Source organism: Diadema antillarum, unplaced genomic scaffold (assembly GCF_040938485.1).
Source record: "Diadema antillarum isolate AM-2024a unplaced genomic scaffold, OU_Dant_1.0 seq00000069_RagTag, whole genome shotgun sequence".
Taxonomy (NCBI): domain Eukaryota; kingdom Metazoa; phylum Echinodermata; class Echinoidea; order Diadematoida; family Diadematidae; genus Diadema; species Diadema antillarum.
In genome coordinates this window covers 1-142,500 of record NW_027271168.1, presented here as the reverse complement: position 1 = coordinate 142,500, position 142,500 = coordinate 1, and the positions used below count along the sequence as shown (strand labels likewise).

The following is a 142,500-nucleotide window of genomic DNA, read 5'->3' as shown; positions in this document are numbered from 1 at the left end:
ACATTTTTTTTTTTGTGAGATAATGAGAAACCTTTTATAAAATATAAAAGAGCATGTAATTCTATGAGGAATTCAACGTTCATTTGATGAAAATTGGTTTTGAAATGGCTGAAATATCCAAAACAGAGCGATTTTAATAAAGTGCGGGACCCCCCTTTATTACGATCGCTTGTTTTACTTTGTTTTTGGATGTTCCAGTCATTCCAAACCCGATTTTCATCAAATAAACTTTGAATTCCTCTTAACATAGTATGCTCTGTACTATTTAATAAGTGTTTTCTTGGTATCTCGCAAAAAGTAAAAGCCCAATTCTCATCTCCACCAATACTGTACCATCCCTTTAACATTGATTATAATGATTTACATTTTTACATTGGTTGTTTCTATCCTTAACCAAAACTTTAGAACTATTTTGAAGCACTAAAGCCGGGTTTTTTATTCATCTGCTAATGGTAGATAATGCCTTTAATGTCGCACACAGACACTTTATTTCAAACATCAATTATGCGAGAGCATGTTTGCGTGCGTGCCTCTGCGTGTGCTTCCGTCATGTTTCCGTGTGTCTCTGTATGTTTCCGCTCGAACATACTGTCACAAAACAAGGAAAAAATATTGGTGTCATGTCCTCTTATACTTTTCGCTTTCTTTCTAAACTGTGCTCATTTTGTACCTTTTCCTCAATGGACAGCTACAGCAAACATTCATGCTATACCGGAGACGCCAGCCCGCGGTTACCCCTAATCCAAAGTTTTCCCTATTTTTCTAAATCCCTTCCATGTTGAGGAGTAGCCCAGCTGGGAGAAAACAAACCAAACGCAAAAAAGAAACAACAGCACAGGTCGTTTATTACATTTGTCCCTTCCTTTTCAACAATCACGTACACTGCACTGCTCTGCCACAAAACAGAAAGAAAGAGAGAAAAAAAGAAGTATAAAAGCTTATGTATTTTGGCGGCAATAGATCAAAGACGAGTCCTTTCGTCCTTCACTATCATCAACATTAATTTGCCGAAGTAACATTTAAACCTATTTCCGGGATGTTATCTCTACAAAACTAAGCTCAAAAGAAATGCACGTTTAGATCTATCTTCCGTCTTGCGCGTGTACTGCGCGTGATTGATTGCGTTAGCTCGGGTCTCCCGAGCGTAAGAGGGCTTTTTTTCTTTCTTTCATCATTCCAAGTTATAGCAGGAGACGGGGTGCATAAGTGCGCCGATGGTATTGGGGCTTGTTTGCTCAAATGATGTGACGGCATTCCCGGAGATTCCTGCATGATGTTTCCAGCCGAGGAAGATCAATTTGTAAGGAGCCGGGGATTTATAGTTCGGGGAATGTGCTTTTGCAGAGTTCAGATGGAAGAGGAAGACGCTGGAGAAACAAAGACAATGTATTATATTCTTTCTTTCTTCTTTCTTTCTCCTTTTTCTTCTTCTTTTTCTCTTCCTTCTCCCGCTTTATGTTTTTCCCTCCTCTTCTAAATATGGCATCACTTTTGTTCTCCATGCTGTCAGACGATAGAGACACAAATCTCCATCTCTTCCTACACGATTTCGATAAGGAGGAGGCCGATGGTAACCTTCTTGGTATCGATAAAAGACTCGCGATACTTTTAAGCTCCGTCCCCTATCCCTCCCCTTGTTAAAGTTACTTACATTCGTCAAAGGAATCAAGGACTTTCTCACTTTCAATTTTATCCTCTTCTTCTCCTTTTCTTCTTCTTGTTCTCGTTTTTCTTTCCTTCTGTTTCCTTTAATGTTCTTTTTCTCTCCTCCTTCTTCTCCTCTATCTCACTCTTGTTTGTTTAGTCTTTATCTTTGTCAAACTTCTTCCTCCTCCTCTGCTTCTTCTTCTTCTTTTTCTTCTTCATCATCATCATCTTCTTCTTTGTCTTCTTCTTCTAAACACGTAAACACAATCGTCCATTACATCACGTTTCAATGCTATCGAGGAAGAGCATGAAAGACTCGGTTATTTGACTTCTTCAAGTGGTTCCCGGCATATCATTCTGTATGATACACTTTGATTGAGGTAAGAGCCAGTCAAACTTATCAATCTTCGTGAAAGTGAATTGGTCAGCCTGCAGTTGCTGCCGAACCTAACCGAACGAAGCAGTTTATTGGGACATGCGGTGTGACCTACTTCCTTTCATTAAGACAGCAAATTAATGGAACGCATCCAAATCGCAACGGTAACGAATCGACTACCATTCTAAGTTTTTCCTTTTTTTATCATAAAGATGAGATATCAGAGCTAGGTAATTTTTTATGAACCACTGTTACTATATTCAATTTGCTTGGCGCCAATTTGTTCCAAAACAAAACAACTACAAGGAAAAAAAGACGTAAGTTTTCCAACCCTCCGAATGGCCACCCAACCACATTATATCAGAGAAGTAGAAGATGCAATTTTGAAAAGAAATGATGAAGAAAAATATGAAAGAAAGGAACGATCTCACGTCTGTTCCACTGCAGCCACCAGAAGGTGATTATTCGACGCCAAGAACGAAAATCACATCGATCATTTTAATGACCGCTGAAAGGAAGATGAAGCTCATTACAAACACTGAAGTATCTTGACGTTGCCTTGGATTTGGGAGTGACAGAGATGTAATCGCTGCAAATAGCCGATCGAGCTTTCGCCTTGCTACAATAAAACTCGCCTGCAATGTGTGAATCGCTCGGCGAGCCCGTCCAAATGGCGGACGTTGTCCACGAAAGTCACGTGGTTTGAAAACAAGGAAGCTTGTAGAGGGAAAAAGCTGAGTGTCGTTCGAACGATGCGTACGCCGTGCGCTACGCAGCAGGCACGTATTTCTCATACGTTATATTCGACCATCTGTTTGCGGAGAATGTGTGGCGACGCAGTCCGTTCCAAGTGTCCAATAAGAGGAGCATAGCCCTCTTGTGCTGTGCAGTATAGTGTTTGAACATCTGTGACAAGAAAAAAGCAAGCAAAAGAGATAGAGAGCGGGGGGGATGGAGAGGACAAGGGAGAGGGAGAGGGCAAACGAAAAAGGGAAAAATGGTCTGTCGTCGGTAATTTGTGACCCGGGGCAAACATGTCGTGTCTAGATCGTGATTTATGACGCAAATTCTTCAGAGTTGTCTGTCTTTGGTACCTGCAACATATCTTGATAAAGATTTTCGTGCTCTAGCATTTTTCATATTATTCCGTGCTTCGGTTTATCCTCTTTGTTTACTTTTTTGTCGGAGTGTGGCTGTGTGGTCGTTGTACCGGAGACTTTGGGGTGTCGATAATTGGTTACCATAGTTACGTGTCTCTCTTCTAAAACGCTTTCAAATTATTTTATAAACAACGTGATGAACTTCGGTTTATTGTCAGCGTATCATAGTAATGTCTATCGATTATTCAATCGAGTTTTCATGTGTATCGGTTAGATCATACAAAAAAAGTAAACAACAAAGTAGGAGGCCTACACAAAAGGATACGTCTTTATAGTAGGCAATTAATCGTTTTGCTACCACCGTCCATACTCAGTATGTTTCTCCTTGTCCATGGGCATTGAAAAGTAAAAACACAGATGGGAAAACTAGTTACAGGACGATACAAATAACACATTGTGTTCATACTAAGCGAACTTTCATAATTCATCCGCACTTTGTTTGGATGGTAGCCATGGTAACGACATACATTTAAGATTCAGCGTCGTGTCATTTCCAAATCCATTATTTGTACAAATGTTTTACAGTCTTTGAAATATACGAAAGATTGGTGGACTCGATTTGATTCAATGGTTTGGTTCATAGGTTTGTTTTTTTCTGTATCTTTGAAATACGCAGTCACCTGATAGTTGAGATTTCAGTCATGTGATCACAAGCAATCCAATTCTTTGTTTATGAGAATAATGTTTGACAAAATTAATTGTAAGCGTATGATTAAAGAGAAAGAAAGGCTGCAGCTGACTCTTTAACTGATTATCTTGAGCACGTCGATTCACGAGTCCAACCTTGTAAACTAGGAACAACAAAATGAAAGAGGATAAAGTTCGTGGCTTGGTGGAGATGAAGAGGAGGAAAAAAGAAAAAATGTGGCTTTTATGGATGACGAAAAAGATTAAGGTACTTGCCGTCGTTCTTCTCACTTTTTGTTGCGAGCGAAGTGTTGCTTATGAATATGTTGACTTGGATGTGCGTATCAATATTCAAATTTGGACAACGGGAGTTTGAGCAAAGAGAGCGGCACTTGTAGAGCCAGCAGCAACGATGCACCAAGCGTTCCAAAATCGTCAAGAGTAAAAAGGGGTAACAAACAAACAAAAAAATCAGGGACATTTCCGAATCTTCTTAAGGAGTCTGTCAGTGGAGATATTTGAGAGAGGGTAAAGCAAGAAACATACTCGAGGAGTACACGTGCCCTCTTTCTGAATATTCCTGAGGGGGTAACTAGAAGAAAAACCCAGAAATAAAAGTGACTCGAAATGACTTCAATTGGGCATCATACACGGAGATGTCCCGATACGGTGCTCATCAAATCTTGAGAGAGGGGATTGGATTATGGTGGAGCAGGTAGATGGCTATCAGGCAGACGAGTCAGCCACAGCGGGGGAGCTTGGGATATATGGGAATTTGCACAAGGTACTTAATAGCGGGAACCATTAACAGGAGAATTCTGGCGGGGAAAACGGAATGTGGCAATTTTCTTGCTGCCGAAACCGTCTGGATACTAGCAAAAAGAAGAAGAAAAAAATGAAGACTCGCTTTTCCATGTGATATTATGGCGATGCCTTGGAGTTCTTCTTTCCTGTATCTTTACCTCCTGTTTTGTTGAGAAGAGGAGAGATTGGAGGGGAGGGGGAGGGGGGACTGAAATGGAATGACGGATTATTGGAGGGTTTAAAAAGTGCAGTTCGTGTGGGGTCAGCTGAGGTAGGTGCCCACTGGGGCTACAAATTGACTGGGAAAGAAAGGATTAGGGAGTTGTGATTGGTCCCAGCATAGGTGCTTTCTTGCAATTGTTTGTTTATTTTTTGAAAGTAAAAAAGAAAGCATGTTTTTGCTCATCTTATTTAAGAGAGTTCATGTCTCCCTTCTCATTCTCCTTCTTGTTCTTCTCGTCTGCTTTGCTTTCGTCTCTTCTTTTTAATTTCTTTGTTCTCTCGCCTTGTTCACTTTCCAAACGGAAATCTGGATTAACTTATTTCGGAAGATCGTCCACGTTTTGAGAGAAAATATCAAACATCTTTAGTGGTTGAAAGCTACTTAGCAACGATGGAAACCAGATCGGTGTCGAAATTCCGACGATGAAGATGAGAGGGAAGGAAAAGGGAGCACTTTATTTGAATTAGTTTGGGTGAGGATTGTAGATTAATTCACCTGCACTTTGTTTGAAATGTATTGCCATCTTCAAAAGTGCCCTTTTTCACTTTACCTGGGATCCGCTCCTGAACAGGTCATTCACGGATGCAGAAATATTAAGACTTGAGTTTTCTAACCCTACATGATTTCCTTGAGGAGAAGTTTTTGGCAGTACTTTTTTTTGGGGGGGGGGCATGAAGCTGCACTTTCACAATCCATTAAGTTGTATTTTCTCCTGCTTGTGCATATGTAAAGGTATGGTGATTGCTTTCCTTTGTCTTCAGAGCGTGGCTTTCAGAGTCAACCACTTTCATGCACTTACTTTTCTTTTCTTTCAAATTGATGAAACAGATCAATAACGACTTTCTGAGGCGCTATGTGCTGAGAAGTCGGCTACTTGCATGTTTGTTTGTTTGTTTTTCCGTAGGACTTGCGGCATAAATGCACTTTATCTTGTCGGCTTTGTTGATGTTTGTTATTTTCAAGGAAAACCTGCAGTTTCAGGTAAGTGAAGCTGTTTTCGAATCTCTGACACAAAAAGCCTCTATCGAGGGATGATTTACATAAATATGTTAGTGTTAGAACTGCAGATTTTGAGATGATTTTTTTTTTCATGTTTACTATATCTTCCTGCGCGTGACGTTTGGGTGGTTCCTTATCTATCACACAGTCTATAGATCTTAAAGGTACAGTTTACCTTTGGGAGCAGCAATTCAAAAAATGTCCAAGATATCGCATTTCTTGAATATGTGTAGGTCAGTTGCATCACAAAAATCCTATCCCATATAACAATTTTGCAATAACCCCTAAAATATAAGAAGATATCACTATTTTTCTCATCAAACCATAACTGTAGACGGTTTAGTCTAGAAACATCTTTATTATACTTATTGTTCATATTTTGTACATTTAACGGTATTTCACACTGAATATATTGATTCAAATTGTTAAATTGGTAAAATTGGTGTTTCTGTTCCCGACTTACATTTTAGAAGTATTTTAAAGCAGTAAAGCTTTGTTTTTGTTTCATCTGCAACGGTAAATAATGCCTTTAACATAAAGGAAAAATCCTGTTCAAAATGGCTTATAAGTGCTGCTTTATTTTCACCGTTTACGAAAAAGAATGAGAAGAGAGAGAGAGAGAGTTTAACCTATAAACGCAAACATCAATAGAAATGGAATGGTGCTTCAATTTCGTATTTCATTTCAAGTTTGAAAATCCTCATACAAACACACACACAAGACACCACTATAACACAAATAATAGTTTATCTGCCAGAATAAAGAGAACAATAAGATACAATAAAAAAATTAGTCGAACATTGACTATCAATTTCATTTGAAAAGTTATCTCCTCAAAAGTGCATTTTCTTGGATTACACGACCCTCTGTAATCGCCACTCCTCTCAGAAAATATGCGTTAGACTCAGAGCACCAGTCGGCGTTATGATATCATTTCCAGAACATAATTCTATTTTGTCCTCGGATCGTATTAGATATATGGGATCAGATCTGCAGAAAATCAATCAAAAACTCCATGCAGCCAGGTAGATCGAAAGAAGCAATGAATTACCGAAAAAGGAAAATTGATGTATCGCGTAATATATCACTTAGCGACGAAGTACATAAGATATGCCTATATATCTCGCTATATATCTATTACTACTACGCCGAGATGAGATATACAAGCTATAAAACAATCACAAAACGTCGAGTGTCGGTTATTGCTTAGCATCTGTTATTTTCATTATGGATAGAGAGTTATGAGCACTATGTAATAGGTGATCTTATGTCTCGCTAGAAGTTGGATTCTTCTTCTCTTTTTCCCCTCAAAAATGAGTTGGCTTTTCCAGTAATCACAGCATTGTTCCAATAAACAAATTAGCAGTGCAGCAGCAGCAGCAACAGCATCAACAGCAATATTCAATTTGACGAATGAGAGGAAAGGGGAAAGTTACGTGAATCACCGTTTCGCGAAACGAATTATTCCCGTGGTCCCGCCATCGAAGACATTAGACTGTATGAACCGTGCATGAATCATAGAAGTGCTGCTATGATATCATACGAAATATCACCATTTCCTCCTGTCATACAATCATAAACGAAGTTGAGGAAAAACAAAGAGCCTATGCTGAACAATCGATGAGTAACACACTCTCCAAAACCGGCAAGACATTCTCATGGTGACGTCAGAGATAACGAGTTCTCGGGAGGCATGATTTGAAGAGTTTTACTGCAAAATGAGCTAAGCGCCTTCTTTTTTAACATTTCAAAGTAACTCCATCATCAGATAGAGCAAAACAAAACCTTTCCAGTAATACCTCACTTGTAACATAACAAGGAATATCTTTGAAGTTATGATTGAAAATATCCCGTATGTTCCTATTATTTTCTTTGTTTTTTAGCAGCTTTAATCACAAATATCTAAATGTAACAAGAATGGAGTTAGCTCGTTTTGCGATAAATCTCTTTATCTGTTTCTTAAGTTTTGACTTTTTTCGTAGCGAATACATTTTGTGTTGGCCAATGCTGGCAGACATGACAAAATTGTGGGTTGCGTTCAAAACTTGGAATCTAAGTGTTGCGCAAGACATTTGTTAACGTCCCGTAGCGGTACGTAAAGTCGCAAAGAACACCATAATTTCATTGTGCAAATCTGATATTTTGTAACATCAATTGAAAAAAAAAGCTTTTAATTCATTGAATGTAAAATAATGAAATCGAGACTTCCCAAGTGTTAATTCACTGACCATTCTGGTTAAATGGTGTACGCAAGTTCATTTTTTTAGTGAACGTGATTGATGAATTCCACAAATTGTTAAGTCGGGGAAAATTATGCAATATTTCGCTATGAAAACGAGTGAAGTGCCTAAATTTGACAAAGAAAAGTCATTTGTATGAATGTACACACGAGATAACCCCAAACTGGCTTACACCACAGACTCGTTTGTACATAATGCTCAAAAGATACCTCTTTTGAGCATTACGTACAAATGAGTCAGTACGAATCACTTTGAGGAAAATCGGACAATCTGTTCAGAAGTTATGAAATTTTAAAGTTTTTGTGCAGTCTCTGCTGGATGAGAAGATTACTACAGTGTGTGATGTCACATTCGTAAAACGATATAACGAAAATGTAAAAAGAATTACACAAAATTTCATGTTTTAAAGAAAGTGCACATTTCCTGGACTTGTTACTGACTTATGTTAAGGGTATAATATTATTCCCCTTGCTTTCTGAAAGAGACAAGTCAAGTGGTTTTTTTTTATTATGCAAGAAAAGTAACAGTATTTTAAATTTTTAAAGTAATTTGTTTATATTGTTCTACACATGTGACATCACAAACTGTAGTCTTCTAATCCAGCGATAAAACTTCACGAATGTATAACTTTTTAACGAATCATCCGATTTTCCTCAAACTTTCCCTGTTGTGTTCTACTATAGAAGTGTTGCATCCACTTCATCCAAATGTAAATTAAAGTGAATTTGTCCATTAAGACCCCGGGTCTCTAAACACTTCTGCAAAGTCAATGAACATTTGCTTTGATTTAGCATTCTTCTCATAAATCATGGAATCCGTCTGGTTTGTCAGTGTTATTTGAAAAATTGAAGTGGAATTTTCCAACTAGAAAAACAAAATATGTATTTGATATATACATTTTTTCTGCCTGAAGAATGATACAAATATTTTACATCGGTGCATGAAAGTTACGAGGCTACCCACTTACATTTCGCCAAGTTAATCGAGTAGTTGACAATATTCCCTGGTGGTGTATTTCGTTATCAATATAAGTCTTTCGCTAGCTATGATATACCGTAATGTATAAGTAATGTTACTGAAGGGAATAATTGAAAGATGAAATGCACGTCTGTATGATTTACTCGCAATCGCTGCTAGTCACATTGCATCATCGACAAATTTCCATCGAAATGAATACCAGAGCTTTTGATCTCTGCTTTAACGCATTCATCATAGTTTAACATCACGAAAACTTGATCGATATGTTCTGGATGGCATGCCATATCGAATCGCAAGCTAACCTCTTCTGATTGCAACCTCTCATCGACCCCCAGCCAAGAAAATGTGCATGAGCTAGTCACTCTTACAAGAAAAAAAAAGCCGGATACACTCTAGCTAGTGCAGAATTAAAAAACAAAGAACAAACTCCTTTGTTTCATATTACGATTGTTTGGTCTAATGACTACGGACACGCCAGTGCGAACACTGCGTGGCGCCCCACACGACCAAAGCTGCGGCGCCACCTTGAACCTTCAAACGCGCACGGAATGAATGACCTCAAAGGAACAATAAGGTGATCGCGTTTCATTAACTCGGCTAGAATGGCATTTTATATGAAAGGTTTTCTCTTCGTTTAATTTCTCATCATAATTGTCTCAGGAATACTGCGTTCTCGTTTGTACAATTGGGTCGCAGGTAAAGCACATTACCCAGGGACGTATATGCAAAGATCAAAATTCGAAGACACGATCTCAAGTTTAAGGCCCTGGCGCTCTACGCCGACTGTTGGTAAATTCATACTTTATTTTTTCTCCATCAGTTCGTGACCTTGATGCGTTTTTGGACAGTCACCTCAACATGAACAATCTCATAAATAACGTTTGCCGTGGAACAGCCTCGCATTACATCTTAGAACGTGTAATTCCTTACAATTCTTCTAGATGTCCCCAGTCCTCTGCTGAAAACTTAATCGTAATATCCCTCTCCGTGGAAAGTCTTACGGGGAAAAGAGTTTTTCTCATCTTGCACCAACACTTTGGAAGTCTATACACAGACCTTCTAAGACGACAGATACCTTACATCTCAGAAAAAAGGAAGAAGCATTAGTACAAAGCTGCATATGTTTACTGCATTTGAAATCATTTATGTTGGATATATTGAAAACTTGACCTGCCACGTTTACTTATAGAATAATTTTTGTGGGGTTATAATTATTGTAATTTGTACTGTAATTTTCACCGGTATTTATTTTGCATTGTGTTATAATTTGGTCTGCAAAGCGCATTTACATTCTTTACAAGCCTGAAATGCGCTATATAACATCTAGCTTTTATTATTGTGCGACAGTGTCTTAACATGGATCCTTCTGTCATGAAGTAAATAAGTGTGTTTTAAATCATAAATCATAACTTTTCTCTCTTTTTGTCATCCTAAAGAAATGTCAGTACTATTCTTCACCTGCGCGCTTCTGTAAAACTATAGCAAAAGTGTACGTCGCTTACTAGAAGCTAAACTATTGTACATGGCATTTCATCTATGTGACACACTTGCATTCAGTGCGCTTACGCATTTTGATATCCTAATTTTAGTTGATTGATGTTAGCGATCTAAGTTGAAATGTTGAGACGAGTAGGATGTATGTTTCAGACAGAAAAGGAAAATGTTACACGAAAGGTTGCTGGCTAAAATTTACCAAGTTAGCCAAGTAATTATTTGTATTTTCAGAAGACGTATTTTCCTACCGTACAAGTGTATTGCCTTATCATGTTTATGAATACCACACAATCTTACAGACAGGAATCGTTAAAATTTAAGTACATGTCTACATGATTAATCGACAATGCTGTCGGGGCACGTTTCTAATCACACGACAGCAGCAGCAATTTCCTGTAAAATAGCATCTAAGCTATTAAATGCATTCATAGAAGCTTGAATTTATCAATATTCATTGAACTACATGTCAAATCTGAAATGATTAGCAACCATTTCTGATTGTAACTTTCCATCGACCCAAGCCAAGAAAATGCGAGCTTTTTACTTTTACTGACGACCCGGATACACCCAAATAGTGCAGAATGAAACGAAAACTCCTTTGTTTCATATTAGGCTACTTTGTCCGTATAATTACTCCAGACGAACCAATCCGCGCACTGCGAGGCGTCCCAAACTCCGCCACGTTCGCGGCGTCAGGTTGATCATTAGATGCGCACGGAATGAATAAACTCAAAGGAACAATTTAAACAGGTGATTGCTTTTCGTTAACTCGCTTATAAGAGCGTTATTCATGCAATTGTTCTCCTTTTCTTCTTATCGCTCCTCACAAATTGTAATAGTTATCACGACGTAAAAGACTTTTACTCAGGTGGCAACTAAAAATTAATGCCTACACACTGTCAAATCAGCAGTGTGACGATTTTGGAAGTTGCCATGACATTCGCGGCATTTGTTGACATGACTAAAGAAATGTGTGAAAGAAAGGTGAAACGACCAACAAGCAAGTAATAAGAGACAGTTCGTCCATCCATTTGCTGAAGTCCAGATGAAAATCACACAAAACAGGTCATTACAAGTGTTGCATAGAATAGCAGTTTTCGTATTCTGATATCTTTACAAGTATTTATTTACGTGTGTCTAGCTGTTTATGTATCGCATCATTTAGTTTGCTAGAATTTACATAATAATGTATCTCTTAGTGTATCCACCTAGCTGTCTGTATGTCTATCACAATATATATAACTGCCCCCTGTCTTTCTGTTTTGTCGTCTACATAGGATTCTCGATATAACCTGCAGTGTTAGATTCAGTCATTCATGTGGTACTATTACTCTAAATAAAGCGTCATTTATAACAAAGTATCCGCCAAATGATGATGTTGAAGTCGAGTTCAATTTCAACCTCTCTTTCGAAAGGTGAAAACTTTCGTGACGAGAGGATTTCTCATGTAAGATAGACGTTTAAGAATATTAACAAAGTAAAGTTTTCATTTTATTCTTTTGTTACATTTCATGACTTTTTGAAATGTAAGCTCAGTTCTTCAACTCAACTACATTCTGTGCAAGTCTGAAATGAACTATATATAAAAAAGTACCTTTTATTATAGTATGACAGTCCTCTATCATGAAGCAAACAAACTTGTTTTAAATCACAAATCATATTTATTCTCTTTTGTCATCCTAAGAAAATGTCAGTTCCATACTTTACCTGGACACTTCTGTAAAACCAGCAAAGGTGTCCATCACTTATCTAAATCATTGTATACGATATTTTAATCTATATGATACAGTAGCATCAAGTGCGCTTTTAGTTCATTAACATCAACAATCTAATTTGAAACTTTGAGACAAGTCGGATGAGTTTCCTTTGACAGAAAAGGAAGATGTTACGCAAAAGGTTGCTGCCTTAAATTTACCTATATAGTTAACCAAGTAAATATCAACATTTTCATAAGATGTATTTGGCTACCATACAAGTGTATCGCTTTATGAATACCGGACAATTTATCTCACAGACAGGAATCATTAAAGCTGAAATACTCGTCTACATGATTAATCGACAATGCTGTCGGGGCACGTTTTTAATCACACGACAGCAGCAGCAATTTCCTGTAAAATAGCATCTAAGCTATTAAATGCATTCATAGAAGCTTGAATTTATCAATATTCATTGAACTACATGTCAAATCTGAAATCATTAGCAACCATTTCTGATTGTAACTTTCCATCGACCCAAGCCAAGAAAATGTGAGCTTGTCACTTTTACTGACGACCCGGATACACCCAAATTGTGCAGAATGAAACGAAAACTCCTTTGTTTCATATTAGGCTACTTTGTCCGTATAATTACTCCAGACGAACCAATCTGCGCACTGCGAGGCGTCCCAAACTCCGCCACGGTCGCGGCGTCAGTTTGATCATTAGATGCGCACGGAATGAATAAACTCAAAGGAACAATTTAAACAGGTGATTGCTTTTCGTTAACTTGCTTATAAGAGCGTTATTCATGCAATTGTTCTCCTTTTCTTCTTATCGCTCGTCACAAATTGTAATAGTTATCACGTCGTAAAAGACTTTTACTCAGGTAGTAACTGAAAGTTAATGCCTACACACTGTCAAATCAGCAGTGTGACGATTTTGGAAGTTGCAATGACATTCGCGGCATTTGTTGACATAAGTAAAGAAATGTGTGAAAGAAAGGTGAAACGACCAACAAGCAAGTAATAAGAGACAGTTCGTCCATCCATTTGCTGAAGTCCAGATGAAAAACACACAACACAGCTCATTACAAGTGTTGCATAGAATAGCAGTTTTCGTATTCTGATATCTTTACAAGTATTTATTTACGTGTGTCTAGCTCTTTATGTATCGAAATCATTTAGTTTGCTAGAATTTACATAATAATGTATCTCTTAGTGTATCTACCTAGCTGTCTGTATGTCTATCACAATATATATAACTGCCCCCTGTCTATCTGTTTTGTCGTCTACATAGGATTCTCGATATAACCTGTTGTGTTAGACTCAGTCATTCATGTGGTACTATTACTCTAAATAAAGCCTCATCTATAACAAAGTATCCGCCAAATGATGATGTTGAAGTCGAGTTTAATTTCAACCTCTCTTTCGAAAGGTGAAAACTTTCGTGACGAGAGGATTTCTCATGTAAGATAGACGTTTAAGAATATTAACAAAGTAAAGTTTTCATTTTATTCTTTTGTTACATTTCATGACTGTTTGAAATGTAAGCTCAGTTCTTCAACTCAACTACATTCTGTGCAAGTCTGAAATGAACTATATATAAAAAAGTACCTATTATTATTGTATGACAGTCCTCTATCATGAAGCAAACAAGCTTGTTTTAAATCACAAATCATATTTATTCTCTTTTGTCATCCTAAGAAAATGTCAGTTCCATACTTTACCTGGACACTTCTGTAAAACCAGCAAAGGTGTCCATCACTTATCTAAATCATTGTATACGATATTTTAATCTATATGATACAGTAGCATCAAGTGCGCTTTTAGTTCATTAACATCAACAATCTAATTTGAAACTTTGAGACAAGTCGGATGAGTTTCCTTTGACAGAAAAGGAAGATGTTACGCAAAAGGTTGCTGCCTTAAATTTACGTATATAGTTAACCAAGCAATTATCAACATTTTCATAAGATGTATTTTGCTACCATACAAGTGTATCGCCTTATGAATACCGGACAATTTATCTCACAGACAGGAATCATTAAAGCTGAAATACTCGTCTACATGATTAATCGACAATGCTGTCGGGGCACGTTTCTAATCACACGACAGCAGCAGGAATTTCCTGTAAAATAGCATCTAAGCTATTAAATGCATTCATAGAAGCTTGAATTTATCAATATTCATTGAACTACATGTCAAATCTGAAATCATAAGCAACCATTTCTGATTGTAACTTTCCATCAACCCAAGCCAAGAAAATGCGAGCTTGTCACTTTTACTGACGACCCGGATACACCCAAATTGTGCAGAATGAAACAAAAACTCCTTTGTTTCATATTAGGCTACTTTGTCCGTATAATTACTCCAGACGAACCAATCTGCGCACTGCGAGGCGTCCCAAACTCCGCCACGGTCGCGGCGTCAGTTTGATCATTAGATGCGCACGGAATGAATAAACTCAAAGGAACAATTTAAACAGGTGATTGCTTTTCGTTAACTCGCTTATAAGAGCGTTATTCATGCAATTGTTCTCCTTTTCTTCTTATCGCTCGTCACAAACTGTAATAGTTATCACGTCGTAAAAGACTTTTACTCAGGTAGTAACTGAAAGTTAATGCCTACACACTGTCAAATCAGCAGTGTGACGATTTTGGAAGTTGCCATGGCATTCGCGGCATTTGTTGACATAACTAAAGAAATGTGTGAAAGAAAGGTGAAACGACCAACAAGCAAGTAATAAGAGACAGTTCGTCCATCCATTTGCTGAAGTCCAGATGAAAAACACACAAAACAGCTCATTACAAATGTTGCATAGAATAGCAGTTTTCGTATTCTGATATCTTTACAAGTATTTATTTACGTGTGTCTAGCTGTTTATGTATCGCATCATTTAGTTTGCTAGAATTTACATTTTAATGCATCTCTTAGTGTATCTACATAGCTGTCTGTATGTTTATCACAATATTAACTACCCCCTGTCTTTCTGTTTTATCGTCTACACAGGATTCTCGATATAACCTGTTGTGTTAGATTCAGTCATTCATGTGGTACTATTACTCAATAAAGCCTCATCTATAACAAAGTATCCGTCAAATGATGATGTTGAAGTCGAGTTTAATTTCAACCTCTCTTTCGAAAGGTGAAAACTTTTGAGAGGATTCCTCATGTAAGATAGACGTTTAAGAATATTAACAAAGTAAAGTTTTCATTTTATTCTTTTGTTACATTTCATTACTTTTTGAAATGTAAGCTCAGTTCTTCAACTCAATGTTTATTCTGTTATACAGCAATTTCGAGAGAAACACACCAAATTGTAAGTCGAAACATTTGTTTTACTCAAAAGTGCTCGAATCAGACACACATGGCATTTGTGTTCACTGGCATTGTTTTCTCTCAATTTAACACAGGTGAAAAGTGGTTCAATTTTCTGTTTTAATGTACATAAATTTCCGCACACAACGACATTCGAACAAAAAATGACACTCTCGCACACCACACAAACAAAATGAAACACCAACTGCACATGGTACACTGTAAAAAGTCCGGTGTTCAATAGTGAACACCGAGCTGGTGTTAAATTTTCGGTGCTCATTTATGGTGTTAAATTAACACCTCCAGGTGTCATTTCCAAAGTTTAAACTGTTTTTTGAAGAGTTTCTTAGTAACTACACTTCTTGTTGATTTTTAATTTAAACAAGACGATCAAGAATTTTACATTAAAATACTAGATTTTTGAAAAAATGTGAAATGAATTTACACCAAAGTAACACCAGCTGGTGTGGTCTCTTATTGAAGCTGGACGGGTGTTAAACCATTGATATTAACACCAACAAATATCAAATCAACACCATGTGGTGTCATTTTTTAATTAACACCAGTACAGTGTCAAAATAACACCAGGTACAGTGTCAAATTAACACCACGAAGTATCAGGTGAACACTTTTCAACACCATCACAGTGCATTTTTAACACCTGTGGGTGTGGTCCTTTATTGAAGTGTGATCGGTGTTAGATTTAACACCCGTGGTGTTAAATCTAACACCCAAACACCGATGTGTTTAAAGTGTAGCCTAAAGAAATACATTCGGTTTTTATAAAAATGTATGACAAGAAACTATACTCATGGATGGGATTTAAAGTAAGGAACACTATTCAACTATTTGAAGTAAGTTATTTGTTATTGTAAATCTAAACATCCAATTTCTATTAAGTTTGCCTCTTTTGGGGGGGCGGCATGTTAATTTTACGTAACAGTAGATATGCATTTCGCTTGCAACTTTGCAAACGTTTCATCAGTAACTATATCCATGGTAACATATTTATCATCATTATAAGAGAGGGATTGTTAGTTTAACATTTAACATCTCTGTCTCTCTCTCTCTCTCTCTGTCTCTGTCTCTCTCTCTCTCTCTCCCTTTCCTTATCCCTCTCTTCCATAAGCATCATGTTTGACACCCTTTTGTTATTGTATCAATGCTGTGTATCATCGGTTTACCAAAGAGTCAAGCTTTTTGCTTATTGGTGTCAACCGTTCAGCATGAAAAATTGATACACAACCCATGTAATTAGATTACAGATGCGAATAGAAAAAGAACATTTTTAAAGTTGTACAAAGTAATCAAACCATACTACCACAGTACCATAATATGCACTATAATGTTTGATGATAATTGCTGAAAATTGATGGAATTGTAGAGCAATGCCATACAGAGAATAAATACATCAAATCAAATCAAATCAAATCAAAGGATGCGGTGACATGCTATAATGTGTATACTCGGAAAGTACGTACTAACGGACTAATCTCCTGCAAGCTGCAGCACACACAGGGAGTGAATAATAGTTCTGTCCTCGGGTTTGCTCAAGATAAGTTCTAGAGTTAGCCGCCAGAGCAGATGTTATCTCCTTTCGCCATACGAGAGCACCTTCTACATTCCACAGACAGCATTGCACAAAGCGAGTACGTGAAAGCTTGGAACAGAAGAGGTTGTATATGGAAAGCGGTTGAAGTAAAAGGGACATTTTCGGAATTACGGAGTGCAAGTTCTTAATTAAACAGTTAGAATCGTGGTAGAATTTAATTTGATAAGTGACCTGGGGAAAAGTAACATATGATGGAGAAAGAGTAACTTAAAGTTCCTGAAGACTCGTAACAAAACAGCATAAAGGCAGTTGTATCTTAGTACTTCGGCCAGCAGACGTTAGCATAAAGTACAAATGATAAAATATGAATCAAAGAGCTTAACAACAGCAACAACAACAACAAAATCATAATTTCATGTGGAGCATCCAACAAAAAATAGTTTATTACTGCTATCAAATTTCAAGCACACTTAAAATACCTGGTAGTTCATTTTGGGACTGACATCAATGCGTGTGTATCTGAAAAGAAAAAACTCCGTGATGACATAATGTATATGCAAGGATAGCGCGGCGGGGCGAGATAATTATATACGCAGTTTATTGTGCAATTTCAAACAGTTGACATTATGCTCACATAAAAAAGAATATGTGGATTCGATTGCACCGTGATGACTAATATCTAGACTTGTTTGCAATGCACCTAATTGTATGCATAGCACCCTCTCTGTCATGCGGTTAACACAAGACAATTCAAGCTCATCAGATATTTTGAATTTCTCATGCAATGTCATCTTCTGCCACATCGTAGCTGTGTCTGTAATTCAACCACTCGATACTTTGCAGAAAGTTCGTCTACTATTTTGCTATGTGTTGTTATCACAGTGTTTTATTTCATTTGGTTTTATTTGTTTTGTTTTGATAAAAGCATTTAATGAACCGAAATTGACTTGAATCACATATAACTTTACCAAATAGAGTTCCCCATCCGACACCTCCCCCCCCCCCAAAAAAAAAAGTCTCTACAACTCTGAATGGATGACATTTATTGTAGCATCTAATGCAACAATTCACGTGTCAGAGTTTTGATGGCTCACATTCTCAGTGCTAGTTCCAGCCCTTGGTAATGATAAACATTAAAAACAAAATGCTTTCAGAACAATGTCTATAAATTATTGTTACCAACTTGCATTTCTTTTACATTATTGTATCTATGAGGATGCTGTGAAATTCATGATATTCGTATCATTAACAACAACTGGGCGTTTACATAATCATTCCTTTGCGCTTTGCACATTTGATTCGTTTGCATGATTCATGACAGACATCCCTGCAGACGTAGTGATCAAGAAACTGTATATAATATCATACTATTCTTACGTTAGATTTTGGAATCGGTGTTTTCAGGTTGGCTACACGCAATACTACGATTATGAAAAAGTCCCCATGAGTTACAGCATCCTGAAAACAAAGTGTTTCCTGTCTTTAGAAACGCTTTAAACGGCTATAAAGCCACTCCATTTCAAGATCGCGGAAGCAGTGAATGGAATCAAACGCTTCATGCGCTTGATATTGTCGTCTAATTATAGCATGAATACCTATTCTTTTTCCCCTCATCTCATTCGCCATTCAGCGCCGCGGGTCCGAACGGTATTGAAATTGAAAGCTATCGTTTGCGGCGGTCGGTCGCTGAAAGGGTGAATGGAAGACGTATACACCAGGGTGTCTTGTCCCCCTTACACCGCCTCCAGCTCCCCCCGGAGATGGCCAGCGAAAGCAACGAGGAAAGAGAGTTGCAACATGCATACATGCCACTTATACTACTAATTCTCTAGTCTTTGCCAGTTGGGTTGCCTGCTTGTTGTTTCATCGCCTCCAGTTAATGTAGCGATAACCCCTGGTCCATTCGTGCTTATAGGCCCTACTCGTTTTTAGTCCAGAGCAAAAAGACGCGCATTCCAGCTCAGTATACTGTTAGGCACGGTTATGGTTGTGAGCTAACATAGATGTGAGCGTGAGGTACCTAGACAAAGGTGGTTATAATAAAGATACAAACTGTAGAAAATTCATTCCAAGAAAATGCTCAAAGAGACCGTGGTTTAATAGATAAACTCGACTCAACGCAAATAAACTGAAAACTCAGCTCATAATCGAATCGCGCAGTGGTCTTTCATGACAAATTCAATTTTCAGCAACATGTTAGTTTGAAAGTGGAGTTTTGACAAATGCTGTCTGTAGGATGCAATTTTACTTACTAAAATAACTGAAAAATAAAAAAGAAATCACGGTCAATGGTGTTTCATGAAATACTTAGCAACATGTTATTTTGAAAGTGGAGTGTTAACTAAAATGCTGTCTGTCAATTTACTTACCAAATAACCGAAAAAGTATCCTTTGAAACGCATCTATATCTCAAGATATCATGTCATTCAATGTTAATAGATCTTCTGAAAATGCGTTATCGTAATTCCCTCTGCAGCTTCCAAGTCAGTCTAATGCAGAATTTTATGATAATTTCCAATCAACATTGCATCCGACTATGTGGAAGAAATATTCGACAGTTTCTTGACGAAAACCTTTCTTGGACTCAATTGACTCCTCGATACTGAAATTAATGTCAGTAAGTCTTGTCTACTGTCTGTCACTAACTGAAAATGAAGGATCGATCTTGCATTTGGTGTATGTCATGATGATGTCAATTTCGATTAAGCTCAGTTTTCGACAAATGGAAAATGACAGGTTTCCCTAAAGACGGATAAACTGAGAACAAATCCATAAACGTGACATTGGTGGACTAGAAATCTTCGTTAAAAGGAACAAAGACCGATGACAATCTGACATTCAATTACTTATTTTTTAACATTTGTTCATATGTGATGTATGTAAAAATGAGATTATCTACATTTTAGTCATTATTATGTGGATAATTAGGTCAACATTATTTGTTTTGAGTTGGGTTTTTTCCTGAACAAGGCAAGGTCAGGAATTATGCTCTCTTACATTTCGCTCTACTCACTAAATTTGTGTCATCGGTGCATGGATTGGGTAAAATATGACATATTTTCTGTATAGAAATAATGTTATTTGCTTGAATTCAGTCGAATACTTGCTGGTTTAATTGCTGTGTTGTGCACAAACAAACATACTTATTCGCTTTCTTGTCTCACAACATGATAATATTATTATCATTCTCCCGTGGGCAACCGCTGTTGCTGCAGTGCTCCTGGGGATGATAAATTGCACTGCAGATTTGGAAGGATGACATTTAATCGAACTCTATTCTTCATAAACATCGAACTACGTGCTGGGCGAGCTTAACACTACAATTATGTGATAATAAATGAATGCGGCACATCTTTTTGATATCGCATAAATGGAATTCACTTTTGAAACAACACAGAAACTAATTGCAAGATAGTTTTGCACGCTCGTCACGTGCGGAGTAGTGTTGAACAAGTGCAGATGAAGGCAATGAACTCGGAATGTACTAGAAATGAATGTCATGTCATCGAGAAACCTAACCAGTGGAGGTCTCTAGAATAAATTTGGCTGATGATTTATGCATTCTAGAGATGCCTACACTGGCACAAATGTCAAAATAACAGCATATATGCAGAATTCCACCAACGCGCTCATCTCACGATTACAAAGCTGGGACATTGAAATAATTTTTAATTGCAACGGATTCGTCCTTCAGCTCGACAATTATCTACTTTTTTAATAAATGGTATGTATGATGTGGGCCATTCTCCGTTACCATGGTTACAATAGTTTGATTAGATGGGGAGCATCTCAATCGGTAACACAGCTTGTATGACATCTATTCATCAATTGCATATATTATGTCTTCATGGGAATGCTTTCGATGACGATGTACACAATGGGCTAACTGCTCTTAAACCCAGAATTGGCAGAGATAGATATCCGGTAAAGGTTTGACACTTGTATTCTATAATTCACCTGTTATTATGCATTGACTACAGAGCGCGGCTTAGCCAGAAAGCTGCGGGCGTGGAATAGCTGTGACCCTGTGGGAGCTGAGATTCTTTTCACCCAGTGGTATCGAATAATGCTCCTCGATCCCTCGGGAGCACGGCATTTGAAAGAAATTTGTGTTTATGCACAGCACACATATTTCCATATCCTGGCTTCATTTGCATGTCAATTACGTTTCCCTTGCTTTCTTCATCACCATTGTTGTAATACAAAAAAAAAACAACATTTTTTTTGTGTGTGTGATTCCGTCTTGTGATGCAAATAAAAACATTCACATACAAACATTTAGGAATAAACATGCGTTAAACGAGGCTGTAATGAATGCATCATATTTCGAGTATTTCTTTTTGTAACAATGTTCAATGTGAGTAATTTCGGTTATTGAATGCCGTAAGTGTTATTTTCCAACTCTTATACGAAGGAAAAGAAATGCATGATGGTTACTACGAGGGTGTAAGTGCAGACATAACTATTGGACGACTTCAAAGAAATTAATTGTGGTTACTATGAGGGTGTAGGTACAGATATAACTATTGGAAAATTGTCTACAGAAGTATTAACCACGTGAATCCATAAAAACCGCTACACATAGAGACATTGGGTAAGCTGAAAATGTGAGTGGAAAGGTCCATTCTAGCACCAGAACTGTACATGAGATTATAATCAATAGCTTAGAGACAGCTAAACGGGTGGGGACCTTCACTGATACTTATGTACATACACACATGCATACATACATACATACATACATACATACACACATACATACATACATACATACACACATACATACATACATACATACATAATACGCACACGCACACACATACTAGTATACCTATATGGGTATATCATAGAAAAGAAAATAGGCTGATATGAACAAGATGAGTTTAAGTATATGAAACTTTCTGGCTATTTGCACTCTTATCGTGAGAAGGCAATGTTTACAACTCTTACTCGACAGAAAGGCAGATAGCAAACCAGGAACATAGTTGTATAGATGGATAGATAGATCTTCAAAAGTGTGCAAGTTTTTATCAGGAAAATGGGCAGCTATCATGTACTTTGAAAAGATGGTTGTAAGTACATTATATATTTAGGTAGATACACTATGTATTGGTTGACAGCTAGACAGATAGACAGATAGATAGATAGATAGATAGATAGATACTATATATATATAAGATAGATAGATGAGTAGATTGATAGATAGAAAGAGAGAAAGATAGAAAGAAAGATAGACAGATAAGTAGATGAACAGGTCTAAATTAGCGGTAGTTGGATAAACTGATGTTATGATCGCTCATCTACAAGGAATCTATAGACTGAAGTATATCATTGCTGAGACAGAAAAAGAAAATACAAAACATAAAGTACTTGATGACGGTAACTATCACTTTATCACCGACACGGTGGTGATACATCACGTCGCATTTTACACAGCCATAAACTTGGGCAGGCCCTCCGATATTTCATGGCGCAGCTCGAACAATACCTTCCACAGTGCTTTCGTGCTTAAATCTGATCGTTCCTATTGTTGCGTTGGTGTGAACGTGCGATACTATATTGTCCGCCCTTTATGTCAGCAGCCGTGGGGACGAAGCGGGGAGCCTAAAAGGAGTTGGCCGGCCGCTCCCCTTTAGTGAGCAGCGCGCTATCACTTACCAATGACCCAGCTAATGAAAGGGGACAATGCATTGTTCGCTTTCCCGCCAGACGACTCCTTATTAAGCTTCAATTATCGAATCGGAACACCTCCTTCTATTCTAAGAGAATGTGGCTTTTTCTAAACTCAGATAAGTCACCGAGTTAGCATGCGAAGAGACGAGACCGTTCCCCACGAAAGCTGTACCAATGGGGTGGCGTTGGATGGCTGGCAAAAGCGTCCTCAACGCGACTTCGGACGGACTCAGCTTGCATGCTCACACTTTGATAACTTCATGAAGTAGAATTCAAAACCTTATTGGCAATACGTCATTTGTTTATGCGATGCTTTGTTTACGTATACATTCGCTATGGCATCTATATCACTTTATGTGGTAAATAACAACAGTAACGACAACAACAACAACAACAAAATCCACGTCTGATATTTTTTCGATAAAATACAATATACAATACAATATATCTTTCCTCGCTTATGCATGTAAACAAATTTTAACGAATTTATCTTCCACTAATAGTCTACGTGATTACAATTTTCATAATGATTTGATAGTGGCATCTTCTCTAATCCGATCCGTTTTATCCATCCCAATAACAAATCTACTTGATTTCATAAACTGTACACAATAACTTACTACACAGCAGTGTAAAATATGCATTCAAACTACAGATAATTCGCGCAGGAAAACTAAAATAATATTCAGATCAAATCATGATATCATCAAATCGTAGAATTACACGTCCATAGAAGAGAAGGCGTTTTATTGCCTCTCCGTAACGCCTACCATACAAAGTTATATATATATATATATATATATATATATATATATATATATATCACTTCATGCCGGCACCCCTGCAGAATGTTAAATTTTGTTAGTTATCATGTTCTTAATTATAACTATTATAGTTCATTTCATTTATTAAGTTTCCACACAATTTTATACAATGTTGTATGTGAAAACATATGTCAAGAGATCAATAAAAATAACATATATTTCATAAATTCAGTATAGAGACTTTGAATAATATTTCATGACACAAAATTAATTTAAATCAATCCAGAGTAGGTATGATCTAGAATGAATGTGATTATCTTATAGTTATAACATATATTTTTTGTAAATTTGCCAAAAATAAACAGAACCTGACACAGCACACCAAATAAAATAATATTCTATAATCATATCATACTAGTATCGTTCCGATTTAAAAGAATTATTTCAGTACATTATCAAAATGTGCTTCGGAAAGACTAGGGCTGAACGGGAAGACCGGTACGAACAAGTAAGAAATCACCTCGTTCAAAGAAAGCTAAATGTCAAAGTCTTTTTCGACATTTTTTTGTGATATAAGGCATTTTAACATGAAAGGCAGTGGGGACGATGGACACTATTAAAGTTGTCATTTTCGCGAGAAAAAAAAACCCCACCTGCATATGAAATTCTATTTACTTACGAAAGCCAATGTTCTCATTTCACTCTATAATTCTGAATCTTGTTCAGGCCACAAATTTCAGTGAATTGATGCTGTTATTATAATATTAATGATAATCACATGACACGTTTGAGCCATTTCATACTTGATTATGATATGATGAAAAAACACATTAATCAAGAGCATGTCAGTCAACGTCAGTGTGGATGAAGTTGTAGAACCATCATTATGTTTGTATAATGTCATATGTTACACCTAGGTATTATTCTCTTGGAACGATCATTTCTGCCAAAACACGTTCAAGTGATTATATGGATTATAAAAAATGCAAGGCAATCATGTATTCATTCGGACAAAATAATGTCGAACATGCTCTCGAGTAAACCTTGTGTGTGCAGTTTTTATTAAACAACACAGTATACAAAGGCTTCTTTCGATGGCGACTACGGAAAACGCACTATGTCAAAGACGTTTTAATTTTTGCCGTAGACAAGTCAACGGGAAATACATGCTACAGGCGGACACACAAACGGGAGACGAATTAACAAAATTGTAAGTACATCTACAGATGCATATATTTTGTAATGTGTGTAAACTTATTGGTGATTCTTGTGATTTTTTTTTCTTAATCAGCTATGTCTATTAGAAATAGACATGTTTGAATATTCAAACCATGGTCTCAAAGGAAGTCAGTTTCTACATGATATCGTTAATACCTCTTCTTCCGTTATTTGATTTTATTTAAGTTATCATTGTTCAATGCTTTCAGTTTTGTTTCATTTCTCATATCCCTTTGCTTCTAATAGCAGAAAAGTATTCAGTTAATTGTACGTGTGAGTTTGGCGAAGAAGAAAATATATCATGCAGTCCGCTTGTGGCACACTAAGCTGATCAATAATATTTATGTTCTCATCTAAAAATTGGAAACTCAACTTATTTTCCCCTCTTTAAGACATTGAAATGTTACACAGTTTAATGCAAAAATTACATACTGCATGTTTTGGGAATCAGCTCCCCCCCCCCCCCCCCCCCCCTTGAAGTTTTTTTTTTTTAATTAATTGTTACTTTGTTATTTGTTGCAGGGCCCCAGGAATGACAGTGTATAAACCATTGATGGGGCTACCCTGGGTAAATGATACTAAATAGATGAATGAATGAATGAATAAATAGATAAAGAAATAAACGAATACATACATACATGCATACATAAAACTCGTCCCTCTGTATTTGATGGTGAACAACATCTAAATCAATTAGTATTTTTGCAATCGTAATAACAGTGAACATAAAAACATTGGTCATATATATATATATATATATATATATATATATCGCCAACATTTCCCTGATTTTGAATGTTGACAATAGTTCTACTGCCAAAAAGGGTTCAATGAGATGCGTAGCAGGCATGAATAAATTTGAGTAAATCAACCAATAAAAGTTTATCATTACATGTGAAACAATATATCTTATTACCTACTGACACACCCTTAAGTGCATATCAATGTTTGTAAGAAGTAAGATATAAGAACAGGAAAGAAAAGAATTACGCCATTGTGGGTATTTAAAATAATGTGCATTGCTCATTTTGGACGCCGCGCTGCGGCGCCAATTTACGTAGACGTCGTGTTATGGCGCCTGCCGAAGAAAGCTGTAACATCGTGAGTGCACACACACACACACGTAAACAGCGTACAGTATCCAGCAGTTAGTGGCGCCTTGTACTCCGGCTTGCCACCCGAGGGACTTCGCTGCTCGTTCGCGGTGGAGCGACTGCTGGCGTGACTGCTTTTTATGTAGTCTGTTGAAGCACGAATTCTCTGATATGACGTTTGATGTTCATAAACACTTTTAACAGATATCATGTGTTGCTTTAAAGAAACTACTATAAAATGTTCATGGTTTGTGAATTACGGTCTGTTGTAAGCTCTTAGATTATCAGTAAAAACTTTATACAGCGACAAAAAAAAGAACATCTCAACCACAAGTCACTATTAAGGCAAATTATAGTTCTCATCTTCTGTACATAACAAATAAAAATGGGCCTCACTGTGATTGCATGAGATACCCAGCCTGTACTTAATTACAAAAACAAAACGCGCTCATTGACAAACTGATTTTTTCATATCGTTGTGACACGTAAACCTCAAGGGACATCGAGGGCATTGACCTTGAAATAGCATGTCCAGTGGGCTGATTCAACTAATTTATTCTCAATGGTTCGTCTAGAACGCCATCACGAAGTTATTACTGCACGCCAGAGGACATGCAGGGGCAGGCAGAAAAAGTCTACACGCCGCCGTGACTGGGGAGAAAGGCATGCAGAGGGTGGAAAGATCAATTTCACGAAGAAAGGCAGGTACACTGCTGATCAGCATTTATTTACTTTGAGTTTGAATCTCACATGCCGACAGCATTATGGAGGTGCCGAGATTTGGGGGAAAACTCATAGAAATTCTCTAATTGCATCCATCGATTGGGCTATCGGGTCGTCAGTGTTCCTATCATGGGGAGCTACCGAAGCTTGCCGTGATAGAAGTCAATGGGCAAGACATCTCTTCGGACTCATCAAAATTACTGTAGAGGGCGTTTCAATGGAGCAGTGTCTGCAAGAACTAAAAGGGGATGGTCAAAGGGATAAATGAGTTGCTAGCAAGCCAAGAAAAAGAAAGTATCGCATTAACGAGATCTTGTCGAGTGGTAACAAAAGCAAAGAATGGTTGGCTTGAGAGCCAATGACGATGGACTTTCTTACTAGCACCAAGCCTCCATTCTCCTGTCGGTCCTCAGAAAGGGAAAGGGAGAAGAAAAGGGGGGCTAAGACGACCCAATTTGTGTCATGAATAGATATCGATGTCTCATCTTCGCCGCCGGATTGAGCGATCCCCCTTTCACGGCCCGTGCAGGGTCCGCGGGCGGGGACTGCTACTGTGACGTGTAAATGAGCGAGCCTTTTCAACTTGACTGGTAGCTCAGTGCGAGGCTTTTGTTGTTTTTGTTACCGCGCCAGGTCCGCACGCTATTGTGCGCGCCTCCCATTCATGGCTGCGTGTAATGAGGCTTTGATTACGAGATCGTTTAGACTCGTCAAGCTCGGCCACTCGATTTGCATAACAAGAGGGGGTCAGTCTCCTCATTGGTGCGCCTAAGTTCAAAGGCGAAGTACCCCATTGGGTGTTACTTAATCAACAGCAGTCATTAGCTGGCCGCGGCTATCGTATTTAAAAATCGACAGAAGAAAACGTCAGCCATTCCACAAGAATTTCGCTGCAACTAATACATGCGCCTTATTTCGTCTTCTTTCCCTGCGGTTTGAGCGAGATACCAACCCCTCGAAAGAAAATCGACTCACCTCATACGTTAATGTTCTACTGATGCTGCTCACAACCTAGCGGCGGAGTAGTGTTGATTATTGCCACCTCAAATAGGATTGTCGAAGTAAATACGGAGTCAGTACCGTGTCGCTGTCGGCCGACATCATCCACCAACTCTACACTGGGAGCTGCTTTTCCTCCCGAAAACGATACCTCCGTTCGTTGACCACCCCTCATCCATTTCCAGCGATATCAAAGGAAGCCGACGACAAATTGACGTGTAGGTTTCAGCCAATCGAATGACAAACTCTAAGGACGGATGCTCTCCGTCTTGATTTGATTTGCTTTGATTTATAAAAGTCGTGGATTGATTGAATCCAAACAACATTTATTGCGCGGGGTTTTCTTGCCTAACATGGAAAAGGGCTTCACCATGCTCCCAACCTCGGACAATCTTCTCCATCACCAGGACTCGAACAACAACGTGACGACGCCAGGCGGATCTCCTAGCGTGACAGCCACGCAAGCCGAAACCCGGCAGCACACTCTCTTCATGCCTTACGCAGACGTGACGGGGAAGAGCAGCTGTAGCGCCAGCTCGAAATCGTCAGCGGCCGCCGTCGTTATGAGCCGAGCTCTCGCTGGGGAGATCGGCGCCAACTCCGCTCCCGTCTCCATCGGGCACACCATGCTGCCCTTCCCGCCAGCGCACCCCTTGCCCGTGTCGCAGCCGCTGGATTTTCGACACGCGGGCCAGCTCCCGATCTCTCGCTCACCGACTCCGCCGATGAAAAGCGAACACATGAGCAGCGACGAGCAGCAGGATGGTCTACGGAATGGTCACGGATTCTCTCGAGACACCAGCCCGCAGAGATGGGACGATCGCCTATCTCCAGACAGCTGTCCCGAGAACGACTTCTTAACTCACAAGACCGACCAGTCGTCCCCAACGAATTCATCACTACGAGGTAAATAGCCCTTATAGGTTATCGAATTATCTTTAATAAATGTATCAGATTCGTCTTAACCCAGCTATTGAAAACAGTACTCATTCTGAACTTGTGAAAGTTTTCAAGTAGTATTCAGTCTTCAACAAGACAGCATGCGGTTCTCGTTTCTCATTTCTGCCCTGATATGATGGCTGAGCCCCTCACGATCAATTAATTTGTAATTGTTCAATTGATTACACCCAGCCAGTGGTCCCGTATCATGCCCTGATGTTTCCGGGTGATTCGTCCCCTCGCACTCCCCCTCCTCGTTCGATGTAATTACATCAAAATCATTAGGAGACCACGGTTGGTTTACTGATAGGATATCCCATGGGTTCAAGGCGGGGGAGAGCCCGCCTCGTTTTACACTTTCATCACGCCATCGCTTGCGTGATTCCCTTTGATGTTGTAGTTGTTGTTGAGAGAAAAGTGTAAGTCAAAGAATGTATCTTAAATAATGAGAATGTCAAGACGGCTCTCTACATTTTGGGATGATAATCATATCAGCAAAGGTGGTAGTGACTTGTCGAGTGAACTTGATACAAACTTCTGGGTACCTAAATAATCAATCCACAATATCAAAGAAGAGTGCTCGTGGACGAGAAACACGAGTCATGAGATATTGACGCTAACTTCTCCATATCCTAATGCCAAATGTGCTTAAGAGAGAGTCTTTGATTGTGAACTTACAAGTGGTATACATCTAAACCACACAAGACACAATGGGTACCTCCTGATAGAACGCTAGCGAGATATCTGAGTTGGGGATAGCACAGAATAATTGCTAGTGAGCTAATTCATACCTCGTTAATTGCATTTGAAAGATATCAATTGAAATATTCCTTCTTGTTCTGTTGTTACTGCAATTTTAAGCGACAAAAAATACCGGGTTTTGTCTTTTAGTTTCAGCCCGTTTATTTAAATTTCTTGAGGGAAAAAAGAGAGAAGGTTTGAATATATCTCACATTCATACTATTAGATAGACTAAGTTTCTTTACATCCGCTTTTCTTTCCCTGCAGCCGACCCGCTCGACCCGTCACAGGTTCGCCGCTACCGCACGGCGTTCACCCGAGAGCAGATCGGTCGTCTGGAGAAAGAGTTTGCCCGCGAAAACTACGTCTCTCGCCCGAAGCGCTGTGAGCTTGCAACTGCACTCAATCTGCCAGAGACTACGATAAAGGTATGTTATTGACTTTGTAAAATAATAAATTGTGATGTTTAGTTAGCTGCAAAATAAATCAGTTATATGAGCACTAAATGAGCAGATTGTCTCATCAAAGGTTTACCCCCCCCCCCCACTACCAACACCACCTCTGCTTTAGCAGCGAATGCAGTTTGACAGTTGGACGAAAGTTCAGTATATATTGCCTACAATCACTTTTCTTGCATCTCGATCTTGTGTAGGAAAAACATTTATCAAAAGAAGAAGGCACAATCACAAAAAGCTGAGAACCAGGACATTAGGGCGATCTCTTTATAGCACTTATTCGACATGCTCTACAGCCAATCGCTTTGATAATAATCATCGGTTTTTAGTCAAATCCCTACTACGTCAAAAGAAGGAGCAAATGCGATTAGACGTGTTTGAAAGTATAACCGATGGGGCTTATCTTCGCTTTTGTTTTCTGATCCCGAATCAGTTGTTGTAAGTAAATACTGTAGTATACGGATGCAGCGGAGCGACACTTAAGATATGACTTAAAACTGGCGAAAAGTAACCTCGGTATTTTTGGACCCAAAATCCACTTACTGAATATTTCATCATGTTGTCAGTTGGAATAAACATTTTTCCGTCCTCCTAAGAGGTATGCGAGTGAATCTAATCCGTGTATGCTGCTTAAGCCTCAAGAGAGGCATTCTGAGACTTCGAAATTCGAAAGAAATTTTAAACAGAAGCCAGCATTAGAGGACATTGTTTGGTGGATAAGACAGCTTGTCCTATGTAACGACTCGGTGAAGATTGTGGGGCTTTGTGATAATATCATAGCGTGACGTACCCCAGTTCGAGCAAGCTCGTGTCACAAATCCCCCACGGAGACTTAAGTCATAATGATGACCCCCTGCCAGTGTTATTTGCCATGCATGATGGTTCAATTAGGCCACATATTTACACTTCCAATTTGCACACTTGCGGACACCATGAGCGCGAAGTGACAGCAAAACGCGCGTCCCATCTGATTGCAATACAAACGCCATTTCCGACTCGCTGCGTTTCTCCCCCTTATGCTGAGCCGTCTACTATCATTGAGCAATTACGCCTCCTGATTCCTCGCCATTCGAGCGCGGATCACTCGCGTTTGTTCCGCGGATGCGATCTAGCGTACCATCGCCTTCGTAGGCAGCCGAAACTCCCCGCACCGTGAGCTTCAATCATTCTCGCTAATTATCTACCAGGGCCCGAATCCCCCCTCGTGCCAGCATTATAGTTTTCTTCATCCCCCCGTCTCATTGCTAATGCCGGAAATGAACGCGTACTTATCATGGCGATAATGTTATTTAAAAAGCACATAGCATGATGCAGCGAAATAACGCAATTACCATGCATGACTGTTATTGACTTTGTTTAGGCCAGTTTGACGATATCTCATGGAAGGGAAAAAAATAGATACCTCGCAATGACAGAAAATAGCTTTCCTCCCTCTCAGTGTAGCGTGTCCGACAAAATAATGGCAATGCACGTGTCCTTTAGGAAGTAACTTTTGTTCTTTGGCTAGATAAATTTAGTTTTACTGTGATGATTAAAACGTTGGATATCATCTTTTGCTTTCTACGCAGGTTTGGTTCCAGAATCGCCGCATGAAAGACAAGCGGCAGCGGATGTCGATGTCGGCTTGCTCCTGGCCACACCACGCCCACTTCGACCACCACCTGTACTCCCTTATGCTGGCTGGGCGTCTGCCCCCCTACACCTGCCACACCCCCTCTCCGCTTAGCTACTACCACCCGCTGGCAGGAGCCGCGCCAGTGGCTGCAGACGCCTACTCGCTGCATCTACGATCACGGGCTGAGCTCCTTCATGGTCTTGCCCATCCCTACGCTAGGCCTTTCCCGAGTCCGGCTGCCGCTCACCAGTCCGAACTGCTGATGTCATCCGCAGCCGCAGCTCGAACCGGGGCCTCACTGATCTTGCCACCAACCAATCTACCTCCACACGCCGCTATCCCGCCCGCAGCCTCCTCATCGTCATCAAAGTCTCCTTGTTCTTGCCATCACGTCCCGGGCAGCTCTCCTCACGGGCATCCCTCGCCGACCGTGGCACCGATCACCACTTCGACCACGCCAGTCACCTCGACGTCGCCTCACGCTAGCCCCGTGACCGCAGTGTCGGATCACCCCGCTGTTGTGCACGTTCCAGCAGTCCTTTCTACGCCTCACAATCATCCATCGGGACACCACCCAGCTTTGCCCATCCAGATCCCCGGTGGCTTTTAACACCTTTTGCCTGATTTTCTGTGGGGCGGACATTTCACACATACGATACGCTTCAGCTTGCCGAACTTTGATTGTCATTTCCGCACAGTTCTAACCAGGAGAATTTCAAAAGACAATATGAACGAAGCAACCTTTACTTGACAAATGCATGACCATTTTTGTAATTTATACTATTACCAATCAATTCATTGACATTGTGAATTGTATTATCGCCTCGCATCTAATAACCTTTGAGATGTCATAGACCTAATATAACTCGGATATTATAATCTCCGTTTATGGGTGAATCAAACATTGTTGCCAGAACAACTTTGCTAAAGGTGTTAAGCGTTGTATTTTTGTTTGTCTTGCCGATTTTGTGGACCTGTGCTTGGGCAGTGATAGAGTTGGTTGTGGGTACTCTAAAAATTTCAATAACTTTCTGCTTTAGTCCTACATGAATTGACGATATCATTGTATCAATTACTATTAATTCCGATTATTTATTATACATGTAAATTGTATGCCGTCTCGACGGATATTTAGTTGAATGGACGAAAAATAAACTGAAATGTATTAAACATCAAAATAAGTGACAGAAGTCTCATTTAAAACTCATTTCTATTTTTATTGGTAAGTTAAATTTGGTCAAAGTTTCGGTACGAGTGAAATGGATGGTGAAAAATATTTATGTGTGCCTCAATGCTGTATGATGAGTGTATACATATATCAAAATCCCAAGAATAAGTCGTTGCTCATGTTAAAAAAAAAAACAACTTCAGCTTTTATGCGGCAAACGAAGTATGATATTCACACTAACACATTAACCCAAACACGCAATTTGCGTATGAATATATCACACACTAGCATGTTATATACACGTGAGAAGTAGGTTGAGTTGATGAAACTATTATGAAGTTGTACGCATTCATAAATCTTTTTTTTTCGGAATGAGCGTGACGAGAGTCTGGTAATTTATTTCATTTCAACTAGGAATAGTCAATTTCTTCATACCAAGCTATAGGCCTTTATCATTTTGATATGATTAATCGTATTCATAACCACTACCATTTCGACTGAAAATATACCTCGGAGATTAGACATATTTTGCCAAATTACTAAGAGGATTAAGATTTTCTCCTCTTCAGGAACCGGCCGACTGAAAATTCACATTATGCCCAATCAATGTAAATGTAATTACTACAGTGATATAACAACAATTCAGTGTCTGTTTTCTTTCATTGGCTTGTTTCAATTAATGAAGATATGAAGTGAGCATGCGCGCATCCTTTCCCCACGCGTAACACTTAGGTACTAATTGAAACAACAACAAAAAAATATCGAAAAGTCATGGGCATCGTGAGCACCCTGCAGCAGACAATATAATCTGTGACAATTCTGAACTCAGTATTTCTGCCTTTTTTTCGCTCTACGGCACTACAGTAATCAAAACGTTTGACTGATCGCGATATTGATACAGCCAAAAGAGCAGCTATTGGTTTAATCTATGAAGTGATGAACACAATTATCAAAGTATTACGCAATGGCTGGTTTAACCTAGCTTGAAACCACAAAAACGAAAATTAATAGATATGGGAAATGTAGTGTGTGCCAATTATGAAATGTCGTGTTCATGTGTGTGTGTGTGTGTGTGTGTATGTGTGTGTGTGTTTGTGTGTGTGTGTGTGTGTGTGTGTGTGTGTGTGTGTGTGTGTGTGTGTGTGTGCCTGTGTGCCTGTGTGCTTGTGTGCTTGTGTTTCTGTTGGGTAAAAATGTGCGGGATAGTCTAACTTAGGAGGTACCCTGCTTATATTCTTCTGTACTGCTATAAAATATAAAGAAGAGTATTCATACCCTTCTATCGTCATTTTCAAATGAATTGAACCTACTAATGATTGTTAAGGCTAATGAGAGAGAAGGAGAGAGAGGGAGAGAGGAAAGTATAAAGCCAATATTCATGATGTGCAATAGACGAAATGGGTTGGTGAATTCCAGTTCCAGTGTCGGAATGCCATGATAAAAACCCATACTAACAACAAATATGTGAATTAAAATAAAAGAAACCAGTGGTAAATAACATAACTAGATAAAAGTCACATATATTTTGTGGGTCAATAATATATACAACTTCATGTTATCGACTCTGTGTGGTGTGTATGATTGTATGTGCGATTGTGTGTGTGTGTGCGCGCGTGTGTGTGTGTGTAGGTGTGTGTGTAGGTGTGTGTGTGTGTGTGTGTGATGGTACGCCACATTCCATGTATATGTCAATCGAGCTGCAAGACGATATAATGCGAGGACGTGTGCTGTGAAGAGCAACGAAAGTGTATTCCTTACAAACCTTTGCAAAAAAAAAAATCTTATGAGCTTGACTTTGCACTCCCACTAACATACACAGACATACACAGACATACACACACACACAAACACACACACACACACACACACACACGCATATATCGTGTGGCTTTTCAAAAAAAAAGAGGAACAGTAAGAGGAACATTGATATCAAAGCTATGCACCGTTTTCTCTTTCCTCATATCTCAAATGTATTATCAAGCCCGAAAAGGGGACATGTATAATTAATCATATGAATATATCTTTTCGTGATGCAGCATACTATATCAAGTTCAATACGACAGCCACATGGATTTTTAATTGGATTTGAAAATCAACCGCAAAAACTAATCGAATTGATTGTATCATTTTGCTATACACCATTGATCCGTTCTTGTCTAAAGTTGTTAATATGGCTTTCATGAGCTCTAAATAATTATCCGGAGAGTAAAGTGGCGCAGCCTGATTAATGGGACGAATGTATTCATGATATTTTTTTTTCTATAGAGGCCTAAATATTCTAAATAATGTACATGTATATGTATATATATATATATATATATATATATAATAAACTCAACTAGGAATTTTGTTACTTTCATTCTAGTGTGAAATTTGCCAAATTTCACAATTGCATCTTCAAAGATATTTCGTTAGATTTTCTTTATCTTAAACTTTGCCACGTTGTTGTTGCTGTTGTTGCAGTTCTCCATGCATGACGTTTTACACGTTGCAAATTACGTCACTTTTATATCAAACATATCAACATTGACGCTGAAAAAAGAATATATGTATAAATGCCAATGGACAGAGAGGGGAGGAGAGAAATGACCAGGGTGATCCTACAGTTTTGTATATTCTTTTCTTTTGTGGTAAATTCCCATAGCAACTAAGCGAATCCAACTTTGAATATGCAATTTAACCAAAAGTTACCTTTTTGAGCTTATTGGTATAAAGTAATATTTCCTGTCATTTCATTGAAGTGTTTTCTTCATAACATTGTGAAAGATTTCCTATTTTGTAAAAGTACAACCAAATTAAAAAAAAAAAATGTGCACAAATTATTGAACAGACAGACAACCCACGCCAACACTTATTGAAGGAATTTTAACATAAAACTTTTCTTATTAGCCACGCCAAATCTACTAAGAAATTCTCAAAAACTCCTGCAAATCGTGATCAGATGAATTTGATAGCAATTTCTGAAATTAATGGATTGTAGCTAATGCAATTTATCATTGTCCGTGACCGCCTTTTTCCCCCTCCGCGGGAATTTGTAATATAATAGACGTAACAAGAATGTAAGTGGTCCTAAAATGGCGATGATCCAGTGTAACTTTAGAAGGATTAGAAATGCGAAAATAACGACCGAAATTAAGAGGCGTTTTTATGCAACAGACATATCTTCTGACGCCTGAATGGAGGTGGAAGGAAAAAAATATGACTTTCTGCCGACAACTGTTCGATTATTCGAAATGAGTTGATGGATGCATGAAGGTCGGCCGGCAAAGCGGATTAATTTTTGCTCGATGCGTTAATTGTACATTATTGCCACTCCGCGCTACTTGCATTCCTATTCACATCAGATAGAATGTACTTCGATTCCACAGGTAGAGTAAAATGGGAAAAATACTAAATAGCATTATAATGCTATCGCAAAATGTCAGCGATTTACATTTTGCACAACACTCGAAATCTTATGATGAGGAAATTGTGAGCATTTTTTGGCCAATACATCTCCACTATGAGGCAGGCGAACTGTAAGTGGGCATCAGGTTAAAATATGAATGTGAAAGGGGCCTCGCTCAATCACGTCAGATATGGCGTTGTTCGAGTGCGGGCGCGTGTTAATGGAATAATTTGGAAGCAACTCAAGGAGACGAAGTTCTTTAACAATCCGGTAATACAGATGGTCTTGTCTATACGTTTGTGACCGTGAAAATGGAGTGCGCAATGCGATGGGGGTCATTTCATATCATTCTTTCTATCTCTCCCCTCCTCCTCTCAATCTCACTCTTTCTCTCTTTCTTTCTCCCTTGGGGTTTTTGTTTTGTTCTGGCGCTCGTTTGTAGGGATGTGCGTCTTCAATTAATGACGTTCATCAATGACGGAAACACAGCCCATCTTAGCGTCTTTAGCCTATTTGACTAACCTAGTGAACGCGTCGGAGCGAGACTATCTTCTCCCTCTCACCACGTTAGCACGTTACTATCTTCTCCCTCTCACCAGCTTTGTATTGATAGCTTCCTTCAAAGATTTCTCTGAGGCTCCCATTCGAATCATTTATGAAATAGTCCTTTGAAGGGTTTCTTTTTTAGCACTGCTCTTCCGAAGTATTCTGCTAGGGGAAAAAAAGAAGAAGACTTGTCGGCACTTATCCTTTTACAAAAGCGGATGAGCTAAAAGCTCGTAACAAACACGGGTGTACCAAAACATGCGTTCCAGCCACAGAGAGAGAAATAGAGGATATCTTTGGTATTAATAATGATGTCTAAGTGAAGGTCGTAGTCATAAAACTTGAGGAAAGACCTATGAACCAATTCATCTATACAGCAGGGATAGTCGCTTTTTCTCTCTCCTTCTTATACCCATGTTTGCTGTAAAAAGAGAGGCAACGGCCAGACTTGTCGCGCTCACTTGAAGTCTATTTTACCTTATTACCTTATATATTTCTGTAAAGTGTTGTTGCTGATCCACACATTCTTATTATAAAGAAAAGGCAAGTTTTACATTATTTTTTTTTTCTGAATGCTAATTCTTTTCCCCTCCCCTCCTTGTTTTTAACATCTGCAAGCAGAAGTTGTTACATATTGCTTCTATAATATCACTAAAGTAATGGTAATGATAATGATTATGATAATGACAACAATGATAATGATAACAATGAAACAATAATGATAACAAAAACACCGATAATACGATCATAATCATAATAATAATAATGATGATCATGACAATAATGATAATAATGAGAAAGAATGACAAACAAGACTAGGACAAGTTTTAGTAAATTTATAACGATAACCTTGCCTTTTTACTAATGTGTTTCAATTTCAAAACCTTTGTGAAGGGGCTGGGACAGACATGCTCTCATATACAATTCATATACAGTGCGATGAAGGGAATGTATCTATCTATCTACGCTTAACGCTCCGTATACTTCTCATTACATAAACAGGGGCGGATCCAGGAATTCTGTAAAGGGGGGCGTAACTAATATTTCTGGTGCCACTTCCGAGGGTTTCATTTCATGTTTTTCTTTTTATTTCTTTTGTTTTCAATGATAAATAAAGAGGGGCGTGCGCCTCTTGCGCCCCCCCCCCCTCTGGATCCGCCACTGATAATGATTGATAATTTGTTCATTTCGACACCTTGCGATATTTCTTTGTTTAATTGTCGTCTCCGCTGTTAATTTCTTAACCATCAATCCGTGAGAGTTGTTGCTTTTCAGCAGCTGTTTCAGCAGCTGAATAAAAAAAAAAATGTTTGGTAGATTTCTCTTTAGATATTAGTCTTTATTCCTATGAATCCGTTGCAAGTAATCATCACTCGCTCTGTTCTATGCCACAATAGACTCCTTTACCCTTGGTGCGAGCATGAATGCGTCAAATTCATCATCGGTGTTTTTGTGAAATTTGCAGCTATCCAGCCGGAAGCATAAACAAATTCTGCAAAGTCCTGAAAACATATTCTTTCCAAAGTGCAAGTGCATACTTTTCCTTCAGCTACATTTCTTGCTCTCCCCACCCACCCCCCCCTCTCTCTCTCTCTCTCTCTCTCTCTCTCTCTCTCTCTCTCTCTTTTGTCCATGATTTCTCACAGTCTGTTTGCTGCTTGTCCATTCTCTCCGACAAGTTCACATCTTCAGCGCCCCTTAAAAGCAGGGGGATTTGGTCAACGACATCGGGAGCATCATGCCCGCCGCATCTGCCGCGGCGCTCTTTCCATCTTCGTTACGATAACGAGCAATGATTTCGACAAGAAAAAAAGGGCGCTGGAGCAGGAGGGGAAAGTGTTATCATGGCCGGAGATACAGCGTTGTTATAGGACACTCCACTTGGGTGAGGCGAAGAAACACCAATGCAGATGTTTTTGTACGTGCCTCGTCTACTACATTTCAGATGCATCTATTTAAACATGTCGGAGAATGAACTTTAATTAATATATAGCGTCATATTTTGGGGGGCTTCAGTTTTAAACGGAAGGCCACAACACAGTATATGAATATGATGTAAAGCATTGTAATGTATGATCATCTATACGAATGTATGTTATGGCCAATTATGATAGTAACAATGATAATGGTGTCTTCTAATGCACCTTGTCTGTCACACAGTGAAACTCCTGGGGCAGAAAGGTGAGACCTCTCTTTCACATTGCTTTGTAGGGAAAGAGACCAATTAATGTGGTATATGTGAGACATAATGTTGTGAGAATATGGAGATAATGGATATATGACTTCAATTCTAGTTAGACATTGTCATACATACCGTCTTCAATGAATTAGACATGTTAGAAGTGATTGCTGCATTGAATTCCACCAAACAATCAACATCATCGAATTTTCTCGCAGAGTGTGTGTCCAGGATGTTTGAAGAAAATTTGTGTTGCTAATCGCATTGATGACCCCGGAAATGCCGTCACTTACATGACTTTTCCTATTCCGTGTGGTGTGATATATATACACAGACATGCTATTAAGAACGTCATAGCAGCAACCAAAATAACATTTGGGTTAGTGTCATTATGGGTATGTCTATCTGTGATTGTGTGGGTCTCTCGCTCTATCGGCGTGAGTGTGTGTCTCTCGCTCTATTGGTGTGCGTGCGTGTGTGTGTGTGTGTGTGTGTGTGTGTGTGTGTGTGTGTGTGTGTGTGTGTGTGTGTGTTTGCACTGAAGTGGAATGGACCTGAAACACTCCTATGATGATATAGATGAAATAGCTGATAAAGAAAACACATACTCACCTCGTGCACACACACAAAAAACCACTTATTTGTAAAGAGAAAAATAAAATCCAAATGATGGAAAACCAATCAAAAGCGACAGCATCCAACTATGGGTGTACAAAAGATGATTTTTATACTTTCCATTCAGGGAGTAACAAGAAGAAAGCGATTTTCACAAGGCCTCGAACTTCCCCCAAATAATGAGGCACCCGCCATCTACATGGAGAGGGTGAACTTTGCTCCGAGGTAAAACGGCCGACGGTGCGGGGGCACGGAGATCCTTTAAAAGCAATTCATTTTGGGCGGATTTAGGGATGGTTCCAGCGATTTGTCACCATCTTTCCTTGTCATCATTACCGAACGAGGCTCGTGATTGGGAGCGGACGATGGGGAGCTGATGGGGGGAGGGGGAGGGGAGAGGAAGGAGGGAGGGGAGGGGAGAAATCGGGGCATAATGTGTGGAGAAGGGGTTCCTATATGCATAAGGGGTATTTTAGTTATATATGATTTAACAAGCCAACATTCAAGTGATTACAAGAACTGAAAAATATGAAACAATTAGTAGGATATTTCATTGATATGTCGTCGGCTCTTTGTTGTTAAGTACAAGGCTGACACTAACTATATATGACATAATTTCTGTATGCTACCGGTACATGATTTGTGGGTCTATTAGACATGAAGGTGCTACGGGATTAAACAATTGTAGATTTATCATATCAACTCTTGCAGTCTTAAAATTGTTACAAATTTTCAGAAAATATCTATTATTCACCGGGTTTACCAAACTCACGTACACACACAAACACACACACACCATCACCCTTAATGTATATCTATTCAAATTATTCCATTTGAAAATCGGGTTGTCTCATACATTGCTTACATTCCTGTGGATCTCTGTCATGCTGTCTCTGTCTTCCTTAAGTGAAACTATCAACTAAGACCCGTTCTTACACAAATTACATGATTGTTTACAACAAATAAGTATATAAACGTAGATAAGTAGAAAGAGGGGGGTGGGAGAGGGAGATTCTCTTTCGAGGTCGTCCTAAAATAAAACGATAATGATGTCACGACTTAAGAGCTTCTGGGTCAAGATAGAGTTTATTGCAAGAATGTAATCAAAAGCACTATACCGCTAGCAACTTTCTGTTGCCCACCTTTCTTCATAATTTGTTCTTGGTGGTGCTTTTGATGAAAAAGATTCTTATGTGGCATCTCCCCATACCCCATCATCTCGATGATGTCACCTCGGAGTGCAACGTTGAGGACGACGTACTCGTCGCCGAACTTCCTTTTTTTTTACTCTCTTTCCCTAGTTCTCCATAAAAGGAAGAAGTTCATTGGTAAGCGTCTGGTAATGGAACTCGGATTTGCGCAGACGACACCGTTTGGCGCAAGACAAACTATTCGGCCGACAACAGAAGAGCGCGCGGCGTTACTAATATGTTGACTGCTCCGCGAGTTTCTTTGCAGCAATTCTATATAAATATTCTTTTCCATTTTGTTCTTATCCTAGTACCGGCTATCGTCAGTCCAGACTCACGTGCCTTTGATTCATCAGAGCCCTTTATTACTTTCCTTTTAAATTGTCTCCGGGAATCCACCTCGATTTCTTGGCCGCCGATATCAAAATGGATGGAAGCGCTTAGGGCTCGCCCCGGCCTTATCTGAAGACAAACCACCGCCCCGCAAACACCATATCTTGGTCATAAATATCAGGGGAATCTTCTCTCATCCTCCGTCTTGGCCGTACCCGTCTTGGAGATCTCCCTTCCTGGTCATTTTCCTGATCTCATATCACCTGTGATTGCCCGAGTAGTATGTCCATGATAGGTGGCCATCATATAGCAATGATTCACGCAGAAAGGGTCGGACGGACATAATACTGCAGGCGGTAGAAATTTAATTTTGGCAGTCTCAACAAAGATTGGCCGGGTTCGAGACGTGGTGGCTTTTTTAAAAAGCATTACGGCGCTAAAAGGTGATCCAACCGTTTGGCGTCAAAACGATGTTGACGAATGGCAGAGGTTGTTAAACTTTTTGTCGCTGCGCTACTTACACAAAATTGTGGGCGACCGACTTAGCAGCCATTTTTCCTCAAGATGCTCTTACATTGGATGAGAGTAGGTGAGAGAACTTATTTAAGAAAGTTACGTTTAAGCTAACGCCGCTTCTGTTTCCACTTTTCAAATTTTCACAATTTCATAAGAAGTGACCCTGTAAAGAATTTCAAGTCACGCATTACCGACATAACTATTACCACCGACTGCGAGATGACTATTTCAAAAACCCACTAATATATTCACATCTAATTTTGATTTTCAAAACTTCACCAAAGTGAAGAGCCATCCAGTCAAACGTATTTCCACACTTTTATACAAACGTACATAACAAATGAGTAAGGGACTATATAGGTGGGGGCCAATGTGAACTGATTTTAATTGCACAAGGGAGTGTATATTAACAGTAATGTTGGGCCAATGTAAATTGATTTCAATTGCAGAGGGGAGTATATTCGCAGAATTGTGGGGCCAATGTAAACTGATTTCACTTGCAAAAGGTAGTGTATTGTGGGGTAAATGTTTACTGATTTTAATTGCGGAAGGAAGTATATCCCCAGAAATTATTTTTCCAGTGAACATAAAAGGAGAGCAGATGAAAAAAAAAATACACAAACTCTTGTATATGTATTTATCTATGTTTATGATAAGTGTACTTGCGTCACCAAAATTTTGCATAACATAAAAAACATGCATAACATTACAAAAACAATCAGTCTCCATATTCAGCTATTTAAGCTGAAAAGTCGTGAACTTATCATTTTCTTTATAATCAGTGTGTAAGGTAAATTGCTCTAGTAATGGGAATTAATTTAACTCTGCCTCTCTGTAGTTCATCCATTGATTGGCAAGTACACGGGTGGGCCTACACTTAGAGACGGTTTGAATAAAACGTAGGATTAAATGAACCGGAAAAGTCAGAATGGCCAAAATCTAACTCTTAGATTCGTTAATACCAAAGATGATACTTGTTTTTAGAGTTCGCACCAAACTATGATGAAAATAAAGAGGAATGTAGGGAGTTCTTTGATCACTTTAAGTTTTAAGTTTATTAAATTTTCATATTTTTCAAAGATTAGCAGTGCATTATAGTATATCATATATTCAAAAAATACCCAAAAGGACAAAATATAAAAAAAATATAATTTTCATTCCATTCGTACCGTCTTTTGTGGTAGTCATTTTGTTGCTATAAAATTCATAATCATCACCAAATCCCACTAAAAGATATTTAACATTTGAAATTGCTCTGAAACTCGGACAATATGTTTTAAACTTTCAAGACAAACTCAATCAATAGGGTAAACATATAGAATGGAAGACAGTTACATCCCAATCCCTTTTGCAGGTTGATACTATTGTTAGATAAAAACTGGCCTTGTATCAAAATCATATTTCATTCGTCGTGTTTTTAGAACAGTAGGTTTGATTTTAAATGCGCGTCATCAATGTGCCAATTTATGATAACCACCAACCTACTTATATCATATCTTTTTCATATCATGTATTCAAAAAAAAATCATGAACAACGTTGCTGTTTGTGTGTTTTGGGCGTATGAATCAATATCGCGGTATACAATGTCAGGAAACGCTTATCTTTAATGGCATATCTGCATGGCAACCCCCCTCCTCCGTTTCAAAGAATTTAGCTTTTCAGTGCGTTACGTTATAAAATGTCACGTTCCCTTGCATCGCCTCTTTTCAAGGCAGGCGATCGGCCAGAGTTTGGCGCCATTCAAACTCGTAATACATGCTTGAAAATGAGGACACAAAACAGGTCCCCTCTTGGGAGAAGCGCGGCCAATTGAAAATCATTGTTAGGATGTTGAATGAGAGGTTGTGCTCTCGGAATGACGCGGCGGCTGCTATCTTAATAGCCGCTATCTCGTTCAGCGTTCATGCAGCATCATCGTTTTTGAGTACGTATATCATGCGAGACATGATATGATAAGAAAGAGACGAGCGAAGATGAGCGAGGGAACGCGGACTCCGCCGCTGTATTTCATATCTTTTCTCTCTCCCTATCTTCCATCTCTCATGCACAGGCGTTCTCTCCCTTACCTTTCTCCCTCCATCTCCCCATCTCCCTCTCTCTTCTCTTTCTCTTACACAGCGTTTATCTTAAATAGCTCTTCAATAAAAAGAACTTGCTTTCAAGCGGTATCTTTTAGCTGGCGTATATAGGAAGTGATACGAGCGTTTATTGGCTCGATCGCGGATTCTCAAGAGCGTTAGGATTCTGTGTTGATCATGGTGCATGATGGATGAAGGGGGTAAGCACAATGGGTTGATATAATAAGCGCGCGAAATGGATCTTCACTCTCAAGCTCCCCCTTGAAGCGCTTCCTGCTAAAAGTTTTAAGTAGAACCGGCCTTTATTCCACGGCGTCGGTAAATGGATTGCGGTTACGTGGAAAAAAACAAGAATAAAAAGATAGAAATTGCTTTTTCTCTTACTGATATTAGCCCATATCTCGTAGTTGTCGTGGTCACCCCATGTTATTGTCACATTCGTTCTTATTCTTATCCTGGTAGCAATACCAAAAGTTCCTTTTATGAACATTTTTTCTTCTTCTTTTCATTTTTCTTCGTCTTCTTCTTCTTACGCTCAGACTTGTGAGTATACATTTTACATCAGAGTCGAACCTGTGTCTCTCTTTATCAAAATTAGCTGGTTACCCATCAATCAAAAATCTATATGACTTAATACAACTTGAGGGAAAGAAATGGCAATCATGGCCCCGTACATGAGTACACCGGATGTTAATTTACGGTGGCTTCAGGTCAAAATACTCAATAGAATTTTATATACAAATAAGATGTGAAATAGAATTGGGTTGATTGAAAGAAAAGAATGTTCGTTTTGTTTTGTGTACCATGAAACTTTAATACATCTTTTGAGTGACTGTCAACACGTTGATATGGGCTGAACTAAGAGAATGGATTAATAGTAATGCGGGTTCAGAAACAACATTTACGACGGAAAATGAATCATTTGGATTTATTGGTATCAGTAATTCGGCACTGAATGATATTACTATGCTTGTGAGAGAGGAGATTTATGATTGTAGAATAAGAATAATAATAACTCTTTTTTATGTATGTACAGATAGTATGAGGGAACATTATAACAGTGAAAAATTCATTGCAAGTAATAATCATACGCTGCAACTGTTTCAGAAAAAAAGAAATGATGTCTATTTAGACACCTATTTTCTTGGTATGTATGCTACTGTATGTTATGATGTTCTGAGTCACGACGGTTTATTGCTGTTTTTCAAAGTGCTTTGTTTGAAATATCATGATGTATTCTGTGTTTCGATGGATATAATACGTTTGATATAGAATAATAAATATCCAAGCGGGGGATGCAAAAGTATTTATAACTTGGAATAAAAATACGAATCTGTATTCCTACTTTGATACGCTTCGCGGTTATTAAGCAACACAGATTAGTTTGGTATATGCACAAACACACACACTCATACATACACATACACATACACATACACACGCTCACACACACGCATATGCACAATATATATATATATTATATAGCGAAAGAAATTAGACTTGAGGCGGACGTTGCTCTCGATCTTGTCCGCCTCAAGTCTAATTTCTTTCACTATATGCTTCCAACAATGAGGCACCGCGTACGTTTAGGAAGGGAACAATCTCTCGCACTGTACAATATATGTATATATATATATATATATATATATATATATATATATATATATATAGATAGATAGATATAATGCGTTTGTGTGTGATATTATTGATATATATGTGTTCATGTGTGTGTTAGTAAATCAACGCCCCCCCCCCCCTCATAATCCAGCTTTATCAACATACCTCTATTGTAATCTCTCCTACTATCCAGCAAGAAAGAAAGGAAGAATGTTTATATGTTTCAGTCTGTTAGATTCCGTCTCCTTGGTCATGTTGGTTTCATGTCTCCTGGAATACTTAAGATTACCCATTCAGCGAATGCTCTGCTTTCTTACGAAGACGGCTCTCTCGCTCTCCCTACATATAGGAATAAATAGGGGCGGACCTTTTTCGCACATCGTCTCATCTCACCCAAGGGAGTGTCAATGTCAAAGGTGCGGGGGAGCGCTGGGCCGGATCGACTCCTCACGCCTCATTTGAGACGCGCAGCCTTTACTCTATCTCCATAACGCGACAAGAGAATGGTTATGGGAAGTGGCATGTCTTCTTGCAGCTCCGTATTTGGCCAAATAAATTATTTACCCGAACAAGGGGGGAATAATTCTAGTCACCATTAATCTCTAGAGATATCGAGGAACAGATTAGAATGAGAGAGACACACCGTTTTAGCCTTCATTTGACATAATTCTCCTTTTGTTGAAGCTAATGCCCCATTTCTATAGTAAGATAGATAAATTGGTGGATGGATATAAACATGCTTGAAAATGTATTGTTTGTCATCTCTGATTGTCTCTTGACTACTAATCTTATTTTACTACTTGTATCATTTTCCAAGCCGTCGTACATTGGAAGTCTGTAGACATTTACATGAAAAACAACTACGATGTCTTTTGAAAACATATCTACATAGTCTCATTGTTTTGCTTTGCATCTTGATAGACATTGTCAGATTTAAAAGTTAGTCTAGATTTGAATTCAAAACTTTATCACCGTTATCAAAAGCAAGTGCACTCTAACGGAGTGTCACTGAAGTAGGTCTACCATCAAAGAAATATATCCGTAATAATATGTGTAGAAAGAATACCTAGATTTGCTGTATACGCGTTTCTTCGGTTCATTATTTTTTGCAACCTTGATACAAACTAAATGAAAATCCCTCTAACTCTAAGCATGAAATTTCCAGTATACATATATATATATATATATATATATATATATATATATATATATATATATATATATATATATATATATATAGAGAGAGAGAGAGAGAGAGAGAGAGAGAGAGAGAGATAGTGATATATGTAATAAAAACCTAAAATGGCAAACATGCGCTTCCCCGCCAGGTTGAAGCGTTTTAATGCCATTTTAGGTTTTTATCACACACATAATGTATCTACAATATATTCATATCTATATTTTATTTCATTTTATTTTATCTTATCTTATTGCTACCAAAAGCAGTCAGATGCAATTCTACGCCAAGAGAGAGAGAGAGTTGAGTTTGGTTGGCATCTACACATTTCTTTCCCGGCTTTGTATTATGTAATCTTACCTTTTTTCTGCTTAAATTATTGTTCTTGCTCTCCTCCCCGCGCCACCATTTTCGTCTCTATCTTTCTCTATCTCTCTCTCTTTCTCACTCTCCAGTTTGATTTCCTGTTCACCACAAATCATTGTGCTGATTTCGTAATGAAGACCTTGTCGCAATATCATTTTTTTCGAATGCTCCACACTATATTTGCCTGCCACCACAGCTTATCAAAAGTATTCTTTGATTAATCGTGCGATGTTGCAACCTCACGCTTCCAGCGGCTCCACCCACATAATACGCATGCGCAGTCTCGGTCTCGGTAGAGCTGTGAAGAGCGAAGACCTTGTATAGGGGAAGAGTTATATCATTTCCCGGCGGGCTCAAGTTTTCAGGCGGTCCTCCATCGACGGGGTTTTTACGGGATTAGCTTGATGGAGTTTTTAATTGCAAATATGAGATGTTCAGATGTCATTGGAAATCAGAGTTATCTGATGTAATAGGATAATCGTTTGGTATAACATCGATCAATTAACGTATCATTTCTTTATAATATTCCTGCCATAGCATAAAACAGCAGCACGAAACTCAATTTTTAATGCTTTCAAGTTCAAATCTAAAAGCCCTACTTCTTAAATCTCTATAAAGGAAGGTGGGAGGGCCACCTTTAATTGACCTTTGTCATTGACTTTTTTTTTAAAATGAAATCTTTACATGTATTTTGTTCTGTTCTCTAAATGTAGTATATTAATCATATTAGTGTTGCCTAGTTGAAAAATGAATAAAAAGAATAGTCGCGGTCTAAGAAAAGATTCAGGGAGATACTGCAATTAACTTTTTGAAAATGAATGAATGAATGAATAAATAAAATAAATAAATAAATAAATAAATAAATAGATTAATTGATTAATTTATGTATTCATTTAAACGATCCTGTATTTAAACGACTGAAAATATTAAAGTAAATGATTTTCATATTTATCAATCCGTTATTTCTATGTTCAAATACAACAACAATTTACACCGTTCTTCCATGATACTTTCATCTCAAATAGTAAAGTACACTCCTATCCCACTCGTCATTGCAATGACATTCATCTAAATAACCCGAAGCTACTTGTCGCTCATAGATCTATTCGACACCACGGACCGGATATATGGAATTCTCTGCCCGAACAAATTAAAGCATGCACATCACTTTTTTCTTTTAAAGCAAACATGAAAAAGCACATTATATCAAGTTATGAGAATTAGCTGATATCTGACCTTTGTAACCAAAAACTAAATAGATTAATTCTTAAAGTTTTTATACATCCCAACCCCCCCCCCCCCCAGTCTCCTTACATTTAACTATTCAATAAACATATTTCAGTTTTCTTATCTTAAAAGGCCCCTTGTACCGCGCACCTGCTGGGCTCTTTCACTTGCACGAGCACTCACCTCACTCACTTCATTCTCTGTACATATGTCTATACAATTTTTGTTGTCGCAATGTGATGCCAGAATGTCTCTGTTCTTTTTTTCTTTTCTTTTGTTTTCGATAAGTATACATGATGTATGTTTTGCCCATTTTCTTTTTATCTTCTCTTTCAAGGCTGTCGTATCTTCAAGCTATATGCTTATTTGACGACAGTCTTCTGCATTCGCACTTCCAATACATGTGCCATAATTCAGTCGGATCATAATTATTCACTTTATCCCGAGTGGTTCCCAATTGATGTGTTCTCTTATTCTTTTCTTTAATCTGTACACGTATATCTCAGTTATGTTCGGATGTACATACTGTATGTTCTACTGTCTTGAAAACAATAAGAAATGACTGTATTTCATTTGTAATATATATTCAATGCAGAAAATTCCCAATAAATTCATTTGAATTGAATTGAATTGAATTAAATTGAATTAATACATGAATGAATTAATGAATGAATGAATGAATGAATTATTGGATGAATAAGTAAATAAAAATGTTTTGCCCAAAATATCCTTCCTGACTGATTAATTGATTATTAACTAATGGATGAGACACCTCTGAAAGAGCAGCTTTAAAAGTGAGGAGGTTACGCTGAGAAAATAGGGCCATATTATCAGTATTGTTATCATTACTGTTACTATTATTATTCTCATCATCATCATTACTATTAATGAGAAATATTTATTTTTTGTTATTATTGTTATTATTACTATCATTATTATTATCATTATTATTATTATTATTATTATTATTATTATTATTATTATTATTATTATTATCATTATTATTAGTATTAGTATTGTTATTGTTATTATTATTAGTAGTAGTAGTAGTAGTAGTATAGGTTTTCCCGGCCAATTTCGCACTTTTGTAAGTCCATTTGATAAAAGGTTCATTCAATTTAGAAAAATCCTCGTCACTGCACCTTCTGTCATCCAAAATTGCAACTTGTTCATTCAATTTAGCATTTCGATCAATGAAATTCGCACATGTGCCTTTCGAATTCGTAAAACGGGCATTCAAATTGGCACGTGCTCTTCAGTCGTTCAAATTCGCCAGCACTGGCGGAAAATGGTATTTTAGTCATTCAATTTCGCGTATGGGCAGTCAAATTCCAAACATGTTCATTCAAATTGGCGTAATGTTATTTCTATTTTGAAAAGGTGAGAACCGTGATTTACACGTATTTAAATGTGAATTTTTGCTTCATCCACACACTGTTAAGTATATAGCAAAGGTATCTTTGACCCTAAATAATTCAAGATTGTTGTTCTGAAACGCCCCTCTTCTTTTATACATGTCATCAGAACTATACATGCACCAATACCATAGATTCACTTTACTTTCTTATGTCCAGTCATGGTAGTACGAGTTAGACACAGGCGTATCTCTCAAGAAGACATTGAAAGAATCATAGAAGCATTTGAGGGTAATAACCTTGACAAATTGATGGCCAGAGCTGATCCAAGAACTTTATTCTTAATGATGATTAAAGCAATATAGCACCCACCAAATGAAAATAATGAAACATGCAGATGAAAGAAATAATCACGATGTAATTTGAAACCTCCTTCTCCCAATTAATGTCAAACAAACTTAAGATTAATGTATCTGTTAATGAAATAATGCTATCGAACATTATAAACACATACACATATTTTGAAAGTACTGTTGCAAAGGTGATATCAGAATAAAGAATGAATACGAAATATGAAATGTTAAGATGCTTGCAAACAATACCTATGATGAATGAAAATGGGAAAAAAAGGAATAAAAGCATTAATATGTCTGCTAAATTGACTGCAGTAAATGCGAAATTGGATGCCCAAGAATGAATTCGAATGAACGAGCGCAGCGTATACGTAATCACGTGACTATATCACGCTAAATTGAATGAACGATTTGCGAAATTATGCTTGTCTTACGAATTTGAACTGAAAAAGTGCTGATTCGAATGATGTTAAAGGAAATTTGAATGCTCCAAAATGAATTTGAATGAAAAGATTATAAAATTGATATACCGAATATGCCATCTGGGCGAAATTGTGCTAAATTAAATGCACAAATTTGGAATTGGACTGAAAAAAGTGCGAAATTGGCCGGGAAAACCTATATTATTATCATCATTACCATTATCATTGTTATTATCATTATTATCATTGTTGTTGTTTTCATTACTGTTATTGTTATCATCATCATCATTATTGTTATGATCATTATTATTATCAATAACATCATCTTTACCATAAGCATTATTGTAATTATTGTCATGGTCATTTCAAAGGCGTAAGGGCGTTAGATGTTAGAGGATGTGTTATTCACAGAACAAGGTTTCAGGAGTAGTATTCCGGTAACAAATATATATATATATATATATATATATATATATATATATATATATATATATATAGAGAGAGAGAGAGAGAGAGAGAGAGAGAGAGAGAGAGAGAGAGAGAGTTACTGTATCTTTGGCATTTTGCACTATACCCTTTGATATTTCAATCTCTCAATTTATTAATGTGTTTTTCAATCAGCCAATAACCCTGAACATATACTGTGATCCCAGCATGTAATACTTGCTAAAAATAAACAGTTATTTGTCACATTTTTCATAATACTATATAACTATGATAAAATGTATATATGATTATATCGCTTCTCTTGACACCGTATGCATATGATTATATTGCTTTCCTTGCTTTTTATCTTTTTTTTTAATGTGTGTGTGTGTGTGTGTGTGTGTCTCTCTCTCTCTCTCTCTCTTTCATATCGGGGCTTACTTTGACAAGACAAAATTTTCTAAGCAAAACTGCAGCACTGAAAATGAAAAATATGTACCGATATATCATGATAAAATTAATAATATGGATGGTATCTGAAAATATTCCGCCATGATCCTAAAGGATATTAAGTAATTAAAAGGGAATTGGACACATTTGCGTGGAATATGAATTGTGGTTGTGTATAATATATATACAGAGCGCCTATCCGTATAGGCTGGTATATTCCGTTTGTTGGTGCAATTTATGAGCACACGACACTAATCCACGGGAACGGTAATTGAAATCTGAGGTTATTATAGGATCTATTAATCCGGCATCGGCGCTGAAATTATCATCACTGAGAGCTTCTGGGAGATTAGAAGCGTTGCTGTAATCGCATATCAAGGAGACAATCATTATAATGGCCGTTTGTCTGAAAGCCAGCTCCGGAAAAGATCCGACCAGCAAGTATGACTTAGGGGCTAAAACTAACATGATGTGAGGGGATACAGTTCTTACATCATTATGGACTGTAGCAGCATAATGATTTATGAGGTATTTTCTCTCTCTCTCTCTCTCTATTTGTATTTTTCTAAAGTTTTCATTCTTTGCATAATCATTTATCATATTCTTCATCTGTGCAGTTTTTGATCACTGGCTTGAAGGGCATTATTTGATTGCTCATTCATAACTTTGTCCTCTCTCGTGACAGTTATTACTGTCTGAGAACGAGTGGAGATTATAGATTCATATCCATGAGACACAAAGATGTAGATCTTTCTTGGAAGTTTTTAAGACAATGTACTGTCGTCTCACTCTTTCCAATCCTCCCGAGAATTCGCCACAATGTCAATTTCTGCCAGTCTATAAAGATTGACTGGATGAATTTCTATCCCGACGGAGCTGCTGTGGGATTCTAACACCTCTGCGTAGGACAAAGAATAACATACAGAATACGAAATGACATGAAATTGATATTGGTCAAGATGATCAGCAGTTTTTTGGTCACTGGAACAAGGAATGTCTGCAATGAAAACAAAAACGCTGCTATAATGTATTAGTATCTCACACCGACGGATTGATCAGTTTGAAATCGTCTTTCTCTTATTTGTATGGCCTTATCAAGAGACAATGATATTACAGAAACTACGTTGAATTCACACACAAACATACGCACACACACACACACACACACACACACACACACACACACCACAGCTGATAATTTTATTTCAGTGTTGTTGATATTATATATATATATATATATATATATATATATATATATATATATATATATATATATGTATATATATATATATATAAATATAGTGTAAATGGTGTGTTTTTAGTTGTTAAACTGAATATATATATATATATATATATATATATGTGTGTGTGTGTGTGTGTGTGTGTGTGTGTGTGTGTGGATGATTCATGTGTGTATCATATGCTAAAAATGTGATTCAGCTGCTCAAGTGAGAAGAATACAGTCTGCTTATTTTTGTTTGTACTAATATCATTGTGAAAATGAGCCTGATACTGAATGAAATTCAAATAAAGAATATCATAAAAAAGTGTGTGTGCGTAAGTCCTTGTGTATGTGTGTATGTATATCACATCAATTACCTCGAACATCAGTAATCGATTAAATATCTCTCTCATAATAAACCTATATCTGAAATTGGTCAGTGGGGTGACCGGCATGTAATTGAAAGATGCAATTTGAAATGCTCATTCGAGATGAAGGTATTCCAGGCTTGTGATAGCAAATAAAATAACGATTATTCGTTTTGCCGTCTTTGGCATTATACATCTTTACATTTTTCTTCAGCGAAAGAAATGACGTTATTGCTGAGTGTGTGGATGCTCTTTTATAGTTATTGGTGTTTAAATGTTGTGGTATGTTCGGCGTGAATACCTAGCGGAATGTTGAAGTCTTTACGCATATCATGCACCAGTTATCATTGGTGCTTGATGTGTGTGTGTGTGTGTGTGTGTGTGTGTGTGTTTGTATCAGTTTGTCTGTCCTTTCAATCTCTCTTTGCTTGTCACAGTGGTTCTTGATGTCCTAATCTGCTTTTATATTCTATTCTGGAGTAAAAGGGTTTAGACACGCTTCGCGTTCTCGAGGAGAGGGAAAAAAAAGAACAGATCAAAGGAGAGCGATCATACGGATTGGGTCATCAGAGGCCTGACGCTCAATTTGAATATCTTCTCTTCTAATTCTTCTTCTAATTCTCTTCTTTCATGTGCCTTGCATGAGTATGTGTGTATCTGTGTATGTATTTGTTGGTGTTTCTTATTTGATTTTTTGTTTTTGTTTTTGTTTTTGTTGTCGTTTTATTTATGTTCTTGTTTGTTTTGGAGCGTTTTAGCTGAGCATTTTCTCCTTTAAACATTGATTTCCGTGCGTGTTCCTCATGCCGTCTTTAGCAGGGTGCGTAATGTGTATACCATGATGTAGTTATTAAGCAAACGACGAATATGAAGTGTGCATATTATAAATATACATAATAAAGACAGATATATATGGATATAGATAGATGGAAAGATAGATAGACAGATAGATAGATAGATAGATAGATAGATAGATAGATAGATGGATGGATAGATAGAGACAGAGAGAGAGAAAGAGAGATAGATATAGATAGACACATAGATAGATACAGAGAGAGACACACAGATAGCTAAATAGACAAAGACAGAGAGATAGATAGATGGAGGAGTATATATTTATTCATCCATTGTAGTTTTCTTTTATCTCCCTGAGACTGTCGATTTTTCTCTTAGGTATAGTTTCGGATGGTAATAGTTTGTGTACCGCCACAAATCTTATATAGTACCGATTCGCCCCTTCTCCTGTTTTCGACAGAAATAACGCTTTTGGAGGAGCCTTTCGAGTTCAAAGGATTAGCAAGCAATTGAGGCACTTTGACTCGCTGTCATTTATACCCAAGACTCCTATTTTATCCCCAACAGACAAAGGGGGAGCGATGAAACACTTAAAGAGGAGCACGTTGCTCCAGCGACTCGACGTGGCTCGCCAACGGGTCGTCGGCCCGTCGCGCCGGAGCGCTTGTCCGGGGCTCCCGAGTCAAGTGGTAATCACCAGCTTTGGTGAGAAGTCAGATTATACTCAGTACGGGCATATTTCTAGTACAGTATTAGCACGTATAGGCCGGTTGTAAGGAGCGAAAGAACGCCAGTACAGTCAAGAACCGACGGGCAGACACTACTTATTTTTACGTTATTCCCAGCTCTCCGACGCAACTCTGTTCACCACAAACTGCACTTTACCAGGGACGTCAACTGATTATAGCTCTGTATGATATTAGTAGCAAATACATGCTTCCGACATTGATGACAAATCCATAATGTCCTGGTGATGCGCTGCCAAGTACAACAACTGAAAAAAAAAAATGCTATCAAAATAGCAAAAGAGACCAAAGCAAGAAAACGGTGAAGATTCTTAAAGCTTTTTTTTTTTAATTTGACAGAAGTATAATCCATTTTTTACATCATACAATTTTTTTCCTTTAAATGACTAACAGCCAGGAATCACACAAGCAAATTTTAACTGAATTTGTTTTGAGCATTTTGATGGTGAAATATTTTCGGTTGTTATCACATATCACAATATAAAAGCAATGAAATTATAACTAAAGTTAACAATAATGTTTAATAGTACTTATGCATTGTTTGTAAAATATTCTTGGTGGAGTTTATTTCATCGAACTATCCCTCCTCCCGCCTCAAGAGGGTCCAGCCAAAACCTGAATCAGGATTGTCTTTAGTTTGTTGTCAAAAAAAAAAAAATGGGACTAACGCTGTTAAACTTCGACGTGATATCATTTCTTTTACATTAAAATGAAATCACCGAACATAAGCTTTGTAATGAAAAAGGGTGCGAAAGTTCATTTGTAAGTGGCATGCTAAAACAACAACAACAACAACAACAACAAACAAATGTTTGATTGTGGCAGCGGACAGTAACAGTGTCCCAATAACAGTAACAGTAAGAACTTAACAACTTCAAAACATTTGACTGTATTCAGACATGTCAGATTTGCACAGCCTTTTCTTTGACATGTACAACACATTTTGACTGTACGTGCTACACTCGTATAAAATGATTATATACTTTGATTGACACGTTTCTTTCGTTGATCTTAATGGAGTATCTGTATCTGCATCTGTAACAAACCCAGATTCTGGAGGATCACTCCTCTTCTGAACGAGTTACACTGGCATCCAATTCGTCAACGAATATTTTTTTACAGATTTGCTGATTGTATACAAGGCACTCATTGGTCCATCCTCTAGTTACATTACTGAACTACTAGTGCTTAAATCTCATAAACACAAACATAATCTGCGCAGTTGTAAAGACACTTTTCTTTTACAAATCCAAACATGCAAAACAAAAATGACATTGGAAAACGGAATACTTGGCGGCGCAACTCCCCATATGTGGAATGACTTACCATGATAGAAGTCAGGAAATCCCAAATGTAGCAGTCTTTAAATCAAGACTCACGACATATTTTTTTTTCATTTAAATGTGCATTATTGTCAAGTATATCAAAAGCTTTTGCAGCGCAGAAGAATATTATACATAATTATGTACATAGGTTTTGTGCTTCATAAATTGATATTAGCAGATTAGTATTATCATTATCATAAGAGCTGATAAAAAGGAATTCAGCACTTTCAAGTTATATAGGAAAGGGCTGTGTGGCTACTTACACTATTTTACTCATATACACTGAAATCTGTGGTGAAATTGCAAACGGGTTGCCGCTTCAGGGGATGACAAAATTAACCTGTCGTTTCGGAGTCACCGGAGTCACAACCTTCGTAACCCTAATAAATGTAATTATGATTTATGAATGCATATACATATATATATATATATATATATATATATATATATATATATACATACATACATCTATGCACACAAGACTACAATTTCAAGTTTCAGCGGATTTAATAGCCGAAAACGTCACGACATAACATATAACTACCCACCATTTACTTGCTAATGACGCTGCATTGACCAACAATGACCACAAAATAAATACATATAACAGATGGAATACGTCAAATGTGCTTAGGAGCCATAAAGATAGACTCATTAAGCTATTACCATGGCATCTTGTATGTTGTGTATTCACTTATAATGCTATTAGATTCAAACTGTGATTGCAAGGGCATGGATGAAAAGTTTGACTCCCGCGCAATTGTTAAATCTTTTGCAAAATCCACACTCTTTGTCCAGACGACCTCGACACGAACTTAATATCAGTCCTAGTCGCCTACCATCAGTTTTGTTGAAGAAAAAAGGAAAATGACGAAATAAAAGGCTAGGAGGAAAAAGTCGGCAGAAGTGATTATGGGGAACATGTTACCCTCTAAGCTGGGTCATTAGAGCCTCAAGAATTGGACAAGGTGGCTCCTACCCGGGACCAATTCCCGCGAGTCCAACACCAAAGGGGTGCCGCCCACCCTAGATTGCACCCCAATGATTCGCCCCCTTACCAGAAAGAAAGGCGAGGAGTCGCCAAACTATAGGCGCGACCGGGACAGTGGTTAACTGCGATTCAGCGAGGAGAAAGGTGTTTGCTTTGAAGTCTTGCCGACCAGTTCTTTTGTCATCAACAAGTTGTCGAAGGAAAGAAAGAGGAAGGACAGATTCCCACTTCCGACTAAATGATATTTTTCTTTCTCTAACCCCTTTCTCTCGCCTACCATCGCCTTTTATATTTTCTTTTCAAATTCCGGCACGTCTAATCCAACGATAATCGTAGAAGCAGAAGATTGCAGTCGCCCTGCGCCCGAAGATACCGACACCAATAAAGGGTAAAATGGAGGCGCATCTTATTTTCTCATATGATGATAATAAAACAAATTTCATATGGGTTACCCTAATGAAGTCGTCTTCGAGTTAAACAGCCTATATAAAAGTCATCATCCTCCCTTAATGGAATTGGATCGCCTCCTTTTTTCAACTTTGCCGCCAGCAGGCAAACAAGCTCAACCATCGACTTGCAAGTTATTAGTGGGGTACGATTAGAGACATGTTGTGAAAGTATAGCTGGCAGGCTCTCTTAGATGGGTGCGGATTTTCGGGATTATTTGGCTCTTCTTGTGATTCGATAACAGTTACTTTTCTGCGAGATGTTTGTTTTGGACACCCTGGCAGCTTCGGATACAGCAAACCAAAGCAAATAGATGTACAGAACGAACTGATATTTGTCATTTTTATCGCTAATGTATTCCCTTCCGTGTTTGGAATGCATTAAATCAGGAGTGCAAGTATATGGTTTCTGTTTCCAAATGGTATTTTTGACATTGTTTTGTGGCTGTTGTGAGCAAAAGCTGTCCTAGATTGCGCCATTTGTTAGAACATAACACTTGTGTCTGGTCACTGCTGGTGTTCTGCTTTGTTTCAATCATTTCCACGTCCTTGTTTATTTCCACTATTTTGCAATTTCCTGTTGTATCTTGAAAATTATAATTGTGGGGCCGCTGTGGCATAGTGGATAAGACTCCCGACTCCCAATCGGAGGACCCGAGTTCGATTCCCGCCCAGTGCTTACGTCCTTGGACAAGATGTTTTTACCCTTAATGTCCCTCTCGACCCAGGTGTATAAATGGGTACCTGACAACGCTGGGGTAATAATAATGGCAGGGTCCTCTGGTAGAGCAGTGGCAACACTGAAGAGGCTACCCTGGATAAATAAGACCTTATTATTGTTATAGTGGAGATGTTTTATCGTATAATAATGCTGTTTCTGGTTTGATAACAAAGTCGTGGATCACTAGCTCTTGTGTTATATAAATTGCTGTATTTTAAACAAAATTAACTAATCACCTTGAATGACAGGTTGGATGGAAACCACTAAAATCCCCCATATCAAATTATATTCTTTAAGACCCATGAATAATCAAAACAGATACCGATATGATACGGGGTATATTGTGGCGTAGTAGATCAGTCTTCGAGATATCAATCAGTGGTCCCAAGTTCGAATCCCTTCAAGTGCTTGCATCCTTGGAGACTTGGGCAAGATGTTTTTTAGGTACTGTGACCTTCTCGACCCAGATGTATTAATTGGTGTACAGTAGTGAAGAAAGTAAAGATGTGAAAGGGAAATATAAGTAAGCATTTTGGGCAACTCATCATTCACACATTCGAATGAAATGAACACATTCTGGCTTCATAATGACACCCGTATAGAATAGATAAGCATATCATCAAATCAATTGCACTAGCATTAATCTCTACTGTAAGAAAGCAATGCACATTTCAGATAAATTCATGTATATAACAAGTAAGAGAAAAAAATCACTCCTAAGAAAAGGCAAGCGAAGTTTGATGCAAAATGCAGACATAATGCAAATAAACGGTGTGTATAAGAATGCTGAAGTGGTCGAATAAAGACATTCTGAATGAGATGCTGACATTGTTTGAAAATTACTACTACATCTACTAGGTATTCTTCATTAAGAAAGAACATCGCTACATCATCCATATGTATTTTTAAATTTCATACACACAAACAAAAATTATCAAAACAAAACAAATGATGTTCATTCTTCTAGAAAAATCATTTGAATCACTTGGAAAGCAGAATCATACTTAGTGTAGTGACATATCTTTAGTTAGATTTTTCACCTGGGTTTTCATGCTTATCTGCCACTGTCAGCCTTTATGTATTTTGCCATAGTGAAGTTAAATCAAAATTTCTGATAGACTGACGTTAAACATTTCTGAGATTTTATGGAAAGAAAACTTTTAGGATGAACATAATTATTTCATGATCAACAGCTCGTGTGGACGTTATCAGAGCAGATTATATTATTACACGTCCATTGCATTTTCATGTATATCTGATGAGGCGGAAACCATGACTGTCGTTGCGTTTTCGGCACATTCTTCAAGTTGGATGTAGACATACTCGGTAATAGCTTCTCATTTGACAAGTATTTGGTGATATATGAGTTGTAAGCATATTTATATAAGACTTTGTCTGTTGATTTCTCAGTTCAGTTACTGATCCATATGGAGCTGTAACGATTATTGTCTACATTTAACGAGATTGTCGAATAGTATCTTGACACTGAGGTGAATGAAATAAAGACACTAACGATGTACTAGTAGTTACACTCACCCATAAACAGAAAACAGTTTGTGCAAGTAATATCGAACAGTTCGTATTTGGAAAATATAAACAGTTTGATAGCCACTTACGGAGTACAGAAAGACTGTTTCTACTTCGTTTCTTTTTATGAGGGTACACCAGGCCTTTCTTACTAGAACTCGCTTCTACTAATCATTGTCATCTTTCGCAGAATGTAGAAGATTAGTCATTTTTAATGGCCATTTAGTGGGAAAACCGTATCGATTTACATTAATGATGGTGCGTACACAAGTCCTGCAGTCAGGGCAGATAAAAAAAGAGGGATGCGAGGTTGTATTTTATGTCCAGACATATTCGAGAAAACTGGCTTAAGCTCCGATTGCAGCTATAGGCCAAGAAACCTTTATCAGGTAGAAATGGACCAAAGATTGGTCTTTTTCCGCAGGATCATAAAACCTTGCGTTCCGTGACCGTGGCCTGATTACAGCCGTATAATCGTCCAGGAATGTCCATTCCTCTCCTTTCCTGAGATTAGAATAGCCGCAAGATTAGGTCAGAGGGGGTTCGAACCGACAGTGACCTCAACTCTCAAGTATGGCGTAGAGTTTTTTACAAGCCAGGGACTTCCAGAGTTGGAACGTCCAAAGATGGAGGGGTTGGCATCGGGATGGAACCAGTGTCCTATGTGTTTTCTTCTTCTTTTATTTTGGGCAGAGTCGAAGAGAGTCTCTCGGGCGGTATAGATCAAGGGGAATGGTTTAAATTGCGTTTAATAAGATATTTTGAAGAGGCTATCAACAAACAGGGTAACCTTATTTAGGGAACAATACCTCTGAGCAGGGAGTGAAATAACATCATTACAGTAAGCCAAGCCATCGTCAGTGAGGTACAAAAGGCCTGTAAGCGACACCATGTAATGCCTTTACAACCCTCTATGCGCGCCTTTGTCCTGAACTCTTGCGGCTAAGTGACGAGATCTCTTCCTCATTTTATCCCCCCCCCCCTTCCATCCCACTTCTTCTTCTTCTTCTTTGTAGAAAGTTACTAACCTGTCTTGTCTCTGCTATTAAGAACCCCCTGTCTCTCCTTTATTGTAGGTCGAAGCTGGCTTGAATGCTTCGCACTCGAACCTTTTCATTTCTCGCTTCCTTGGGCACGAAACCGTCATCCTGATTGGCCGAAGTTAATCGTCTGCGAAGCGCCACTGTGAGGGAATTAATTACGCGTTCTAAAGCATTCAGATATTTTTCTTCTTCTTTCGCATTGTTGCCCTCTTTTTTTTCGAGAGCGGACAAGGACCAGGTCCTTACTAACTGCGGTCTTCTGCTTTGATGTGGGACCATAAAAGCCAATGATGAGGCGATCGCAAAGCAGCATCTTTAACTACCCCCAAGTAATTGTTCTTGGTCCTGCCTAGCTGGCGTTGCAAACTGGGCAGCTTGCACAGCACTGGAGACACGGCAGTAAGGATTTCACACATGATGCGTGTTGGCTGCTGACAGCTCAGCGCTAAGTACTAAATTGAGACGTCAACGCTTACATTCCACTGCGCCACTAAAAGTTGTTTGACAACCCAGCAGACCGATTAGGACACATACTGATGAAATATGCAAGTCAATTTCCTGCAACCGCCACATAGTACATCATTAGTGAAGAGAAATGCGTTATCATCGATTGCGTATACTGTATGAATCCATACTTATCTCCACACTGGTAGCATGTTTAATATTGAATCACGTTAAATTGCTTCATATACATGTGCGTTGAGTGAATGCAACAATATTAGTAGAACACATCAGTGAAAGTTTGGGGAAAATTGGACAATCTGTTCAAAAGTTGAAAATTTAAAGCATCTGCCAAGTCACTGCTGGATGAGAAGACTACTATCAGTGTATGATGTCACATGCCTAGAACGATATAAGGAAAAAATAAAGAGAATTTCACAAAATTGTATTTTTAAAAAAAGTGCGCATTTCCTCGACATGTCACCGACGTATGATAAGGGTAATATTATTCCCACTGCCTTCTGAAAGAGGCAAGTCAAGCGTTCTTTTGTTATGCGAGAAAAGTAAAAATATGTTGAATTTTCCTGATTATTTTCTTTATATCGTTCCACGCAATCATGTGACATCACTAGCTTTAGTAGTCTTTTCATCCAGAAGTGACTGAGCAGAAACCTTAAAGTGGATATATTTTGAACAGATTGTCCGATATTCCTCAATCCCTTACTGATGTGTTCTACTAATATTGGTGCATTCACTCAGTCCACATGTCTTTGAAGGTGGACTTGTCCTTTATGATGTTACGTGCGAAAGTGATGTGTCTTTCGGTTGTCACTACAGTCTTGATTCTTTTATTCATTCATTCAGTTTTTATTTATTAATATATGTATATGTATGTATGTATGTATGTATGTATTTATCTATGTATCAAATGTTACTGATAGATTTATCTATTTATTTAAATAACATTATTCATTTATTCATGCATGCATTTTTTATCAATTTATCTATCCCTCCATTCATTTATTCATCTATCCATTCATTCATTCATTCATTCATTCATGTCTACACGTTCAAGAAACAATGCATGATTTGCGATATTAGCATCTCTTAAAGGGGAAGGCTAGTAACTGATCAGTGGGAATCAGTGGAAATGCTGGGAGATGATTGTTCCAATCCTTATGGGATTCATTCAAGAGTTCATTGTCTATCTATTGTTGTGTGAAAATGATTTGCTTCAGAATGGTCTCATTTTCAAGTAATGTGCAGTTTAATGCTTCCAGGTTAGCGTCCCTGGTCAGTGACGGAGCATTACATCTGCACATTACTTGAATATGAGACCGTTCTGAAGCAAATCATTTTCACACAACAACAGATATACAATGAACTCTTGAATGAATCCCATAAAGATTGGAACAATCATCTCCCAGCATTTCCACTGATTCCCACTGATCAGTTACTAGCCTTCACCTTTAAGTCGAAAAGGGACGTATTACCTGTATACTCCAGGGGCCCGTTGCATAAAACTTACCGTTGAATTTCAATGGTAACTACCGTCAAAATTAGGCGTCACAGCCAATCAGCATCAAGGATTATAAAATTTACCGCTAATTTGAAGACTTACCGCTAGAAAGGAGCGGTAAGTTCAGCGGTAAGGGTTTTATGCAACAGGGCCCAGACCTTGAACATTGTTGAAGGTAATGTGGAAAACGATGACACCAACATCTCACTGTCCAAACAGAGATGAAAATGAAGTAGCAGGCAACATACATTCTTACCGCCCATTAGTGAATCGCAGCAACATGCTCATGTTGTAAACAGTATTCTATGTATGATATTCCCCTCCCACTCAGTCAACATCAATCAATGTTGTGTCTGGTCTCTCACCTCTTCATACGATGAACTTTTCTGGTTCCTGTGGCCGAGCCATATACTATAGAGAAGTATGTAGTAAGTAAGTAAGTTATTAGTGGAAAAGTGAGCAAAGAAAATGGGATTCCATCGGGATTCGAACCCGAGACCTCAGGATTGCTAGACCGGTGCTCTACCGACTGAGCTGTAGAAAGCCCTAGTGCAGTGTTCGTCCCAGAAACCCTTAATTCTCAATGCTCGGGTGGTCAGAAGCTATAGCAGTGTGTTTGTGTGTGACACACACGCACAACACTTGAACCTGGCATAAACCCGAAGGATAATTCAACTTGGGGATAAATGCGAGGGATCACCGAAGTGATGCAGCTTTTTGAGTTTGTAACAAATAAAGACAGAATAAACTGACCAGAAAGAATATAAATTATTAGTGGAAAAGTGAGCAAAGAAAATGGGATTCCATCGGGATTCGAACCCGAGACCTCCGGATTGCTAGACCGGTGCTCTACCGACTGAGCTATAGAAAGCCCTAGTGCAGTGTTCGTCCCAGAAACCCTTAATTCTCAATGCTCGGGTGGTCAGAAGCTATAGCAGTGTGTTTGTGTGTGACACACACGCACAACACTTGAACCTGGCATAAACCCGAAGGATAATTCAACTTGGGGATAAATGCGAGGGATCACCGAAGTGATGCAGCTTTTTGAGTTTGTAACAAATAAAGACAGAATAAACTGACCAGAAAGAATATAAATTATTAGTGGAAAAGTGAGCAAAGAAAATGGGATTCCATCGGGATTCGAACCCGAGACCTCCGGATTGCTAGACCGGTGCTCTACCGACTGAGCTATAGAAAGCCCTAGTGCAGTGTTCGTCCCAGAAACCCTTAATTCTCAATGCTCGGGTGGTCAGAAGCTATAGCAGTGTGTTTGTGTGTGACACACACGCACAACACTTGAACCTGGCATAAACCCGAAGGATAATTCAACTTGGGGATAAATGCGAGGGATCACCGAAGTGATGCAGCTTTTTGAGTTTGTAACAAATAAAGACAGAATAAACTGACCAGAAAGAATATAAATTATTAGTGGAAAAGTGAGCAAAGAAAATGGGATTCCATCGGGATTCGAACCCGAGACCTCCGGATTGCTAGACCGGTGCTCTACCGACTGAGCTATAGAAAGCCCTAGTGCAGTGTTCGTCCCAGAAACCCTTAATTCTCAATGCTCGGGTGGTCAGAAGCTATAGCAGTGTGTTTGTGTGTGACACACACGCACAACACTTGAACCTGGCATAAACCCGAAGGATAATTCAACTTGGGGATAAATGCGAGGGATCACCGAAGTGATGCAGCTTTTTGAGTTTGTAACAAATAAAGACAGAATAAACTGACCAGAAAGAATATAAAGTAAGTAAGTTAGTTAGTAAGTAGGTAAGTAAGTAGTGTTTTAAAGGTAGGGAATCCCATTTGCATGCCTTAAATGAAGAGTTGTATAAATACAGTGGTATGTTGAAGAGAATATCATTTTAGAAACTCCCATAAAGTATTGAAAGTGGAAGGTAACATTTAGTACATTTTTTTGACGGTTAGATTTTGAATTGAATTGTTTTCGGGGCTCACCGTAAATTCCAGTACATTACTAGGCTACCTTTGCAGACCCATGTACTGCATGTGTGTCCATCATGTATATTTTGTGAAGAAAGTTCATCAACACTTACAAACATTTCTATATATACATTCTTACCACACACTCTATATGTTATTACATCAGCTCTTGTACTTTTAGATTTGTGTTTATAGATCACAAATACAGAAGAATGCAACAAAAAAGGCTTAAGTGTGGCTGACACACAGAACTACTGAGTAGTTGAGTTTTGTGCATTATTAAAATTTTAGATAACTGTTGACTTCCAAATTTCTAAGCAGTGGCCTAAGCAAGTCCCCTGAGGTTCATATTTAATGTTTTGCTGCATTTTGGGAGGTCTGTAAAAGGTATCCCCTACTTTTAAAGGACAAGTTCACCTTCATAGACATGTGGGTTGAGTGAATGCAGGAATATTAGTAGAACACATCTGTGAGAGTTTGAGGAAAATTGGACAATCCGTTCAAAAGTTACAAATTTTGGAAGTTTCTGCTCAGTCACGGTTGGATGAGAAGACTACTATAGCTTGTGATGTCACATGTGTACAACGATATAATGAAAGTATAAAGAAAATTCAACATATGTCCACTTTTCTCGCATAACAAAAGAACACTCGACTTCTCTCTTTCAGAAGGCAAGGTGAATAATATTACCCTTAACATAGGTTAGTAACAAGTCGAAGAAGTGTGCCCTTTATTCAGAAAGTAAAGTTTTGTGAAATTCTCTTTTTATATCCCTTATATAATCATTCTACGCATGTGACATCATACACTGGTATTAGTCTTCTCATCCAGTAGTGATTGCGCAGATACTTAAAAAATTCATAACTTTTGAACGGATTGTCGGATTTTCCTCAGCCTTTCACTGATGTGTACTACTAATAAGTGTTGCATTCACTCAATCCACATTTATATGAAGGTGGAGCTGTCCTTTAAGTTTATCCGGGACCATCTTCCTTGTAGAGCTTTGCTTTAGATGGTCCCCTGCATATCCAATTTCATATGATATCGTACGTATCAATTTTCTTTACCGTCCCAATTTGATCTATTCCTTACCGTACTGCAGAGACTCCAACTCTCCCGTTTTCGACGGGAGATCTCCCGCCGAAAACCTATTTTTGCCAAATCTCCCGTTCTCCCGCTAGAGATTTAATTCTCCCGCCCTGGCTCTGTGTCTCTCGCTGGAAAGGATTTCTGACTTATTACTATCGTATGTTGAAAAAATAAGCCTTAGATAGCACGAGAGAGCATCTAGAACTCTATATAGGAACTTCGCGCTTTCCACACATCAAGTTGGAGTCTCCCCTTTGCTACGGGTTTCAGGCGGGAGGATCTCCAGATCAGAAGGTGCTTTGGGTTGGAGTCTCTGGTACTGTACAATTTACATTCTTATTTGACATCGTTGTATATTATTCTCCCCATATAGGTTTTCTTTACGCAATCGTACCCCACAGTGTGTATGAATGCTTTGGAACAATTCATATGATTAATGACACATTGTCAAATGTTGTTATAGGCCTACATTGTATTGAAAACGGAATGCAGAAATAAACTGACCTGAACTGAAATGAAATGGAAAACATAAAGAGGGGAGAAATCGTAAAAACTGACGAATATCAGTTTCATGACAACTCATCGGTTGATGGTATATGGTTGGTAAGGAGGAGTGGCTTCCTATGCAAAATCTACCTAACCAGGATGTCGAGTATAAATGACGTCTTTCGAGATCGGAAATATATCTTGTTAAACGTATGCTATATACAAACGGACGGTAAACACGTTAAACTCACCTGTGAAAACCCCAACAAACAAGCCCTGATTGTCTAATAAGTGTTTGAGTACACACATGACAAGAAGAATGCATATCATAATAACTATAGTCCCTTCAATCCTTACTCTTAACCTTAACTACATTGGAAACTATTCACAGAAGTGAGACCATTACTAACGAATATTATCTGCTACACAGTAAAATGATCAGAGTTCGTCACTTCCATTGGGTACGCATTCATCAATTTTGCCTGTACAACTTTGAACGACTATGAGAAATAAATCTTTCTTAGCTCATGCAAGGAGTTCCTTGGTTCATGCTACAGGATCGTCACGGAAAATAAGTTTTTTAACCCTCACCACACCATTAAATTTCATTCCTCTTCAACATACTAGTTGTCTGGCCGTTGGTTGTAAAGGATTTGTACCGCTGGAGGCAGTATGATGTTATGCGATCGAATATTGCTAAATTGGGTATCTACTGGGCTGAAGACTAGTTGGCAACCTGGTGGGGACTCGAGTCTCCATGGTCGCGGAGTGGTGGCGGAGACGTCTCCGTGACGTCTCCTGGAATGTAGCCGAGTCCCCGTGGAGTCGCTGCCAAGTCGCGGAGACTAATCTCATTCGTGAGGTCTCCGAGACGTCTCCGCAACTTTGGGAGACCCACTGGTGACCTACCGGAGACTTCTCGGAGACGTCTCCGCGACTATACATTCTTCGACGTCTGTATTTCCCTATATACTTCATAACGTGTTAATCCTTTCAATTGTAAATTTCAAGTAAGAATTCATCTCATATCAGCATCTGGGAATCTACACCCTACAAGCACTGATGCTTCTACGTGGATTCCTCATATTTCATGATATGTTCAATTATCTTAATTGCTGTATTCGACAATTCACCCATTCAATTTTTTTTGTGGTTTGTTTGTTGAAACAATGGAATATGGAACAATAAAAACAAACAAGCAAACAAACTTCGGGACGAATAGATTATTACCTTATAAGGAAACGTCTCCGAAATCGCCTCGGAGTCGCCTTCTTGGTGAGAACGCAAGATATTTTTGTTTTTCGAGTGGAACGAGTGGCGGCGAAGTCTCCTTCAGTGAGATACACCCACTGCACAATGTCATATCGATATGCTATATTTATTATCAACACGCGTCATCAAATTCTGGTTAATATCTCAATTTGCCTAGAAATTCCCGATCATTTTGTCAACCGCATTATAATTGTTCTTCAATCCCATGCACTTTGATAAAGAAACGTTTGCAACTAATATTCCTCAAAGACGAGTCATAGAAACATTTTGTTTTCTTTGTCTTAGAAAGCCGTGAATCACGCAAGGTGTGATCTGCCCACAGTGTGAAAACTTGAGAGCTTTCATTTCATCAGCGGAAGTGCGAGAGCGAACTTTTCCGCTTTAATTACATCCATTAGAGCTAACATCGTCATATCACTTCTGGCTGATTAAAAACAATGAGAAAGCCAAACAGAAATTACACTGCACTTTTGCTGACTCCATGAAGAACCTGCAGAAATAGATTATTTACGCAATTTGCACGTCGGTGCAATTACCGATGTCAAAATAATCGCCGATGACAAAACACATCGATCTGCTTTAGAGAGCACATTAGGAGGTTGCCCCAACAGCGTACACAGCCGAACCCATCTATCACGCGTAATGGGGAGTGATGTGGGTTCACATAATACAAAGGGAAATAGAATGCCACATGTCTATTTCCATCTGGATGAACCTGAAAAAAAAAAGTTATGAAAACCCCGCTTTATTCGATTAAAGATAAGATAAAAACAAAAGACTCCGCCTCTTCCTCCCTGGCTCAATGCCTCACATTAACTCAATTATCATTTTAATAACTTCAAGAGTTTACAAATGGCAAAACTTTGATTCTCCGCTTATCTCCTGTAGAATTCCACATAGCGTGACAGTGTTCATTGCTAATCGCATCAGTGCGCTCTTCTTTCGCTCTCTCTCTCTCGCTCCCTCTCTCTGTGACTTTGTTAACTCCATTTATTTATTTTTTTTTTAGATTCATGCATTTCACAACAGACGAAAAATGCGTTAAATTTTCTATGAGCGGGCTATTAAACTGCCATCGGAATGACGTATGGGTCGTGCAAAGGCGCGCGGATCGGCGTTGGAGTGTGACAGAGAAATAACAACCGAATCCAAAATCTGAGTTGCGCCCCGCGCGCTGGCGGGGCTGATGGGCCGCACCATGCATTATGCAGCTCCTGAATGGTGTTTAAGTGAGAGGCTAATATGCCCGCGACGCGCCAAAATCGACTGGTGGCCACATACACAGAATTGATCAGCCAATTATAAGAGGCGTGCAATAATTTTTTCCCCTCTTTTCTCTATCTCACTCTCTCTTTCATGCGGCAACAGAGATTAGAGAGAGAGAAAAAAAGTGTGGCATAAAATAACAAAAAACAAAAACAAAAACCAAACAAAACTGAAATAAGAAAAATCATACGCATTTCGTTCCCTTCACTGGCGGAAATTTTTTTAATTCTCAGTTTGGGCATCTGGTGAATTTATTCCATCCCCTTCTTACATTATTTTTCCTGTTGTTATTTTTTCTTATTCTCACTCATGTTCTCGCATTTCGATTTTTTTTTTGTTAGTGTTGGTGCTTTACTAATACGGGTATGCCTATAACCTTAAAGCTCCTTGCTATAAGTAAATTGATATTCTATACCTGATGTAACTGAAACATAATCGCTATGTTAGAAATGTTTGTTCATCAGACCTTTGATTTCATGAGGATAAGAGAAGTACTCAGCTCAAAAGAAAAAAAAATCATGATCAAACCAATCAAATCGCTTTCTGGAGACATTCTTTGTAATTCTTCAAAACAATTTATATTAACAGGAAGAGAAAGGGGTTGAGGGAGCTCGGGGAGAGAAAAATGATTTTTTTATTTTATTTTATAATGCCTGTCAGAGTGAGATAAACGAAAGTATGCGTGGACTTAAATATTCGTTTTTAAGCAGGAGATAATGTCCGAAATAGAATATGGAATCATAATCGTTATATCCAAAATCTAAAAATCTTGTGCATAAAGAAACAAATAGTTGAAGGACGATCTTCAATTTAAGTGAACAGGTGAAGGTTAATACGAACTGTGTATTTGATCTATCGTGTATTTTTTTTTGTCTCTTTCTCTCTGTCTGTCTGTATACCAAACACAACTTAAACATATATCACAATTTACATACATACACATAATATACGCATGTACATAATACGCACACATAGAGAGGGGGAGGGAGAGGGGGAGGGTGAGGGAGAGAATAGATAGATAAAAGGAGAGAGGGAAAGAGAGGATGAAATTGAATATAGATTAAATAGATTTGAATATTTGAAACAAATCTATCATACTTCCGGTCATATTTCAAAGGTGTCCCCATCCTACAGACCACGATCAGCTACCAGGCCAGAGTTTACCGGTTTCTCTGCGTCGCGAAGCGACTGTCAGCACATGCCTCTATACCCTCCTGATCGGACGTCAGCTCGTGTCGGCTCTAGCCTGTACTCGAGCGAAGACCGCTACCAGGGGTTTATAAACTGAGCTATAGACAGATAGAGTATCAACGTGTGATGTCAAAGCCATGCTAACTCTAAATAGCCTCACCTGGTCTGCGAACATTAATTTTTCTAACCATGCTCGCACCAGGTTCCAAACCAAGCTATAACAAAAGACAGTGGTTATCATCACTTCGGTCGGTACTCCGTTAAAACCGCAGTACAACTGTAATATGTTTAGTAGGTGTTCATGCAGTAAGATGTACAAAATTTAGGATTCGTCATTACGTTTTAGGCATGTGAAATGAAGAGTACAAAAATTTTAGCACGACAGATTAATGGGTATTATTTTCCTTTATCGTCATTCATTACCTTTAACATCAGACCATTTTATGAAAACGTCAGTGCAATTACATACGAAAATAATTACAAACAAATAACATAAAACACACACACAGGGATCGAGTGCTCCATGTAATTTACCGGATAATTCTCATTTTTATTGGACCGTGTCTGTAAATTTTGTGCAGTTTCTCTTTCTTGTGTCATAATATCATACATTAGGCCTAGATAAAACAGACCATTTCCCTCGGCCGAAACGCACACACACACACACACACACACACACACACACACACATACAATTTTTCCCCCTTGGTCTCCACACGGGCTATGAATGAGTGACAATACACTCTACTTTCAGAGGGACCTCTGATTTTCTTATCGTTTGGGGCGCGCTGCAGCGACGATTCGCTTATAATTCCGATGGGCATTTGGTCCCGCGTCGACTGGAGCGCAGAAGGGGTTCGTGCACTTTCGGCGCCACGGAAAGGGACCACTTTGCGACGCACGCGCAGATGTGGAAGCGCGCATCGACGGTTAATTGCTTCCGACAACATCTCCGTGCTCTAGATAGCGAATGGTGAAAAGGTGGTCACGTAGTCTCATCCAGTTCGTCGCAATTTACATTACTGGTGGAATGCCGCTTTTTACAGCAGTAAACAACCGAAGCGGGAGAAATTTGGGAAAGATGAGGTATGTCAAAGCACTCCGAGTGATGTCCAAAAGGGCAGTAAGTATTCCACCCATCTCACTACTTTTGCTTTGACCTTTTATCTTTGACTTTACTTGACATTGTCAAAGGTATGCTTTTCTGCTGTTATCATTGTTGCTATTGTCATTTCTGTTGCAATCGTCGTGGTTCTTCCCTGGCTTCCTCCTTCTCCTCCTCGTCCCACACCATTTCATCCTTCACGTTCTTCATCTTCTTCCTCGTGTTCTTCCTCCATTTGCCAAATATCCTTCTTACCTTCTTTTTATCATCATCATCACCATCTCTTCTTCTTATTATAATTATTTTCTTATACCTGTACATCTTTATTTCTACAATCAATATGTCACTACTACATTATTTTCACGTCTCAATTCTAGTACTAACGTAAGAATGATCTAAAACTTTAAAGAAATGTGCATTAACAAAAGCACTACGAAACCATCTGCCCCCCCCAAAAAAAAAAAATGGGGGGAGGAGGAGGAGAAGAAGAAAAAGAAGAAAGAGGAAAAGAAGAAGAAGAAGAAGAAGAAGAAGAAGAAGAAGAAGAAACCACGCAATTTCTGTGAAGTCGCCTCACCTGAAACAAGACTATCATCATCCCATGGAGAGACTGCGACAAATCTATCTCGCGTTGTCAGGGGGTCATGACATGTAGAGCAATGTAGCTTGAATATAGAAACTGTGTCCGGCACCCACTCTCTCCCAAGGGTCAGTGACATCTCCACTCATACTCGCCTACCAGACTATCCATGAAACCATCGAACGTCTCAGCACGGATTAAGAATGAACCTTTTTCTCTCGCTCGTCGGCCATAATTGCTCAAAATTCCGGCGTTGAGTCCATAATCACTCAAAAATTTATATGACTCTGGAGAATTGTTTTCTGGTCATCGAGTTCATCAGCTCTGATTCGACATGATGCCTTATCCAGGTATTATCGCCTTTAGTGATCAAAATAGCACAATACTGAGGTTTAGAGAGAGAAATGGGTTACAAGAAAAGAGCCATGGGATAAAAGTATCCGACAGAGGGAAAGCGGCAAAAAAAACTGAGTCTTTAAGTTCGTTGCCCTCTTAGGCTGACATCGTAACATTGTATCTAAATGAAAACGATATGATCGAGCATGTGCCGAGTATTGCCGAATCTGTGCCGAGTCTGTGCCGAAAATGTGCCGAGCGTATGCTAAGCCTTACGTACAGCAGCATTTCATCCGTCTTTTCCACGTCTATGAATCTGTGGTTTCATGACATTCGTCACACAAACGCTTTATTTTGTTCTTTTGGTAGGGTTTTTTTTTCATGCTTCATAACCATCCTTGAATATGACCCGGTGGTTGCGTGCCTACAGCTTCCAATCCCGACATGCTTGCTGTTTGATGCAAATGTTGATATTGTCCAGCCGCAGGCATCCATAGGAGTACGCGTGACCTGGGCCCCGTTTCATAAAGGAAGAGCGACAAGCGTCAAGTCCCCTATTCAGCGTCAACTTCTATCCTGCAGCGTCAAATTGTAAACTTGACGCTGCAGTGCGTTTCATATAAAGTTAACGCTGCATGATCGACATAAAGATGTCGCTGGACTGCTGGAGCAATAGAAATTTTGGCGCTGGTCAGTATGAGCGCCAAAATTTGTCGCAGGACATCGTACTACAGCGACAACTTATCATCGCAATGCTATGACAACTCAACCATGTTTTCTGGGATCGAACAGTCGGGCTTCGTGAAGCGTCTCACATCGATCGACCATAGCACTTTAGCACTGCCTGAAAGTAACTCTACAGAATTTAATGACATAACTATTTTTTTTTTGCACTGTGTATCTTGTCTCTATATCGCTGAATGTCTCCCTATACCATAAAGGGAATGAAATCAATTCATATCTTAACCCTCACGGTGCCACATTAATTCCTGTCCATAGATTTGTGTGTGAAGTTTGTGCACATTTGACTCATTGGCACGTATCACTGGAGACAGGGTGAAAAGAGGTGCAGAGTGCGTACCAAATACCTGTAATCCTGCATGGTACTCAGATGCAACGAAACTGGTCCATTAAACCATGGAGGTAGAAAAGAGAACTGAATGTTACCAACATCGCACAATGGCAGTCTCTGTTGGGCGATTTGCAGAAGCAAGGTTCTGCTAATTAACCATCGCACGGGCCGGGCGTGTGGTGACATATTGTACCCTAGAGTCGGTTGTTGTCCAGACATCACAAAAAATCCCACATCGTCGTGAAAAAAAAAGGTGTCGCGAATTCGTCATCGTGGACGCATGCTCGTGAAGTGTTCACCCATGGTTGAACTCGACTACCAGTACGCCTGAGCGAACCCGTCACGTCGCCGCAAGACCAGCCCTCCTCATATTCCATGATGACGTAAACACATAAAAAAGTGGCTGCAGCCTACCTCTATTTCTTATTTGTATCTATTTATCTATTTAATTCATCACAGGGTATATCCATCTATCTACCCATCCATCAGACAGAACCTGTATTCATATCTTTGCGTATCAGGGCAATTACCCATAAGGACAATAATAACCCCTCGGCTAAATGCTGGTTAGTGATAAGGTAAGAGTAAAGATTAGGGTTAGGTTTATAAGGGTTAGAGTTTGGGTTAGGGTAGGGATAAGGTTCAGAATTAGGATTAGGATTAGGGTCAGGGGAAGGGTCCGGGGTTATTGTCCTGGGGGTAATTGCCCTAGAATCATATCTCTGTACATTAATTTTCTCATATCTCTGCATATCTCCCAACTGACAACCACGTCTTATCTTCCCATACCTATCGTATCTTCCTACCATCTATGTGCATCTGTTGGTCTCTGCATTTTCAATCTATCTGAATACAATTCACCAAGTAAATCTATGCTTCATGTATCAATCAATCAATTAATCAATATGTCTATCCACCACACGTATCTCTTCACACATGCATCGATGGACTTATTGTCTATCTCTGTGTATCTTCCATATTCTTGGGCTTTTACAGAAGATGTGGAGATTATACACATAGGTAGGTAGATAGATAGATAGATAGATAGATAGATAGATAGATAGATAGATAGATAGAAACCGTAGATGGATATTAGATAGGCAGATAGACAAAAAAATTCTTATTAAAGTAAACAGTAATAATTGGCAGTTAAATTCTATCCAATGTACATGTCTACTAGTATTCAATAAGACGTATTTCTTTTCTCGATTCTTTTATTCTCTCTCCTCCTCCCCCTTCTCCCACTTACTTTTTTTTCATTCTCTCTCTCCGCTCTCTCTTTCATAATTCATCTCTATCTATCTATCTATCTATCTATCAATCTATCTACTGTATCTACCTCTGACTGTGGTGCGAATCTCTCATCTGCTTCTAACTCTTTCCTCGTCCGACGCTGTAACACTGTCTGTTTCCCTAATACCATAAAGATAGTAATATAATTGTTTTCATATATCTTTTAGGTAATCATGACCACGTCGAGTACGTCGGTCATCACGTGTTAGTCATTGTATCTCCGGCTGTCGTAATATCGCCAAGCAGACATCATTTTTCTGACGCGTGCGGCGCGATTTCGTTAAGCCTCCTCTTAACAAGAACAAGGAAAACAATACCGCGACCATTGTACGAGTGAATGCAGGGCTATAATGTATGAAATGCCCGCGACGCGCGTACGTGACGTTTAGACAAAGCTGAAAAAAGAGGCTTTCCATATACGCTGGCGCTTTTACCGCGTAACCGAGTCGTTTGTTAGATGGGCCCTTGATTATCATTAAATGGAATAAACGCGTGTCATGGGCCACTCCATTCCTCCCCTATCCTCCCTATCTCCCCCTTTTCTCTCTCCCGTCCCCCTCCCCCTCCATCGTGCCCTCTCTATCTGCATATCTGCATGTCTGTCTGTCTGTCTCATTTCTATAAAGTGAGTACGCATGGTGAATGAGTATAGGATCATAGATTGTAACTGTTCTAGGAAGTCTTCTTCTTTTATGGGCATAAAAAAGGTCAGGTCCGCCCATCCACCGCCCCCCCCCCCCTTCTGCAAAGAAAACCCTTCTTATGTACGAAATGTATACTCCACCATTCACATTAGCGTACTCCATTCTACCAGGGAGGTGACATCTCCCTGATTCTACGCAGTCCCCCACAATGTGTTTATTCTTATCATTAAATGCTAGAAAAGAGTAATTCTCCGATGTACACGAAAATGACAGTCGCTATGCATTCGGCATAATTATACAGGTGCCGTGGATACCCAGTCAATTTGAAATGATCAAATATTCAAGTGGACGAAACCGCGCCACAGTACGCGCAGGGATACGAGCTGCATTCACACGTACAAAATAGCAGGATAACGATCGCGATCCATACCTCAAGAAATTTGTATCATGCTAATCCGCCCACGTGTGAATCCCACTTTCTCCAATCTGCGGAGTCCTTTGACATAACAGTATATGATGGAGAGCACAACAAACAATCCACGCATCTACAAATTGGTATTAGGGTGACTGCGTTTCTACCTTGTGAGCTGTGTGTGTTATTACAAAGTGCAGTCCAAACTTGGCACGATGAAAAGAAGAAATAAACAAATTATTTTGTGGTATAAATATAACTAATTCCTTCCTTTCTTTAACTTTGATGTTGTTTTAGATTTGTTGCTTTTCGTTGTTACTTTGTCGATGATGGCATTGTATTTGGCTATTCACATAACAAAATATTTTATACATAGGCCGAACTCTAAAATTCACGGTTCAAAATACCGCTCTCTACCGAGTTTCCTCGGCACACTGACATACACTGTACTGTGACTGCACACTTTCATGCCATGTCATTTCAGGCAGACATACGATATATACAGTGTATAGGCTACAGGGAATCTACTCTGGTCTACTCAAGACGAAGTAAACACTGTAAGAACACACACACACACACTCATCAACGACGCGTGCGTCCACAAACTCGGGTTTCTAGCGGGCAATGTACGTATTAAAGCCTGAAGCCATTTCGAAGTTACATCTACTAGTACTTCCTGCGCATGAGCAGATTAATTTCAAATGGAAAAACAGCGTAATGAGTCGTAGAGTTGTACCGAGCAATGTCACAGATAGCACCTGGACGGCTTCTTTGCATTGCAATGAAAAAGATATTTAACACATGCACGGGAGTTTGTTAACATAAACACAAGTTGATTTACGTAAGTGGGTGATACAGAGATGCCAAGTTCAAAAAACTTTTATGAGTGAGATTTTTATGACTCGGCATCTCGGCGCTCGCGCGCATGCGCACGCGAACGAGGAGGGTGTCCCCCTCCCATGGTAGGGAGCTTTTTTAAAATTATTGGCTCTTAATGATGCGATCTGGTGCATACTTAAGTGACTATTTTTTACTAATTTTGAAAGGCAAAAGGGAAATATATGTATACCTTCAATTGCAACTATCACTTTAATCTTTTGAGCTATGCTCCTTATTTTTGGCCCAAATTGCAGACTTCACCAGATGCGTGAGAAAAATGGGTCCATGCGAGAGATCGTGAGACAGACCCTAAATGCTGGAGTCTCACGCAGAATGCGTGAGACTTGGTAGCTCTGGTGATATCTAGCTTTCAACTGCTTTGTTCTGACGGTTTGAAATTTGGGGTGATTTGAACTATCGTTAACTGTGAACTGGTGATCAGATAGGTCGGAACTCGGAGCCATAACTGCTACACTAAAACTCCTTTGACACTTCTTCTCACTTTTCTTTGCCTCCTTAAATTTCTTGCATGCATTAGCAATCAACTCGCAATCAAATTTCGATATGTAACCCCAAGATCATGCTTCATCACAAAACACGCATAGAAATGCCACATCCAACAACCACCAGTTTGACTGCAGAAAATCAAGGAACAACAAGACACCCTATGCTTCGTTGTTAAAGTCGGTAGTTTATTGCCACCATGTAAAAGTTCCTCCTTTTCATCACATGTTTTCGATTCTTCTGTAAACTTTTGAAAGAACAAAGAGAGCATGAATTATTCTGACCATAATGGCCTGCTATTATTTTCTTTTCATTATTTTGTTTGAACAAGGCACATGGGTTCAATTCTAAAAAATGGAAGAGGTTGAAATGACATTTGAGAGAGAGAAAAAAAAAACGCTCTGGAACATACTGATACAACTGGTATTCTGGTAATCACCTTTACCATGATGATAATAATAATAACAAAATACTAATAAATGGACAGAAAAGAACGAGAAACTGTCATAGAATTTCTCTCAAAGTCTAAAATATTGACATGAAATATAAATGGCCAGAAAAGTGCATTTCACGAAATGTCAAAGATATTCAAAGCAGAAAAAAAAAGAAACAGTGAAAATAATGAAACAAGTCTCAAACAATGAAAACCATTACCATCACCATTTTTTTATGCAATGCCATCCTGCATCACTGATGACATGTCATGTTTACAGTTCATCATGAATCCTGTACGGCAGCTTTCAGCAACAAGGACTATCATCCACCCCGGTCTCTGTTTTACAGCTAGATATGGATAAACTCACTATACATAATATCTTAGCTTTGTAATTTTTCTTTGTGCTTTCACTTTGGAAATGTGATGATCTACACACACCCATTATCCACATATTAAATGGCACACAAAGAAGTTATCCATATTAACTATGGAGTTAATGAGAGTGAATATATTCAGCCTTACTTTGCAAAGAAAAAACCTTTTGTGTAAACCCAGGGAATATTTGCATTAGTTGATACCTAACAAAAGGGGGGAAAAAACACAAGTTGTCTTGAACACAAAAGATGTTTGCTTGCACAGTTCCGTCTGTCTGAACTGCTGGAAAGGATTTGGCAAATGTTGCATTCAATGGAGAGAAGAAACAGAAAATTATTCCACTGATCCTCTCCCACAATCTATCCCAATCATATCTTAGCCCATTCATGACCACAATCCCCACAGACTATTACTGTTGTATACGATCAGGTCGCTGAAGGTCATAAAAGGGTAAGAGATCTACAGTAATTAACACTTGCCTAGAGATGTCAGTGGAGAATAGACATAATTATTTTGAAACCTGCAATTTTCCTTGGAGGACGGACAACCACATGTCATCAACCAGTCCTCCTACAATAATCCAAAAATGAATTATCAAAATTCATATGAACATCCCTAAATGTGGAAGACTCGACAACGAATTATGCTGTTCTGACACAACTTTTCACACACAAGTCCCATGTACCCCTGAGCAAAAATTGCCCAAATCCAGCCCCATCTTACCGCAAAGGCTTGACAAATCACTCGGTTCACACACCAGACTTGTCCACACTTTGGTCAGTCCACTAAGATTCTGAAAGAACGATCGATTTGTTTTTGCTTTCGTTTTTTTGTGGACCTCCAGTTCACTGATCATCAATATTCCCTGCAGTCTGTCATTTTCTTGCGTTAATGTGTACAGTGGTCGGGACTGAATATCAATACTGGTACCCACATTCGAGGCATTATCATAATACAACAAATATGCAAACTCTTAACTCTACCAGTAAGAATAATGATATAACAAACTCTCACTACAACAAAGTAATTTTTCCCCGAAAAAGTTCAGTTTCTTTGTAGATATAGCAAATTGACGTCACTGGCCCTGATGAAATCCTAGTAATGACAGTCCACTGTATTCTTTATCAATAATTACTGATAACGTAGAATATTTAGCTTTGTATTTTCTGAAATACATGTATGACAGCATAGAAATGAAAGACTTATCAACTGTTGACAGAACAGCAACAGACAGAATGGCTCACAAGTACACGTTGTCAACTCTACCTCTAAGGCTTTGTAAAAGAAACAAGAAAATGTGACCCACTACAACAAAAGGATCCGAAAGTGGGGAGACGACAACTTTCTGAAAATGGCATGACATTATTCCCTTTCTCTTCCACTATAATTTCATGTATGACATGACTCATAAAAGTACCCGGTTGCAGAGACATTGATGATTTTATAATCGCATGCCAAGTGGTTTAGGAAATCAGCATTTCGAGAAAACCGCCTCCAAAGTTTTCCTTCCGATGCTATTATGATCAAGGGGTGGTAAGACAATTTTCACCACTTGACAACAGAAGGTATGCTCCTAGCAACCTCCGCGATGTTCATTCAAGCTTAGCGCCAGTGGTCTACGGACAACCAATCAGTAACCAAGAGGCCACGCACTGACTGAGAAGATCACTCCCTCGTTGCTAGGGGCGGAGTCTAGCTGCGGCGCTAAATCCAAATCTTAGCACACGATTCTGTTGCATTGAAAGTCGGAAAATCATGGCCCAGGAAAACGCTAATTTCTTGCCTTTCCATTGATCATTTAGCTTCGAAATTTCGGCAGATGATGGACAATAGATTATACGACAAGATTTTGCCAAAAACAGAAATCTGATCATTTTTGACCGATTTTGATGATCTGACTTCAAACTCAATTTTCTCGGCTCAGCCATCAGCGACTTTAGGATCCTTTTGTCGTGGCGGGTCACAAATACCCTCACAGAGCATAATTCAGAACCAGTACATGGAGAAAGAATATCAAACGTATGTGCAATGCCTTCAAGATTCGTTTTTCCCTTCATAAACCTTCTTCAAGAGCGGAATCTTCAAAATCGTACTTCAGGGTCTAATTAAATGTAACTAATTAAAAAAAAAAAAAATCATATCAAACAACATCACAAATCAAAACTGACTTCACTATAGTACAATCACATGAATGCACATGTGCCTATTGTTAACGTGCAAATAATCTACATCTAACTGGATTCAAGTGAATGTCATTTAACCTGTTGCTTCCGAGATCACTCGAATTCCCATTGCTTCGAAACAAGGGGCACCCGGTTCTCATAGACAACAGGTCAAAACAGCTGAAACTTGACAAGTTAAAGAGTGGCGAAAGAGGGATCTTGTGTTTGCATTCGTGTGTTAATGAAAGTGAAAGCAAAGAAACAGCACTACCGATTTACAGAAACACACACTGCTTGCCATCATATTACTGCTCGATTTTTGGGGTGCTGTTCGTTATTCCGAAGGTTCGCTATTCCGAAGATTCGTTATTCCGAAGGGTCGTTAATCCGAAGTACGCAAATTCCTTATACCTAGAGGTTTGTTAATCCGAAAATGAAAAAGGGTTCGTTAATCCGAAAATTTGTGGCTTTATTCCGAAGGTTCATTATTCCGAAGATTGGTTAATCCAAAAATGAAATTCGGAACAATGAACCTTCGGAATAACGAATCTCAGGAATAAAGAGCCTTCGGAATAACGAACCTTCGGAATAACGAGCTGTAACCGATTTTTGTGGTGTTGCTGGATTGTCCACATGACAAATTCATACGTAGATAATGACACTTTAATATTCAAATGCATAAAATTCTTCTGTCGAGATGTTTTTCATTGCAACTTGATTGACAAATTGCCCTACATCGATGTAAATAAGCACTGAATTGATCAGTGTTTTAGCAGTAGCCACGATAAAAAAATCATGGGCGTATATACTCAATTACGGGAAATTTGTCTATCAGTTGCAATGATACTGACACTGTCGATGGTTAGCATCTATGCACTTGCAGAGTCTTGCACCATGTTACATGACAATCTTCAAACGTCACGTCAACAGAACTTTGGTGCAGCTGACAGCTGCAGGGAAGACGATATTCGCGCAGGTCAAAGGTCAGGGGAGTAAATGCCACTGCACGACCCCTCCACAAAACCTTGAGTGGCATTTATGGGAATTTTGGGAATTGTTGAGGGGCAGTTATTATTTCCAGCAGTAACAGGGTTACTGGCTAGTGGCTCACACAACTTTACAACATGATCGAAACACAAAAGCCCTATGAGAGCATACAAGAACAAAACTCAACCTCACTCTGAAGTCCTTCCACATAAAGACTGCTTTCAGTTTTGAAGGACATACCTACTGTGTCTGTGCAATTAAAAATTTTTTTCCTATTTTTCCCCCTTTGCATGTCATCAAAGCTCTTCTCTCTGCTCCGTCGAGGCTAATTTTTCTGCGGCTAATTTTTCTGCCGCTTCGGAATCATAATCGGTTTCGGCGGCATCCTCCTGAACGATCAATTCATCCAGAAGGTTTATCATGTACAGCTCGAAGTCCTTGGCCATTCTCCCTCCGTTGTATCGCTCCACAAACCGACCGCTGCTGAAGAAGTTGAAGGTCGGGAAGCCCGTCACGTCATAGTCACTGCACAGCGCTGGTGAATAGAGACAGGGAAGAGGAGAGACAAAAGAACAAAATAACAACATTATACAGTCCACACTGCAGGTAGAAGCCTCTCAAGGTATATATTAAGAGGTGACCTTTGTAAACAGGTGGCCACTATACACAGATGGTTGGCCATTTTTTTTTTTCAATACATATCTGCCATACAGAGCCACAAGCATGTCTTCTCTACAAGGCATTACTAATTGTCAGAAATCTCAGAAATATATGAGAAAACAGAAGTGTATTGCTCTAAGCGCCTTTTTTACTATCAATTCATAATGGTGCTGTCCACAAAATCAATTATAGATGGAAGGAAAGACGGAAAGATGGACAGGCAGACGGACAGACAGACAGACAGACAGACGGACAACTCAAAAACATAACGACACAATGGCAATTTGATAAAGTTTCTTGTCATTAAGAAAGGCCATTGGCTCCAATTTGTGAAAGTTCCATGCCATGAATATTTCTGGTTTTACAGTAAACTCACCCTTTTCCACCGTGCAGTCGACAGCGGCAAGCGCCCTGTCTGGCATTTCTTTCAGTTTCTCTGCCGCCTCCATGTAGGCCGGCTTGGCGGCCTTGCAGTGACCACACCAGGGGGCGTAGAACATGACCAGCACGTGGGTGCGTTCCTGCAGGAAGCCCGCAAACGTCTGAGTGGTCAGGTGGTGGACGTCGCTGGGGACGTCGCTCCAGGCCGGCTCCGCCGAGGGCGGGGGAGGCATGTTGGAGGGACTGAAGGATGAGGGATAAGAATCATCGTCATGAGGATGACGTCGAGTTATTAGTCAATCATGCATATCTCTGAGGGTACCAACGAAACAAACTGAGTAAATGTTATCCGACATCCTTATTATGGTCTCTCTGGTATCATATTATCCTTTTAATTAACATGTGATACTCTTGGTATTATTAAATTATTTTTATCATCATCATCATCACCATTGCCATCAATATCAGCATTGTAACCATCATCATTATCATCATCACCATCATCATCACCATCATCATCTTCCTCATCATCATTAAGTTTGTATGATGAAACAAGTCCCAAGAAACCACAGCCTGTTAGAGGATAAGCAAAACTCCCTCCTCCAACATAGTGACAGTATCGTAATGACCACTAAGTCATCAATAGTGCATAAGAGACTCATGACCAATTAAGGAAAGATGTGATATAATTGATTTTGCCCTGGATACATGTATGCCAGGTCACATAAGGGAACTTGGGTACTATATGCCACAACTGTATGCCAGATCACATAAGGGACCTTGGGTACTATATGCCACAACTGCACACAACACCAGAGCCCACGCACTATATCCAATTTCTCATGGTTACCTTGGTGACCATAAAATATGACAGGCACCGAGGTTAGAAAGCTGGTAGATGTGAGATATTGCAACATATCAGTGTGGGAGGGAGGATCTCTCAGACAGGAAGGAGCTTTAGCATTTCTAAGCTGTAAATTGTGGGATCTGGTGCATACTATTTTTTTTTTCTGATTAAAAAAAAATGTCTCAAAATATGAATTTTTAGGTGGTTGGAAATCCACGGTCTTTTCTGTCCTTTTTGTTTTGTTATGTTTTTGTTGTTGTGAGGTGTGACAAAAAAAAAAGTTTGTCTGGCATGTCAGCATCAGATCGACTCCTTAGATGCACGTCTCATGCCTAATGCGTGACAGTTGGTAGGTGTAGTTACTGTTCCATGACATTTCATGCGGTGCGCCATAAGGTCCCAACTCACTCTCTCATGAACTCCAGAAGGGCATCTGTGGTTCTGCCTCCAGAATACTGGATATCCTCCACTCCATTTCTGTAAAGGGTAAAACAGAGATGGAAAAACCATACTTAAAATGAGCAGACTTAAAAATCACAATTCCACACAGAGAGAGCGGTGACATAATGCTTACAGATACCTGTGATTATTTTACATGCTATATGTTTTGCTTTTAATAGTGAGATGAGCCTAGGATGTTAGGTAAAAATTCTTTACAGAATGATCTGGGAAATTGTTGAAGATGTACAACCAAGCTTTTGGCTTTCTGCCAAAGGTACATGCTCGCATTTTACTAATTAAAATAAAGAGGAAACAAGCTTTAGTTTTAGCGTGAACCTTGCCCTATCCATTTTTTTCCCCTACCCACATATATGAACCACTTGTAGCAATGACAGAACTCTGATTAGAGTATGGAAAAGTGTTCTGTCCCTGTCTGGAATCACCTTCTCAATAGGAAATGTATGCATAATGAAAGACTGCTGAACAGACATGTTCAACAACAATTCTTTCAGAAAGGTGTAACTTGAGTTCATACAACAAATCAAATACATAATTTTCCAAATAAGTTGGCTCTCACATGGAAAGCCTCCAAGTTTAAAATGCACGTCATAAATTACAGCAAAGACAGAAGTATTATACCACCCTGCACGATCAGTAACTATCAGAGGGCATTATCGCACCATCAAAGTGTTCAAACTATGAAGTGTCACAACCAGAGCTAGGTAAAAGATCGGCATAGCCAACAAACATGAACATATCTATCTGCAACATCACAGCATGAATCCAAAAAGGGAGAAACGCTAATTTTTCTGGAATGATATATTCACAGATTTCAATGCAGCAGAAAGTCCCTCCCATTTAATCCATGGGCAGACTGCCACAAAATCCTGCTCGGCTTAGCTCTTACAGGCAGATTCTTTCAAAGTTCACATCAAAAGGATTTACTCGTGTGTATGGGGGCGGGAATGCATTAACTTGCCCAGCAGCTTATCATGGTCATTGCTCTCGTGAAAGTTATTAATGCTTTACTGAGGGAAAAAGAAAAAATATCAAAAGAGCATAGAACCCTGGCCCAAATTCCTGTGACCTCGAATGACGAAGAGTAAACACTGTGCAAAACCATAAACCAAGAGACTAAAAGGGAACAGCAATGCATATGAATCATATCAAACTTGTAATGTAACCTTAGCTACACAAAAGCTGACTGGGTATATTTTTAACATGATTTATCCCACATTTAGCCCATTCACATGTCAAATAGAATCCCACACCATGTGGATATGGTGTGGGATTACTGCCAGGAGGATTTGAAGACCAGTAATCACCAAGAATATATTGTACATGTATTTGTATTAAAAAAAGTTCAATGATACTAACACACCTTTTATTGTTGCTTTTTCCCTCCACCTACCATGTTTTACCTTTTGAGTTACTACAATGATAGCGTTAAAAAAGAAATTTCAAATCATTCTTTGTATTCTTCTGTTGCTTTTAATTTTGCTTTGCATTTTGTTTGAAGATACATCACATAGATTGGTGCATATCAAAAAAGCACCTGCCATGGAAACATGTCAGTTGTTGTAAATGACTTTTGGGATAATAAGGAATTCCCATATGCAGCAATATGTTTCAATCTTGATTGTGTCTATATCATAAATAATGAGAGAAATCAAATGAATGGATATACTTACTTAAAATATTTTACTGTTGTCAATACGGCAGGGTGCATAGATGATATCCAGGGAAGATGATTATAGGAGGGGAAAATGAAAGGAGGTATATAATCACAAAAAAAGAAGAGTTGATTGCATATATTATCACAGCTTCAGGAGCACGCCAACTCTTTTAAGTTACCAGAAATAATATTTGTTAATTGCATGAAACATGTTACTTATGAAAACTACTGTAAAAATTGAAGGGTGTGTTTGAACATCTGACACATGAGAAAACAACACCATGAAATGTGACACAAAAGTAAAGATTACCGTGAAGAATGAACAAATAAAGATAAACATCATCACCATTACTACCATGACTGTCATTATTACCACTATCACTACCACCACCATCATCATAATCATCACCACCATCATCCTCAGTAACCCTCACCACCATCATCATCACAATCATTATCACCACTGCCATAACTAGAAAAGCACTCTGAGAGCGCAGACCTCCGCCAAGCAGTTACTTTCCACCGATGATCTTGCTTTTCCAATAGAGATTTTTTTTTCTCCTCTCTACCACTGGGGAAAAGCTCTTTGGGCTCCTCCATAGTATTACTGATTTCCACCCATAGGTCTACATGCTGAAAAATTTCCCAATATAGAAGCCTTTGTTACGTCATAAACCCTCAGCTGCGGGGCGTGCCTCACCCTAGCAAAAAGTGGGGCACGCACTTTAGTGCGCACATGCAAACCTCAAATACGCGCAGCCTGAACTCCCAAGTTCATTGACCCTACCTGCCAAAATATCAAAAATCTTTCATAAATTCCCCCAAAATTCTCGGATCACTGCCAAAAGTTAATCGTTTGGTACTTGTGTCATTCTCAACCTTCCCTGCAAGTTTCATCCCAATCCGTTAACTATTTTTTGAGTTATTTTGCACACGGACAAACGAACTAACTAACGAACGAACGAACAAACCAACGGTAACGAAAACGTAACCTCCTCCCTTGGCGGAGGTAATTATCACATCATTTCCATCATCATCATCATCATCATCATCACTGTCAGTATGAAAGCAAAATGCACACACTCACTTGTTGGGAATCCCTTGATTTCAAATCTTGATGAGGTTAATACTGACGTGGTCGCATCAACTGCAGCAAATTTTCCTGGTAACTGAAATCAATCAGGGACATTTATGACATGAACACTTGAGACAAATCCAAAGGTATTCTCTTCTCTTCAATCAGAGACTGGCTTAAATCTCAATATCTCAATGAATACAGTAGCAGAGTAATAACATCAGCACGGTTGTTGATACATGTACAAACATATACTGATACATGGCAAACACAAAATGTGATGTGTCATCACAAAAAGCCATATACTGTTGGGAAGATAATTTGTTGGTTTTGGGCATATATGAATTTGCCAGATGCTCAGTTTTAACTGATATGTAATTTTCTCACTTCATTGCATGGAAAATATTTAAAAAAAATGAAATTAAGGTTGGAAAACTGGAAGTGAAATTGCCAAAGTCGGTTTTATGTGCATTTTTCTTCTATTCATGATCTCTGACTTTATACGGATAAAGTGATGACACACCACATACTCTAAAGAGGAAAATATCATATTTATTTGGGTTCAAAATGGGAAAGGGGCTCATACAGCGCATGCAATATTAAATCCTTGAAAAAAACAACAACATATTTTCCATTTCAACAATACAGATTCTTACTCCTGATGAAGAAAAAAAAATATCCTGAAAACACAAAAGCCGGCAGCTGTGCATCAGTTTCTGGACCCTGAACCTTACAGTGTAAATTAGTACATCGGCCAGCATAAAAACAGATCAATGCTTGGCTGAAAAAAATCATTTAGTATATCTGTCAGAAGAATATCAAAGCAGTCACACTATCAATTCAGAATTAAAAGGGTACCAAAAAAAGGTAAACATATCAGCATTGAGGACGAAAATTGGCATACACAAATACTTACATTTCTTTCCTTTGCTAATGTGGCTGCTTCCGCGTATGCAGGTTTCATTCGCTTACAGTGTCCACACCCTATGAAAAAAAAAAAAAAAAAATATGTGCAAAACATAAATTGAGAGAAGGGAGACAGCAAGGGAAAGATAAAGAGAGACAGAGATAGGAGGAGAGAGAAAGACTAGAAGACACACAGAGACAAAGACTGGGGAAGAGAGATAAAGTATTTAACCCATTGTATATGGAGCCTGATGGTTCCCATACACAGCCTAGGCAGGTTTCAGAATTCCATGGGATTTGGGTTAACCCTAAAAAGACTGGGCTATTTTGGTAGCTCGAAAGACTGGGGGGGGGGGGGGGGGGGGGGCCTAAATGGCCCCCCCTTAAGATCTCGGCCGTGGATCGCGCGATCGCCGCGAAAATTTGCACAGTGGTAGTGTGCGATGTAATCTACAAGATCGTATATTCAAATTTTCCAAAATAGTCTTCTTTTATTTTATTTTGATTAAATATGCTAATTTATGCGAGAAATCAGACTCTTTGATCTAAATCAGTAAATAAAGCTCCAAAAGTGCTCATTTTTGGTCTAATTATTCTTTGTGGCATTCTTAGCAAATGCACTTGAAAAAAAATTCGGTATCAAAATTAATTTCTTATCTATTTTATTGTTTCATGAATTTCTTATGTATTTCGTTGTTTTTTCGACCTTTTGTTTTTGTTGTTTTTTTAAACAAAATTTGTGGCGGACACTTTTTGAAGCATAATACTCCTAAAACAAATTAATTTTAGCCATTGAGAGTAAAAATAAGCATATTTATATGAACCATGTGAAAAAACTCAATTTGCATTGACTTTGTGCACAAAATCGCATTTTTGAGCCATTTTCGGCCTCACATGCATGTACAAAATGTTATGTAACTTCAGAACCGTACCCCCTGGCGTCACAAATTTGGTGTCAAAATGTGCGGGAAACTTGAAAGAAAAAAGTCATAAAGCATCGCGGCGAGAGCATTGCGTGTTGCAGAGTAATCGCGCGAAATGTCGAGGGGGGGCCTTTTAGGCCCCCCCCCCCCCCCAGTCTTTTTAGGGTTAAGTAGTAAGATTTTATGACCTGGGATGCCAACCTAGTAATCAGCATTGGAGTACTCTCAGCGCTGCAAAGGTGTATTTTTTTGTGGAAAAACAGTATAAAATACTGTGAGAACAAAGAAATAAGTTGGCATCTGGCATTTAGAAGCTGGCATTTCTCGATGACCTTTTTTGTATTTGCGTGTGTAAGAGACATGTGGCATCTCCTACACGTACATATGTCACCTGTCTGTAAAGAAAGTTTTTCTATTTTTCCCTTGAGTGGTCATTATGTGCAGGTTTAACAGTTCTACGGAAATTCCATGCTGTGTAGCTTCCAGTGCCAAGTTGTGCTATTTGCCATTTCTGGTTGTTGCTCTACTTAACACAGAGTTTATCAAATTAATGGGAGCAGTTGCTATCGGTAACACAAGACTTGTCTAAAGATGAGAGAATTAATCACAAAACTACCAAAGGCTGAGAGACGAGGAACTAGTGGCTCATTTCACAATCAACTTGGCCACAGCATATGTGCAAACTTGTGGATATTTTCTATATGAGTGAAAAACCTACATGACTCATCCTTTTCCACCCTTCAAGTTCTCTCCTGTAGTATCCTTATATCATTCCTATGTCAGGCAAGCCTTTGGTTGTCAGTTGTTTCAAGTTGTCAGAAGTGAACTTAAACACAAAGGTGATCATGCAATTCTCGCTTGTTAAAGCAGCTAAAAGCACTTATAGTACTAATGCATAAGTTAGGTACATTAACCCTGTCTGTACCAGTGACTTTGGACAGTGTGTACAACACTATGGGGTTTATCTATGTCAATTGGCACCTCAAAGCACACAAAGGTTTAATAAGGACAACGTGTCGTGCATGACTCACAGGGTGCGTAAAACATGACGAGTACTGATGGGTTAACGCCAATGAAGTGGCTGAACGACACGTCGTCCAGTTGATGGACGTTCTCGCCACCGTCCAGCTCCTCCCAGAAGTTCTCAGGGGGCGGAGGAGGGGGCTGGGCGGGGGCGGAGCCTGGATCCACCTGGTTCTGCATGAAGCGCACAAAGTCTTCCTCCTAGAGTTAATAGCAGAAAGATTGAAATCCAGGATCATATAAAACTCTACCATCAACTAAACTTGGACACATCTTTCATATCCTGGGTTTTAACTTTTTGCAAGATAAGTAGAACCAACTTATGAAATGTTGAAAAGCATACAATTCTAAGAGTAATTCAAAGCTTATTTGATAAAAATCATTTTTGAAATGGCCGAGATATCCAAAATCAAAGTAGAACAAAGTGGTCCTAATAAAATATGGGTCTCACCTTTTATTAGGACGACTTTGTTTTGGGATATCTCAGCCATTTCAAAACCAATTTTATCAAATGAATTTTGAATTCCTCTTAGAATTGTATCTCTTTCCTATTTCATAAGAGGGTTCTCATTATCTCTCTACAAAGTTGGAAACCTGAAGTCCATCACAACCAAAACTACAATGTATACCATCCCTTTAATTCTTTACTGACTACATCATTAATATTTATCAATTATGATACAATTTCCTGTTTTTCCTACTGATTAATTAACCACCTGCATAATATCTGAATGGTAACCAATGTCTTTCTTGCATATTGTCACAACAAATGACCACAGAAATAAATCGGTCTGCTCTTCAGCAATCTATGATAAGATAATGCATCACAACAAAGATGAAGGAGTCATGCCACATTGAAGTCCCGGCATGTCACAACACAAGATCTCACCTCCCTGCCACTGGCGTAATCCTGCGCAAATTTCCCGTAGTTGAAGTATTTTATCGTTGGATAGCCGCTCACTTCAAAGCTGTTACATGTCTCCTTGTCTATCGTGCAGTCAACTGCAGCAAAAGAAACCTGCAACACAGAGTTGTCATAATGTCATCATGTGCATAGTATTCATGGTATTTGACACATAATTACTACATAATTATGCAACACAAACAGATTACACAAAATGTTAAACAAGCAAGACATGACAGAAAACTTTCATCGGTTGGGGATGATCATACAACAAAAATTAGGCTCACACCAACCTTAAAGTGTTCCAATACCCTAGAAATCAAATTTGTGTACAGCTAGAATACACAAAAATCAGGCATAATTCACCTGTGACAGCCCCTGAAAATATACATATTTCAATAAAGCAGATCACATCTCTATAACAATTTATAAAGCACACACATGGGACTACATTGCATATTTATCACCGTGACAATAATATGCAATAAAAATTATTTTTTGATGCCTATGAAGTTCTTGAAAGGCAAACATATGATGCAGTTCAAGTAAATCTTTTCATTTGGGGTACTCTACACAATTTCACACTGGTCGCAGTGGAAGTAAAAGAAGAAAGAGAATGGAAGTGACCAGAAGCCCACGTTGCTCACTTTATTTTCGTCTCTAAATTTTTCAGCAGCTTCCATAAATTCTGGTTTTGCCTTCTTGCAGTGTCCACACCCTGCAGGGTTTGAAGAGAAAACACAAAGGAGAAATATAATATAAGAAAATATGTTACAATGATATTGATTTGATTTGATTTGATTTGATTTGATTTGATTGGTTCCTGCATTATATCATTGCTCATGCAGATACATACACATACATCATATACATTGATGGTACCATACATATAAATGGATATACATAAACATTAATTGCTAACAAGGTAAGTTTCTTAATTACCTTTAGAATGTACAGCAATACAGTTTCTTCATTGCCTTTACAATGTACAACAGAACATATCACTGATGCAATGAATAACGCAGAAGAGCTACAGCTTAAGCATTGCATGATATATTGAAGAGTAACACATGATGTTGAGAAAGTGTTATGTTTTGTTCTCAAAAAAAAAAAAAAAACACCTAATGTTACATAACTGCATTCAAAACATTAAAAAATAATGCCTCCGCCGACACTTCATGGCGGAGGCATAAAAACACCTATGAGCAACAAGTATGATTACTGCTTGCATCACAAAGTACCTCTCTTCTTCTACCACAAACAAGTTCTCTATTTCAAACACGCCTAGAATAATGCCAAAGAAAATAGATGCTCATGGATTGCAAAAACAACGAAGTCATCAGTACCACAGTTGGCTTGATGATATTATGTCATCAAAGAAATACACTCTGGAAACACTCAAAATTATGCTACCAGTATCGAGTAAAGAAAAAGGTGATGTATTCAGAGTCTGTAAGTAGGAGCTACAGGTGGGTACATGACCACCAGCCAAAAATTTGATGTTTAATCAAAGTGTTGTTTAAGCTTAGCTAGAGAAGATTATGAAAAGATTGGTACACTAACATGGGGCATAGAACATGACCAGCACATGCTTCTTCTTCTTGGTGAAAGTTTTAAAGGTGGCGTCCGTCAGGTGGTCTACCTCAGATTCCATCTCACTCCAGGCTGGCTCCGGAGGGGGAGGAGGAGGGGGCTCCTGGGGGCTGAAATGTCATACAGAGAATACAGTGATTACAAAACAAAATAGTAATAACAAGAGAAAAAATCATGATAATGATGATAATGACGATAACAACAATTATAGAATGGGTAGCAAAAATCCTGCAACCTAAGTGGTCGAAAGCTATGGGTTGATTTTTTACTGGCCGCACGCTGCCTCACAGAGGACAGCCACTGTAAACATGTTATCGCGCACTTGTAAAGGTTTCTGCACTAAGCAAGCGTTCGTGCACTCAATAATAGATGCCTATTGGCTAGAAAACCATGCATCCAGTACTTTTACCATGCATCCAATAATTACTGGATGCATGTTTTTCGAGATTTTTGTCAATGGCAAGCCAAAAGGATATGCATCCAGTAAATTTGCCATCACGAAACATAGGCCCCTAATCGAAAAATGGATTTCTGGCAAGAAAATTGTTCCCATTCTCTAACACAGATGATGCACATGTCTTTAGCCTAAGCCCACTTGGCTTCGCCTCCTGGATTAAGCATTCCATAGTTACCGTATGGAAACAATTCCTGCTGATGCACTAAGACCTGTGCATCATTGGTATACAGTATCACATGTTTCTCATCATGTGATACCAAAGAGACAAAACACAGAAATAAGACTAGAGAAGCACTCTGAGAGCGCAGACCTCCACTAAGCATGCAGCTCATTTCTACCACTGATCTTGTTCTTCCATAGAGATATCAGTGGTTTCCATCCGTACTTACAGCATTGTGTGCTGAAAGTTGCCCGATTCCCAATATAGAAGCCTTTGTTATGTCATAAACCCTCAGCTGCACGGCGCGCCTCGCCCTAGCAGAAACTACAGCACGCACTTAAGTGCGCGCAGGCAAACCTCAAATACGCACAGCCTGTACTCCCAAGTTCATTGACCCTACCTGCCAAAATATCAAAAATCCTTCATAAATTCCCCCAAAATTCTCGGTTCACTACCACAAGTTTAATCGTTTGTTACTTGCGTCATTCTCAACCTTTCCTGCAAGTTTCATCCCAATCTGTTTATTACTTTTTGAGTTATTTTGCACACGGACAACCTAACTAACTAACTAACTAACGAACAAACACACAAACCAACGGTAACAAAAACATAACCTCCTCCCTTGGCGGAGGTAATAACATTTATGTAGTTCACTTTGCTGGTGACCAGAGAGTTATATACGATTAACTTAGCATTCACTGGAGGGGGTGGAATCCGCCCCCCCCCCGACGTTTCGCGCTATAATTCTGTAACGCGCTATAATTCTGTAACGCGAGAAGGCCTCGTCGCGAGGCTTCTTGACTTTGTTTGTTCAAGTCTCGCACAACTTTTGACACCAAATTTGCGACGTCCGCGCATAGTTTTAGGAAGCCATGCCCATTTTTGTAACGGAATGTCGCCCCATAACGGGCACAATTTTGTGATTTTGTGTACATTTCCTATGGAAAACAGTGCTCTGTCATGAAAGTCATAAAAACCTGATTATTTTTACAATTAATCACTTTCATTGATTAGTTTAGAAAAAACAAAGGTTGAAAAACAAAGAAATACAAAAGAAATTCTGAAAACAATAAAATACGTAAGAATTGAAATGAATTTTGGAAGTTTTTGTGATGTACAATTGTTGAATATGCTAAAACAGATTTACAGATCCAAAATTAGACTCTCAATGCTTTTGATTAGGCTAAAATATGATCTTGAGCTTAATTTGCATAATTAATTAATTAGAATTAGAAATTAATTGTTTCAAAAAATATTATGACACAATCTTGTAGATTGCAAAAACGCATGCAAAATTTCATCGCGATCGCACCACCGATGGCCGAGATTTCGGGGGGGTGGGGCCCCCCCTTAAGATCTCGGCCGTGGATCGCGCGATCACTGCGGAAATTTGCACAATGGTAGTGTGCGATGTAATCTACAAGATCGTATATTTAAATTTGACAAAATAGTCTTCTTTTATTTTATTTTGATTAATTATGCTAATTTATGCAAGAAATCAGACTCTTTGATCTATATCAGTAAATAAAGCTCCAAAAGTGCTCATTTTTTGTCTAATTATTCTTTGTGGCATTCTTAGCAAATGCACTTGAAAAAAAATTTGGTATCAAAATTAATTTCTTATTTACTTTGTTGTTTTATGAATTTCTTATGTATTTATTTGTTTTTTCGACCTTTTGTTTTTGTTGTTTTTTAAGCAAAATTTGTGGCAGACACTTTTTGAAGCATAATACTCCTAAAACAAATTAATTTTAGCCATTGAGAGTAAAAATAAGCATATTTATATGAACCATGCGAAAAAACTCAATTTGCATTGACTTTGTACACAAAATCACATTTTTGAGCTATTTTCGGCCTCACGTGCATGTACAAAAAGTTATGTAACTTCAGAACTGTACCCCAGGGCGTCACAAATTTGGTGTCAAAATGTGCGGGAAACTCGAAAGAAAAAAGTCATAGAGCATCGCGGCGAGAGCATTGCGTGTTGCAGAGTAATCGCGGGAAATGTCGAGGGGGGGGGGCCTTTTAGGCCCCCCCCCCCAGTCTTTTTAGGGTTAAGACAATTACAATGACTACAACAACAACAATAAAAACAACACACCAAAATAATAATGATAATATTAATAATGCTATTACTATCACTTCAATTATGATTCGAGTTACACTAATACATTAGGAAGGCAAAAATCTACAAAAGAAATTCATAATCGAAATAAAAACGTGATGTTAACTCTGTGAGAACTAATTTCTGTGCACTGGTATTGAATTTTACTCATATATGTATAAACATATAATTACTAACAATATCTACCCAGAGATATTAATCGTCTAAACTTGACACATATACAAATACGGGCATATTAAATTACAGGCAAAAAGGAAAACAGAATTTGTTCCCTGTCTCTCTGCAGCCAGTAGCAGTCATAAATTTCCCTGCCACCTTGTCGGACAGTTTTATTGTATTTAATTAGGGTCAATTCTCTTTCGATTGAGGTTCCTGCCTTGCTGATCAAATTTACAGTTTCAGATGATGATAAATAAGAACCTTTTGCATGCATTTGTCATAATAGTATTACAACTACATGGCATCATCTGTGAAAGAAGTGATTTATGACATGAGAAAGGCCAAGTACATCGTGTCTCTTACTCTTTTAAGTGCTCCACTATCTTATCCGCTGTTCTTTCTGAGAAATCCCACGCAAACTCTCCGTCTCTGTGGATAGGAAGAAGCAAACACTAATAATATTGAGTGGTTATCAAACAGACATCGGAAGACACAGTGCTATTTAAATGCTATTCAAATGAATTCTTACGTTGTGTGTTTCTTACTGCAATCAATTAACAAATTGTCCGACATCAACTTAAATATGCACCAATTATTCACTGTTTTAGTAGTAGCTAAGATAGAAAAACAAATACATGTTCATTCATATACATACATATTCCAGTTGGACTCAACCACCAATCTCCTGATTACAATTTGTCAATCATTGCAATCTGTCTATCAGTTGCAATAAGAAACACTTGACACAAGAATTCATTAATGTGATGAAATATGCTGCTCCCGTTGCTGCAAGGGATGAAGACCAGCATTGGCTGTTGGGCAGAAGCTTGGTAATCTGGTGGATATGACACCTGTCTAGTAATCAGGAGATCATTGGTCGAGTCCAACCCGAGTATGTATGCCCATGATTTTTTTTTATCAGGGCTACGTCTTGAACACTGCATAATCAGTGCTTATTTATGTTGATGAAGGGCAATTTGTCAAATCAGTTGAAATAAGATCCAATTTTGTTTGATCCATGCATGCCAATCAGTGTTGTGCATTTCAGCAGTAAGAAAATAAAAGACAACAAACAAGTTAATATCATGCCATTTGAACACGGCTTCCACTGTCATACTTAAAAATTTCACAAACTAAAGAATGGTTGTCATGGATTGCATCCAACAGAATCTAATTTTGGCGGAAAACAATGCAGGAATTCAAAACACTTGATCATGAATATGTTTGTGTGAATTTTATCCACATGGTGGTATTGTGTATTTATAGGCACTGGCTTTCAAGCTACCACATTTTATTGGTACTGCAGAAGAAGAAAAAAATATATATATATTTTGTGAAAATATATATATATATATATATTTTGTGAACCTTCTTCCATATTCTTTGAACAATTACAGCATCTATGTCTCACCAAAGGATTGTTTCAACATTTCATGCTAATCAATGTTCACAATGTGACCTGGGGCCCGTTTCATGAAGGTCTTATGAGAGACTTTCCACTCAAAAACACACTTATGAATGACTTCATGAAAGGGATTTTACTTCTCTTTAAAAGTCTCTCATAGCTTCATACGAGCAACTTTGGCCATTCTGAGATTTATGTGAGGTCTTTTGTGTGATGACTTTATGAAACAACCCCAGGTAATACATATAGTTTGTGCTTTTCACACAGAAACCCCTGCCACAGAAAACCTATTCTATGTAACAAGAACAGCGAGTTATGATGAAAATTCACAGCAAGCTGGAGTCATACTTACTGGAAATATTTTACAGTGGGAAATCCTTTTACTTCAAATCTCTCGGCTAGAGCTCTCTCCTTTGTAGCATCAACAGCAGCCAAGACTCCTTCCAACTACTCAGCCATGAAGATAAGGACACAGAGAAACATACAGGCAGAGGTGATTAAATTGAAATAATGAATGAATGAATGAATGAATGCTCACTGTATGCTGTGTATTTGCATTTTTTGATGCGCAATCAAACTTCCTGTGAAATTCAAGGAGAACCCTTGTTTTGTTTTTGTTTTGTTTTGTTTTTGTTTTTCCTGTGTGGAGCATGCATGTAAGGAAGCAAAACTATGGGTAGTTTCACATGGCTGAAACTATGCATTGTATGTCTAAAGTGTGATTGCGTGCTCAAAATTATGGGAAGTTATCGGAAAGTAAACTTTGCAAAGTTTCTCATAGCCTGACAGGGATTTTAGTCACAAGATGAAAACCGAAGTACAGTTGGGCCTTGGAACATGGAAATGGGGCACATACATTTCTCACTTTGATAGAAACTTAGAAGTGAATATCCGGACTGCAAACTTATGAAATGTGTAAAATTCAATTCTTCCATGCTTCATTAAAGCATTCTGCTGAAACTCACTTGTACAGTAAAGTGATTACTATGATGAAGACAAGCCCCTATACCGTATGTCCCCCCCCCCCCAAAAAAAAAACAAGGAAAAGTAGAAATTACGCGGTGCGTAATATATGTCCCCGCCGGAAGTAGCATTTAGAAGCAAAATGTACAATATAGGTCAAAAATCAAGGTCAAAGGTCAAAATTCTGCGTAGAAGTTTTGAAGCCCTCACCTAGTGCCATCACATAAAGCAAACGGAATCGAAATCGGGTTAGAAATGGCGAAGGAGTAGCATTTTGTAGCCAATGTACAATATAGGTCAAAAATAAAGGTGAAAGGTCAAAGAAGTCAAAGGTCAAAATTCTGTGTACAAGTTTTGAAGCCCTCACCTAGTGCCATCACATAAAGAAAACGGAATCGAAATCGGGTTAGAAATGGCGAAGGAGTAGCATTTTGTAGCCAATGTACAATATAGGTCAAAAATCAAGGTCAAAGGTCAAAGAAGTCAAAGGTCAAAATTCTGTGTACAAGTTTTGAAGCCCTCACTTAGTGCCATCATATAAAGCAAACAGAATCGAAATCGGGTTAGAAATGGCGAAGGAGTAGCATTTTGTAGCCAATGTACAATATAGGTCAAAAATCAAAGTCAAAGGTCAAAGAAGTCAAAGGTCAAAATTCTGTGTAGAAGTTTTGAAGCCCTCACCTAGTGCCATCACATAAAGCAAACGGAATCGAAATCGGGTTAGAAATGGCGAAGGAGTAGCATTTTGAAGCAAAATGTACAATATAGGTCAAAGGTCAAGGTCAAAGGTCAAAGAAGTCAAAGGTCAAAATTCTGTGTACAAGTTTTGAAGCCCTCACTTAGTGCCATCATATAAAGCAAACGGAATCGAAATCGGGTTAGAAATGGCGAAGGAGTAGCATTTTGTAGCCAATGTACAATATAGGTCAAAAATCAAAGTCAAAGGTCAAAGAAGTCGAAGGTCAAAATTCTGTGTAGAAGTTTTGAAGCCCTCACCTAGTGCCATCACATAAAGCAAACGGAATCGAAATCGGGTTAGAAATGGCGAAGGAGTAGCATTTTGAAGCAAAATGTACAATATAGGTCAAAGGTCAAGGTCAAAGGTCACAACTGAAATTCTGTGTAGAAGTTTCAAAGCTCCCATGTAGTGCTATCATATAAAGCAAACAGATTCAAAATTGGCTTATAAATGACAGAGAAGTAGCAAATTGAACATTTTGATCACACACGGACGCACAGACAGACAGACGGATGGACGGATGGACGGACGGACGGACAGACGGACGGACGGACACACGGACACACACACGTACGGAGCCCATTTCATAGTCCCCTGCTCAAACTCGTTCGGCGGGGACAAAAAATTAAAACAATGGGGCCCTATGCAACGATGACTTTAAAAATAATGAAGCAATCCAAATACAATTTCGGGGCATGAAATTATAACTTATTACCCACATCTTACAGAAATTCCCATCCAATTTCTTCGGTGGTCAAAGAGAAATGAGGATCTTTGTGGAGCATGTCAGGAATCCCTTCCCTCCAAGTTCTGTCCATTGTGTTCAAACATTAATATGCATTTCCAAGAGCATCCAAGTGCTAAACTTGGAAGAAACAGACCCATGACATGCTTTACAACGATCCACATTTCTCTGTGACCACTTAACCAAATTGAACGGGGTTTTCTTCAAAATATAGGGAAGATGTTCTATCTTTACACCCTGAAATCGCATTCAAACAGTTTAATCATAAAAAGTTATCATTTTATCACTATCATTAAAAGTTATCAATGCAGAAATCTGATTGTATTTCTTTTTTTCTTTTTTTTTTCCTTTTTTTTTGGGGGGGGGTCATAATGTACAGTATCAAACAATCTTGAAAACAGTAAACTAAACTCTCAAACCAGCATATCTCAACTTTTTTCCCCTTTCTTGATTAAATGAATGACAAGACACAGGCACCCACACAAACATACACAATTCTTTTAAGACTTGGGAACCACTGAATCTATTTTTTTTTTTTTTTAACCATAATATCTCAAACGATTCACTCACCCCTTCTTCTTTCAGGGTTGCTGCAGCGTCAACGTATTCTGGTTTCATTTTCTTACAGTGTCCACACCCTTGAATGCAGAATCAAGACAGAGATACGAAATAACATGTAGAAACAGGCTAGGTAAAACCAAACAACAACTAAAACATCAAGGCAAAAGCTGATGTTCTCATCAGAAAGATAGAAAGCTTGTATAAAGCCTACATGTACATGTACTTCTCTACCGTTATGGCTGTGATACCATTTTCCAAAACTCAGGAAAATCGTCCCACACTCATACAATGTAGAGACTAGAAATGTCGCTCTGGCGACTGGTATGCCTCCGCCATAATGCATGATTTTCCCAATAGGTCTAGATAGTACATGTGGACAATGTGTGATTACATTTTCACAAAATTGGCAAAATATTGAAATGACAAGTTTGTCACAAATGTGTTGAATGTTCACCTTCCTTGACCTAGGTTTAATTGGATGAATAGGAGAGCATGTATCTAGGGATTTAAGGACTTTAACTTGACTTTGCCCCATTCATACATTTAGGCATTGAGTAATTTTCAAGGTACAGGTGTGGAGAAAACGTGCAATTTCTGAATTGAATAGTAAATTGTTACCATTTTCATCTGGCCCTTGACCCTAAAATTCAAAAGATAATCACTTTCAGGTAGAACATGAATAATATGTACTAAGTTTCAAGATAACTTTAGCCACTTCCGAGATATGGAGGAAAAAGTTAATTCAGCACTTTCACTTGATCTTTGACCTTTTGACCTTTGAGGCAAAAAAAGAAGAAAAAAAAAATTTTCCAGAGAATGTCTATTAGGTTACACATGCATACACCAAGTGTAAAAAAAAAAAAAACCCAGCTGGCATTGCATAAATATGAGGGAAATAGTAAAATTTTGAAGTGTTGCACTTGACCTTTGACCCCTGACCTTTGACCCCATGAACTCTTCATTCTTTAGATAATCACTTCCAGTCAGTACATGTATATACTATGTTCCATGAAGATACCTTGAACAATTTTCCAAGGTACGGAGAAAAAAAAGAAGTTTTAATATTTTTACTTGACCTTTTGACCTTTGACCTTTGACATCATGACCCAAACTTTCACCAGAGAATCTTAATTGGGTAATACATGTATACACTAAGTTTCAAGAAAATATCTTCAGACGTTCAATAGATATGGTGGAAATAGTGAAATTTTATGTATTTGACCCTTACCTTTTGACCTTTGACCTTTGACCTCATGACCCAAACTTTCACCAGAGAATATCAATTGGGTAATACATGTATACACTAAGTTTCAAGAAAATATCTTTAGGCATTCAATAGATATGGTGGAAATAGTGAAATTTGATGTATTTGACCCTTACCTTTTGACCTTTGACCTTTGACCTCATGACCCAAACTTTCACCAGAGAATCTTAATTGGGTAATACATGTATACATTAAGTTTCAAGAAAATATCTTCAGGCATTCAGTAGATATGAAGGAAATAGTGAAATTTTATGTATTTGACCTTGACCTTTTGACCTTTGACCTTGAGTATGTGCACCCAAAAGTTGATAGGCACAACTTCACCCCCTAATACACATACATGCCAAGTTTCATTAGGATACCTCAACAGGTTTTGATAGTTACCTTGTCCACAAGATTCATTACGGACGGACGGAAGGACGGACGGACGGACGGACGGACGGAAGGACGGACGGACGGAAGGACGGACGGACGGACAACCCGAAAACATAATGCCTCCGGCACCACTTCGTGGCGGAGGCATAAAAATCTTTGATTGGTCCACCTGAACACAAACTTTGTCCAGATTTTATGAGCCATCTAAAACAATAAAAATACTGCAAATTTTTAACAATGAAAAAAAAAAGAAGCCCTAATGATGTTATTGCAAGGTGGTCTAACATCAGTCTCACTTCACTACGTAGACAGAGAAGTAAGCAAGAGGCTCCCCACTCCATGACAGTGACTCAGTAACTAGTACGTATTGCGCAAAGAGCTCCATAGTATGGAGTAACATATCTTCATTGAAGGTGCAGTAGAGTCAACGTTCCCATGTAGATTGTTCTCCAAATTTGCATTAGTATCAATGGTGGGTGGGGATGGGCAATTGTTTACCATTATAATAACTCATTGTACCTGATGCTATACAAATCCCACAAGTACTAGTTTCCACAAATCTTCCATTTCTCAACACCTTCAACAAGGAGGAAATTTTGTCCCGGATTTAGGAGTACTCTAATGAGAACCAGTATCAGCACAGCTAACTTTTTGGAAAACTGAAACGGATTTACCCCAAGAGGGGTACTTTCTGGGAGCAGAAGCTGAGAGCTTGACTCCACCAAACTACAGTGAAACTGTAAGGCTTACATGGCGCATAGAACATGACGAGCACAGAATTGTGGCCGGTGAGGTAACTGTCAAAGGTGGAGTCCTTGAGGTGGACGACGTCCGTTTCCTCGTCGCTCCATTCAGGCTCCTTCTCCGGCTCCTTGGGTGGCTGGGGACTTTTGCGGAGAAAGATGACATATTCACGTTTTGACTGGGAAAGTTACAAACGGGCTGACTTTGTTACGACACGCATTTCCCATAGACACCTGCCCGAGTATACTCCGGACTATCTTCAGTGGGTTAATAAACATCTTTTATCAATATAAACCACAACAAAATGGCAAAAAGCTGACTCATAAACTTGATAGGATACATTCCATTGTCACCTCGGGAACTAGAATTAGAATGATCAGAAAAAGAGAAAGATAAGAATTGTTGTCTAAAGCAGAGCATTCCCAGCGTGAGAAGTTAAAGCAGAAGAGACGGATCTAAAGCATCTAAAGCAGCAGACTTTTAAGGGAAAAAAATATAAACAATAAAACACCATGGCCCGAATTCACGAAGGTGGTACAAATGAAAGCATGGTTTAAACCATGGACAAAAACCATGGAGCGCCAAGTGTCGCACGGAATATTTTGTTACGAAATCAGTCATTTCGTCGACGAAATGACCGTTTAAATTCATGAAATTCCTCCGTCGAGATGTTTTCATTGCAACTGATTGACAAATTGCCCTACATCGACATAAAACACTGATCAATTCAGTGCTTATTTACGTCGATGTAGGGCAATTTGTCAATCAGTTGCAATGAAATGACCGTTTCATTAAGGAAATTATCATTTCGTGGACAAAATGTTCATTTAGTTACAAAATGTTGTCATTTCGTTACAAAATAATCATTTCATCGACGAAATTAGTGATTTTGTAACGAAATATTCCATACGACACTTGGCGCTCCATGGTTTTTGTCCATGGTTTAAACCATGGTTTCATTTGTACCATCTTCGTGAATTCGGGCCTATATGTACACTGAGAGAACTAAACTGTCATGATAACATAGTGTGTATTCCTGCAACAGTTGGTAATCAGCAAAGAACAAACATTTTTAAGTGCAGAAAAGCAAAAGTGAAGTAATTATCATTATCACTCTTCCCTACTAGACATATTTCAAACACTTACTCATTCATCCATTCCACAATGCCGTCTTTCGTTCTTTCTCCTCCATAATCATATTTCCGTTTTCCTTTTCTGCAAAAACAAGAAAGAGAGCCAAAAAAAAAAGACAAGAGTTTGACATGAATTGGATTTTAAACATAAATGAATAGAAATGATAAGAAGCAAAATTCACTATTAAACATGACTTACATTGTAACTGGGTGTGAGTGATAATAAGCTTTGCACACAGACTCTAACTTCCAAAAAAATGAATTTCACCTGCCAAATACATTTTGTTCAGCATTACCTGGGAAAGGTTAGTGCAAATCATCTTCCACTATAGATCATAAAGTCCTTACATTTTTTAGGTCCTTTGACCCTAACTAGGCCAGGGGGCCTCCGAGGCCCCCCCTTCGACGTTCCGCGCGATGTATCGCTATCACAAAAAGCTATCGCCGCAACGTTTCATGACTTTCTTCTTTCGAATCTCCCGCATCTTTTGACACCAAATTTTTGATGCCCAGGTGCACAGTTCCGAAGTTGCGCATAAATATGTATGTGCATGTCAGACCAAAAATTGCTCAAAAACGTGAATTCATGTACAATTTCAATGCACACTGTGCTTACAGGCAAATTTCTTAAAAGCATGTTTATTTTGGGGTTTTATCAATTAAAATCAATCAATAACATATTTTCTTGTTCGGAACATTGTCGCGGACAAATTTCATCAAAAATACAATGGAAAACATGAAGTTGAAAAACAAAGAAATACGTAAGAAATTCAAAAAACAATAAAATACTTAAGAAATTTTTTCTGATAGCAAAATTTTTTTCTCTCACATTTGCTAAGGACACTACAAAGAATATTTACACAAAAAATGTGCCTGTTTTGAGCTTTATTTAGTGATTTATACCAAATTGTCTGATTTCATGCATCATTATGCATAAATTAGTATAATTTAGCATAAATGATACTTTAAAAAAAATAATAATTTCATGGTACTTTAGATTACTTCATAGGCAACATGTGTGCTAATTTTCGTCGCGATCGCGTGGTCGACGGCCGAGATCTGGAGGGGGGCCTGGGAGGCCCCCCGGCTCTATCATCTACCTAAATAGCCCGGCCTAGTTAGGGTTAATCCAGAATATTTCTTTCTGAAAAATTTGCAAGAATATGCTCTTTTATGCATCATGTGGTTTTGTTCAAGTTAGGTTCAGACAAGCAACTAATAATTGTGACCACATTTCAACACAAAAATATGTGCCTCAAATGAAAAACAAATACAAAATAAAAAAACATACAAACAAATAGAAGTTGTGGTTACCATTTTTAAATTTCCGTATTTGTGTAGTTACTTTTGAATTAAATTCATTTGGGGATTCTGTTTTCATACTGTTTTCACAATTAGGAAGGTGCAAACACGTTGATCGTACAATTCCAAAAACATGGATAACTTACTCAAAATATAAAATAGTTGGAAAGCCAGTGATATTGAAAGCTTGCCGTGTGGCCATGTTTTCTGGCCTGTCCACATCCATGCCGGCCAGAACCTGGAAATGGCAGAAACATTATATGACATCAAATAATCTTAAGGAGAATGGATGGTTCTTGGTGTACACTAAACACCCCTCCATCCACGTCTCTCTTTCCATCACCAGGGTTACCCTGTAAACCAGTTTCACTTCTCGTCATTTCTTTATGAACTTCAAGAGTTTAAAATTTGCAGAATGGCAGCAAGTGAATCATACATAATTAGGAACCTGTCTTTTGTTGTCAATTCATTTCAAGCAACATTTACAGTTTCTTGAAAAAAGAATATAGACAAGACATGGGACAATAACCAAATGATTTGAGAGTTGTAGCTTCATTCTCATGAGAATAGTCATTTGAAGATGTAAAGCAAGATTACAATATCTGCACTTTTTTCTTTCTTTGGCTGCTAGGTCACCTGTGCAAGTATCATACAATCTTAATTTCCTGCTGAACAGGTAGAATCCCTTTCTACAGTAGGCACAGGGTTAGTAATAGTAGAGCAGATAAGCCGAAGAATTGTGCAAAATTTGACTAAAGCATGAAACTTTCACCATTGTTAGTACATGCTATAAGATTAATTTTAAGATCGGGAGGTAAGTCTGAATTGACCTCTGATGACCTCTAGAGGTCAATGACCTCAAAATCTAAGAAAATTGATATTTTGCGTCATTGGTTAATGATAAACACAGTAATGATGTACTAAAACTTAATTTTTGTCACAGTGAAATTGTCTTTATGTTCCACAGAGCCCTGACAGGTTTCTACCTTTGACCTCTGATGACCTCCAGAGGTCAATGACCTCAAAATGTCAGAAAATTGATATTTTAATGCGTCACTCATAACTGAAACACGATAATTATGTACTAAAAACTAATTTTTGTAAGAGGAATTGCCTCAATGTTCCACTGAGCCTTTCGAGTCAGATTTCTACCTTTGACCTCAGATGACCTATGGTGAGGCCAATGACCTCAAAATGTTAGAACATTGATATTTGGTGCAATTGGTTGATGACAAACATGATTTAGATGTTATATTCATTTGTATTACAATTGAATTGTTTTCCTATTCCACAGAGCAAGAGAAATTACTCACGTGTCTCTACCTTTGACCTCTGAGGAAGGTGACAGGTCAATGACCTCAAAATATCAGAATATTGATATTCTATGTATAGTCAATGGTCAACTTTGTAATACCCGATGTACAATCATTTATGCTATAATAGAAGAATCTTGTTATTCCATGGAACATTGGTCATTAGCCTGTGCATTATATCCAACTTTGACCTCTCAGGACAATGAGAGGTCACTGAGGTCACATGTGTAGGCTCACCTGTATTGATGTTTGGCTTCACTGGTATAATCGTAAATGCTTAATCATGTACAAATCACGCATTGACGTTTTGATCAAAGTATGTATGCATATTCCACAAAGCATTGGTTTATAGTAACAGGTCTCTGAAATGTGAGAGGTCAATTACTTCAGAAATAAAGCTTTAGTTTCTTGAGTGATGGCAGTGACCTCAAATATAACTGTTATGTTTGGGTTAGTTATGTAGACTAGCAAATATAGGCAAATATGGCCATTATCTCGACACTCAAGGAAAACAAGGCCCACGAGACTGATATACAGAGTGTTTAATCTATTCAGTGTAAGTCTCATAGATCTTTTCCCCCATTTGTCGGACTCATTATGGGACTGGTTTGCCTAAGTGTCAAGCTCATGGGCAATATTTGCATAGTTTCCAGCTGGTGGGCTTGTATTGGCCAGTGTAAAGCTGGTGGGTTGTTACAGTATGACTGCGATGAATGACTCATGGTCCTGGAGTATACAGTCCACAGCTGCGACATCATGAACCATCTTGAAAACTTCGACATACTGTGAGGCCCAACATGCATTCCACATGAAGCAATCCTGTGTATTGCAACTAGCTATTGCCATCCGAGACCTACCCAGGGAATAGATAAGCATTCATGGCAAACCATGGAGAAAGCGGATTGTGCAAAATATTTTGGAGTTCCAATAGGAGGCTCAGCTGGAATCAAATCGCCACAGCAGCTTAAAAAGGTTATACTTCAACCAAAGACTCTCTCCAGACGAAGATACGAGTATCATAAAGTTCAGTTGTTTTGCTACTCCATGCCGCTCAGGACTGTCCTGGAATATGCATGCATCATCTGGGATCCATTCACCCAGGTGAAACAACATGAAGTTTGGAATGATCCAGAGAAGATATGCACTCTTTAGCTGCAATGACCATCATATGCAAAACAAGCAGTGTTACAGCCACACTTGAAAAACAAAACAAAGCAAAACAAAACAAAACTACAATGGCAATCCCTGTAAGAAAGTACAGCAGAGGCAAATTCAGCGATGATGTTCTGCATCAAGAACCCCACAATATCCACTCCTCAGGAAGTTGTGGCTCTATTGCTGCATTCTTCAAAAAGGGCCAATGACCAAAAATGTCAGGCATCACTTGCAAGAACACAAAGTAGGCCTACTCCCAAAAAAGGTGGCCGCTACTCTAGGCCACTGTCTCTTGTATCTCTTTGAAACACTTCAGGAGAGAGATACTCAATATTCAGCTCTGTTATTAAAGATACACATGTCTCTCTTTTTGTTTTTGCATTTGTTTGTTGTTTTTTGCTTCATATAGCTCTTTGGATACCTTCTTTAACCAATTAAGAAAAGGCTCCATGGCAGATTACAAGATTACACAGTATAATGAAGAAGAAGAAGAAGAAGAAGAAGAAGAAGGAGAATAAGAAACGAGATCTGCTGTCAATGATGCAGAGCCAATACCAGTCAGTTCCATGGCAGATCTTAGTCGGCACTGCAAAGGTTTGGATGTCTCTCTCTGTTGACAGAGGATATTCTAAGGCTCCAAGTAAGTCCATTGGGTGGTTTACATTGTCTGGGCATAGAGGGTTGGGTTGGGTATATGAGGATATGATGCTTTGTTATAACAATTAGGTCTGAGATATCTGTTTTTTATGTTTGTTTTGACCATCCCGCATGGATCTCCAACGAAATGGAATGATAATGTGTTAGACCCAGCCGCCACCGTGTTTTTTCAATAGATTTTGATATTACAGTGTAGTTGAGAAAAAAGTAACCGCTCATTGTCCTAGATGGAAGTCAAAACTGAATACTCTGCATACAATTTTGGACACACACACACACACAATGCATTTTTTTAATATAATTATTATTTCATAAGCAGCTGGCCTTACAAACAAATGAGACCAGACATCAATATTCTTACATTTTGATGCATATCTTTCAATATCTTCCAGAGGTCAGAGGATCATCGCTAATGTTCATGTGATATGAGTACACGCCTTTTGAATTGCTCACTTTTATTGCTATAGAAATACACAATATGTGCACCATGTCAATCATTAAATATTGTATCAGTTTCATTTGCAGTCTTGGATTATTTTTTCTATGTACAAATAAAATCGTGGCAAAGTAAACAACTTTCACATCAAAATATAAACGAGAATACTAAAAAAGAAATAGATGTAATAACGTGCAAGGCAAATACTAGGCCTACATCATCTTAAGGTATACAGGTGAAGGAAATCACCTTATTGATAAACAATTTACCTGACTGGGATAGCGACCACTGAACAATATTGTTTCTTAAAACTCTCTCTTCTTTTCAACAAATGGAATAAAACACATGCACATACCGGGGCATCGGTTTGGAGGAGGGGTGGGGTGGTGGCAGGGATAGTTGACCCCCACCCCATTAAATTCTGAGATGTGGACTATGTTTTGTTGTTGTTAGTTTTTGTTGTTGTTTTTTGCTTTTTGTTTTTTAGACAGAAAACTGCCCAAGTTTTTCACTTTAAGTGTGCATTGGATTGTTAAAATTTAATTCTGAAATGCAAAATCTCCCTTCTGTGAGAGGGGATATCTCCTTTCAATAGACTCCTTCCCCCTGCTTGGTTCCTTCCACAGATATAACATACTTTGGGGAATGATAATTTCCCTTATTCTATGAAAAATGTTTTTAAGAGTTATCTTTATTTGAATTCCAAAGATGAAAAGGCTTTCCTATATATGCACGATTGTTCATTTTGGAGGGCAAGAGGCATTTGCCCCGCCTCCCGAGAAAATATGGAAGGGGGGAATGGTGGGGACATAGAACTTTGCCTCCAAGTATTTCCTGAGATGGAGATTTTTTTTTCTTCACTTTTTTGACAGAAAATGAATTGTCACTGAACATTTCAGCTATAGTATGCACCAGATTAAAAGGCAGAATCTCCTTTGCATACCCACTCCCCCACACTATCTTTCGTTATGTCCCCTTCCATATACGCTCAGTGCTTTTGTCCCATTTTTGTTCTATATCATCACAAAGTATGTACTAGATCTTTAATTTCAGTTCCGACATATTAAAGAAAATCCCTCTTGTTGGAGGGGGTAGTGTGTCTTTCAATTAACAATCCCTCCTCGGTTTCTACCCTTAGATTTGGAACACTCCTTTTACTGATAATTTCCCAAATATTCCATCATGAATGTGTATACTAGATTTTTTTTTTTACATTTTTATTCTTACTGCAAAGGCTCCCTCGCATGGGAAGGATTGGGGGACAGCCCCTTTTTAATACCCTCCTCTCGCTGTATCAACCTCTCCTCCATGCATTGATTATGGCTACACATTTGGGTATGGACTTTTTTTTTTCAAAATGGTAGTTCAACCAAGAGTGGCACGAGATCATTGAATTGCAAACAAAAGAATGCAAAAGCTCCATAATGTGGGAGGGGGATACCTCCACCCACATCCTTCTGTCGATTGGTCTCCCTCCATAGATGGCTGACTTACTACACCTTTTTGATACAAATTTCGAGGTATTCCTTCAAAAGTGCCTGTGTGCCAGGTCGTTGAATCTCATTTCTCAAAATACAAGAGCTGTCTCGAATGGGAGTGGAATACCCTACCCTCGCCAACGCTGCGCTTGCTGGGTTCCCATCCATATAGACTTGGTACACCTTGGTGATCCATAATTTTCCAAATATTCCCCAAAACGTATGCATCAGATTCTTAAAACAAAAAAAAAACAAAAAAAAAAACTTCGTCTTTGGGAGGAGGGTAGGTGAGATGCGCCCACACCCCATCAACTTCCGTATAAGTGATGACGCACACATTAAACAAGAGCTACACTGAATCACTGATTTCAGGTCTAAACCTGCAAAAATCCAATCCCCCACCCACATCCTCCCCTCCCCCTCCGCTTCATTCCTTTGCACCATGAACTTATGCTTTTACATATTTTCCAAGTTCCCCCCCCCCCCACGTGAAAACAGATCGACACCCCTTGCTCTGTGCACATACCCGACTTAGATAATTACCTGAAAAGTTCTGCGGAATGAGTAGCCACTTTTTTGGTAACAGAAATGCATGGTTTGTAAGCCCTACATTATAAACAATTATTAACTATTAACTATCGCAATATCAATATTATATATATATATATATATATATCCTCACATTTCATTCGAGGTATTTGACCTTGTGTGATTTTCATAGGTGAACGGTAATGGCTCGTTAATAAGCAGGGCCTACGAGTGCTCTCTAGAACATCATCATGTTTACCATTGATGATGCCAAACTATTCTGATATTTTGAGGTCATTGACCTCTCGAGATCATCAGAGGTCAAAGGCAGAAACTCGTCTGTGTGCCTTGGAATATGAAGACGATGTCATTGTACACAGATATGCTTGTTTTGTACATCTTTAGTATGTTTGACCTTACATCAATGATGTCATACTTCAATATTCTGATATTCTGAGGTCATTGACCTCTCAAGGTAGAAACCTGTCTGCTCTTTAGAATATGAAGACAATTTCATTGTAAGACAGATATGCTTGTTTTGTACATCTTAACAATGGTTACCATTAACCAATGACATCACAGATCAATATATTTTGAGGTCATTGACCCCCAAAGGTCATCAGAGGTCAAAGGTTAGAATCTGTCAATGCTCTGTGAAATTAGAAAATGGTTTCCCTGAAGTATAGATGCATGTTTAGTGAATCATAACCACATATATCATTCACAAATGTCTAAAAACATCGATATTTTGATATGAATGACCTCTGGAGGTCATCAGAGGTCAAAGGTAAAAACCTGTCAGTGCTCTGTTGAATCTGGAAATGATTTCTCTGTGGTATAAATGCATGTTTAGTGCAACATAACCACATATATCATAATTATTCGCAAATGTCTAAAAACATCGATTTTCTGATATCTAAAGTACATTGACCTCTGGAGGTCATCAGAGGTCAAATCAGACTTACCTCCCGATCTTAAAATAAATCTTATGGTATGTACTAACACTGGTGAAAGTTTCATGCTTTAGTCAAATTTTGCACAATTCACGTGATTTTGAGGGCTTATCTGCTCTACTATAAGTGATGGTGAATTTACAGAAATCTGAAATTATGCATGATCAATATAGTGACTATACGTACAATGTACCTGGTATCTCATTTCTCATCCAAAGGACTTTGTTCAGTGAACAAACAATTACATTCTACTTCATGATACCTTTACATGAGGAAATTGTTCAATGTGACAGGCCATTAAAGACAATGCCTGAAGAACCCCAGCAGAACCGAAACAGATCAAAACAAAACACTGTCTTTATTGTCCAAATCTTAAGTACTGTTTGACCCTTTATGTGCTCATGCATGTAGCTCGAACCTGCCAAGTTCAATACCATTACACTTCTTTTATCTCCCAACCCTTTCTCCCCCCCCCCCCCCTCCCCCCAGGTTTGAGCTGTGTGTGAGTTGAGCAACCTTTTACAGCTGAAATACTGAGGAAATAAATGGGACTGACGAGAAGATAGGACCAACCTTTACACCGGGAGTGACTTACCGCTGATCCCTTGAGCTCTGTGGCAGCTCCAGCAAACTCGGGCTTCATCCGTTTGCAGTGGCCGCACCCTGTATTTGGGAGACCACCAATGTGTGAGTGTGTGTGAGTGGGGGGGGGGGGGGGGGGGGGAGGAGAGTAGGAAAGAGAGGGGGCAGGGGAGATGAATAGGGGCAGTAAAAATTCATGAAATATGCACATCAGGATGACTGTATGTTAAATGCTCCACCTTCAACACATCTCATCCCAATGTTTAGCACAGAGGTTGAGAATCGCCCAGTGTATCAGGTACATATTCTGGATCTGCATCAGAAAAGAGAATGAGATACCCCCCTCGTCATCTAACTTCACCCAAATTGCATCCCCTGCATTTGATTGGCCGACATCCAATATTCCTTTTTCTGTAGGAGTAGTCTTTGGCATTTATTTGCCTTCCTGCTTCCTCTCGTCCTTTCTTCATTATCGGCCAACAGAATACACGTCTAAACTTTCTGGCGATTACATAATAAAACTTGGAATCCACTTCTCATCATTGTCTTAATTGATAATTAATTCTGGTATTTAATGTGGGAAAAAATTTTTTTTCCTTCCTTTATGAATAAACACACAAATCCTAGGACATCTTCTGGGCAGAGACATAAAACCCATGCACTTGTATATATGTTCCATCTTTTACAGCAGAATACTTACATGGTGCATAAAACATCGTCAGAATTGGCTTCTTTTCCTTCAAAAGTAACTTCTGAAAATCCTGCAAAAGAGATGCGGTATTAAAGCCGATTTGAGTTGTTTACACTTAGCTGAGCTTTCATAAGTCAAAGCAAATTAGAACAGAGAATCCTTCTCCACATAATCTTTTTGCTTTTAATAGAACAATTCAGGGTGAGTAACATACAGACTTGGCCTTGTAGTTGAATGGGAAGCAATATGACTACTAGTATATTGACACATCACACTGCTTTGATGGAATTGCAATTGAGAAGTGTCATTTACAAACAACTGGCAGGGGTTTGTGTTACAAGAATGACTTGCAATTGGATCCTGAGGAGACACACTGATATAACATTTCAAATTGATAAAATACCTTGGACATCATGTCAGCCTTGTGCTTATCTGAAATTTGTGTGCCATACTAGAACTACATGTATGTACAGAGCCTGATCATGTTCTCAACTCAAATAAGTCACTCTGCTCTTATGTTTCAGGACTTATGGAAAAGAAAGGCCAATTTTCCCTCCACATGTACACAAATTGGTAATAATCAACCCTTCTTGTATGTAACCAATCCCTGAATTTTCCAAAATCATTCCTTTTTACATTTTAACACTGTACACAGTATACCACACAGTAATCATTATCATTTCCAGCTGATCACTTTATAAGCAGGAGTATGTATCCTACCACTACCACTCTTACCTTGGTACTTCCAAGATGGACCACATCACCAGCGTTCATTTCTTCCTCCCATGGGAGGTCGCCCTCGGGGTCCCGCATGAAATTGATCAGAGACTGCAGACAGAAAAATCAGAGCAAGAATCCATGATGGAACGGGTGAGGTATACAACAGTTCCAGTGAGACAACTCAAAAATTCTCCCCACCAGATAATGCAGTGGGCAGTTCCCTGTTACAATGACAATAACCTCCATAATAGTGACCCTCCATGGCTCAGCATTCATGGAGTTAATTTTCTCAAAGTTGTTGCTCATTTGGAAAACGTCCGAGTTTGATATACACAATTATTACCTATACGATGGAGTTTGGGGAGGCAATTCCGGTTGTTATTTTGCAGGGTTAAAGGTCAGGAGTTGTTATTTTGCAGGGTTAAAGGTCAGCAGTCAATATGCTTTTCGCCACGTCGCTGCGTAACAGTAACAGTATGAGCAAGCAGTGCAATCTTCCGGTTTGGGGAGGTGGGAAGAGAAAAAGTGGAATCTCTCTCCCCACCTCCGATCGACCACGAAAAGAAAACATTCCAGGACGTCCAGGGTGTCAGTTACACGCACCGCAGAAGAACGCTGATAAATCAACTCATACAAGGTCGACCACTAACAGCAGCACTAGGCAATGACTAGTCCATTTGTGATCAGTAATAGCACAGTGACCATCAGATTTACAACTCTCAAACTTTAAGCAGAGAAGTAAAAATAAAGTGTAAAACGTTCAGAAGTTTGAAGTTTGCCTGTTACAACTACATGTATCTTTGAAGTTGGAGTTGAATGATATACATTGATGAACAATTTTGCAATTATTCAACATGTTGATGGTCTACAGGTAGTCAAATGTGGCTTGATCTGTATCATATATAGTGTATAGCCGTATTTACATATTTCCTTAATTTACCTAGGGGATAGGTAATAATTATGATATTGACTGGCCTTTCTTTCGGGAGGTACCAGATAAATATTGCCCGCACTGAAAACATATTGCCCTCGTCTTCGACTCGGGCAATATGCTTTCAGTTTGGGCAATATTTTCTGGTACCTCCCTCAGGGCCAGTCAATATTATATAATTGTTAACAAAACTGCACGGCTGCTGAATTCTGGACATTTAAAAAACATACCGGTAACTATTTCACAGGGAAAAAATATATATACTGTGAAGGAAGACATAATATTTAGGTAAGAATATAAGAACAGCACAAATGATAATACTAACAACATCAACAGTAACGATAATAATAATAATAATCATCATCATCATCATCATCATCATAATCATAATAATAAGCATAGTACATGAAATCTATGAAAACTGCTGTTGTTCAGATACAAATTTTCCTATTTTTGGTGAAACAGAAACCTACTGTTGGTAGTCCTGGAAATGGTTTCCAAGTCAGCCACACAATGCTTGCCACGGACATTGAATGTTTCAGAAAAAGGGATGTTTTGATATTCACTTAAAATCTTGTACATCAACATGATTTCCTGCAAAGTGACATTTTGATGGGAATTACAGCTGTGCTATTCACACCCATCAGTCTAAATATTCTCTGGCCAAGCCTCGCTGATCAGATCAATTGTCCAGTCTGATATGCTTCATTGGTAACAGGACACACCACTGATTCACACCTTACCAAAAATACATCAGAGTTTATTCCATCCCAGGACAGAAACAAAAAGAGACAAGCATGTGTGATTTCCATCTGTTTCATCTTCCAAGGTCACAACACGCAGATGGGCCTATTGAAAATCTCAGGAATTACCCACTTTAACCAGACTACTTCTTGAATCAATCTCTGCAATGCACCATCAAAGTACTGTTTCACCATGCATTGAGAACATTTAATGACAATGAACACCGGCACTGCCACTGCAGTTTTTGTGTCCTTACTCTAAATAATTTAGACACTTACTTGCTGGTAGCAGGATATGGTTGTGAGGTAAAATTTTACTTGTGAAATGTTTTTATTTGATATCTACCATGATAACATAAAGGTACGGAGTAACATGAACACCAAGAGTGACTTGAAACAGGAATTACACAGAAAAAGAAACAAATAAATTTCTTATTTACATGTAATATCTCTTGTTGTTGATAAACTAAGATGACCTTAGAAATGTATCAACACTAGTGCACAAACTACAAATAAACCTTCATTGCCAATTTCTCCTGTAATCAGATATACTGAATCCTCATGCCATACACAGAGCTCAACATTAATGGTGGCCCTATGGCTGGGGCCACTAAAAATTGGTGCCCCACTAAAAAATTGGTGGCCTGATGGGGCAACTAGGATTCAAAATGGATTGCTACTTTCACTTTTATTTCAGGCCAGGTGCTATATATTTTTTTCAGGCCACTAAAATTTCAGATTTAAAGATTCTAGTGGCCCAAATAGGCCACCAGGCAGAAGAGTTAGTGTTGAGCCCTGCTTATATACAGGTATGCAAGCCATGTACTTGCAATGCTATTCGTTTTGAGGAAATCTTCCATCAAGTCTATTGACGTACAAATGAATAAGACAGGCTCACCAAAAAAAGAAAAAAAAGAAAAAAGATCGGTCAGCTCTAAAATGGTGACCTGCATATTGCAGTGCACAGAGTCCATTAGATCTCACTGTATGCATCATAACTTATTGATATCAAGCGGTGAGGTCAATGGCAACCAGCCTACATTTGTAGAAGTAGCAATAGTCAGACAGGTGCAAGCTTTAATATGCAGCTGGCTTTGGCGAAGGTACTTTAGTGAGACTGCTGTGCATACACCAAATGGCACCCCCATATGACACACAGCCTAGAAAGTGTAGCTTCCCAAAAGAGCTGCAACAAGGTAATACTGCATCAAGGACGAAGGATCAAGGAACTCTTTCGGTGCCAGGGACATAGGACAGTGTGTGGTAGCACTATGGGGTTTCCTGTGCTTATTGTCACTTGCAGCATGCAAAGGGTTAAAGGTGCATGGTCCTGGTGTTTTAGTCGAATGCGTATGTGGGCGCGCGGCGCAAGTTTCCTATAGAGACCTACGCTATCGACTCCTCTTTAGCGCTTACGCTTTGGCCCACCTCCCCGAGTCTGAAGAAGTCCGATCCACTGTAGTCAGTGGTCCGATCACAGTTCGGCTCATGATTCGGCTGAGGGGGATGACAGCTTTAGCAAACTTCTTTTGTGATGTCATAATGACAAGCACATATGCACGCACCCTGGCATTATTACAGACTGCGCGATGCGCAGAGAAGACAATGAAGGCAACGTTACCTAGCAACACCTATGCACTTTACTCTTGATGACAGCTAAACTTTGGTAATCTTTGTATCAATGCTAAAGGTGATCGGCAGTATCATCAACAGCGCCCTCTACACTACCGGGACTATGCCCCTTTAAGACAGCTGTGTAAATTGTAACATACTGCGATCAAGTATTGCAGTAAAATGCATCATGTTTCAAGCCTGCTGATGACTACAGTACACCACAAGTTTGTTGCATGACAGCTACACAACTGCATGCTGCCAAAAAAAAAAAAAAAGTATTGATGCACAGTCATGTGATCTTGATACGCATTGCCATTGGCTACATTCTAGAACTGCATCTCCTAATTCGAGTTAATGCGGATAATCCTCGACCATCGCTACAATCAAATTAATTAGCAATCGTACGAATCAGGAAAGGATGACCGCAGTATTTCAGTAATGGAATCACGACCAGGTGGCGCCACCGAAAAAAGCTAGCTCCGTCATAAATCAAGACTGACAGGACAGAGCAAACAGGCCTATGAAATGAAAGTGATGTTGTACGCTGCGGTGCATTGCAATGGGAAGAAATGGATTTTGTAAATTGGTTGATGGACGCCGCTCTCTCTGGTTGAGTGGTTCATTGAACTGGCTTCATCTTCCCCGAGGTATACACGCCATATGAGGTCATCTGTAGAAATTTCTATGGCAATGCGAGATGTTTCCCCCATACACTGACTCTACAATCTAATGGACTTCCACAAATACCCAGGCACTGTGACACACAGTGTAACTCATTATTTTGTATCATTCTTTTTTTAAGAGCAAATTGATCATAATCTTACTTCCAAGATACAGTGTTAACAGTATACACAATTTTTCAGCAGGGATTCAGAAATGCAGCATATGAGCCAGCCAATTTGCAGATGTGCTCTGTATTTTTGTTTTTGTAGATTCCTTTAGTGCTAATGTTTATTCAACATAGCACACTGATCTATATCTATCAATATGTGCATACATATGCTACAATTTTCTTGCTATTTAATTCATAACTCAATATCTGTACATGATAAATCTTGGGTTTATTCAAAACAGAATGATTCATCATACAATACAGGAAGTGATATTAAAATATGCTTGACAGGATGAAATTAATGCATAAATAGAGGATTACCTGGATTAAAAGATGACGGATAAAAGAGTAGACCGAAGAAATTTGTCAAACCAGTGCCCAGGAATTACCAAATAATATTGAGTAAATTAATAGTCATACCACAGTCTCAGGGAAGTCTAACTACACTGTTAAGTCTTATCTGCTCTGTATGTACTGTAAACAGAGCCCTATACCTCAGCCATTGTAGTAACAATACACTTTATTCAATAACCCTGGACCACTATGAAGCTGGGTTTGTGAGCATGCCAAGTTATACGGCGCTGGATCACACATATGGTTTGGTTCACACCCATATTTACACATCACTGAAAGAACTGAATCAACCGGGGAGCACATCAATATGATATCAATTTTGATGCCCATTTTCAAATATCAACTCGTGCAGCTGACACATCAGGTATATTTCCACTGCACAGAGAGATAATAAAAATGTACAATGACCAAATGAAGAATAGTTGAGTACTCGGCAGCTAGCGAGATAGGGAAAAAATAAATAAAATCAGTCAATATTGACATAATTGATGTGATGATTCATGCACTCCATACAATAAATCTTCCTTGGGTAGACAGCACTGCAAGACACTGGGGGGATGTTCAAGCATCATTTCCACCAACTACCCTCACGAGGGTGCCATTCAAACTGATTTAAAAAAAAAAATCAAGGACATTATAGCTTTTGTGGAAAAAATATGGCTGAAATTTTCAAAGCCATAGTTAGCATGAACCTACGCCAAATGGTTGGATACGAACCTCATGATTGTTACCACAGTGTATCAGCAAAAGAATGGACAAGGACAGATAAAAAACTGCAGGCATCACATCACAACACTAAACAGCACAGCTTTTAATTTCCCCAAGTTCTGAAATCCACTTCCTAATGAAGTTCTGAAATCCACTTCCTAATGAATTTCTGACATTATCATAATTTTTTCATTGCATTTATCATCACATTCGTAATAAAGAACAAATAAGAAGTAGACTTGAATAGGAGAGACCACATATGTAATGTACCCAACCTTGTCCGAAAATCAAAGATGAAACTTATTACAAACAAACACAGACAAGTACAAACGTGATATATGTATTTTCAACATGACAGGTTGAACTGAGAACAGTCGAGTCTAAACACCCACCCCCCCCCCAAAAAAAAAAATTTAAAAAAAATAAAAAAAAATATAAAAAAAATATTTAAAAAAATAAAGAAATATATGATAATACATAAAATATATGAATATCTTTATACCAGCTTTAAAAATCAAGCTTAACTAATCTATTGGGTACAATTTTCAATATCAACCTGCAATTTTTTCCCCCTCATGTAGGCTTTTAGATACACACATGCATACATACATACATACATACATACATTCATATTGATTTATTTCATCAAAACAAGAATGTAGCAGCCCTGAGGCTGAATTTCTTACCTTTTGTCTTTTCTGCCTGTCATAGTCTTTATGGTATTCTCCATCTCTGAAAGAATAGAGGCATTGTTCTCATTATCGTTACCACCAGTATCACTGTCACCATTTTCATTCTAATTATTAATAAGCAGAAGCTATGGAAGTAAATTCACAAACATACAAATCATCATTAGTACACTTAATACGATATCATATCAAAACTGATAACACGTTTCATTCGGAAAAGACTCACATTTAAACTTTTACAGAGAATGCAAGAATACAAAATACTGAACTCATTACCATCACCACATATTTCTACTACTGTAAAAGTGGAAATTTTCGCGGTGTTCAAATTTTCGCGCATTTCGCGCAACCAGAAACTAGCGCGAAAATAAAAGCACGCGAATATTTTTGCTTGCCACACTCGCGATGTCTTGATTCTGCAGAATCACGCGAAACTCTTCCGACCTGGCCAAGCGCGAAAAATTAGTCACGCGAAAATATCCACTTTTACTTGTATTATAATCATTACTATCATTACTAACTACAACTACTGATATTACTTCATCAATGTCTACTACTACTGCTATTTTCATCATCATCACTATCTGGCATTATCATTGGGCACAGCTAAATCAATTCACCATGGCTGAGGAGGACTCACTTGTAATGTTTGAGAGCAAACGGTGATGGGGAAACCTTCATCTTCTTGCACAGCTTCTTGGCATCGCTGCAGATGAAGAATGAGAAAAATGGTTATAATAATAATGATATCATACCAAAGTGATCAGTAATACCGCGCTAAATGGGCGGCTGTGAGTCATGCACAGAAATCCCTCTTCAGAGGTAAACATTACAGTGAAACCTCGGTTCCATTTTCCTCTTATGATAGTACGACTTCAGAACAGAATATAACTGAATGATGTCATCAGCATCAAATTATTCTGGAGTTTTAGCAATGGCGGCTTGTGAAAGTAGACAAAGAGATAAGGTTGCATATTCACTGACAAGACGGTGATTAAATGGTACCTTTATCACACTTCAACTGACGAGAGAATTGTGAGATAGCATATATATCACCAACTTTAATTTTGTGCAAGATTCTGATTGATATAAGTGTATCATTTAAACAACATGAGGAGCAGTTAACAGTTACACTTTGATCTTTTGCTCACTCTCCTACAATGTATCTGATATGCAAAATTCTACTTTCACTGTTCTGCTTGGTTGGCTTAACTTTATTCATTCTTGATGATGATGATAATAATAACAACAAATAACATTTATATAACACCTAATGAGGTCATTTCAATGCACATCGATGCAGAACAGTAATTAATGGTGAATTAAAATATGGAATGTCATAACCAATATTGTGATGTATACTGCCGGAAAGAGAAAACTGCTTGAATAAGTGAGTTTTGAGCACTGATTTCAACATGACAACACTTTGAGCATTTTGAGTGTGGGAGGGAAGTTTGTTCCGAAAAACTGGAGCAATGACAGAAAATGCCCTGTATCACCAGTAATAGGTACAAATGCGAGACCCATTTTGCAGAGTAGAGGAAAAACAGAGAGATCAGGTTGAAGTAGAGGAGCGGCATTTTCTTTTAAATCATTACTGGTCCCACTCAAGGGAAACCAATGGGACATATTATCACTTTGATTCATTGACCATGCATGTCCTGACGCCCCCCTAGGGCATAATTTCTTTTTGTCTGCATTTAGATCAATGAGATACACATGTGTGGCATTTCAATTTTGGCACTTCAATTTTGGCATTTCAATCTTGCCATTTTTATTTGACAGAGCTGGGGCCGCCACTCCAGCTCTGACGTAGTGTCAGTGACTATTGTAACAACATGATATACCAATAATGAGCATACTTCATCATAGAGACAGACAGCACAATTATACATGCATTATGTCCTGAATTAATGATAACATTAATAATCATCATTATCATCATCACCATTATAATGACATAAAATATTATAAAATTCATGAATAAAAAAATCAACTGCTGTCTTCGTCTGTTTTTACCCCCACATATGCTGTCACAGTGAAAGAACACAGGAGAGTTAATGTCAAATGGATGGTATAATTAGTTGATGTGAGGATCCAGTTTTTAACTTTTTTGCAAGATACTTAGAAACCACTTTATAAAATGTTACACGGCATACAATAATTACAGGAATTCAAAGTTTATTTGCTAAAAATCGGTTTTGAAATGGCAGAGATATCCAAAAAACAACATAAAACAAAGCAATCCTAATAAAATGTGGGTTACACTTTTTATTAGGATTGCTTTGCTTTGGAACTCTCGGCCCTTTCAGCAACAATTTTCGTCAGATAAACTTTGAATTCCTCTTAGTATTACAATGCTCTTTTGTATTTCATAAGATGTTCCTCATTTATCATCAAAAGAGGTTAAGAGTTTCTCATTATTTGAATATAATATAGTATATCATCAAAAAAGTTGGAAACCTGAAGCCCTATCTCAACCAAAATCATACCATCCCTTTAAGGATAAATGATGATGCATTGGCACCATCTTGATGAAGAGCTCCAGTATAGGGCCAATGATGCATGTATAAAATTAGAAAAACCCCAAATTTGTCCTGCAGTGGGATCACATTGATCACATGATTAAGAACTGACTTATGGGACATCAGGGCCCCATTTCATAAAAAGATATACAGCCTGTATATTAGGATGGCAACTCTTGCTGAAATGACAACTCTTGCTGGAATGGCAGCTTCCAATAGCAACAACCTATGAATCGGGAAGCTAGATTCTTGTCATTACCATGACAATTGCCATTCAAGCAAGAGTTGCTACATGTATCATATCATCTTTTTATTAATGGGTTCCAGATCTCATACTTGCAATAGTCATTACACAATTGACAAAGACAGATTGATCACTTCACATACAAAGTTACACCAGAGCTAATCACTACTAAAAAGAAAAACTTCTGACATAAGAAAGAGCATGGCATTTTGGTGAAAGTTGCTACAGTTTGTAGGTAACTGTACACACTCCACCAGAAATATCATCAGAATATTACAGACTTATTAAAGTGAAATTTTTCCAATTTCACATGAAGATTGTGGCATCAACATGCAATAAGAATACCCACTGCAGAATTGGATTCTTTGTTTGTTTTTGTTTGTTGTTTTGTCATTTGGCTTCTACTAACTGTTTGGGTTCTTCCCCATAGCCAAAACACAAAAAAGGGAGCAACTCACTGGCTAGGCTCTTGTTAATATCATGCTTGCAGCAGACTTCTAACCAACAGCGCATGCATATCAGGGCAACAAAATTTGTGCCTTTTTTTTAATGTGCTCTCAACTCATACTTATTCATTGCAGTGTGAAAAACAAGGTCACACATTTACACTGTTCATGTAGCAACTTTGAACCTTGTAAGTGTACATGGTAATCATTCCCAGTGAGAATGATCCTAAAATTAAGATCTAAAACAGCAGGAATTGCAGGTAATGCTCCACGAACAATGTCACAAGAGATGATATTGTGAGAGACAGAGATTAGCAAAGAAACCAGATATGTACTGCGTGTATTTTAGTGTCAACATTTCTGTGCTGAAGGTCTGTTTTGCCATTGTATCACATTAAAGGAATGGTACAGTATTGGTGGAGATGAGAAATGGGCTTTTAACTTTTTGCGAGAAACCAAGAAAACACTTATGATATAGTACAGGACAGAACATACCATTTTAAGAGGAATTAAGAGGAAAAAGTTTATTTGATGAAAATCGGGTTTGGAATTTTTTAAACTGAAACATCCAAAAACAAAGTAAAACAAAGCGATTGTAATAAAGTGTGGGTCCCACACTTTATTAGAATCGCTCTTTTTTTATATCTCAGCCATTTCAAAACCACTTTTCATCAAATAAACGTTGAATTCCTCATAGAATTACATGCTCTTTCATATTTCATAAGAGGTTTCTCATTATCTCACCAAAAAATGTTAGAAACCTGAAATTAGTTCTCAACCAAAACTATACCATCCCGTAGAACATGAGAAGCCCAGTGCTCTCTAGAGAGAAACAATATATCTCTGCAATCTGCCTACATCAAAGTAAACATATTTCACCTTGCATTGGATACATACAATGTAGGTGTCAGCTAAATGCTGCTAGTACAGTCTTAATTTCAGACTGTACATTGCATCTACTCAAGTACCAGTACTGCATTTTACATGCCTAAAGTTCAGAAGCAGATATGAAAAATGATGAATTTGTAGAGTAAATAATCACCAAAAGGTCTCACAAAAAGGGACAATTTCTTGTAACATCTGTGATGAGATACAGAGTCTAGAAGACATGGCTGTTATCAGGAGAGTCTAACAAAATAAAATGAAAAAAAAAATCAAGCAAGCAATTGAGCAGCATGCACAAAGACCAATAGTGTCGATAAACACGTAGATATCTGGCCGAGTGTCAACAAATTCTGCACAAACAGCAGCAGGTGACAATACGCATATGATGCGGCAAATGTGTCGCTTTTAATGGCAAGGCTTGACATAACAGTCCATGTCCCTGCCCTTTAGGGGGGAAATTTCCAAGAAAAATTTGGCTTAAAAGGCTCGAGGAAAATATGCCAAGTCATCAATAATATCATCTCAAACAGACAAAATGAGAATACAGAATTCCTTCAAAATACATTGTTAAAATAAAATCAACATTATCAGGCCTGTGTGAAGTCATTCAGAGTTCAATTAAAGGACAAGTCCACCTTCATACACATACATAAGGATTGAGAGAATGCAGCAATATTAGCAGAACACATCAGTGAAAGTTTGAGGAAAATTGGACAATCCATTCAAAAGTTACGAATATTTTAAGTATCTGCACAGTCACTGCTGGAAGAGAAGACTACTACAGTGTATGATGTCACATGCGTACAACTATATAAGGAAAATAAAAAGAGAATTTCACAAAATTTTACTTTTTGAATAAAGTGCACATTTCTTCGACTTGCTACTGGCGTATGTTAAGGGTAACATTATTCCCCCTGCCTTCTGAAAGAGAGAAGTCAAGTGTTCTTTTGTTATGCGAGAAAAATGGAAATATGTTGGATTTTCTTTATTCTTTCTTTATATCGTTGTACTCATGTGACATCACAAGTTATAGTAGTCTTTTCATCCAGCCGTGACTGAGTAGAAACTTTAAAAATTCATAACTTTTGAACTGATTGTCCGATTTCCCCCAAACTTTTACTGATGTGTTCTACAAATATTGCTGCATTCACTCAACCCACATGTCTATGAAGGTGAACTTGTCCTTTAACAACATTTTTCCAATATAACTCAGTCCATGTACACAAGTAAACATTAATTAGAATTTATACAAGTGAAAACACAGTGAATGTATCATCAAATTCAGACAGAAAATAAAAAAGTTGTGAAATATGTAAACGTCTCCCTGGCAAGTTACGGAATTAGATGTACAATGTACATCAACTTTTCTATGTTTTCCCACGCAAGTGATAAAGGTCACAGTCACTCACAATATAAAAAAAAAAATGATTTGATACTGTCATGATTCTATTACTAAGTAGTCTCCAAATTGCTTACAGACAAATCTTCACTGAATTTAGTTTGTTTGTTTATTTGTAGGTCAAATTTGAGTTTGAGAAGAAGAAAGTATTCAATTTGGGAAAATTCTTACAGAGCTGTAAAAAGTTATCAGTTAGCAATTATGACTGCAGTTACATGTAGTCAACTCAATCAAGGAGCTTCAAACACAAAGCTCCTTGACTCATTAGAGAATTTGCTTTTGGTCAAATTTCGATGAAACTTATACTGTTCTGTTTGACATTTCTCTTCTTAGTATAAAGCTGGATTTAAAGGACAAGTTCACCTTCATAAACATAAGGATTGAGAGAATGCAACAATGTTAGTAGAACACATCAGTGAAAGTTTGAGGAAAACTGAACAATCGATGCAAAAGTTATGAATTTTTAAAATCTTTGTGTTGGAACCGCTGGATGAAGAGACTACTACAGCTTGTGAGTCATATGCGTACAACAGTATAAAGAAAATATAAAGAAAATTCAACATATTTTCACTTTTTTCACATAATAAAAGAGCACTTGACTTGACTCTTTCTAAAGGCAGGGGGAATAATATTACCCATAACATTTGTCGGTAACGAGTCGGGGGAATGTGAACTTTTTTCATAAGATGAAATTTTGTGAAATTCTCTTTATATTTTCCTTATATTGTTGTACGCATGTGACATCTAAGTTATTCACACACTGCAGTAGTCTTCTCATCCAGCAGTTACTGCACAAAAACTTCAAAAATTCATAACTTTTGAACGGATTGTCCGATTTTCCTCAAACTTTCAATGATGTGTTCTACTAATATTGCTACATTCTCTCAATCCTTATGTTTATGAAGGTGAACTTGTCCTTTAACACAGAATGGAGTCCCCCCCCCCCCCCCACCCTTAAAAAATTAGAATTTCCAGCTACTGACTCATAAAATTATGTATTTCTGAGATTTAAAAAAAATCCCTTCAAAAACGTTGAGGCTATGTTACATCAGATCAATTGAATACATGATAAATCATCTGAGAAGAGTGTGAAATCAATGCATACTGCTGCCAGATGTAGAGGTATATCTTACCCACAGTACAGTTGCAATTTATAGTCCTGAGCAAGTGAGCAAAAGATCGAAATTCCATGTTAAGAGTAAAAAGCATCTTTAAAACATTAAAAAAAGGCATCTTGCAGGTAGGAAGGCACACTGAATTAATATGCAAACTGTGCAGTTTACAGACACACACACACACACACAGGACAGGGCTGCAGCTAATGGGTTATTAATGGCTCCTGACAGACATGATGGTAGTAATCAAACAGTGATGAATGGGATGCCGTGATTCACAAGGCACCAAGTCTGTGGCCCCAGCCACTAGCCATCAGATAGCACTGGTAGTGCATTAATCGATGCTCAACTCTTCTGTTTTAGTCTCTTTATTATGCTTTCATACACTGTACTTATATTTCCAAACAATGAATGATTAATTTCTGTTTTGCCACATCAGGCAAATCTCAAATTAGTTTGAGACCCCCTTTTTAATGTCTGAATTTGGAGAAAGGAATAAAAAAATGACAACAATGTAGCAATAATGAATAAAAAGTTATCAAAAAAATTTAAGTTACATGTGTTATTCACATCGTCTCAAAAGTTCAGTTGGATTCATACCTATGACATCTCACAGTAACTTGATATTATAACAGTAGTCCTGTTTCATTGTCTTCACTATCAACTGTTCCTTCATTTGTTTGCTATTTGTTTTTAAAAATACTCCCTATTATAAGCACTTGACAGAATAATACACAGACATTGCCTACGAGGTATGAACTTAGGTGTAAAAATATCAAACTTGAAAGCCCAGAGGGAGTTATATTTTCCCCAACACACATAGAGCTGGGCCAAAACATTTAATAACTCCCAAGTGTTTGTATTACAGCAATATCGCCCCAATAGATGAGGCAATATTTGTTACATTTAATATGGTCTACATAAATACACAACATGTCACTCTAGCCCCACTGGCACTAGATCAAATTCTGGAATTAATGTATAATACCTTGAATGCAATTCATAGAGATTTTGATCCATGCTGCGTTAGCCACAACTGCATTTCGACAAAACACAAAATGTTAGTATTTATGAAGACCATTTACTATTTCTTGAACAACAGCATCTTCAATCAAATGCAAGAGTTTTCTCAAACATGATAGTCTTCCAAAATCAGTCTTACTTTCCTAAATTTATATAGTGAAATCATTTAATTGTAAACTTGTTTACTTAGCCTATGGGTTTATTCATTTCCTTTTGCTGTATTGAAACTACATCAAGCCATATTACTCGCACTACCACTATCTCTTGTTTTGGCCTTTATCACATCCATACAATTGCCCAGGAATTTGAGAGAGAGAAAGAAAAACCAAAAAACCATATATGGAATCTTGAGTGTGTCAGCGACTTAATCCACTAAGTCATGTACAATTATCAGCAACCACGAAACTCTCCCAATGAAAGTGGACAAGACTCTATAAAAGTGAAACACACGCTATGCATGGTTGAACACTGAGAGGATGTATTCCCATCATAAATTATCATTAGTCAAATCTAGATTGGGGACTTCATCAAAGAAGGGCCCTTTGGTATCCCCCACCCCCTCCCCACCCCCCATTTCAATTCCCTGGTACACACTCCTTTGTCCTTGCAACAGATGAGGGGAAGCATGAGTAATACCTCTTCCTCCTCATGTTGTAGTGGCTCAGAAAACCGTTTCCCCATCTTGAATGTATTGCTTCAGAACCACACATGCAACGCAGGAAATTGAATGAGAAGTGTCCTGTTGCTTCAAATATCTTTCAAAATGAGCGTACAGTGGAACTCTGTTGTTCTTTGATTACATCATGACACAGTGTAATCACTAGCACGGGAAACAGAGATTTTGTACCCTTTTATCTTACGCCAAGAATTTAAAACAAAGGCTGAAACTAAAGCCCGATCCACATTGTATACAAGCTCAGATCATGCAAGCACACAAGACAATTATCAAAGAACAACTGTCTAATTGGAGTGAATCCTTTTTTCAAGAGACTATGGCCCTATACATGAGGTAGTGTTCAAAGCTTTCTCCATCTTAGAACGTTCAATGAAAAACACAACAGAACTCACTATCAATTGATAGAACGTTTACAGTTATCACTTTGAACATATCAGTGAAACTTCTTAGCATGACATAAGCTTCATAAATGTGTTTGTAGCATATTCTTCTTGCCCAAAGTGTTCTACGAAAGATTTAAATTGCACGTCTCCTATATGACCACAGTAGAAATAAAGAAATAGAACAATGAGATCGGTGACACATTTGCTCTTGCGACAATTGCTCTGGTCTTATTTTCTCCAAGGACTTAATAGGGTTAGGAGTTAGGCTTGTGATAGGGTTTAAGGTTTAGTTCGATGTGAGGACTTGGATTAGGATTATGGTTACAGTGTATGTTTGTGGGTAGAATTTATCTTTGGCTTAAAGGGGGTGGCTAGTAACTGATCAGTGGGAATCTGTGGAAATGCTGGGAGATGACTGTTCCAATCCTTATGGGATCATTCAAGAGTTCATTGTATATCTATTGTTGTGTGAAAATGATTTGCTTCAGAACGGTCTCATATTCAAGTATAATGTGCAGATTAATGCTCCGTCACTGACCAGGGATGCTAACCTGGAAGCATTAAACTGCACATGACTTGAATATGAGACCATTCTGAAGCAAATCATTTTCACACAACAATAGATGAGCTCTTGAATGAATCCCATAAGGATTGGAACAATCATCTCCCAGCATTTCCACTGATTCCCACTGATCAGTTACTAGCCTTCCCCTTTAAGGTTTAGTTTGATGTGAGGACTTGGATTAGGATTATGGTTATGTTTGTGGGTAGAATTCATCTTTGGCTTAATAGTGTGCATACATTTCATGTCAGCACTTGTCACTGGAGCAAATGCCACGAAACCATGAGACCGCTATGCACAGCTGACTGGGATACTTTCACTTCTCATGCAATCACTGTATCCACCACAAAATCATACCCTTTCATTTACATTTTCATGATATAAACAGATTGAGCACTGACCGAGAACTGACCTTCAATCAACTCTGAATGAAGGGACAACACAAAAACATAATCCTTTTGCACCCTTTGGGCAGAGGTAGAAAAAAAAAAAAAAGCAAAAGAGAACCCAAACAGTAGAGCATGGAATGAGCTGTTACTGTATCACGTAATAATGATAATAACAATGCAAAGTCTGTAAACATGTAGTTTCTATACCATCAAATGTAAATCTGCGATTTCCCACAAACGTACCTGCAGTCAACAAACAAGAGTGTAGCAAGTCCTTTCAGCTCTGCTGCTGCATCGCTGTAAATATCCATCCAGCTATCAGCAGCTTTGGCTAGTCAAAATAAGAAAATAAAATATCATTAGGATTTTGAGACGAGTTGACCTCCATGGAGATGGAAATATCGTCAAATTGTATAGCAAGAAAGGTAAAACTATGTGAAGAAATAAAATGGCTGAGTATTCACTCATCTGATCATTCTTACTACATTAAACTTTCCTTCATCTCACACAAACAAACTCACACACATACAAAAAATATTAAGTAAACTATAAAAGAGCAATAACACAAAACTTTATTGACATCAGAGTTCAAAGGTATAGAAACTTAAAAGGATAAAAGTCATGCAATAAATGTTTCTCATAGATCAGAGCAATGATTGCAATACATTTTAATACTTTATCAGAGTCTATTGAAATGTAAAATAAATAAAAAATAGTTTTTATATATTTTTCTCTAAAGATGATAAGAAGTACATAATAAAATAATGGCTGGGAGCTGCATGGCATTATACACCAAGAGAAGGTGTGGAGAGAGCTTTTTATTGTCATCTTTGATATCAAATATTGGCCAAACTTTGTTTTGTTGGACTTGATGATTTAAAGGGAAATGTATCGGAAAGAGAACAAGTTTTGAATTATAAGAACATTAAAATCATGCAACATAGGTCTGGTAATCATCATTACACCCTTTTTTTGTTTAAAAACAGCAAGCAACAATATTTATCAACCCAAGCCCATCCCCCCCCCCAAAAAAAAAGGAAAAAAGAAAAGAAAAGGGGCACAAATGACAGCAAGTCAGTTGATGTTACATGATTCACAGCTAGGCTCCGTGGCTGCATGAAATGTTATGCTTGACTCTTTACAAGTACAAAAGAAAGAAAATTCTAAAATATCGAACAAAATTCTAGAAATGAGGCAGAGTGACAGGCCGACAGCAAAGAAACTTTTTTAGAATTACCTTACAAGGACGACTCGGCTACCATTTTACAACCAAAGGTAAAAATCCCACTCCAAAACTATGTTTCTCGTCTTGTCTACAGTTGGGGATCATATGTTTAGCTGATACTTACCATTCGAGGAGTAGAGTACCATGACATTATTGTGTGTCCTTAGCTCCTTCTTCATCTCTTTTACGTCACTCACATCGGTGACAAACCGGCGGTTGGAGTTCTTCTTTGCCTGCGTGATTGCTGCTTGTATCTACCATTATAATTTGTGAAACATTAGATAGAAAAAAAGACGAGACACATAATGAGCATTGGCTGCTTATTAAATCAATCCATTGTGCCATTGTGTACATATGTCTTTTTTTTTTTAATGAAATATGGCAAATACCTGTGACATCCAGGGGTTCTTACCTTTTGTGCTTCAAAATATAATCTTACACAGACAAAATCTAGCAACTTTCTTGGCTAAGACTGCAAATATGATTTCCAATCAAGATAAATTTCAAATCCCAAGATGTAAAAGTAGATTTTTAATGTGTATTTTATGCAACTAGAACAAGCACACACAAACACGCACGCACACACACACACACCAAAAAACAAACAAAACAAAACAAAACAGGTGAATACTTTTTGTTTCCTAATCCTGGATATATTTAAACCACTGTCTTGATTGGCTCCTCAAAATTAAATACAAAATTCTCTTACTCAACGTCAACAGAGCATGAAAAATAACTCGTGCGAAAAATATCCACTTTTTCAGTAAATTGTACAACTAGACCTAGTTAATTCATGGCACTTAATTTACATTACCTCCTGAGATAGCTTGTTGACATTAAAAGCAGAAGCAGGAGAGAGCCAAGTTTCAAAACTACATGTAGCTAGATTTGCATAATGTGAAAGATATTTATTTATGAGGATTATGAATAGACTAGTCTAGAGCTTTGTTGTGCATTCAGCATTGTCCATTGAAAAAGACCTTCTCAACGTTATTCAACTGATTTGTCATTGCATTTTTTCCTGTTATGCAGATATACATTCTACTACTTTCTAGACCTAGTAGTAACACCTGAATACATTCCGACAACATGAACAGTATTCTAATGAACACGACGACGCGCGAAGCTTGGAAGTACTAGTAAACTGCAGCTATATCGGACATATCGCGAGTTGCACTCCCAGCAACTTCCCCGTCATGAAGGAGGCGGGAGCCGATGCGATGTGACGAGTCTGTTGTGGTCCACCTGCTCAAGCGCGTACGATAAACTCGACCCGTCTACCAAGTTCTAGAATGTCAATTTTGCGCATAGAATATCACCCCATATCGACAATTTCCGTTGCAAAACAACCAATTCACTTTGAATGAGCTGCAAACGTGAAAACAAGTGTGACAACTTACCAAAAGTACAGTTACAATGCACGTGGTCACGCCACGGGAGAAAAGCCTCGGAAACTTCGCCATTTTCGTTGTGCCACGTAATACTGTAGGCTGCATACCCGCATACATAACACACAGTTGGTACGAATAGCCTCGCCGCACAGTGGGCCAGAATGAGCTCAAAGTGCGCCAAAATTATATTCCGTGGTTTCTTTTTACCCAAATTTGGTGTTTTAGGGTAATTAGGGGCGTAGAATTGATTAAACATAATTTCAAACTCATATGACGTCACTGTGATGCTGTTTTTTCATTGGCTACCAAAAATCTGTCTGTAAATGACGAATAAAGCAATGCAAATCTTAGGCTGTTATTTTTTTCTTTAAAGATTAATTTATCTTTTCACCTTCACTGACACTGCTTATCTACTACCATTGAATACACGATGCTTACATGTCATAGAAAGTGTATAAACATTCGGGTTTCGTTAAAAGAATCGAATTTATGCTGAAAGTTCCATATTACACACGTACTGCAAAATGATACTGTTGTCCGTGTAAACTAGTTAGAATATAAGTTTATGATGTACGCTGTACGTTTGGGTGAATTTTTTCACTTTATTCTATAGCAGGACATAAATGCGCGATATAAAATCAATCTCCGATATAGTTCTTATCTCTCTACTTCATATATAATCTTAGGCCTATGCCATATCAATTCATACAAGCGCAAAAACCATTTTGTCTAATTTAAATGGAAGGATAACAAATTGTGAAGTCAGTAATCAGGAAAATGAAAGGTTGTGACTTAGCTAAGAATGAGTCTGCCGTGTATGAAAGTTTACTTGGAAAAGCTAAAATAATATTTTTTTTTTTAATGAAAAATTTATCGAAATCACAATCATATGAAATTATAAATTCATCCACGTTCCACAGTGATTTTTTTTTCTCATCAGTCGTCGGAAGTAAAGTTTTTTTTTGCTTCCGACAACCCACAAAGTGTATGGGATCACAGTCTGATGAATCCGACTTGTATTGGTCGCCTATCAGGTCAATGTCAGACATGTCAGGCATGATCCGATGAGGATCACGCGAGCAATGTCTGGATGACATTGACCTGCAATCGGATTCACAAACTGCGATACTATACACTTTGCTGAGCGGCCGGAAAGCAACAGTCTTTGCTTCCAACGAGTACCTGATGAGAATAAAATATCTGTGTTTTGGTGTTTAACGGTCTATCTGCATATGTCAAGAGTAGCATCGAAGTACATGTATTTAGGTGTCCATACAATATGTATCGCAGTGGGAATAGCTATGTTTACAGTAGTGGCATTGACAATTATGGACAATATGGCTACATGGCCTTGGCTATGTGCAATTATGTACTCTTTTATCTTCGGAGGAGGGGTCTTTTAGGTGCCGGACTAGCCCTATACATGTATTTTATAACTCTGTTTGCCTCTTATTCAGTGTTATTCATGTTTCTGTGTCTTTAACGTGCGAGAAAAAAATTAATGAATAAAAAAAATGCCGCCCTCATGCGGCCCCGTATGATATAACAGCATTCCTAAGCGGCTACAAGGTCCAAAATAGGCGTAATGTGTCGCGGAAAATCGGCTCTAACACAAAAAGTGGCAAAAGGTGGCAGCCAAATCTGGTATCAGCTTAAAGCTGAGACATCAGGGAATGTGGTGGTAATAGAATTTAGTTGGAAATCCGTGGCAATCTAAACTTTTCATTCGGGTATATTAAAAAGACAAATAATTAGCCTCTTTTCCAGGATATTTAGCGTAAAATGTTCATGCACATTAAGATTCTTTGCATTTTTATGGCATTCATAACGTAAAATGAACTCTGAGAAATATGTGGGAGAAATTACAGGTTGATATCTCAAAAACTACATGTTGAAATTATTTATTTATTAAAGAGGTTACAATTTGCTTTGAAACTCTTAAAATATTGTATTTTGCTACTTCAGGTAGGAAATATACCCCTTTAATGTACATACCTGATTCAAATATTTTAATGATATATTCTTCAAAGCATTACCTCTCAAGAGCGCATGTCAAAAATTAAAAAATCCCAAGTGCCCAAAGTGACTTTTGGCGCACTTTGGTATCTCTCTGGCCCACTGTGCGCCGTCGCTGCTGTTTTGTCCCAATGCACCACCCCATCCACTACAACCTGCCCAAGACAGACAGTGCGTGCTCTGGAGAAGGTAGGGGCGGGGCAGACCGTTCTTTTCAACGTGTCGCGATATGGTTTCACTCCACCCTTTATTGTCAAGGGGGGAAAAGTGAAGTTCACCAGCAGCACAACACAATCAGAAGCTAGAAGCTAGCAAGAAGGAAAATTAACATCTACAGCAAAGCGGATTGGGAGAAATTTGCTGATTTCATGCAAGGTGTAGGCAAGGAAATTGAAGATAAGCTTGATTTTTGCTCAGTGAATGAGGCTTGGGTTATGTTCAAGAATGGAATAGAGAAGGGAATGACAGAGTTTGTTCCACATAAGATGACCTCCAAAAAGAATGACATACCTTGGATTTCAAACAAGATTAAAAGGTTGATCAAAAGGAGAGATAGGTTGAACAAAAAAAGTCGGAACATGAAATTGAGAAACCACGGGGTAGTCCCTTTTCAATTGGAGGAAGAGTTGAAAGCAGTTAAGAAATCACTGCAACAGGAGCTAAGGAGGGCTTATTGGAATTATGTGGAATCTCTTTTTTCTATCGATGAAGATACCACAGAATTTGAGAGTATGAAGAGATTTTGGGGCTTCATCAAACACAACAGAACTGATAATACAGGAATAAGAGAACTGAAAAGTGATGGTATTACGATCACTGATCCAATTGCAAAAGCTGAAGCATTGAACCAACAGTTCAAAAGTGTTTTCACCAAGGAAACTCCCATACCGAATGACTTACTACCGGAAACCTCAGACTTTGAAGAAATGGAGGATATTTTGTTTACATCAAAGGGTGTAGAGAAGTTACTTTGTGGTTTGAAGACACGTTTTAAGGCCCCTGGACCGGATGGTATAACTCCACGAGTCTTGAAGCAGCTGGCAAAAATTCTGGCTCCAATTCTTTGCAATATATTCCGGTTGTCATATGAATTAAGTGAAATACCAAATGATTGGCGTGAAGCAAATGTTGTACCAGTCTACAAGAAAGGTAATCGATCTACTCCTGTAAACTACCGCCCCATTTCGCTGACATGTATTTGCTGTAAACTAATGGAGCACGTTTTAGCCAGCAAAATTATGAAGCACGGGGACGAAAATAACATCATTTTCCCCCTGCAATATGGCTTCCGTAAGAACATGTCATGTGAACAACAATTACTTGGTTTCACAAGCGATTTACATAGGAACTTGGAAGCAGGACGTCAAACGGATGTTATAGTCATGGATTTTTCAAAAGCTTTTGACAAGGTTGGGCATGAGCGGCTTTTACGTAAACTGGACTACTACGGTATCAGGGGGAAAAATCTGAAATGGATTCAAAGTTTTCTCAATGGAAGAAGTCAGAGGGTCGTTTTGGATGGTATTAAATCTTCTTCAGTAGCGGTAGGATCTGGAGTGCCTCAGGGGTCGGTTCTTGGGCCTTGCCTCTTTCTACTTTACATCAATGACTTGCCTGATGGTCTCGCGTCAAAGGTTCGCCTTTTTGCTGATGATGCAATTTCTTACATGACTATCGACAATCAACATCATACGCAAAATCTTCAAGAGGACCTAAACAAAATTGGTGACTGGGCGAAAAAATGGATGATGGATTTGAACACAGATAAATGTAAGGTTTTGACGATATCCAGGAAAAGAAGTAAGGTGCAACACGTGTATCATCTAAATAACGCCCCTCTTGAATCTGTTGAATCCGTGAAGTACTTGGGTGTCACCATCACTTCTGATTTGAAGTGGACCCAACACATCAACAATACTGTCAATAAAGCCAATAACGTGCTTGCATTTCTAAAACGCAATCTTCGCATAAAATCTTCTGATGTTAAAGCCACAGCTTACAAAACATTGGTTCGACCAATATTGTTGAGTATGCTTCCACAGTTTGGGACCCATCTACCAAGAACCTAATCCACCAAGTGGAAATGGTCCAGAGAAGAGCTGCGCGATTCACTTTAAATCGCTACCATAACACCTCGAGTGTCACCAAAATGCTACAAGAACTTAATTGGACCACTCTGGAACAGCGCAGAGAAAATGACAGGCTAATTATGATGTACAAAATACACAATAATCTCACTCCTCTTTCAGCACAGGACTATATCATCAAACAGGCTACTCAGTTAACGAGAGCCTCGCAACCACACTCCTATCAGGTACCATATTCGAGAACTGAATCGCATCGCCATTCGTTCTTCCCAAGAACTGTAAGGAACTGGAATTCCCTGTCGTCAGAAATTGTTTCAGCGCCATCTGTGGGATCATTTCGAAACCGTCTAACGGTTGATCACAGTGGCTAGTATTTTCGTCAAATTTTCTATGTGCTTGTAAATATCTGTAAATAAATTGTATTATAATGTAAATAGCACCAGTCTGCAAGAATCTTCAGTCTATTGAAGGAGGCAGACATAATCAGAAGAAGAAGAAGAATCACTGCGCTACCAAAAAGAATTGGGAGGGGGCGGGGGGAGGGGAGTTACGGACCTCCCCCTCATATACACGCAGTCCCTTTCTGTAATTTCGTTGTTATTAGAAGAAAAAAAAAGAAACAGAAGAACGACAGAAGATCAAGAAGAAAGAGACAAGGAAGAAAAGAAAAAGAAAAGGGCAGGTGTCATTAACAATGGAAGAAGTCAAAGAAGGAAAGTTGGACAAATTAAACAAAAGAAGGGAAGAGGAGGAGGAAAAATAAAAATGGGGGAAGTGAAATTAAAGGACAAAAAAGAAGGAAGGAAATTGGAAGAGAAACAGAAACGGCAATGTACCATCATGTTTTTGATGGTTAACGAGTTTGTGACTTTGTCACTGTACGTTATCGCAGATACAGTGTGTATGGTTATACAGGGTATAAGTGGTTTGCATATAATGTGTAGGCCCTACAAAACAAAACAAATCAAAACAAAACACTCGACAAATATACAAAAACCCGCAACTCTAGGGTTGGTTCTTAATACTTGTGCTGAACGGTTAAATTCGTTTTTGCGGGATAAGGTCGCTTGTTATTAGAATGACAAAGTTCACGTTGGCTCCAAGCATTGATAGTGTACGTGTTTCGATAGGAATAAAGAGGTGTCATCAACACTTTTGATTAGATAGATAAATGCGCCATTTCAAAGCTTCCATTGGTTTCACAAATGCAAAAAGTGGCTTTGGTCACAACCACGTCGTCAATAGAGGTACAGGTGGCTGTGTAGTTGCCAGGCATGGAATTACACTGCAAGTCTTCACTAAAAGACTTCCCTTTTTGTTGGAAACAATAAGAGTAATTATATTCTTCGTAACACATAAAATTTGGTATTACTGTATTATAGCAACGATAAGTAGGAAAAGAGATTACAGGTGCTAAAATAGTATTGTGTATGTGTATATGTATGTGTGTATGTGTGTGTGTGTGTGTGTGTGTCCCATGTATTTATAGGCCTACACAAAGGGTGAGCTGTGAAGTCACAACATTATCATGCGCTTCTTCTTGTGTGTAATATAGCTGTGGCCCAGGGCCACTAAAAAAATTGTGTTGGACCACCAATTGGCGGCCTGATCGGGCAACTAAGATTCAGAAAATGATTGTCTCGCTTGCAATTTATTTTGCTATACATGCTTTTTCTCCATCAAATCCTTTAAAATTTCGAATTTAGTGGCCCAAATGGGACCACCAGACAAAAAAGTCAGTGCCGAGCCCTGTTTGTGGTGAATGAAAAATTGAAACATTTAGAATACCAAAATCTTAATATATTCCGATTTTGAGGAAATTTTGTCAGCATACTTTTAGTCTGATTTTATTGCTTTTATCCTTATAGGGCCTACCGGTAGTCAACTTGAACACTCTTAAAACATCCGAGTCAGAACTGACCCGGAACTGGGTCCGTTGGGGTCATACACCGTTCCGGGTCAAAAATGACTTGGAATTTGGTTATGAAGACCCCGAATGGGGTCACCCTGACCCAATTCATGACTCTGAATGGGTCATATGTGACCCCATTCCTTGTCATTTCGGACCCGGAACGGTGTATGACCCCCTCGGACCCAGTTCCGGGTCAGTTCTGACTCGGATGTTTTAAGAGTGAACATGCATGGCGTAGAATGTCACTCTGAATTTTGCCACACAACAAATGGTAACCGGCACTGAAATAAATCATGCGATGTTCAATGTAATACTCCTTCGTAGCTAATGAATTTGCTTCTTTAGATAGATTTGACGAATTTGTTTCACGATCAGCAAATACGGCGTCACCTTTGAGTCTACCATGATAGTATAGCTGTGAGATATTTATTGTAATATTTACTTTCAACTTTGGACGGCTCCAAAATATATCACGCCATGTTTTCTCATTTTGACTTTTGCATAACAAATCAATGCACAGAACAGAAGAACGTATAGGATCAGCAATTTATGAGGTGTTATGGGTTACATTATTTGATCACACTCCGCGTAGATTAGGTGATGCCTCTACCTCGGAAATCTGAAGATCCTTGTTGACCTGTGGCTGTGGGTTACAGCTCTTCACTAAATATGGATCTTAATTACATTTCTATGTGTGTAAAAAAAGTCATCATAGACATGTCATCCACCTTAATGGACTCATTTTTAGCACTACCTGCAGTCAGTATGATTTCAAAAGGCAGGGGTTGAACGTTTTCATCATGTTCATATTTTAATGTATATGCAGAATGATGTTATCCGATCACATCGTGTTTCATCTTATTTAAAGTAGGCCTACGTGCATGGTTCCAGCATTTAGTAGCTGAGTTATTATTGTTTCGTAGAGCATGACATTGTAACTGTATCTTTTACTTTCGAATCTCAGGTGGTTTACACCATCAACATGAACGACGTATTCACTGCACAGATACTAGACAGATGATGGGAGAGCATATAGACCCTTTTTTTTTTTGTTCAAAACTGTTCGAAATTACGTTTGTTTCTTATCTACCGAATACAGTATGTACTTTAGCAGAGATACATCGCAAGATATACTTGGAAAGTTGGACATATTGAAGAGTGATTAACAGAATTTAATACATCTTATCGGCATTTTTCTGGAAATGTACACCTACACCGCGAACATGTTTGTTAGCATTACAGTCTAGAAATTAGACTAGCTCACCTGCTGCTGGCTCTGATGACGTCATTAATCAGCGCGCGATTTCGAAGTCTTTGATGATAATGGTTCGCTCGTCTTGGACGACTTTGCATTTGCTTTCAAGATATCGCACACTGCCTTCTCGTGAGTGGTTTTACAGGAAATGTAAGTATGTAATACGTCAAGTCTTGAAAAAAGGAATATGTAGAAGGCAGCAAGGCATGTGATTTGAGGGGTTGATAAAGAGGGTTTCTTTTGAGCAGAGGAAAAAGACGATGCTATTGAGGCGACAGTGTAGTGTGTAGCCCCACGTGTAATATTTGGTGTTAGTTATTGTTTAATGGGCAAGCACTGCACTGTCCGGTCCTATCCTCGAAGCAGTCAAAGTCAAGCGAGTAGGCCTACTACTACGTCTTACGTCTGTGTATGTGGTGTATGATATGATGCATGATGGATGATTGAGGGTATGTTTGAGTGTCTAATACATCGACACCCTAATGTTTTCTATCAATAGAAACTTAAAATATGACACAATTTTCCTGCAATTTTACTCACATGTTGGAAAAAACACTCCGAATTGTTAAAGCCATAAAACTGTGTGTGTAGTTGTTTTTTACATGTACGTGCAATGCTATGAACAGAGCTAGAGAGAGGTGTCGGTTTCAATGTAGAGCAGACTACAGTGTCGCATTGTTGGTCACCTACCATTCCACCTCTATCTATCATCACCCTGAGGATCTGAAGTTTGTTAATTGTAAAAGTATAACACTATGAGACAAGTTTACTGGTAGAGTCTACCTAAGGTTTTGCCTCAAATATGCCATATATTTACTGCAGCCAGTTTTGAATCCCGTGGCCGCCTGCCCCTGCCCTATTGATTCTGAAATTCCAGTTGACTCCACAGAACCTAGTGTGTTTTGCAGCAGTGAGGTCTATGCAACTGCAAATGCAAATTCCACTTGCAGTTGCACTTTGATTGAGCTGAAAAATTTTATCATAGACAACTCAGTACTCTGTTGTAACTTGATTTTCAGATAAGTTCAAAATTTTGCCAGATGAGGCACTAATTTAATCGTGATAACTACTTTGATTATGAGACTAAAGTTTTCAGAGCACTTATCAATCAGTCTAAAATCAGAAAGAATATATTTCCCTGCATTAAATAATGGGATGGTTGTTAAGGAACATTGATTGATGTGTTCTTTTTGTAATCTATTTGTATTTATTCAGTCACGTGTGAAACTTTTCCGTTAATGATCCAAAGATGTCACTTTTTTTTGTTTCAAGGCTTTGAAAATCCACCGGTTTTATAGTTTATAATAGAATGTTCTCACTGTAAAGAAAGTTTTGTGACATCAGAATCAACTTACCTTTCTTGCATAGTGAAATCCCAGTCCAGGTCTTGTGCTTACAATGTACTTTTGTTTTGTTCTGTTTAGTTTTTCTTATTTAAAAAAGAAATGCTAGCATGATCTCAAAGCTTCATTATTTAATGGTTATTCATTTCCTTAGTAAACTGACATTGTGAGACTGTTGCGATGGTGACCTGCAGCAAACAGAAGGAGGAGTTCCTGGCAGCGTGCCAAGCTGAGGACTGTCAGCTCTTTCTGGAGTTTCAGGACAAGCATGTGAGAAACTAGAATCAAAACTTTGACACAACAAAAGAGAGAAGTGTCACAACTGCAGTTGCATTTTTACATCATTTGTAGTCATAACTCCTGGGATTGCAAAGCTGCTGAGTATCCTCATGTCTGCCAGAGGCCCCTTTGATATTCAAATATTTCTTCATGTAGGTCACAAAAGAAAGTCTTTCTGATTGCTCTTTGAATCCTCTGTATAAAGTGTGAATCTTAGCGACTGTAGGTTTGTTCAAAGTCACAACACATTTCTTCAGGTAGAATGCACAATTAAAGTCCTGCACCCAAGAGAGAGAGTCAAACCATATATATCATGATATGACTGCGCAGAAGATACATCAATTCTAATGAAGGGTGGGTAGAAAATACCGCAGAAGCAGTAGTAGTTGAAGTAGTGATAGAAGAAGTAATACCAGGTACTAGTAGTAATACTAGTAATATCAACACTTCTTGTGGTAATAGAATATTTTCTTCTTTTCACCTCAGAGATCAAAGTCTGATGACTTCAACATTGGAGATTTGCTTGAAGGAGTGTCCAAAAAGCAGCAGGAGAAGCTATGGGGTGGCCTGTTTGACCTGTGTGCCCGCACCCTGGCCAAACTCAACCCATCGGCTGACCCCATTGAGCAGGTGAGATCATGGTTCACACATATTTTTGTTCATGTATTGGTAGGATGTCAGGGAGTTGCAAACCTGTTTCCCAAAATGTTCATGGGGACACACCCACACATGTTCATTCCATTCCATTCTTTGAACCGAAGCATAACAGTGTATACTGTGGTGGCTCACTCCTGTACTCTGCAAGATTAGGTTAATGAGAACTCAGATAATGTGTCTACTATTTTAATCGTAAATAATATTTCTAATCAATTTAACTTCCTTGTGGGCATGTCTCCATTTGAAGTTCATTGCACTGCTACTAAGCAGACAAGCAGAAATGCACAAGGGAAAAGTAACAGTATTTGTGAACCAGGAGGGTGTATATTTCAAAGATCTTACAGTGCTAAAGCCTGTCTTGTTCTCAGCTCTCGATATCAGCCATTAGGGTGTGATGGCCACTACATCGCTTTATGAGGGGAGGAAGGCCGGAAAACTTTGATGCTCATCCTTGTCGTGGATGAGAAGTGATTGTTTGGGTTCAATGTAATCATATTTTTCTCCATCCCTCTTCAAGAAGTATTGCCAAAGGGCAGCCAAGTTAACCATCTGCATGTTAGATATGGCAAACAGGCACAATTGTAATGCCTAACACCCTCTGAATTAAGTATGGTTAAGTAAGATGCAACCTGACTCACATTGACCCATTAACCCGTTGAGGGCGGACTGATTTTGCTTCAACAGATATTTCCCATTGACTTTTGCCTGAGTGTACCCGGGACTCGTCCTCAATGGGTTAAACAGAATTTCATGCGAGCGGGTGTTGGACATTCTAGCCACCTGCTGCCTACCCCCAGAACCTGGGACACCCCAGAAAACTAAAATCAGGATCAAGTCAAGTCAACACAAACCCTCATTGAGTTGAGTCGATCTATTCCAACAGTCCTGTTATTAGAATCCAGACATATCTAGCTTTCAATTCTTTTGCCATAGATCATGGCAAAATGTGTAATGGCCAGTGGAGTATTTCTGATTTTAGGATGTTTCAAGAATTGAATTGGATCAAATTAAAAACTTATGAAAAAACATGCAGTCCACCAGAGGCCAATAAGGTTGTATTCTTTACTGTACCCCTTTCCCTCCTGCTTTATACAGTCTGTCCTAGATGAAGTACTGAAATGCCTCCAAGGAATCGTTACCGTGGGCAACTGCTGCCTGGAGGCAAAGAAGCCGGTCACTCCGGACAAGATGGTGGAGACAATGACCATCTTGCATGGTGAGATAGAATTGTGGTTGATGTCTGATCAGTGCAAGTATCCATGCAGATATCATGTCCTCATTGTAGTGTGACTTTTTCCACTGGTGCTCAGCACGTAATCCCCATTAACTATCAGTTAGCAGCGTTGGCCCTTTTCAGCACTGAAATCAATATTTTCTCATACCTCTTTCAGCATGGGCCGTGATTTAGTTTAAATCATATTTGAATTTGCCCACACACTTATAGTTTCACGCAGCTATGCACCTGAAAAGTTATGAGCTGGCTTTGAAATGACAGTGTTGTTTACTATTCCTATTATTTTTTTCTTATTGTGCCTCTTGATGTGATTTTAACATCACAAATGTTGAGTACAGGCTGAGAACAAAAGAATCTTAATATGTAAGAGCAATAGTGTACGAACAAGGAATCAGATTTACAGTCAACCATTTTATCATGAGGTACATAGGAAGAGTGAAAAGGAAATGATGTGCAGGGTATGTTTGCAGCTGCACTACCATATTGCCATTCTATTATATATAACATACATAGTCCAGTGTCCACATTCACTGTAATTTTGCTGAGTTTCCCTAAATTACTACCAGGTATTCATATTCTAGATCAGCTATGATTCGGTATTGATCAGCAACATCTTTCATGAATACAGGTATGCATGGTATATTGTAAGGCCCTTGGAGTTAGGGCGATACTGTAATCGATTCTGGCTTTGACCAGTTTTCTCTTCTGTGATTTCATATTTTTGCTTCAACCTGACATAGGAGTTCTCCTGGACCTACCAGACTCAGCCAGCAAGCTGCAGCACAACATTGCCAAGCTCTGTCAATCCTGGTGAGTTTGGATCAGGGTAATCTGTCAGTTCTCGAACTGGATTCAAATCATTGGTGGAACAAAGAAATAAGTCAGCATTCCTGTTCAAATTATCTCTTCAGAAAATAATCCATTGCTGCCTCAGTAAAATATATCGATACAAATCCTTGGGAGTGACAAGCTTGATGTACAAAGTATACACAGATAGGAGATATACATGCAGACATATCAAAGAAATATATGTAAAGTTCTTCATTAAAAAAGAAATAAAATTCTTAAAAAACAAAAACATGACCATATGAAATAGATACTCAACAGAAATATAGATGGCTGTCAAATGAATCGTATTGAGAAAATGTCATGAGCTCAAAGAAAAATCATTAAAAAAAATCACTTGCATTACTAATTTCAGTTGTGAAGAAAGTGCTAATAGAATGTTAGAGGGATGGTAACCTCAAACCTGTGAATGTCTATCTTGCTTGAGAAATCAGATGAAACATTGATAATGTTACCGTGAAATTAATGTACAGACAGGAGCTTTTAGATATGAAAGGAATTTGTTCAAGCACTAGATAGACTTGTGTTGAGCAAGACGCTCAAAGCCTAACAAAATCAAATAAGCTCCCTTCATCTCTGGTAATATTCTGGGTTTGTATATTCTGTTGGGTGGTATATCAAGTCTTTCCATGGCTTTATGTCTGTAATTCTTCCATCCAGGTGGAATTCAGGGCTAGCTGACCGAGAGCTGCTTGTCCCCAACACCATCATGTACTTCCTAGTGAAGACTCTCCAGCCCAGTGGAACAGTGAGTCTAGCAATGATAATCCACTCCCCTTCCCAGTAACTGGAGAATATCGGTCTCAAAGGGGCTTTCAGGTTTACAAGCCCGGGAGATAAGCATTTACTCTTCTCTCTTACAGAGGAATGCATCCAAATACACTGTATGTGTCCTCTGAATCCACATGTTATGTTTTTGGTAAATTCTGCTTTAAGCATTCGCGTTTATGAACCCAACAGTTTCGTTTTCATGTATCACAATAGCCTATGTGATTGATTTTCATACTGTTTCATATAGATATGTTTTATCTCACTTGCATCATTCTCATGGCAAAGTACTGTTGGTGAATTTCTGAAATACCAGCAGAGTAGTTTCACAAAATTTTTACCAACAGGTTACTAACGGTGATGACTGGATTAACCTGGCTTGGTTTGTTTCCAATAGGGTGCGGACATCAAGCTCCTGTACACCATGAGGGATGCCTTCTCCCATCTCAGTCTTACCGATGAGAGCAGCAAGGCCCTGAAGGAACTCCTTGAGCAGTGCATCATTAGCCCCACCTACCTCAAGGTGGACGAGGTGAGGCATCGTTTTCGGCAGTCCTCTGAAATCATGCTTGTTTTTACTTCCACCAAGGAAGGAGGTTATGTTTTTCGTCTGCGTTTCTTTCTTTATCTGTGTGCAAAGTAACTCAAAAAGTTGTGAACAGATTTGTATGAAACTTACAGGAAAAGTTGATAATGACACAAGGAACAGATGAACAAAGTTTGGTAGTAGCCCAGGAAATTTTGAGGATTTTGTAAATATTTTGGCAAATAGGATCGATAAACTTATGGAGTTCAAGCTGTGCATATCTAAGGTTTGCATACACGTACTAAAGTGAGTGCTCTGCTCGAGGAGCCATGCAGCAGGAAGCTGATGAGGTATAACAACTCTTAGCTTTTTTTTAAAGCTATCATTGGGAATTGGGATGATTTTCAGCATGGCATGTATTGGTGGGAATGATCCACTTGGCGGTGGT

The 142,500-nt window shown here is 38.4% G+C and overlaps 2 protein-coding genes across 2 annotated transcripts; one reads left to right on the top strand and one right to left on the bottom strand.

Moving 5' to 3' along the window:
- The first annotated feature begins 27,938 nt into the window (after positions 1-27,938).
- Positions 27,939-31,945, top strand: LOC139725921 (uncharacterized). Its single transcript, XM_071637002.1, has 3 exons — positions 27,939-28,491; positions 29,533-29,693; positions 31,289-31,945. Exons 1-3 carry the CDS (start codon positions 27,939-27,941, stop codon positions 31,943-31,945), a joined length of 1,371 nt encoding a protein of 456 aa, XP_071493103.1.
- A 47,958-nt stretch (positions 31,946-79,903) lies between these two features.
- On the bottom strand, positions 79,904-129,201 carry LOC139725986 (protein disulfide-isomerase A5-like). Its single transcript, XM_071637069.1, has 24 exons — positions 129,139-129,201; positions 127,863-127,992; positions 126,757-126,844; positions 117,507-117,572; positions 116,864-116,909; positions 111,011-111,103; positions 110,285-110,345; positions 109,598-109,665; positions 102,629-102,720; positions 101,194-101,262; positions 100,054-100,190; positions 97,674-97,741; positions 95,009-95,103; positions 93,615-93,680; positions 90,321-90,460; positions 89,405-89,475; positions 88,743-88,871; positions 87,862-88,054; positions 85,918-85,985; positions 85,014-85,095; positions 83,943-83,955; positions 82,219-82,287; positions 80,959-81,206; positions 79,904-80,457 (listed from the first exon to the last, which is right to left on the bottom strand). Exons 1-24 carry the CDS (start codon positions 129,199-129,201, stop codon positions 80,219-80,221), a joined length of 2,394 nt encoding a protein of 797 aa, XP_071493170.1. The 3' UTR covers positions 79,904-80,218.
- Between the last annotated feature and the right edge of the window lie 13,299 nt (positions 129,202-142,500).

Bases quoted from the DNA above. Each gene is read 5' to 3' on its own strand.
- LOC139725986 (XM_071637069.1), bottom strand. From the start codon at position 129,201: ATGGCGAAGTTTCCGAGGCTTTTCTCCCGTGGCGTGACCACGTGCATT. The intron at 89,476-90,320 runs GTTAGTGTACCA...CAAACCCTGCAG, and splicing joins GGTCATGTTCTATGCCCCAT to GGTGTGGACACTGCAAGAAG. The intron at 80,458-80,958 runs GTGAGTTTACTG...TCTATTCACCAG, and splicing joins CGACTGCACGGTGGAAAAGG to CGCTGTGCAGTGACTATGAC.
- LOC139725921 (XM_071637002.1), top strand. From the start codon at position 27,939: ATGGAAAAGGGCTTCACCATGCTCCCAACCTCGGACAATCTTCTCCAT. The intron at 28,492-29,532 runs GTAAATAGCCCT...CTTTCCCTGCAG, and splicing joins AACGAATTCATCACTACGAG to CCGACCCGCTCGACCCGTCA. The intron at 29,694-31,288 runs GTATGTTATTGA...CTTTCTACGCAG, and splicing joins TGCCAGAGACTACGATAAAG to GTTTGGTTCCAGAATCGCCG.